General features: G+C 40.9%; 2 protein-coding genes and 1 pseudogene across 2 annotated transcripts; all 3 read right to left on the reverse strand.

Moving 5' to 3' along the window:
• Positions 1-37,225: 37,225 nt before the first annotated feature.
• Positions 37,226-60,764, reverse strand: IL22RA2 (interleukin 22 receptor subunit alpha 2). Its single transcript, XM_043593106.1, has 5 exons — positions 60,462-60,764; positions 54,676-54,811; positions 51,652-51,830; positions 39,158-39,327; positions 37,226-38,131 (listed from the first exon to the last, which is right to left on the reverse strand). Exons 1-5 carry the CDS (start codon positions 60,520-60,522, stop codon positions 37,982-37,984), a joined length of 696 nt encoding a protein of 231 aa, XP_043449041.1. The 5' UTR covers positions 60,523-60,764; the 3' UTR covers positions 37,226-37,981.
• Positions 40,571-40,724, reverse strand: LOC122490723 (annotated as a pseudogene).
• An 8,421-nt stretch (positions 60,765-69,185) lies between the features above and the next one.
• IFNGR1 (interferon gamma receptor 1) lies at positions 69,186-90,975 on the reverse strand. The gene is made up of 7 exons (XM_043592440.1): positions 90,745-90,975; positions 80,303-80,417; positions 79,442-79,605; positions 77,472-77,641; positions 75,135-75,321; positions 72,283-72,410; positions 69,186-70,323 (listed from the first exon to the last, which is right to left on the reverse strand). The coding sequence occupies exons 1-7, from the start codon at positions 90,827-90,829 to the stop codon at positions 69,763-69,765; spliced, it is 1,410 nt and encodes a 469-aa protein (XP_043448375.1). The 5' UTR covers positions 90,830-90,975; the 3' UTR covers positions 69,186-69,762.
• Between the last annotated feature and the right edge of the window lie 53,204 nt (positions 90,976-144,179).

Here is a 144,179-nt window from a genome sequence, read left to right on the forward strand (position 1 = left end):
TGGCAACTGCAACTTGTTCCTAGGTATTTTAGGATCAATTATGTAAAGTAGAATCATTGTTATTTTGTTTCTTTCAACCCAACACAGCTGACTTTTAAAAATTCTAGATTCACTCATTTGATTTAAGTAGCCCTAGTTTGAAGTATTTCCATCCTTCTTTACTGCAAATGGATTTCCTGGTTAGGGTATGGCTTCACTGGAGATGAATAAAAGGCAAACATAACTGAATGCTGCATGATTTCATAACTCTGTAAAAACATATCGACCAGTTTGAATTGGTCTATGAAGATCTCTTTCTGTTTATTTCAGTCCCAGCCTTCCTAATTACTCTAGCTCCTATGTTCAGTCAGACTTTATGGTGTCTCTTTTTGGATTCTAATTCCAAATTCCATTTCCTAATTTATTGATAGAGGCAAAAACTACAGTTGTACTTCTTTTTTTCTCTCTGGCATCTGAAAAAAAATGTTTGCCGTATTTTCTGAAACTAGATTCTTGAATCTTTCTTTATCATCCTTTAACTCATTAGCCATGTAGTAAGAAACTTAACAGATAAAGTAGAAACATATTTCAGCTGATTGGAACCATCCCTATTAGGAGTTAAAAAGAGGACCCCGGCTTACATTCCAGTGTGAAGGTAGGAGTTTCTTAGGTACTAGAATTGAGGAATGGATTTAGACATCAAAATTTTCATTTCCACCATAGCGTTCAAACAGAAATCTTGTTTTAAAAATTAAAATGCTCTAAAATCTCTGCTCAGAAAGTGTACCAGATGAATAAATTGTTATAATACATTTGCACATAATGAAACATTGTCTAACACTAAGTAATGTTGGGAGAGAAGTGGAGTTTAAACTCACCTCGGTCCTAGGATGTTCTCATATCAGTCCTGGGATATGTCCCATATCATGGGACATTCCTTATTGTCAGTTTGGATTTCAAAGTCAGCTCAAAAGGAGGATTTCTTTATTCCCTTTCTTTCTTTTATTTTTTTAAAGTAATTATCTATCATCATGATATAATTATGATTGCAGTATATTGATTTTTAAGATGTAAAGAAAGCCATTTATTTAACATTTATTCAACAACTGTGGGTGGTTGGGTATCTGATGTACACAGTGTTCTCTCTCTTTTTCTCCTATCATCTGAGCCAGGGAAACATCTCAACACAAAGGGAAGGCATCCTCTTGGTGTTGGGATGCACAGCAGGCTATGGAGCACGTGGCTAGGACAGTGGCTTGGGAGAGCTATGGTTCACAGAAGGTGAGGGCTCAGCTAGTTTCATATGATCATTGATTAATTCAGTTATTCATTCAGTGTAGACTGAGCATCTACGGTATGCCAGGAAATATATTTGCAAAGTCAGATCCCTGAACAATTCAAAGTCAAGCTGATGCTGAAATTGCTACCCAGCGATAGGAAGCCTGAACATTGCCTCGGGAGTGACTTAGCACAAACAGGTAGAGGATTTTTATAATAACGTTCCAAACCAGCTTTAGTTCTCCCCTGATGCTGAGGCTTCCAGGTATTTAAAGAGCTGGTACTTTAACGGTCTAGGTAGAGGTTTTAATTCAACTGGGACGCTGGTTGCAGTTAGTTCATGGGCAATTGAGGATAATGCTAACAATTTCCTACAATTATTGAAACATTATACTTTAGGAAGAGCTCTCATAGCAATTAATTGATTTAGCCCTTATAATTCTGTAACGTAGAAGGCTCTGACCTGCCGATATCACATATGGAGTAACGATCAGGATCACCTGACTACATGTCCATTCTCATCTCTTTCCCCAACTTGCCTTCCCAAGGCTTCGAGAAGGGGTCAGCCAACTACAGCCTATGGACCAGATCTAGTTTGCGGGCCAAATCCAGCTGTTTTTGAACAGTCCGAGCACCATGAATAATATTTATATTTTTAAAAGATTGTAAAAATAAAGAATAATATGCAGCAGAGTCAGTATATGGCCTGCAAAACCTAAACTATTTACCATCTGGCTCTCTTAGTCCATTCAGGCTGCCACAATAGCATACCACGGACTGGGTGGCCTCTAAACAAGAGAGATTTATTTCTCACAGCCCTGCAGGCTGCAAGTCCAAGATCCGGGTGCCAGCACAATCAGGTGAGGGCTCTCTTCTCAGTCACAGATGTCTCCTGTGTCCTCACAGGATGGAAGTGGCAAGCTAGCTCTCAGAGCCTTTTTAGAAGAGCCCCAATCTGATTCGTGAGGATTCCATGACTCCTCCCAAAGGCCCCTCCTCCTAATAACATGACCTTGGGCATTATATTTTCAACACATGAATTTTGGGGAGGACACAGACCATTCAGACCATATAGCACTGCCCCTTTATTTTAGAAGTTTGACAGCTTTTGGATTAGCGGCTTATGCATGGGTCTTCATGCTCTTTAGAGACGATTAGTATCATTCACTCTGAAGAAAAAATTGGAAAAATTAATAGTAATCCAAAAACCTGTCAAAATTCTTGTGACATAATCTTAAAACCAAGCCAGAATGGGCCTGCTGAAGAGTATGAAGAATGGCAGCTTAAAAATGGGTTACACCTGGGGCGCCCAGGTGGCTCAGTCGGTTGAGCATCCGACTTCGGCTCAGATCATGATCTCACGGTTCCTGGGTTCGAGCCTCGCCTCGGGCTCTGTGCTGACAGCTCAGAGCCCGGAGCCTGTTTCAGATTCTGTGTCTCCCCCTCTCTCTGCCCTTCCCCCACTCATGCTCTGTCTCTCTCTGTCTCAAAAACAAATGAACATTTAAAAATAAATAAATAAATAAAAATAGGTTATACCTGGCCCTGGACCAGTAATGTGTCAGAACTCGCTTGCAAGAGCTGACTGTGCATGTCTGTTCCTAGCTCCAAATCTAGTGATGTCAACTTGGTAGCTTGACAAGGCCACGAGGGAAGTAATTCCACCACAGAAATTGGCAAGCTCTACCACTTGGGACCTTTTCTCCCCAGAAAGCTGGTTCTGATACATTTCCCAGTACGCCTCTAAATACACGTTATTTTATGTCTGAAGTCATTTATAGCCCAAGCTGATGTACTCATTCTGGTAATAAAATGACTTGAGTGTTTTAATTTCATAGAAGCTAAATTTTGACGTGATACTGATAAATTTTCTCAGAACCCAACTCATCCATGTAAGGGGAATAATACAATTCACTACACTGTTGCCTTGTGAGAGTTGACTGTGTTAATATTTGCAAATATTCAGGAAGTTTTCAAAGGTGAAACATTTAACGCAATGTTTACACATTCTAATTATGCTATCAGTGTCAGTCTTCATATCCAAATTCCAGCTCTGTGGAACAGAGCACATTCGGACAAATCGTATCTAGGTCCCATCTGGAGACAACTTTGGCTTGGAGTCAGAAGAATGCACTGTTCATGCTGTTCCCCCCTTTACCGCTTTGCATCTCAGGCAAGTCAACCTCAGTATGGCTGACTCTACCCATTTGTAGAAAGAGCTTAATGTCACCCATCTTGCCAGTTGGCGGGAGGATGAGACAAGATAATAGATGGGGAGGCACTTTGCTAACGGTAACACGTCACGCAAACATAAGGTATGATTATCTTACAACAATAAGATATTGAAATGCGTGTGGTAAGACTCAGCCTGACATTCTGTTGAAAAGAAGAAATAAATGAGTCACATCTTCCTTTGCCTCTCACCCTCTTCTGTCAAAAGTGGTGAATCACTGGCCAAAAATGTAAATGAGACTGTCATAAAGACTGATATGGAAGTTTTTATTCCACTTCAAGAAGCTCTGATGGCACTCTGTGTTATAGTAAAACTAACCTATTGACTAGAAACCAAGGTATTGAACTCTACTGCTGTAGAAAATAAACATGTATCCCTTCAGCATAGTTCATTTATTTTTCTATTATGTAAAATATTATTTTTATTAAAACATTATCTTTATACTTTAAAAATATTAGTTGTGTCATGCATTTGCACATATAAAAACATTTGCACAATACAAAAACAGTTTTATATAGACATAATTTTATTACTATTGCAAAAGTTGGTGAAGAAATTTGTTGTGAGAAGCTGTTGTTTGAAAAAAAAATTTTAGTGTTTGTTTATTTTTGAGAGAAGGAGAGAGAGAGCGTGAGTGGAGGAAGGGCAGAGAGAGAAGACAGAGGATCTGAAGTGGGCTCTGTGCTGACAGCAGAGAGACTGATCCGGGGCTCAAAACCATGAACTGTGAGATCATGACCTGGGCCGAAGTCAGATGCTTAACCAACTGAAGCACCCAGGCATCCCTGTAAGAAGCTATCTTAAAAATAATTTAATTAAAATGATAAAAAATGAATAAAGTAACTACGAATTAAGCTTACAGTATACAATTGAGTTGGGAGAGAGCAATCATTATTCTTGTTAATATTTGCTACAAGCTCTGGAGTCTTGCTACTCAGACTTTAATGTATTTGTGAATCAACTTGAGACCCGGTTAAAATGCAGATCCCGTTGCAAAAAGCGGGGAGGTGGGACCCTATACACTGAATTTCTCACAATCACCCAGGAAATACCCAGTGCTTTTCTGCAGACCACCCTCTGAGTAGAGGTAGAGGCTGTGCGATATTTAGTGGAGGAAAAAGATTTTTTGAGTCTCTGCTGATTGACTGCAGATTCTTTTCTGGCCGCCAGTGGTTGAGGTTCTCAAGAGAGAACGCCTTTCTTTTTGCATGAGTTCTAAATTAGTTGAAAAGGGAAACAAAGGGTAAATATTGCAGCAAGGGTAACACCTTTGCTACTGGTGGGAGTCTAAAGTAAAGAACGTAGCTTTGTGCGAGAGCCACGTGAGAGCTCTCAAAGTCACTGAGAAGTGCAAGCTTCAGCTTTAGTTTTACAGTCAATGTGCAAAAACACTAGTTAAAGAAGGAGTATGGTTGGTGGAAAGTTGAGTTTCTTCTGAGTTTCAGTCTACAGGTCAGTCAACAATTGTTACAGAAGATCCAGATAATTTGGAAGAAGGCTGGTGTCTGGATATCCCAATATAAATAATATTTCCTAGGCACAGAAAGCAGGTTTTCAACCATACTGTAGTTGTTAGCCAGTTTCTGAGGATTTCTGTGGGTATTCACCATCCTGGACTGCCTCGAGAGGTTAGCTGGGTCCTGGGTAGCTTCTCCTTCCTATTTGAGAGGCTGCACCCAAGCTCAGTTTCCCACGGGACCACTGACTTCCTCTCTCATCTCCAACCCCCACCAGACCTCAAAGAGACTACATGAAAATACCTCTGAAATCCATTGGCAAGAGAGCAACAGAAACATCGTGTATGTGTGTGTGTACAGAGATGCTTCTTTATTAAAACACAGACTCCAATGTGTAAGTCACGTGACGATACCCCATGGCCACCAGCCATTGTGTCAGAAGGTAAGTATTTTCCCTTCAGATGATATTGAGGATCAGTTGTTCAGTTTTTAAAGTTAAATGTCATCTGTCTTTTGAATTTTCATTGTGGTTGTAAGCCGGCAACTAAAAATAAACGAGCAAAACAAAATAAACCCCAAATCACTGCTATTTGTCTCTCCAGACTGCTCTTATCCCTGACATGAAAACTCACCCCGGACAATTTTCTTGATAGGAGAACTTTCATTTTTTTCCTTCCTGCTCCCCTTCCTCTCTCTTCCTTTCTCCTTCTCTTTCTCTTTCTTTCTTGTGGCAAATGTATAATGTTCTATTTATGTGGTTTTAATGTACCTGTGAGGGTGAATTTTTTTCTCTCTCTTTCTTACTGTCTGTCCACCCTCCTGCCCCGACCACCTCTTACGTTGGGAATGAGGAGGTCAGAAAGAATGACCTCCTCTTAAATGTCTGATGAAAATAGACTAGCCATCCCATAATATGGAAAGACATTTGTATCATTTATATTCTAGGTTGATGATAAAACCATCTTATAAAATTGGTTAATTATGCTGGGGTTCAACTGTTTATCATGTTGGAAAAGTGGAGTTTGGGGATGATCTAAGGTAAAGGAAATGTTGGTAAGGGGAGACTCCATTTATTGCTTCTACCAGCAGTAAAATCCGAAGCCTTGCAAAATCTCAATAGTGCCCAATTGCACAAAGCCAAGTTAATTTTCCTTGCATCACTGATATTTAAAAGCCACTTAGTGAGCGATGTTGGGACACCTATGTTTTGAAGCATGTGAGGAAACAGCTGTGATCACATTTATAGTAATCTATTGAGTAAGACGTTTCAAATTCAAGATGTGTCCTTTCAAATGTGTAATGTTTACAGGTATCTTTGTATCCAGAGTACCTAAAAAATGAGGTAAAATCATGGAAACTCATTTTTCTCACTTTCTTTGCTTTTTAAAAACCCTCTTTCCAACTAATGCTTTTTGCATGATGGTTCTTTCCCTCCAATTTCCCAAATATCTTCAAAATCATGTTGGGGCGCCTGGGTGGCTCAGTCGGTTGAGTGTCCGACTTCAGCTCAGGTCATGATCTCTCACTCCGTGAGTTCGAGCCCCGCGTCGGGCTCTGTGCTGACAGCTCAGAGCCCGGAGCCTGCTTCGGATTCGGTGTCACTCTCTCTCTCTGCCCCTCCCCCACTCATGCTCTGTCTCTCTCTCTCTGTCAAAAATAAATAAACATAAAAAAATTAAAAAAAAATCATGTTAAAGTCTTCAATGACTCCTTTCTGTGCCAGAGACCCCATTTCTTACCAACTTCAACGTGCAAACCAACATGCCGACGTCGGTCTAGAAAATGGTAAAGGGGATGTTACCTTTCAAAAATAAACAGAAGAAAAACGTAGGTGCCCAAATCCAATAAAGAGCATACATGTCACATCATGGTGTTGTAGAAAGACACCAGTTGTGTTTTCAGCATCGCTGGTATTTATAAGTCACTTGATGAGCCATTTTGAGACATCTCTGTTTGCAGCATGCAAAGTTAACAGCTGGGTCCCATTTATAACATTCCACTCAATAACATGCTTCAGAGTCCGTGTTTATAATTTCAGATTGCAATTTATAGGCATACTTGTCTCTAATCATAAGCCTTTTTTTAAGTTGGATAAAATCACTGAGGAGAAGCCTTATCATGCTACTGCGTATCTTTTTAAACTCTTTTTGCAAGTATTATCATTAGCATGATAGGCTTTTCTTATATTGCTTTAGTTTTTAATCATCTTAAGATCTTAAGCTGTTTCCCTTCCTACCAGAATCATAGCAGCTTTCTTTCCATACCAACCCTGAAGTACAAAAATATAATCCTCGAAATAATTGAAAACCACTCTTTAACTTGCAATGTTGAATCTTATGATGCGTCTTGTTGAATTCTCCAGTCTTTGGAGCATAATATTTTGAAAAACAAAACAAAACAAGACAAAACAAGACCAAACAAAACAAAACACATGGTCTGTGGAGGCTGACTGATCTGCATTCAAATAGCTATTCAGTTAGAGCCCTTGTGCTTGACCTTACTGGAAATGGGTAAAATAATGTCAGTTTTACAGAATTGTTTCCACGATTAAATGAGAATAACAAGAAGAGCTAAGATACATGAAGGCGTTCCTATGCGCTAGGAATTGTTGGGGAGGAAAACAACTTTTCCTCTACCCTTAGGTTCAGTGTCTGGGAGCCTGTGAATGTAACTGACCAAAGGCAGATTAAAAGGTTTACATGCACAGGAGTCCACAGGAAAGAAGTGAAACGCAAAAAGGTGGTGAGCCTTGGGAGCTTATACACCATTTTCACCAAGCAAAGAGGGTTTGGGTTTCAAGAATGTATAAGTTGTGGGGAAGTAACAAAGAAATAACACGGCAGAACTCATGAGAGAGAAGGGTTTTTGGTAAGGTTCGTTTATGCAGACTCATTCTGGTGCTCTCTGTCTCTTGCAAGACAGGTGGCTTTCCTCATCCTGGAGCAGGACAGTGGGGAAACCTTATTCTCCCTTTACGAAGGGAAATGCCTACCCTGCATGTAGGCAGAAAAGGGGAGGGCAGAGAACTCTTCTTGTGTCTGCTGATTCTTAATTGCTTTTAGTTCAGAATAATCTCTATGACGAAGTGGCATATTTGGGGGTGGCATATCTTGAACCCTTCTGTATTGTGCTGACAGCTTCACGTTGACTTGATCCTTCACCCAGATCAAGTACACATAGATAAGCTGCCACATTAAATATGAGGCCAGAGAAATGTGAATTTATTCCCGCTTTCTATGCCATTACACTTTTTGTAAGAGATTTTTTACATAACAAACATAATAGCCTATGGGACACATCCTAACATATTTTACCATTTCCCTATAGTTGAAGAGCATTTAGATTGTTTCTACTCTTTGTTTTGCTATTAAAACTTACACTGCAGGGCCCCTGAATGGCTCAGTCGGTAAAGCTTCTGACTTCAGCTCAGGTCATGATCTCACAGTCTGTGAGTTCGAGCCCCGCTTCGGGCTCTATGCTGACAGCTCAGAGCCTGGAGCCTGCTTCTGATTCTGTCTCCCTCTCTCTGCTCCTCCCCTGTTCAGTCTCTCTCTCTCTCAAAAATGAATAAACTTTAAAAAAAATTAAAAAAAAACTTACATTGCAGTGAATATCACTGTACCTGAATTCATATTTGCATTTAAAAATTTTCACCCTGAGTATAGAGGGCCAGAAATGCAATTACTGAGTCAAGGGACATGAACGCTTTAAAGCAAAATTGTTTTCCAAATTGGTTACCCTAACTTATCAACCTCATCTCATCCTTGCTATTATAATTTAATTATTTTCTGGTTGATGGTTGTAGAATGGTACTTTTTTTTACTTTAACATTTTAACATGTCTAATGAGCCAAATAATAAAAAATATTTACTGGCAATTTGTATTTCCTCCATTAAGAACAATTTATTTATGTGTTTTTCTTATTTATCAATGTTTTGATGTTTTTCTTGTTGATCCCCAAGAGCTCTTCATATATTAAGATTAACTCTTTGTTCATTATTTGTTCCAAAAAAAAAAAAAAAAAAGAAATCCCCACACCTTGCTGTTTGGCTGTCAATTCAGTTTATATTAAATTTTAAGATTTAGAATAATTTGTGGTTTTATGGGATAAAATCTAGCAATTTTTTTCTATTATAACTTCTTTCATTGTTTTTATAATCTAAATCCTTTCACCTTCCAGAGATCAGAAAAAAAATGTTGAAGTCTTTTCTTCCACGTTTATTTTTGGTTCGACTTTTTTTCAGTTTAGTTCTCTATTCAGTTTAGACTTTCTTTTGATGTGTGATGTGAGAAAAATATCAAAGTATTCTTTTCAGTGTTCCACAAAGATAAGCCCACATAACTTGGGTCCCGTTAAAATTAAGTGAACAAAGACATCTAAAACAAAACTCACAAAGCCAAAAAAAAAAAAAAAAAATCAATTAATGGATTTCTTTTCTTGGAAAACTGTCTTTGCAAAAGAAAGAAACTTAGAAAAACTTTATGTAAGCTCAGGCTTAGCCCAAGATTAAAAAAAAAATATTTATTTATTTTTGAGAGAGAGAGAGAGAGAGCAGGGGAGGGGCAGAGAGAGAGAGAGAGAGAAAGGGAAAGAAAGAATCCCAAGCAGGCTCTATGCTCTCTATGCTGTCAGTGCAGAGCCTAACATGGGACACTGTCTCCTGAATAGTGATCATGACCTGAACTGAGGTCAAGAGTTGGATGGTTAACCAATTGAGCTATTCAGATGCCTCTAGCCCAAGATTTTTAAAACACAGAAAATCCCTTTTCATCTTAATTATTTGAGGCATATAAAACATTACTTTTTCCTTATTCTAGAGTATTCATATTTGTTTCTCTTGCTACATAAAAACACTGAGTCTTTATATCTATATCTGTAGCTCTATCTATCTACGTACATGTATATATTCTTCATGTGGCCACTACTCACCTTCTAAACCTTGTGAAAATGAAATGATCCTCCAGGTGAATGAGAACTTATAGTCATGATACACAGGACTTGCTGGATTAATTCTCTGGCATGCTGCAAGTGAAGACCTCAGGAGGGTATCCTGATTGAGATTGAGGCATATACATAAATAAATCCCCAGCCAATGCTTGATTTGAATAGATATATGGGAGCTGGGGACAGAATTGACCAGATGCTGGACCATATGAGAAACACAGAGGGTCATGGTGTGGTATAAAAACCAGGCATTTATATGGTACAGCTGGCCGTGCATAATCTTCTACTAATTTATAAGCAGGAGCATCTGTTCTCTAGCCGCTACTCTTTCCAATTTTCTAACGGCCTTCTCCTTGAGTCTCTTGTTTAATCGAGCAGCTCCCCCATGCTGCGGGAAAGAAAGGGGGGGTGGGGATCACCGGCAGGGGAAAATGACATGGCCCTGAATCTGCCGTTCAGAGAAGAAAGGGAGAAATACCTCCGGGAAGATTCTTGGTCTCATTTTGAATAAGACTTCCTAAGTATCCAATGGCATTTTGAAAATGGTCTTGAATGGAGTATCTTGGGCTGCCATCATTGGGCCCAATCTCTTATAAGAAGAGATTTCTCTCTGTCCCTTAATCAATACAAGGAGATTTTAGGCCACATTACAGCCTCACATTGCTTCCAGTCAGAGTTAGTATCACTTTCTGTTTAATTTGGATCCACCAGCTCTCCTGGAGGCTATGCAGGCAAAAGAGGGAGGCAAGAGCTATGATGTCCTTGTCACCATACAACTTACCTCAAAAAACCAAAACAAACCAAAACAAACCAAAACAAAAACTTTTGTAGAGGGTCTATCTCCCTATTCACTGTTCTTCCTTTCTGTTACCATTTTTCTTTCTGCTTCTTGGCGGGGCAGGGGGGTGGGGGATTATGGTCGTGGCATGCCCTTCATAATCTACTAGAGCAGATGATGAATGGCAGTAGTAGTAGACTGCCTCTCTGTTGAACCTCACTGATGTCTTAGGTGATGGGAGCTTAGAAATTTTTTTTTATTTCTTCCAAATGGACTTCTACCACTGATATTAAAAGAGTCAAAGAAATGAACGTCTTAATGATGGAATTTTGTTTTCTGGGACACAGAGATAACATAGTTTAAAGAGAAGGAGCACTGTACCTTCAAATAATACCATTTTGGAAGAAACTCCATTGGTCTAGGGGCTTAGAAGGGTCTTGGGTCCTTATTTGGCCCCTAATAGTATTGTGATGTTTGTCCTGTCACCTAACCTCTCTGACCTTGTATTTCCAGAACTTAACAAGGGGGATAATAAGAACTCCAATTCATTTTACACAAATACCTTTTAAGATATAAAAGGTATCTAAAAGGTACCTTTTAAGATTTAGGACATTAGACAAATATAAGTGACCATGATTAGATCCATAGACATGTGAAATGTTACAGCTACATGAATTTGTCTAATTTATATAAGTAATATAACTTATCATCCAAACCAGGCTACTTTGAGAGAGAGTGGGGGTGAGAACCGCACAGGAAGCCGTGATAATAGCAAACTGTCCTGGGAAAACCTAGACATATGGTCTCTGGCCATAAGAGACTCTAGCAGCCATATGCTGTAATTACTCATAAGACCAGCTTTGTCCCTGGACACTGTACACACAAGAGAGGAGAGAAAAATAAATAAATAAGAGGCCTTTCTGCCGATATGTTATTATGTGTTGGGGGAAACTGAGCACGTTCAAAACACTCAATGATGTTATACGTGATGACCCTCCAATGTTGCCTTTAGAAAAAATGTTTCTTTATTTATTTTGAGAGAGAAAGTGCACACATGCAAGCCAGGGTGGGGCAGAGAGAGAGGGATAGAGAATCTTCAGCGCAGAACCCATGGCACGATCCCACAAATCTTGAGATCATGACCTGAGCCAAAACCAAGAGTCAGACGCTTAACTGACTAAGCCACCCAGGAGTCCCTCCCATGTTGCCTTTTGACCCAGTAACACTTTGGCCATTTGTACAGTGGCCTCCAGCCTCCCCCCGTCCAATCGTATTCATAGAATAATAAAAAAAAACATGCCAAGTGATTGAGATGATTTCTGCAGTGCTTTGCAAACAGTGGGCAAGGGTCAAGGCAAAACTGTGACCCTATGGATTCCTTCTGACCGGTTCCTTCAGCTTTACCCATTTCCCCTGGGGCATGCATGTTGTCCTTGAATGCCTGTGACCCACCCCACCATATCCTGCTCCAACCTAAGATATTCACTGATGGTGTTCTGCATTTGATATAATAAAGTTTTCCCAAATCATAAGAATCATAAGATCATAAGAATCACCTCTGGTGCTCTCCTGGTGATGCTGTCACTAGGGTTTGACGTAGAGTCTGCTTATCTACATATTTAACCAAGCTCCCAGGTGATTTTTATGATCACATGAGTCTGAGATATATGATTTAATAAATATGAAAGTAGAAATTTGCCTTCCAGATCATTTAAACCAGTGGTTATTAAAATGTGGCTTTCCAGTTAGTATCTAAAATCTATAAAGAACTTACCAAACTCAACGCCTGAAAAACAAACAATCCAGTGAAGAAATGGGCAGAAGACATGAATAGACACTTTTCCAAAGAAGACATCCAGATGACCAACAGACACATGAAAAGATGCTCAACGTCACTCCTCATCAGGGAAATATAAATCAATACCACCTCACACCAGCCAGAGTGGGTAAAATAAACAATTCAGGAAACAACAGATGCTGGCAAGGATGTGGAGAAATGGAACCCTCTTGCACTGTTGGTGGGAATGCAAACAGGTGCAGCTGCTCTGGAAAACAGTGTGGAAGTTCCTCAAAAAATTAAAAACAGAACTACCCTATGACCCAGCAATAGCAGTACTAGGAATTTACCCAAGGGATACAGGAGTGCTGATGCATAGGGGCACTTGTACCCCAATGTTTATAGCAGCACTTTCAACAATAGCCAAATTATGGAAAGAGCCTAACTGTCCATCAACTGATGAATGGATAAAGAAGATGTGGTTTATATATACATTGGAATACTACTTGGCAATGAGAAAGAATGAAATCCTGCCATTTGCAGCAACGTGGATGGAACTGGAGAGTATTATGCTAAGTGAAATAAGTCAGTCAGAGAAAGACAGATATCATGTTTTCACTCATATGTGGATCTTGAGAAACTTAGCAGAAGACCATGGGGGAGGGGAAGTGAAAAAAAAAGTTACAAACAAAGAGGGAGGGAGGCAAACCATAAGAGACTCTTAAATACAGAGAACAAGCAGAGGGTGGATGGGGGTGTGGGGGAGAGGGGAAAATGGGTGATGGGCATTCAGGAGGGCACTTGTTGGGATGAGCACTGGGTGTTGTATGTAAACGATGAACCACAGGAATCTGCCCCAGAAACCAAGAGCACACTTTACACACTGTATGTTAGCCCATTTGACAATAAATTATAGTACAAATAAAATAAATAAAATTAAAATAAAATAAAATAAAATAAAATAAAATAAAATATGGCTTGCCAACCAGCAGTATCGACATCACCCGGGGACTTGTTAGAAATGCAAATTGTTGGTGCTATATTGAGTAGGAACCCTGGAGGGTGGGTGGGGGGAAGTGACCTGTGTTGTAACAGACCCTCCAGATGATTCTCATGTAGACTAAAGTTCCAGACCACTGATTTGGGCCAACCCCCCCCCCCTTTTTTTTTTGTCCTCCATTTTACAGATGAGGAATGTTGACACTCTTCTCTCTCACCTTGGGATCTCTGGTGTCGAGAGAAGGACAAGTGCTAGAACCCCTGGATGATTGTGAACAGGGCAGAAGACAGAGGGTAGGGGGCTACTGAGCATGGACACCGGTGAGGATGGTCCACCACTCTGTCTCCCTACTCCCAGAGCGAGGGCTCTTGTGAGTGTAGATAAGGACTCATGTTTGCCAAAGGACGGCTAGAAGACACAAGGCTTCTGAAGAACCACACCCCTGTGGTAAACCAGAGCCTGGGTGTTAATAGTGACTCTCCACTTAAGAAATCCCCTGAGAACCCAGACACCAAGAAGCCCCAGTTCCTTCCAGAGAAAGACATGTTTCACTCTTGGCGAAGTTTCAGCTCTGCTTTTGGTGGTTAGTCTCTGCTGATTCTCAGGGTGGTTGACGAAAGACTCTTCTCACTAGCGCTGCAAAAGAACATCTCAAATTGTAGCCAGATAGTGATGCAGCTTGAGTACACATCTTTCCCTGTCACACTGAAAGAATGAGTGCTCAGCAGATAATTCAGACATCCCTCATAAGCCCAAGACCAGTGTTCCCAGGCTTCAGTCATTGACTACAATTTTCACGATGTTTTCCATGTTCAAGTACTAGATGTGCTATTATTTATTTAATATTTTTCACTTATTCTATTTAAAAAACTGTTTTAAAATAGTTTTAAATTTACAAAAAGTGTATGAAGCTAGGACAGAGATTTCCCATATACCCCTCACCTGGTTTCCCCTATTATTAACTTCTTACATTGGTAGGGTCTACTTGTCACAGTTAATGAATCAATATCGATGTGTTATTGTTAACTAAAGTCCATATCTTATTCAGATTTCCTTAGGGTTTACATAGTGTCCTTTTTTTTTTTTTTCCTGTTTCTTGATCCCATCTAGGATATTGCTAAATTAAATTTATTCCTCATATTACATTTGGCTCCTAACCCAGACCTACTGATTGGTGATATAATGCAAAATGATGCTACTCTGGTTATTACTGTTGCCGTGAGTATTAAAGACCTTTGTCTTTGACCCGGGAGTCTCCTGGCAACTGCCAGCATCAAAGAAACTTTGACAGGCCGACTTGTTAGCTTACAAGTAGGGTACAATACCAGATCTCTGAAAGTTCCTAACAGTGTGTTATACAACTGAAGTATTCAAAAAGGATATGAAATATATGAAATTCATAAACATGTAAAATAATTCAATTAAGTTGGGAAAGGCCTCAGGAAAGGTGATTGTTAAAAGTTGCCAGATTTATCAACAGAATAAGATTTATGAGTTGAACTTAAAAACTCAAGGAAAAAGGGCCACTGGGTGGCTCAGTCGGTTGAGTGTCCGACTTTGGTTTAGGTCATGATCTCACAGTTCGTGAGTTTGAGCCCCACGTCGGGCTCTGGGCTGACAGCTCGGAGCCTGGAGCCTGCTTTGGATTCTGTGTCTCCCTCTCTCTCTGCCCCTAACCCACTCACACTCTGTCTCTCTCAAAAATAAGTAAACATTTAAAAAATTTTTTTAAAACTCAAGGAATAACAAGGGACTTGAATTTGTAGTTTTCATAAATTAAAATGTTAATTAAAAAAAAAAAGCACAACATTCCCTGAGTAAGTTTTCTGGCACAAAAGCCACTGTAAAGGATGCCATAAAATTCAAATAGATAATATTAGACTGTCTGATCTTGGGTTACTGTCATATGAGAAGCCATCCTCAAAGTGAACTTACCCAGAGTATTTATGGCCAAGAATGAAAAGCCATACTGCTTTAAGGGCATTTAGCATATGACAAAGAGCTTTAATCCAAAGAATGAATCTCTAATGGTGGAATTTGGGCACCAGTGTGGGACTAATACTCTTTAAGTCATGTTATGAGGCAAGGACCTATTTTTCAGATTCAAAGGATAGAGCACAGTCCTATCTTGATCTCTGCTGAATCCTCCTCGATTAGAATGGGTGCATAATTGGTGCTCATTCAACATGTGTTAAAGCATTGGAATTGAGGGCGCCTGGGTGGCTCAGTTGGTTAAGCATCCGACTTCAGCTCAGGTCACGATCTCGCGGTCTGTGAGTTCGAGCCCCGTGTCAGGCTCTGGGCTGATGGCTCAGAGCCTGGAGCCTGCTTCTGATTCTGTGTCTCCCTCTCTCTCTGCCCCTCCCCCGTTCATGCTCTGTCTCTCTCTCTCTGTCTCAAAAATAAATAACATTAAAAAAATTTTTTAAAGCATTGGAATTGAACTAATTAATGATTTTAAACAAGAGAAAGCTATGATCAGATTTCAGTTTCAGAAAGGTTATTCTGGCTATCACATGAAAATTAGACAGGAGAGGGCAAGTCTAAATAGAAAACCAAAAAGGAAGTCTGCGGTAAGTGAACTTGGTAGTAGACGCCCCGCAGAGGCTTCTAGGGTTTTGGAGCAAAATTTTACCCTCCTCAGCAAATAACTAGTCTGGTTCTGGAAAACAGCTATTGGTTGGTCCCCAGGCACACAAAGAGGCCAAAAGCCTGACCAAGTGCTGTGTGACCACATGACCCAAGCTTCCCATCATTAATGGGTATTCTTTTGGACTATCAAGCTGGGAGGCAGGAGGGGCATAATCAAGACTGGACCCAAGGGCACCTGGATGGCTCAGTTGGTTAAGTGTCCAACTCTTGATTTCAGCTTAGGTCATGATCTCCCGGTTCGTGAGATTGAACCTGCATCAGTCTCTGTGCTGACAGTGCGGAGCCTGCTTGGGATTCTCTCTCTTTCTCCCTGTCTCTCTGCCCCTCCCCTGTTCTCTCTCTCTCTCTCTCTAAGTAGATAAGCTTAAAAAAAAAAGACTGGACTCAAACATGTTCTTAGAGCACAAATAAACTTCAGCACCTTGAGAACCGACAGATAAGATGATCCATTCTGTAAATATGTAACTTACTCAACCTCTTTCCCACATACGCCAGCTTTCTCAATGCTCTCATGAACAAATGTCCATGCAGTAGAGACAGAGGTTATTATATATGGCTCAAAAGCATGAGCTTCCTGCCATTGAGGCTGGCCTGACTACTGCCATTCTGAGTGCCCATACTGGCAACAAGCAACCTATGAACTCTTTGTATGTTGCCATATTTTGGAGGAGGCAGTGATTTGTTCCCAATGGTGTAGGTGCAATAGATTTAGGTTTGCTTTTCTAGCCCACCATGTTTCTGTTTGGCACAGCATGTGTGGACTTACTGAGTGTCTTATTCCCCATGTTGTGTTTTGCCACACAGCACTGCTTCTAACAAAAGTAGTCTCTTTGTAGGAAAAGAAGTCAAGCAAATATATGCAACTGTCCACCTGGCATCTCTTTGGGGATGTTTCAAAGGCACTTCATGCTCGACGTATCCAAAACTAAACTCATGATCTCCCACAGCCCAATGCTCGTCCACCAGTTTCTGAGTGAATGACACTACCATCTACCTCAGTGTCATGCTTGGTACCCCCTCCTCTTTCATCCTTCATATCTAACCTAATATCCAATGATTGCCTTCTAGACATTTCTTAACTTCATCTACTCTTCTCCATTTTTACCATCCATGCTGGATGGAACTTTCAAGAAGACTTTGAATTATGTTATTAAATAAAGACTTCTATATCTTTTGCCTTGCTTCTGCTTCTTTGTTCCAATGGCAGAGTGGATAGGAGCCCTGGAGGTGCAGAAACTATCTTGTAACCACAAGGTGACAAGAATGTAGACAAAAGCCTGCATGTAGAAAGATGGAAAAGTGGAAAAACAAACTGAGTCCTCAAGGACTCATTGCACTGCCATGATGTGTCTGAACCACCTGTCCTTGTGTAAAGTTCTTTCTGGTTTGTGAAGCAACGGTTATAAGGGTTTAAATTTTACTTTTTGAGGAATGAGAATTTTGTTTCAAAACAGGAAAAAAATTATCATGTTGTGATGTGTGGCTCTTTGACTCAAGCTAAAATGGTTTCAAAACCAACACACTCAAATCCAGTATTACCCACTCTCCTAATCTAATCAACATCAAGAGGTAGAAAATAAAATTTTAGCTTTATACCAAAAATTTTAAGATTGTTCGGGAGTGTCAGTCCTGTTTCAGCTTGAGTCTCAGCCAACCTCCCTTTTCTCATCTAACACACACAGATGTGCACCTACACACCTCTGAATGTTTTGGATATAGGGTTCTACCAATCCCCTAATGTAAGGTCGTATTCACCCTTTCCTGAGTTCCAATTTGTCACTGTAAAGGGACATCTTAGTGGTCTATGAGATATAACAATACGATAAATTTGAAAGATTAATGTGAAGCCATACCTTAAATACATCTTTACTTCTTGTTCAGACAACACACTAGTGGTGATGGTACTCTCACTTTTCATAATTCTCGTATGCACCACCTGCCCTCAGATTTTGGTCTCTAAGTCTAGCCTCCAATTCAGACATAGGACTCTTTAAAGAGTCCTATAATGATGACCACAAAAAAAGTCAAGATGGGTTTGGAACATCCTATTTTTTGTCATAAAACAGGGTCTAGAGCTAGAAGGATGTCGTGGAAGGCAGCCTAAGGGGGTTCCCAACAGCTAAGTCATGCTCATTTGAAAACAGATTCAAAACAAAGCTTAAGAGAGAAAACTCAGGGGGCCCCTGGGGGGGCTCAGTCAGTTAAGCATCTGACTCTTGATTTCAGCTCAGGTCATGATCTGGCAGTTCATGGGTTTAAGCCATTTTTCTACATTTATTATTTTTAAATTTTTTATGTTGATTTTTATCTATTTTATCTACATGAGCAGGAAAGCTACTAATTATAGCTACTTACTTGCATAAAACTAATGATAAATATTTGCACTTTAAAAAACTAGTAGCAGTTGATGTCTACATATGACAAGGGACAGCTAGTGTCACAAAACTTAAAGGCTACTACATTTGAAGAAAGACATGTCTGAAAAATTGAGAGTTTTTGGAAGTGGCTGGGATATGAGTGAAAATGGTTTTACAAAGTATACTCAGTTTATGACCAAAGCTCAGGTTTAAATGGTCTTAGACTGGGGCTCCTGGGTGGCTCAGTGGTTAAGCATCTGACTTTGGCTCAGGTCATGATCTCCGGGTTCATAAATTGGAGTCCCTCCTCAGGCTCTGTGCTGACAGCTCAGAGCCTGGAGCCTGCTTCGGATTGTCTCCCTCTCTCTCTGCCCCTCCTCCACTTGCACTCTGTCTCTTTCAAAAAATAAATAATAAAACATTTAAAAAATTTTAAATGGTTTTGGATTGTGTAACCCAAGAGCTTATGGGTTCTTGGCAGAGAACCTACACTATCCGGTGATCTGTGATGGCCTTTGTTTTCTTTAGGTCCAGTAAGGTCACTAAAATCCTAATAATAAGTAATAAATTATATTTATATAAACCTAATAAGAGTAATAAAACAGTAGCTGGCAGGATTATTGAAACCCCAAGAAAATATAAAAAATGAAAACCCAGGAATGTGAGGGATAAGAATAAAAAGTACTGTTTAATCTATGCTATTTATTACCATTTGGTATAATAGTTTTAATTGGCTTTATAAACTTTGCCGCAGTCTGTGTTTTGTGTATTTCTTAAGGAATTTAGAGCATTTCTGAGTCTTTACATTTTAAAAGATCTTTGATTAAGTGTTTTTATTAAGTGTTTAAATGTTTGGATAAACCTAATTGGTTATACTCATTTTTTTAATTACTTGTGTAAATAATATGATTAGTTAGGGAAATGCTGCACTTTTTTAAGAATGTCAATTGATTAATAGGTTGAACTTACTTATTAAAAAAATTTTTTTTTGTTAATGTTTATTTATTTTTGAGAGAGAGACAGAGAGAGAAAGCATGAGCAGGGGAGGGGTAGAGAAAGGAGACACAGAATCCCAAGCATGCTCCAGGCTCTGAGCCGTCAGCACAGAGCCGGACATGGGGCTGGAACCCACCAACCTTGAGATCATGACCTGAGCTGAAGTTGGACGCTTCACTGATGGAGCCACTCAGGCGCCCCATGGTTAAACTTATAAGTGGAGAACAAATGGGGCGCCTGGGTGGCTCAGTCGGTTAAGCATTCGACTTCAGCTCAGGTCATTATCTCACAGTTCCTGGGTTCGAGCCCAGCGTCAGGCTCCATACTGTCAGTTCAGAACCTGGAGCCTGCCTCGGATTCTGTGTCGCCTTCTCTCTCTGCCCCTCCCCCGCTCGTGCTGTGTCTCTCTCTTTATCTCTCTCAAAAAATGAATAAACGTTAAAAAAATAATAAATGGAGCACAAACGATGTACTAATATTATTAAGAACATATTTCCTTCATATGCGAAAACCCCTCAAACCCCCTCGAACCCCTCGATCTGCCCACTCCTCTCTGCTCTGGGTTCCATGGCCTCAACAGCACTAGGTCCCTTCTGTTAAGGTGACCTAACTAACCAAAGGTTCTTTGATTCAATACAAATATACTGAAAAATATTCTGTGCCCCACATCCAGACTAGGCTGACACAGCCCCACTCACAGCCCTAAACATCTGTTCTCTTGCCCTATACCGATACGTGTAGACCATAGGATGACTCTTACACTTCCTGCCCTGTATGTGTGTGGAGTGGTAAATTCTGTTCTGAGTACACCTGAGCAGACAGCTTCAGATTGCCCTAGGAGGACCTGGAATGTAGAACTGCTTAGTAAGAGAAAAGACAGATTGAATCGTCAAATCTTCCTTTCATTACGCTAATTAAACCAAGACGTGTTTGCATCCAAAGCATCGTTTTCCGAAAGCATCCATTTTCTTGCTTTGTTCCTGCTCCAAAGTATCTTTCCGGAAGTGTTTACAAATCTGGGTAGGCTACACAGCAGTGGCCAGTAGTAGTAGCTAAGACACATTTTGCAGGACTGAATGCTACTTTTTTCCCCTTAATGTTGTGCCTCGTAGGTCTAGGTGTAATATGAAAGGTAATACCATTGCTTCTCTAGATAACCAGAGGGAGATGAGAACACTAGAATTGTGAGTTGTGTTATTGTTATAAAATATATGATATTATTTCATTGAAATTTCAAGAGTTTTCAATTTAATTTAAATGATTTTGATATTTAAATTTCATTAATTATAGATATAATTTTATCAATTATAAAGTGGCCACTAATTATCCTTTTACTTTGCCTTGTTTAAAAGAAGAGATCCTGAATATTTTAATGGAAAATAGCTTTATGGAAATAATACAATAATCATTTTTATATTTTATCTTAACATTTATTTTAATATATATGCATAAAAATATATCCAAGTTCACAATTAACCAACTGAGCCACCTGGGCACCCCTTACTATCTTACACCTCATTTTCGAAAGTACAGGCTTGGACTGCCAAAAAATTTTTAATCTTGAAATTTTAGTCATTGATTTAAGAGATTATCCAAAGTAAACCTGTGATAATGGCATTAGCATTGTTAATAAAAATGGCATACACCTAGAATTTTGGCCCCAAATCCAGAAGCATTCTTTGTGCCATGCATGGTACAGTTAGAATCTGTTACCAAGAGACAAGGCCAATGGTAATGACATTCTTTGGAACAGTTCCGAGATTGCATAAAATATGTTCATCTGCCTAAAGAGGAAACAGTTTGATGGAGCACATACAAAATTTGACCTTATAAACACTCTCAAAGAATGAGCATTCTGAGTAAGTGCTGTTAACTGAGTTGGTTTTTAATTCAGATGAGATGCAAGATACCATGAAAGAGTAGTGTGAAAACAGCTGTTCTCCAAAAAAGAAGATCATGTCCTTCAGTGGGCTATCAAAATAATTTTGAATTTTTGTTCTCTGCAGTTATTTGCTGTGAACCCTTACTGGCCATTAATAAAATAAGCAAAACCTCCTAAAAATAAAATAAAGGCAACAGAATCAGTCTGAGTTTGGCTGTTTCACTTTTCCAAAGCAGTCTGTGGGCCTTGGTCGAGGAAAATTTCTCCAACAAAACGGTAAAAATTCTATCAGAACTACAGGGCGTGTAGGTAGGTTGCTCACTTGACATTACGGCCAGCAGAATACAAAATAAGTGAAAATCTTGACTAAAACAACATAATTAATAATTGTAGAATGAAGTGAATAGAAATGAAGGCATGAATAATAAATATTATGAAGTAAGTAATGATAAAAATAGATAATAATGTATGGATCACATACCTCTTTAGTTTGTTACACGTCTGAAAGGCACTGGCCCATGAGCAGAACGCGAAACATATGTAACAATGACTAAATTCAGTCATCGTTGATATTTGGCCAACTCTGAGTCACATAAAAACCATAGTTTTCCACAGTTTTCATTTTGCGCTTATGAAGGCACATTTATCAAGATAGATTGATAGCATATATTTTATTTACCAGCTTATTTGCTTTTGAAACACTCAGGTTTATGAAATGTGAGCCTCATTGATTTCTGCTTTTCCCTTAGTTCCTATAAATGTTGGGAACAGTTCTGTTCTTCACAAAGAATTGGGCCTCCGGTACACAGGGCCTCCCCGAGACAGACCCCCACTTCTCCCCCAACACACACCTAACAGGAAGTGAAAGGGCCTTCTGTCTTCATCTCAGAATTGCTGCTAATGCACAGAGCTGAGACCCACATGAGGTGAGTTCCTCCCAAAGTTAGAGAGTAGAGCCAACTTCTGTCAGATATTTTTCTCCCCAAGTGCAAAGTGGAGGCCAAGCTGGTCCTCCAGTCCTCATTCCTGTTCCCTCTGCCAGTTTATATAAGCAATAATAAAAGTACACTGAAAAGAGAGGAATTCATAGGAGACATGGTGCTTTCCCCACCCTAACATCTGAGGGGAAGTCCAAGAGGGCAAATCCTGCTTCAAGGGGAGACTAGCGTCTCACCCCTGTCTGGTACTTGCTGACCTGTCACCACTTAGAAGCTCCCCCAAATGCTCCAGAGAGAAGGCTGGTGGGAGAGCTCTCGTGGGGAGTGAGGTGGCTGAGAGTTCTTGACTCACAAAAGAAATACACGCGTTCCTAAAATTTCTGAATATACATACTGGTGCCTGCCTTCCTCCTGAAAAATTCTGAAAGGGGGAAGCTGGCTAGTGTAGACTCGGATGGCTGCACGAGGTGGGAGGGAAGCAATAGTTTCTCCTATTCAGTACCGCAAGGTGGTGATTTTCCCAAAGACAAGTAGGTAATTGGGTTTGAGCTGTCTTGGGACCCAACACCAGAGGGCTGCCGCAGCAGAGGAGTTACTCAAGGAGTAACTTGCTCTGTATAGGGTGGCCTGCTGAGAGCAGAAAACGGAGGAGGTCACCAAAGATCAGCAGTTGTAGTGGGCGGATTTCAAAATGGCCCCCAACAATCCCTGCATCCTGGTATTTACAGCCTTGGGTAGTCCTCTCTCATATCGTACCTGACCTGACCATGATGGCAGAAGTGAGGGTGCGTCCCTTTTGAGGCTGAGGTATAAACGACACTGCTGCTTCCATCTCTTTTTCTCTTTCTCTCTCTCCCTCTCTCCCTCTCTCTTTTTCTCACAGATCACTCTCTTTAGGGGAAGCCAGTGTCATGTCATGAGCAACCCTATGGAGAAATACATATGGTGGTGAACTGAGTGAGGAGGTCTTCTGTCAACAGCCACCTGAGTGAGCTTGGGTTTCTCTTTGTATTCTTTAGCCCCAGCTTGGCCTTGATATGACTGTATCCCCAACTGACAGCTAATCTTCAATCCAGGGTTGGGGGAAGGCGGGGTTAAGTGGCAGGAAAAGAGAAGCTTTGAAGTGGATGTGGTGTTAAGGTTTTGGCTTAGCCTAGCCTGGAGGTTTTAATACCTGGAGAGTTAGTTTGCCTGAGATGACAAAAGTTGGGGAAGGGACAGGCAATGTAGCATGAATAGAAGCTATGATGAGAGACAATTAAAGCCATTTCCTGTTTATATCCTCCATCAGATAAGCTCATTCAGTATAGGAACAGGCTAGGTAGTAGATATTTGTGTGTGTGTGTGTGTGTGTGTTTCCTGTGATATAGAAAAGAGGTAGGCAAACTTTTCTGTAAAGTTCTAAACAGTAAGTATTTTTGGCTTTGCGGGCCACATATGGTCTCTGTTGCATATTCTGAAAAAAACAAAAACTCTTCGGAAATGTAAATACCACTCAGCTAATGGGCTGTACAAAAATACAAAATTCAGGCCAAGGGCTGGATTTGGTCCTTGGACAGTACTTTACCAACCTTTGATCCGCGTGATATACATGAACAAAGAGACACTAAGAAGAAAAAGTTATCAGTGATAAAATAAAAGTTGTTTAAACCGAAGGATGGCATGGCCAGACAAACTAAATCTATATTGAACAGAATGAGTAACGTGAATCTTAAAAATCTTGAAGATTTAAAAAATGTTAAAAAATACCCATTTTATAAGATCAAAACATCCTAAATGCTCATATTGTTTTTAATGGTGTCTTAATATAAGGTCATCTATGGCTCTGCACAGAAGTCCAAGGCCCTTTTGAAGCTTGACATTGAATAGCTAATTCCCACACAATGAACTTAGGCTATTTGGAACAGAGAGGAACCATGACAAGGCCATTAACTTCCACATTTGATGTGTTCAGAGCCCAAAAATCTTATGGAGAGTATAATTTCTTTTTCTGAATAATGACAATAAAACAACTCCTTTCTTGGAAAAATACACTAATTCCGTAGTCCAAAGTGCCGTTTCTCACACAACCCTTATTAAATACTATTTAGCCCCTTAAAATTTTGGCACTCAGCGTGCCATCTAAAAACAAATATTGAGGCACCTGTGTGGCTCAGTTAGGTAAGTGTCTGACTCTTGATTTCGGCTCAGGTCACGATCTCACGGTTTGTGGGTTTGAGCCCCGCATCGGGCTCTCCACAGATGGTGTGGAGCCTTCTTGGGATTCTCTCTCTCCTTCTCTCTCTGCCCATTTCCCACTTGCACTGTCTCCGTCTCTCTCAAAATAAAATAAATACACTTTAAAGTAAAATAAGATAGAATAAAATAAAATAAAATAAAGACAAATATCAGTTCTAAACACCTAGCCCAAGGAGCAGATGCAATGGATATACATTTTTGGTATGTTTTAATTCTATTTTTATAAGTTAGGAAGCAGTTTGGAATTCTAATTCACGACAGCTGAATTATAAGAAGGTTCAGTCCATAGACACAGCATGTAATGTTTTCTTTCCTCGTTGAGAGGAAATATTTACGTTTAGGGAGGAAACGTTTATTTGCGTTAGCATCTGCCTAAAATTCAGTGTAGTACTGAAACCTATTGCCTCTAATAAATGGGAAAAGAATGAGAAAATAAATGCCGCTTTTAGTGACTTGTGGAAAACGGAGCACCATCACACAAAGTGTTTAATGAAAACAAAAGCAACAGCAACAAAAAGTGTTTTCTGTGTTTAGAAGCAGAACCTTATTGCACTGTTGGGAGGGGAGTGAGGGTAGGGTGAAAATTGAAATACCTTCCAAGGAGGCGCTAATAAAGTCATGGATAGCAGAATCAAATAGAATCCTAAGGGAAAGTTAGGACAGATTAGATTATCTTTCAATGTTCAGAATGACAACAGGGCGAAAGCTTCACGCGTTTGAGGGGTTACTTCATTGTTTAAAAACGGTTTTAGAGTGGCCTTTGGGACATGCATTAGAAACAAAGTACTGGGTTGGCTGAATCATGGGTCGATCCAAAGTGGCACTTCTGATGTATATGTCCATACACTTAACATAATTCCAACCCATAATCTAATTCCTATGCAAATACATGCATATCTATGCATATACATACATGTAACTTTGCGCATCAGAATCGCTTCCTAAAGAGAAGAATCGTGTTTTCTTCTTTGACATTCAAGAAATCTTCATTTTTTGCTTCTCTCCCAAATTTAACTGTTTAAAATAAAGTTTTACCGCTTTGAAAGAATTCTACAGTGCTCGAATAGCCAGACATAGACTCCTACTGTACTCATTTGGAAATCCCAGTATGTTTCTCTTAAGACTTTGGTTTGTGGATAGTTGGATGTGGAGGGAAAAGGAAGTGAAATGCAGAAGAGGTTAAAATTAGTTTGCTCAGAAACTATACTTTTCTGTATTCTACTAACTAACTTATGTTTCTCAAATTTTGGTGAACTTAAAATTCCATGAGAAGCTTTTCCAAAATACATGGGTATAGCCCCCAAACACTGGAGATTCTTTCACTGAGTCTAGGGCAGGCGCTGGCCAACTTTTTCTGTAAAGGGTTGGAAAGTAATTATTTTAGGCTCTAGGCCACATAATATTTGTTGTAAAGGAAACCTGAATATGTCACTCCAAAATATGCCTCGTTGACACAAAAAATTGTGAGCTGAAGGCAATTAAGAAGCAGCAAACACAGGAAAACTCTCTCCCTTGTCTGCCTAAAGACAAGACACAAATTCTCTTTTTACTGGAGACGGACTTATCAGCCCAGAACGGCACCACGGGAGTCTGCAAACAAACCTTCCATTAGTTTCCTCCCATATATTTCCCTTACCACAGTCCGTCGCCCTTGGAAGCCTACAGCTGCTTTCCTGTGTCCTGTCACGTCCCTGCAAAGGTATTGTTCTTCGTCGAAGATGCTAGATAAGCTGGAAAGCTGTTGAGTTACTCTTTGCTTATGTTCCTCCCTCGTGATGGGCGCTGCACGCGTTAATGAACAATTTGTTTTTCTCTCGTTAATCTGCTTTTTTGTGGAGTCCCAGCTAAAAACTTCAGACAGGCAGAGGTGAATATCTTCTCACCAACAGTCGCAACCACTTAGCGGGAAGGACCACGCCAGCCCAAGACCAGCCAGAGACAGTCTGTTAGAAAGGGGCCATGCCTGCGTTCCAATAAAATTTCATTTACACGGTGGATTTGGTCCACATGCTTATTATCTGCCCATCCCTGACGTGGAGTATGGCCCAAGTATACTGTATTTAGAAAACCACTATGGTTTGACAAGGTGCTAAAAAAGTTGGTAAAAAGAAGAAGAAGAAGAAGAAGAAGAAGAAGAAGAAGAAAACCCAACAGAAAACTGACAACAACGTAGAATAGGTAGTTACAAAAAAGAAAAAATAAAATTATTTTATAAAGAAAGGAAAAAAATCCAATGTAATTAAAGAAATGAAAAGCGAAACAGAACACCACCTTTTGTCCAATAAATTAGCAAAGACGACAAGATCTGATAAAGTGTACTTCCGTCAGGCTGTGGGAGAGCAGGTACACTCGATGTCCTCAGTAGGAGGATGAATTAGTACATCTTCAGAGGCAGTTGAGGCACAGCTATCAAAATTATGTATAAAGAGGGTTTGCAGTCGCAATAAATTAAGAGCCATTTTAAAAATTCACCAACTGGCGGGGGGTCGGTGCGCCTGGGTGTCTCAGTCAGTTGAGCGTCCAACTTCGGCTCAGGTCATGATCTCACGGCTCATGGGTTCAAGCCCCGCACGGGCTCTGTGCTGACAGCTCAGGGCCTGGATCCCGCTTCAGATTCTGTGTCTCCCTCTCTCTCTGCTCCTCCCTTGCTCACACTCTCTCAAAAATAAATAAAGATTTAAAAAAATTTAAAAATCCACCAAGTGGGGCACTTGGGTGGCTTAGTCGGTTGAGCGTCCGAATTTGGTTCAGGTCATGATCTCATGGTTCATGAGTTCGAGCCCCACCTCTGGCTTACTGTGCTATCAACACAAGAGCCCGCTTCAGATCCTCTGTCCTTCTCTCTCTGCCTCTCCCGTGCTTGCACTGTCACAAAAAACAAACATTAAAAAAAATAATAAAGGTAAAAAATCCACCAAGAAGGACATGGTTGAAAAATTCCAGAATGTGTGTTCCGCCCGATAACTATATAAATATTATGAACAATAAGGTAGAGCATACTATGCTGACTATGGCAGACGGCTGATTATCTCCCCAAATCATTCTCTCCCTTTTTGTTGAACGGGGCTGCCCTGTTGGAGACGTTTGTCCGACTCCCGGCAGCTAGGTGTAGCCAAGTGCCTAAGTCCTCGCCGATGGGAAACGACTACAATGGATGTGTGTAACTGCCAGTTCATCTTCTTAAAGATGTTTCCTCTGAATCATTCATCCTTTTTCTATTTCTGTGGCAGCTTAGAAAGCTATGTGTTGGAGATTACCACTCCCCTGCATTCCAATGGGTCCCTGAATGGTTTCCTGGGGCAAAACCCACTTTTCAGCCCTGCACTGTAATGTGAGAAAAAGATACCTACCATACTTGAACCAGGATGTTTTGGATTCTCTTTACAGCAGCTTAGCACGTTGCCCTAAACAGAAATGGGAAACGGTGCTGTCATAATTAAAACATAAAATGTGGCATTTGTATAATGACAGAGCGGCAAATGGTGGAGGTACAGGTATCTCGGGCTCAAAGGCTTGTTCCGGTTGACACACACATTTGGAAAAATGATCATCGGCAGTAATGGGGAAAGCAGACCACCTCCTCTGCTTCTGCAGAAGAAGCGCTTGGAAAGAGTCAGACCTGTGTTGACCTGTGTTCACTACTCTTTGTCGTTTGTTATAAGACTTCTTAGAAAGTGGTGAACCTAGGTAAGAATTGGCAAGTTTGTGAACACAGATGGAAGAAAATAGCCTCCAGAAAAAGGGAGGCTCATAAGGTTTGAAAAGCCAACTCATTCTACATCCCACACTGGAGGAGATAAACCAATGATCAGAGACTTTCTCAAAGGCCTGTCAAGACTCCTCAAACAAAGAGAAGTCTTTGACAAACAGCACATTCAGCGCGCTGCCTTCCTACCCAAGCTGATTTTTTTTTTTCAGGTGACTTCAAGGTACCTGCCCTTCAAAGGAGGAACAGTGTGTCCGCCTCCAAGGCAGGAACTATGTCAGTCTAAAACCCTGTGTCCAGACAAGAACTTTGTTCTGAAGTCTGAAATCAAGGCCCTGGGAGGGCATACTCTCTCTGAAGGCACTTGGGGAGGATCGTTCCTTGTCCATTCCAGCTTCTGGTGATTTCTGGCAACCCTAGGCAATCCCTGTTTCATGCCTTCGTAACTCCAGACTCTGCTTCCATCTTTACACAGCTGCCTTTCCACTGTGTCCTCATTTTTTAAGGACATCAGTCCTAAAGTTACTTCTGGATGAGTTAGAATGTCTCACAATTATGTCACCTTTTGCGAAGCTAATTTTTAAATGCTGTCTGATCACTCTTACCAATAGGTGGCTGGACTACCTACTATGGTCATTCTCTGGTCACTGATCACACGCATCTGTGTTACTGAGCTAAATGACCATCCTTCTGTGTTAATTCTATTGGATTTGTCTTCCAAAGGTCAGATCTTGGATGCATACAAAGAATGTTTCAAGATGTTTTACAAATAACCTATGACAAACTGTCGTTCCCTGGAGGTCCTCCAGGCAAAAGATGTATGTATGTATGTATGTATGTTTGTACGTATGTATGAATTTAACTTTATAAAAAGAAGAGGCTAAAAATAATTAGGTTTGGTATGGTCCATATTTTTTTAGTTAGTTCAACACTATTGTAAGCGCTGCATGGGAAAAGCTGTCAAAGGAGAGGCTCAGCCTTTTGTAGATTAATTCTGTCTTGGTACAATATTACTGATAAATGTGTTTCCCAGCATGGATAACTTTACAGAATAGATTAGAAGGTTCTGGAAATTTGTGAATGCCCTGACTGTCCATAGGCCATTTTTACCTTCAGGGGAAATACTGATCAAAGGTAGTTATATATTAGTATATATAGTATACTATATATATATATATATATATATATATATATATTAGTATATATATATAAGGTAGTTATATGTTATACCCTGATAGAAAATTTTAGTTTCCTCCATTCTGTATTGGCAGCAATTATAACAAATTAACTGCAGCCAGTCTGTCTTCTCATAGCCAAATGGTTTTGATCTTCGTCCCATACTTGCCTGAAGGCTCTACCATAAGCTATAATTCTAGAAATGGACCTTTAATAATAATAATAATAATAAAGACAGTTTCAGAGACTTAGTGGCAAGGACTCTACCAGATACTTCTGCATCTATTGTTACTTCAAAGACTAGACTCAGAATAGCGTAGCTTCTGAGTGGATAGTGCTTAGATGGCCGTTTGATTACACCATGGGTCTGAGTTGGGATTTCTAGAACTCTCTTCAGTCCAGAAACAGATGCACTCAGGAACACAGACTACTCACCCCCAATATCTGATGATGCAAGAATTCACCAAATAAAACACAATGAACTTGTGAAAAATATATAAGTCATTTTTTTGGATTAATGTTAGTATCAGTTGCAGTGTTATATTTTGATAGATCTATGATAGAAATTGCTACTTAATCTATCTTGAACCTTTATATGTCTAATACTACCTAAGTGGAACATTCTTGAAAAGTTCTCATTCTCATTGAGTTCTTGGAATTCAGACATAATTAATGCTAGAGAAACTTTCCCCCTTTAGTGCGTAGAGTCAACAATAGCCTTTTTTAACCAGAAATAATTTGATGAATTGATCACACAACCTAACTGATTTTATTGAGAGTTTCAATAAAGTTTTAAAAATAGATATGACAAACTCACCACTTTGGGACAAAAGTTGTACTTCACTCATAGAACCAATGACTACAAATCTCCCTGGTAAAACGGTCTGGTACCTGCTTTGATTTACAGAGATACAGTCTTATGTAGTAAGGAAGGTCAGTTCCTGACAGGGTTGGTGTTTGTTTCTTTGTTTGTTTTTAAGTAGGGTCTACACCCAATGTCCAATGTGTAACTTGAACTCATGATCCTGAGATCAAGAGTCACATGTTCTACAGACTGAGCAGCCAGGAGCCCCAGGCCTCATGTTTTAGAAGACTTTGGGGACCTTGAAGAGAGAGGAGATCATCCATATTTATCCATGCATTTATAAATATGCATTTACCTGCATATTTAAGTGCAGGTAAAAGTTGGTGGAGATGAATTTCTGGGTTTAGTTTTTTGATCCTGGAATAGAAGAACAATTAAAAAACATTTTTGGAGGGGCACCTGGGTAACTCAGTTGGTTAAGTGTCTGAATCTTGGTTTCAGCTCAGGTCATGATCTCACAACTCGAGTTTAAGCCCTGCCATCAGGACTATGCTGGCAGTGTGGAGCCTGCTTGGGATTTTCTCTCTCCCTCTCTCTCTCTCTGCTCCTCCTCAACTCACGCTCTCTCTCTGTCACCCTCTCTCTCAAAAATAAATAAATTAAAATTTATAAATAAATAAATAAATAAATAAATAACTTTCTAGAAAGGTGGAGACTATTGAAAATACAATTTCTACAAAATTTTGAGAAAAGTTAATCTTCTGGTCTTAGTAAATGCTTAAATGGGTCCAGCTGGAGATTTGCTGATCATACCACAAGTAGGCTTCTATATATTAAATAATGGTTCTTGTTGCATCTATGTAAGTGCATCAGGCTGAAATATATGATTATTGATGATAACAACGAAGGAACCACTAATAAAAGATATCTATAACTTATAAAGGGAAAGGGATGACAGCAATCCTTTCGTTGTAAAACAGGCTTATCTTCGACCCACTAATTACTATTTAGTAGGCATTTTACAACTTCAGATGGATGTTAACTTTTAGAAAATCAAATGGCATGTAAATTATTGTCTCTATAGCAATGCAAATGCTTTTTCTTCCTATAGAGACGTATATGATTTTCAGAAGATAACCCTAAAGGTTATAGTTTCACTGACAAACTAGGTTTGTCTCTAAATTAACATTCTTTCTTCAATGACTGTAAATACTTCTCTCTCTCCTGTAGTCCATTGAATAAGCCTTACCATTCTTCCGGTACTCTCATTCATGAGTTAAATCTTTATTATACACTCACTTAAAGACACACACACACATACACACCACAGAAATGTGACTAAATACCCACCAATATAGCTAAAATTTAAAATATTAACAATACCAAATATTTACAAGGATATAGAACAACTCGAATTCTCTTGTATTGCTGGTGTGAATATAAATTAAAATTACTTTGAAAAAATGGGTTTGTTAGTACTAAAGCTAAACATACTTAAACCTAATGACCTACTCCTGGGTAGATATCCAATAGAAATCCATGAGTATGTATACCAAAAATATACGTAAGAAAATTTGTAAAAACTTGATTTGTGACTGCCCTAAACTGGAAGCAACCCAATGTCCATGAATGGAATAAATTGTGTTTTAAATATACAATGGAGCCTACGCATTGATTTCAAAAGATGCACAGTTGATATAAGCTACAACATAGATGGACTTAACAGACTAACATTAAATGAAAGCAGACAGATGCAGAATACTACACACTGTATGATTCTATTTACATGAAGTTCAAAAACAGGAAAAGCTTGTCTCTGAGATAGAAATCAGGATGTGGTTACCCCTTGGGAATAGTAAATAGGAGGGCTATGCAAAGAAGCCTTCAGCATGTTGGAAATATTCTATATCTTGACCTGAAATACATACAGAATACATATGTAAAAAAGCATCGACCTATATTCTTAATTCTTGCATCCGTTTTGGGATATAAGTTATAGCTTAATTTTGACAGAAAGAAATAAATGCATTTTGGATAACTCACAGGCTCTCTGGGGGGTGGGAGTGGGGCAGGGGAGAGAATCTGATTTGGAACCTGCAGGGCGGGAACAATGTGCCAGTGTGTTGTAGACTGGCCCATTAAAGACTCCTGTGCTGTGGCGGGTGTAGCCAGTGCAACTTATACCTTAAAGTTCAAACACTAGCCATCGGAGGCTGCCACCGAAATCAAAGCCGCAGCTGTCTCTGTGCCATTCTCTCACCACTCTGGCTAGAATGGATTCTGCACAAGACTGCTCATGTGCAACCTGTCTTGGGACAGCCCGGGGCAGGACTATCAGATTGGCCGAGCCTCTGTACTTGCCCCTTAGTTGAAGGGAAGTATGGAGAGAAAGTACCTGTTACTATTTCATAAACTGGAGGGATTCCTCAAACATAAGATGGTGGTTCCAATATGAAGCATCCTGAAAGAATAATAAATGTCGGCACAGGGAGGGTAATTCAATTAGTCAACAAGTACTTAAAGTGTGTTTATGTTGTACTAGCCATTATGCTAGTGAAGGAAATCCTTAGGCTGCTTTCCTATGAGATTATTTCTCCTCACTTATTTGCAGGAAGGGAAAGGAATTTGCGTCCATTTAGTGTTAAAGTGATGAGAGATAAGGTTCAGATCTTGGCAGTAGGCCTTTTCCTTCCAGAACAGTGTGAGTTCACTTTTCTTTTTATAAGTTTATGAAAAGCAAGAGTAATGATCTCGACTACCTTTTGCTTGAAAGAATGGAACACTACTTTTAATAGTGAACTTGAACCAATGAAACACTATATACGTTAATGGCAATGGGTCCCAACCTGTAGACATCTTGGCAAACTGCCAGTATCTTGCCTCCACAGCTCCATTCTTGCCACTGTGGCAAAAACTATTGATGGCCTAGGATCTGTGCCCTGGAGTGAAGTACAACATCCAAATATAAGAACAGAAATACACTTACAGGCTAGTGTTCTGTTAAGAGGTTGACAAACAATGTTTCTGGAAACATTCCTCTTTGCTAAAGTTATTTTGAGAAAACAAGAAATAACAGATTAACTTAAAAACATTTCTTTTGATGTTTATTTATTTTTGAAGAAGAGAGAGACAGAGCGCGAGGGGGGAGGGGCAGAGACAGAGGGAGACACAGAATCCGAAGCAGGCACCAGGCTCTGAGCTGTCAGCACAGAGCCTGACGTGGGGCTCGAACCCGTAAACCATGAGATCATGACCTGAGCCGGAGTCTGAGGCTTAAACGACTGAGCCACCCAGGCATCCCCCAGATTAACTTTAAGCAATGAAAAATATTGTTCTCTATGCAAATATGGAAGATAGAGGTGAAGTCAGGTATTGGCTGGAATTTAGACAAAGTTTACAAAGTCCTGTTCTCAAATCAGTAGAGATGACACCCTAGGAGCCTATAATGGCAACTGATGTGTGTGTGTGTGTGTGTGTGTGTGTGTGTGTGTGTGAGGAAGAGAGAGAACAAGAGAGCTGTAAGCATTTGAAACAAGTACTGAAGATATAGTCGGTGTGGTACATGGAATAGAGTCATTAGTACTGTACTGAGCATATATTAGGACATCAACGAATATTTGTGACCTAAACATGGAGCATTCTAAAAAGACTTTTTGGCCTGGAAGATTATATTAATAGAGCAAGTGGGAGATACTGGCCCTTTGGTTACAGTATTCATATAGCTATGTGATTTCTAAAGAATATCACATGGGATCTTGATTTGCTGTTATAAAAATGGATAGAAATGAAATTGCACATGTATTTAGTGCCAAGGTAGCTGAAAAATGAACCAAGTGATATCACTAAGTTGAGAATTTGCTGAACACAAGACAGTGGCTGACTCTGTCTCTAAAAAAGCCTTGAGCAGGACAACACATGCACTTGTAGGGTTTTCCTGAGTTCAGATTGCATTAATTTTATCATCTGTAGAAAGGTATGCTCTCTAGCAATGTTCCTCTCGGTATTTAAAAGTGATAGGGGACATGGACAAAGTTTACTTTTGTTAATATAGCACACAAGTCATGCCACACACATTTGTTACTTTATTCTATTAGTGAAGGATCTCTGGGTTGAAAGTGACAGAAGTTTAGTGAAAGTTAAAGTAAGGGGGAAAGGCAAGTTATTTGCTTGCTCCAAGCCAGAGTTCAGCAGGTTGACTAATACTCAGTGCTGCCACATTTACTTGCATACCATCAGAAATCTCTTTCTCCACCTCTGCTCTGCTTTCTTTACGTTCACTTTATTCACAAATGGGCTTTCTCTATCTGGCGGGAAAGTTGGTCTGTGTGGCAGCTCCATATTTAGCTGATCCTTACTGTTCACCATCCCAGAGGAGACAGCAGGCTTCTCTATCCCACTCTCAATATTTGAAAAGAACTCTGATTGACCCACCGAAGATAAATCCCACCAGGGGAAGATACCGTGCACGTGTGCGGGAGACCCCTTTGATAAGGTGACAAACAGGGGCAACGGAAGAAGAACAGAGCTATGGGGGCTGTCTTGCGGCAGTCTTGGGGTCAGTGGATGAAATGAGGGGTGACTACAAAGACGGACCAGCTACGCAGTGTCCACCTTAGCTGCTGTATGCCTCTTCTCACCATCACCCACCTTCCTAGACCTCTCACGGGATCATCAGCCTTGGGTACTGTATGACTTCAAGGGCAGGGAAAATTCTTGATATTAGTCTGCAGAGCAACTTGGAAATGGAATTTACCAACAAGTGAAGTTTGCCAATCACTGTATAGACCTAAGAGATCTTTCCAGTGATTACATACCTTCCAACTGTGCCTGTCTCTGAAAGTAGAGACAGTATGTTCCAGCTGCACAGTATGTCTGGAATTAGTTTTACTCAAGGCAAAGTATACTGCTCCTGATTAATTTTTTGTAGATAAAAAGCCCCAATCCAAGTATCTGGCAGAACTGGCTCATGGTTGCTTTCTGTCACCAATGGGGGGGGGGGGTCAGAAAGGAGGAAGGCTTAGACAGGGGAATTGGGGCATTCCATGGGAATGCCCGATGGACCAGTCCCTGCCCACATCAGGCCCAGGAGGTAAGAGAGGCTAGCTATCACTGAAGTGGCGAAAGGGACTGAGGTCTTAGCTTTAAAATATTTGACGCTTTGGGGGCATTGAGGTCAAGCTCCCTCCCCCTGGATCACCCTCATTCTGTAGAGATCAATTTTGGTTGTTCAGTCTGGGCAACACCAAGCACTGAGTTTTGTAGTCAGTTCTGTTACTGTTTAGAGACAGAGGCCCACTTTCCTTTCAGGGGCATGTGGTCCCAACCAGAACGATAAAATAGACAAAAGAAAATCCACTGAAACAACGAAAAAATATTCTCTTCTCTTCTCCAAGTTCACTTATGTCCCTGGGTAAATGGCAGATAAGTAAAGGGAATCACAGAGTCTGGTGTAAGAATTTCCATGGTTCCAATTCTAAAAGACTTGTCTAGACTTCATTCTAAATCAGCTCTTTAAGTCATAAGGTTGTTTTGTTGCTGTCATTGTTGTTGATTTTGGTTCTGGTTTTTTGATTTATTTGTTTTTTGCCTTGAAAACATTGGGTCTTCTGTTCAGAAAATAAATTTCTGAATTTTTTCTTGAAAATCAAGATACCATACCAATTATTGAGACTAGCCTTAGAAGCAACTTGGAGATGGAATTTTCCAACTAGTGAAAGTTTGCTAATACCCATATAGACTTAGATCTTTCCAGTGGATACATACCTTCCAACCATGCATGACAAATAGGTGCTATATTGGTGCTGCTCTACTTGTCTCTGAGAGCAGATGGCTACCCACCAGCTGCCCAGCTGTCCCATTAGATCTTCTGCCCCCCACTGCTCTTGTCCTAAAGACCAATACTTGCCCTTCTATATACCGACTGACATTACAGAAAAAAAAAGTCCTGAAGTTCAACAGAGCAAAACTGACATTTAAAAAAAGGTATTTTAACTAGGAAACTAAAGGGATATCTGTATGTACCAAATCCCAGAGGAAGTTCTAGAGGGTCTGATAAAAAGCGCTTAAGCTATGGAGTAGATAGATGTGGTCTCTTGACCTTATCAAATCACAACCTCTCAGAGGTTCGCCTATAAGGTGAGTGACCATCTATTTCATGATAACCATGACTGCCTTGTGGCCAAGTGTGAGGGCTAAAGATACAGTGTGGACTGCAAATGTGGACTTGTACAGACTGAAGCCTGGACCTGCTGAGGGATGTGCCTGGAGAAATGACCATCCCTTCATCCAGTTTTATGGTTAGTTCTTGGTATTGGGCTGAGATTGTCTCTAGATCTGTGCGCAAATTCATTTTTTTCTGACCATATGGGAGAGCAATGAAACTAATTCTCTAGCTGCTATTCTGTCTCTTATTCTCTCCCTCCATGCAATTCTGGTAATTTTTAATCCACCTATTATTGTGTGCAATTGTGTATAACCCGAAGCAATTACTGTATTGTTATCACGTTTAGGAGCAGTTTTCATGAGGAACTGTACAAATATTCTATGATATGTATCTCTTCACAAGAAAGACAACCTTAAACACACATACAAGACTGAGCCCAAAGTGGAGAAGGCAGCTTTTTGTTGCCTAACCTGAGCATTAGGCCAGACCTTTGCTCAGGGGGCGGTGGAGCTTCTGGAAGGTCACTGTTGGGTTTTCTTTGGCCCTATAATCTCCACTCACACCAGTCCCTCTTCCAAATAAACCTACCACCCACTGTATGCTTTCAGCTTCAAGCCAACTTCTCTACCTGGTCCCCAACCACCCTCCATACCCCCCCACTCAAACTGTCATTCATAACATCCTTGTGCAGAGAGAAGGCGATGGTGCCACCAGCAAGGACCCTTTGCCAGGAGGGTTGAGTGGTAACTGTGGTATAAATTGGAGTCAAAATTTCTTTTCACTTTGTTGCTGAAAGGTATTTACTTGATTTTGAGAATAAGGATGAATAATTTTAGGGTAATATTAAGAAACAAAACAAAACAAACACAGAAAAGAAACCTTTAATGTGAGTATGTATTAAATGAGGGAAATTGTATTGCATAGGATTCCTTTGGTATTTAGATGTTATTGTCAATATTAATCTAGATTCTAATCCAGAGATCATGAGAAGTCTTTTTTTCAAATGCTATTTGTATTTACATAGAATAGAAGTTGAAAGAAAATATTGGTTCATTAAGTGGAAATATTTTGTAACAGAAAATGAATGTATGAAAAAGTACATTCATATAAAATAGGAAATGCATGGAAAATACGCATTCATGTAAAAGTTCCATTTATGTAAAAATTGGCATATCTATGTCAAGTGAACTGTCTCAATAGCGAGTGAAAAAGGATTGCTTCAAGATTGCTTTTGTCTGTAGCACTCTCTTAAAAAAATTAATCCAACTCTCTTTTGTTAAATGTCTACTATTACCTTGTCTCTTAAATGTTTATTCAGCTGTCTTAGAACAATGCAGGCTGTGGTTGGGATGTTACATTCAGAGACAAAGTTCCGCTCAGAAAGGACTTTATTCTTTGCCTCCTCTTTAAATTCTAATGTTTTGAGCCATGTTGCTTAAATTAGTTTACCAGTAAAATGTAAAGGAAGAAAGAATGGGTAAACAAAGAGTTCCCCGTGTAATTAATGGTGAACATCGCCTCAAGAAAATATAAGCACAACTTTCAGTGAGATCCTTCAAACATGAGCCATCCCGCTCTCACAGAGTTTTGATTTCCATATTGTGGAGCACTCCAGAACCCTTCAAGGAAGTTCCACACATTTCTCTTCACTTCTCCGACTTCTTTTGTCTAGCATGGGCTGGTACATTTCAGCCACTACACAGTAAGCAGTGTGAGGTGCCAGAACTCCAATTTCAACAACTCTGTGAGCTCCTTCATATACCTTTTGTTCCTGTACATAAGGGGAAAAGTAAGATGACAAATGGCTTTCAGTTAGTCACTGATTTGCTCTATTATTAAGAAGTTGTCCACAGTCTCGGTAGTGGTTGGATTATAGGGTTTCTTCCCAGACACATCCTCTTTCTCCAGAGTCCTAGTTCAGAGCCTGATAAAGGACAGGTCATGGCTGTGTACATGCGACATAAGGGCTGTTGACTGGTTGACTCAATGGCCAGAATCCCTTTTCCAAGAATTTATGCTGTGCAGTGAGGAAAATGGAGGAGACTTGGAGACCACCGTAGACATGCAACATGTGGCCAGAGACATGGATTGGGATCCTTTAAGACTCTCTTCTCTATCCGTCCTTCCCTGTCCCTTCAAAGCCCGGCAGCACTTTATTTCCTGTTTCTTCCTGTCCCTAAGATCACTTGTTTATTGGGAGTTTTATTAAGCTCCTCCCTTCCCCCTCCCCTTTTCTATTTGAACCAGTTTGAGTTTCTGTTCCTTACAACCATAGGAACCTTGTCTTAGATGGACACCAAAAAGGAACATTCAATTAACTATCAAACAAGATAAAGGCACATATGGTAGATTAAAATACTACAACAAAATTGGCCTAAATATATAATGCTGTGATCCAAAAGCCATTTAAAAAGAGTGTGTAAAATCCATAAAAATTAGTATTTGTGGTCATCAAATGGAATTAAATATTGTTAACACCAATCTTTAGATATGCACCAATCTTTAGATAGTCACTTTAATTTCTTCAGATTAACTAGGCAGGATGAAGTGGAGACCAGCTGAGCAAAGGCACACACACACACACACACACACACACACACACACACACACACACCTGATGGTGATGCCAGTCACAAATTGCTTATCAATGAGGATGGAAGTGAGAAGGAATTGAAAAAAAAAGGTAATGAAAAGTAAAAGGAATTGAGTGGCAAAAGAATGGACATACTTTAGAGCTAAAATGTTACTTAAATGAACAAAAGAAAAATACCAAACTTACCTATTCACCGGAACTTACCTTTCCTATTGAATTGTTAATTATAAAGACTCGATATACTAGCTCATAGTAATTTTCTATTGATACATTTTTTCCTTTTTGGTCTCTATACGGTAAACCTGGAGCATGAAGAATCACCAACAAAGATCCATTAACTTGAGTTATATTCATGACTGGAGGATCAATTTTCGCTGGAGAAAGAATGGGAAAATTTGACGAATCATTAAAATAATGTAATATTTCACATGGACACATTATACATAATAACAAGTCACTACTAAGTTCAGAGATCTGGCAAAAATCATTATGAAGAGATGCTCTGACACCTAAAATATGCATGTCTGAGAATTCTCTTTAAAGATAATTTTTTATTTGCAGAGACTGGTACCTCCTGATTCAGCTTTAAGAGGACATTTATCAATCATTTCCCCAACTCTTAGTGATTGTTTTGTAAAATTAGGTGTAAAAAGTTATTTGGGTGGAGATTTCAAATATTTTGTAGGTTCTTAAAGATGTGAAATTTCAAAGCAGCGTTAAAACCATTTGAAGACTTGTTGTTATAAAATTAATTCAACAGGGTTATGTTATGTACTATTGGAAGAGCATGGGAAGGATCCAGAGAGAGAATTTTCGGTCCTTGCATTTTGATATGATTAACCAGATCATTATGAACTAGGAAAGAAAATTGGATAAATTAACACTTTAATTTTCTTCAGATTAACTAACGGCAATTCTAGGAAGAATTAATTCTATGATGGATTTGTTGTTGTCTTCCTTTTTGGTATTCGTTACATATTTTCAGTTTGTAAATTCATATCTTTTATAATTCTTGAAAATCAACCATTCTTGATAGATAAGAATGATGATAGCTAGACAGCTAGACAGCTAGACAGACAAGTGCATAAAGAGCTATATATGCTTTTCTTCTGGAATTTCAGTTCAACACCTGTTAGAATTTCTTACTTGATTCTCTATATATCTTAACTTTGGTTTTTCCATCTGTTTTCCTCAGCAGAGTATTCTGAATGGCTTTTTCAGACCTGTCTTCCAATCCACCAATTTACTCTTCAGCCATGTCTGAACTGGTCTTTAAGTCTCCAAATCAATTTTTTTCATTTCAATGATTTTTTTTTTCATTTTGATGAGCTCTGGGTCTTTTTCAATCTATCTGGTCCTAAACAATAATATTTTGCCTTTGATTATGCTTTTATTTTCTCTGTTATATCTTTAAACTTATTTATTTTGCTATATGCTTCCACTATTATAAGTACTTGAAGTGCTAGTAAGGTAGATGACTGTTTCTCCCAAACTTGCTTATATTGATCGACTCCCTTGTGTTTTTGTTGCTGAGCACATGTTTAAAGTTGATACTTTCTTTTTTTGCTGCTTTGGTTTGGATTTTTTGATCTAATTGAACTTAATTTTTTTTAAATCGGGGGACAGTGCGAAATTCCCCACGAACAGAAATTGTGCAGCTGAGTTCCCCTGCTTGAGGAAATTGCAGGTGTCAGAAAGACCTGAGTGCTTTGGATGACCTCTGCCTTGAGAGAACCATGTGATCATGGTATCTCCTCTGCCATGTAAGTATGAATTTTTAAATTAAAAAAAATTAATGTCTATTTATTTATTTTGAGAGAGAGAGAGAGAGAGTGAGCACAGCAGGGGAGGGGCAGAGAGAGAGACACACACACACAGAATCCAAAGCAGGCTCCAGGCTCTGAGCTGTCAGCACAGAGCCCGATGTGGGGCTCGAACCCACAAACCATGAGATCATGACCTGAGCCAAAGTCGGACACTCAACCAACTAAGCCACCCAGACATCCCTGAATTTTTAAATTTTAAATAAACTTTCATTAGCCTATAAGATAGATACTGACAAATAAGTAAATCATATGGCTCAACAAATCTTTACAAATAAACACTCCTGAATAGCCATCATCCAGATTAAGAAACATTACTAGCACCCTAGAAACCTCCTTCATGTTTTCTCCAATTACTTAACCCCAGAAGATAACTACAATTGTACTGATTTCTATGACCGCATATATCAGTTTTTGAAATCATGCAATATACACTTTTTTGTGACTGGTTTCTTTCTCTCTCTATATATATATCTAGATCTAGGTCTATAGAGACATATAGATATAGATAGATATAGGTATATAGATATATAGATATATAGATATATAGATATATAGATATATAGATATAGGTATATAGATATATAGTTATATAGATATATAGATATAGTAATAGGTATGTATATAGATATAGGGAGATACAGACACAGATACTTAAATTATGGGCTGAATTGTGGCTCCTGCAAATTCATAGGATGAAGTCCTAAGCCCCCTGTACCTCGGAATATGACCCTGTTTGGAGACAGGGACTTGGAAGCGGTTAATTAAAGTAAAATGAAGCGAAGCCATATTGACTTCATGGGTGGTATTGGTGGGCTTTACTCCAATATGACTGGTGTCCTTACAGGAAGACACGGACATGCGTGAGCACAGAGGGATGACCATGTGAGGACACAGAGAGAAAGCCAAGCCAAGGAAGAGAGGCCTTAGAAGAAACCAAACCTGCTGATACTTTGGTCTTGGACTTCTGGCTGAAGAACTGTGGGAAAACAAATTTTTGTTGTGTCAGCCAGGGAATCTATGGTATTCCGTGACAGCCCTACCAAACTAACGTATATATTATGTAGTATATATATACTAATCAATATTGTTGCATGTATCAAGAGTTCATTCTTTTGATTGCTATGTAGTATTTTTTTAAAAATGTTGATTCATTTCTGAGTGAGAGAGCATGAGCAGGGGAGGGGCAGAGAGAGAGGAAGACAGAGGATCCGAAGCAGGCTCTGTGCTGACAGCAGCAAGCCTGGTGTGGGGCTCAAACTCACGAACTGCGAGATCATGATCTGAGCTGAAGTCAGATAGTCAACTGAGCCACCCAGGGGCCCCTATGTAGTATTTAATTATATGTATATCACAATTTATCTATTGACAGGCTTAGGTAGTTTGATGTAGGTTTAGCTTTTATAGATATTTCCATGCTTCAGGAGACCCACCAATTTATATTCCCTTTAGTGGCATATGAAAGTTCCCATTGTTCACATTCTAACATTTGGCATTATTATTTTTTAAAAAATTAATTTGGGCTATTCTGGGAAGTGTGTTTCATTGTGTTTTTAAGTTGCATTTCCCTGACGACTAATGGAGTTTCACGTGTTTATTGGCCATTTGCATGTCCTCCTCTGCGAACAGCTGTTCCAGTCTTTTGCCCATTTTTTTTAATTGGTTTCCTCGTCTTCTTCTAATTAATTCGTAAGAGTTCTTTGTACATTCTGAGCACAGTTCTTTGTCAAATATAGCACTGTGAATATCTTCTCTCTGAGATTTGTGTTTTCATTATTTTAATGGTACGTTTTGATAAACAGAAGTTCTTACTTTTCGTGTAGTTCAATTTATCAGTTATTTCCTTCATCAGTAGCACTTTTTGGGGATCTGGCTATGCCAAAGCCATGAAAATATTCTCCCATATTATCTTACAGAATAGGAGGCAGCAAATATTCTCTGTAAAGGGCCAGATAATAAATACCTCAGGCTTTTGGGCCGTATGTGTCTGTTGTAACCTGTCAACTTCGCCATGGCTTGCAGTGCAAAAACAGTCACAGGCAAAATGGAAATGAATGGGTGTGACTGTGTTACAATAAAACTTTATTTACAAAATTAGAAGCAGGCAATTTGGCTCACAAGCTGTAGTTGCTAAGTTTTATTTTTTTCGTCCAGCCAGACTCGGTTTTGTAAACGGGTGACGTAGGGGAATAAGACTTATTATTTTTCCAACTGATCTAATCTCGTTTAGACCATAGTGATGCCACTGAACTAAACTATGAACATAAATCAAATGATCGTATATGTGGGTTGTGTTGCTTCTCAACACTGTATTTGGTTTTGTGTCTGCAGGGTATCCCTGTGGCACCATCAACCTGGTACAATCTCAAGATGGTGTTTTCTGAAACTCAAAAGTTCGATATATTTGAATCTCAAGCCTTTATGAATTTAGGAAACACCTGACTGCTGACAGAGTGGAGACAAAAACACACAGCCTCCTTTGTTTCCTCTCTTTCTCAGAAGGGCTCTCCCTAGTCTGTTCTTTTATTTATAGGAGCTCTTCGAGGGTCTAAGATTTTATGAGGGTACTAGTTGTAACTCCCCACCTTGTGTAGACCTACAGCCTTGTCTCCTGCCCCAGGGGTGGGGGCTGTTACCACTTAGGGTCTAGTTCCCAAGTCTGGGAAAATGCCCTCAAGGACAGCAAGGCTTCCCTTTGTTTCCCCTCTGGTTTCCCCTCTGGTTCCAGTTACTTTGCTTTGGAGGCCCAGGAGATTTCCTTTATTTTCTTTTATGTTCTTCTGTAGAGTTAAAAAAAAAAAGGTTATGTTTTATCCAGACTTTCTAAGCATTTTAGAAGAGGACAGCTTCTACCATCACAAACCCCCACCCCATCCCATTTACTCTGAAACCAAAAGTTGTTAATTCACTTTTCAATTGTCGGAAATTTTGCCTAATTGTTTTGAAGGTGAAGGATTTCCCCCTTTTTTACACTTTAATTTTGTCAAGTGGTTGATATTTAATCCTGCTTGTGATTTCCTTGCTCCAAATTTGAGTGATCAAGTTACCGTAGACCCCTTGTCTGTCTCTTGCAAGGTGAGAAGAGTTGCTGCTTTTTGTAGGCTAATTTAATGTATGTTTAATGTTCTCCTGGATAAAAAAACATATTTCTAACATTCTTGTCACATATCTAACACCAAGAAAACAAAAACCAAAAAAAAAAAAAATCCAGTCCTCTTTTTAAAATGTGATTCAGAGTTTAGACTTACTTCAATTGGTAGACATTAGTTAAAGATGAATACTGGCAAGGTTAAATACTACTGTGTATTTTCTTTCTCACTAATGTATTTATACATAAACTGATAATCCTTGCCCCTTCTGGCCCAAGCTGTTATTATTGAAAAATTTTCTTTTAATCATATGCATGCAGAACCTGTCCTTTGAATGTATGCGTTCATTATCTTAGATTTTTATTGTTTAATGTGATATTTAACCTTAAATACAGGTGAAGTATATATTTCCAGTGTTGGCCTAGAATTCCAGTGGGCCCGGCTGCAGATATCACAGGAGCTCCTACTGTGTGGTCCATGATGCTGAGCTTTGTAACTGAGTGACCATTCTTGACCCATGCACTGAATTGTGATTTTGTTACAATGGACAATTTAAGATTACTTCATCTCCCAAGACCAATTCAATTGACTGCTCTCTCCTTGAAGCATTAGCCTCCCGGAGCATTCACAAATATAATGGACTCACTGGTTTCCTCCTACTTTGTACTCAGGCATCCTTTAGATACCTGGACTTATTCAACTCTCCTCAATACTTTCTGCCTAGACAATCCTATCAACGCCCATTGTACTACATGCAAATGACTCACAAGTTTGTGTCTAATAGAGTCCTGGATCTGTATAGCTATTTCCCTTAGATATCTGAAAAGCATGTTAAACTCAACATATTCGAAACTGACTTATGGTCTCCATTACTCTGCATCCCATCAAACTGGTCTTTTCCCATCGAGTGGCATCCAAAAATATCTCAGTGATTCATCCGGTTATGCAAGCCAGAAGCTTGGAAGTCATCTTTGACATTTACCTTCTTCCTTACTTCTTTATGCAACCCATCTCCAGGCCCTGCCAATTTTTCCTACCAAATGTCCCTTCAATGATAAATTTTCTATAGTCCTTTCCATTATTCTAATTTAAGCCAAATCCTGTCTCTTACAGGCCAGTACAGGAACTCACTAACTCACTTCCCTGTATCCAGTCTCTTTGTTTTCTGATCTGTACTTCCCAAATACAGCCAAATTGATCTTTCCAATACACAAATCTGATCACATCATCCCCTGATTAAAATCACTTTATATCTTTCTGGAGGATGCTATAACTTCTTAATAGAAAATTCTCATTCCTGGTCTATCTCTCCAGTCCCATCTTATTTCACAGCCCCTCTGCCTGCCCCTCATCAACATGCAGCTGTCTTTCAGTCTCTTGTACCTGTCAGGCTTCCTCCTGCTAGAGGGCCTTTGCCAATGCTATTCCCTTTGCCTGGACTTGTCCATCTTTTCTTATCTAGTTAACTTCTATTCATCTTTAGATACCAGATCAAGTGTCATTTCCCCAGACATGCTTTTCCTGACATCCCTGATCATGTCCCTCCTTGACTAGGCTCTCATAGCACCGTGGGTCTGTTTTGTGCCACCTGTCATTGGTATCATTTTATGTTTATTTGTATTATTATTTTATTAAAGTCTGTCTTCCCCGTTGAACAGGAATCTCTATGAAGAAAGAAACTTATTTGTGTCTTCTGTGCTTGCTATTTTCTCCCCAGGACCTAGTACAATGCCCAGAACGTAGGAAGTGCTTTATAAATACTTGCTGAATGCATAAAGTCATTCAGCCATTACTGAATGATTTTTAAGTCATTCCATTAGAAACTCAGATCTATTCCAAAACTCCACAACTATTTTCAATTCAAGAAAATATGGCTTTAGATAAGACTAAAATCATATTGAGCCTCAAATGCTGCTTTAAGTTTTTTTTTTAATGTTGCGTTGTCCCTAGATAGATACCAGGAGTCAGAACCCCTTAACCTAAAGCAACACCCTGTTGTTCAGAAATGGATCTCACATTAAGTCAGTGCATCCAGTTGATTCATTAGGCCTGTATCATAGACTCTAGGAACATGCTGTTCTATTATCCCTAACAACATGCTTTTCAAAACATTTTTTTCAGAAAGCCTCAGGACCTGTGGCAGGAGAGGCAAACAAAGCTGGAGGTAAGGAAACAGGCAAGTGAGCAGGGCTCTTGCTGTCTCTTCAACAAGAGTAGCTCCAGTTTTGACTATGTGATGCACTGCTTTCTTACTCTTCTTCTTAAGTGGTCTTGGAAGAAGGTTTTTGTTGTTTTTTAGAGGTTTGTTCCTTCCTGGGGCAGTCATACAGAAAGAACACAAAACCTTCTTAATGCAACACTATCTCAATTTAGGTAGAATTGAGTCAAAACTTCAGCTCATCTCAGCCAACATCTTTGTCTAATCTTACCAACTAGCCTAACGGATCACACTCAAGAAAGCTTTGTTTGAGAAATAAATTTGAAGTTGACCCCATCTGTAGGTTTGAATATAGTAATTAAACTACTCTGCAAATTCCCCTCAGTGGTGTGTATCAGCCTAGTTGTGCAGTCTCCTTTCCTCCACCAGAGAATTGCTGAAGTGAATTGGGCTTCACTCTCAAGTTATTCCAAGAAATACTGTACTGGAGGCCATGGGTAGTTTACTCAATTGCCATTCTATTCTCTTACTGGTTGAAGATTTGCAAAACTAAAGATGTCTTTTTCTAAATTCAATTCCATCTAGCATTCTGGACATGATCTAATTAGTTTGGATTTAATTGGACATTACACTAGTTAAGGTCATTAGGGTGAGATTTGGAAGCAATGATGCTACCAGTTTTATGATAAATCTTTCATCCTTTCCCAGAGGGTAATTGTGAATTGAAGAAAGGTAAGTATAGACTCTGGCCAGTAATGGGACCCTGGTTCTCAGTTGATACAATTTCTGGGGACTCAGAATACCTCTTATAGTGCATTCTTATAGTGGTCAGGCAATGAAAGTAAATTTAATAAGATATACACCACAACTGACAGAATTCATTTCCATTCTGGTTCCCTGATCTGTGGCATGGGAGTTATGATGGGATGAAAGGCCAAGTGGAAGCCAATGGAATTTCTCTTTTGAACAAAATTTGTCCATCAAAAACACCTTGAAAAATGCCGGGGTAGTGAAATGTGTCACTTCTCCCACTTAAGTCATTTATTTGAATTGTACCCTCCTCTCCCCCAAACCATGGATCTTAAATAATTAAAGGGATAATTGTACATGTACTCAGGTGACGACCATGGTGTAATTGCTATTCAGTTACAGTGTCTCTGTTCTGGAGCCAATCAAGAGAGCTATTGTTTGGGGAATTTTTTCCTCCTTTTGTCCAATAATTAGAAAGCATCAGGACAATTTCTTTTCACTTGGCTTTCATTGTCATCTGGATCTTTATCACATACAGTCTACAGAGTCTTTGATATTTTTACCACGGGATATCATGACACTGATTGGACTTGGTATGCCTAGAGTTCTAGGCACTATAGATGCTTGAGTAAGAAACATGTTATAGAAACATGTTGGAGTAAGAAACACGTTGGAGCTATATTTCCTCTGGGGTTTGTTGAGACATTTCCTCTCAAGTGAAAGACAAGCTATTTCACTTTGCATCCCCTACTGCTAAGAAAGGTTCACTGGGTTTGTTGGGCCTCTATGCATTTTGTAGGAAACACATACCGTATTTAGATGTGCTATCCATTTGCAAAGTAACCCATAAGATTTTCAGCTTTGAGAAGGACCCAGACTAAATGACAGACTTCTCACCCAGTTCATGTTGCAAACAAGCTACTCTACCACTTGTCTTTTATGATCCAGAAAATCCAACAATCTTCAAAGTATCTGTGACAGATCAGGATGCTATTTAGAGACTGTGGCAATTCTAGGTCCCTGGATGTTTTGGAACAAAGTCATACCCACTTTAGGAAACAACTATGTTTCTTTTGAAAAAAGCTCCAGATTTCCTTGTTCCTGAACCCTGATAGAAAATGAATGCTTGAATCAAGGGATATCAAGGAGCCATGTGGTCTGAGTTTTCTATCACAAACTGGATGTCTTCTGATACAGAAACTCATACAATGCACAAAAACATGCCAACAGTAAGTGGAAACAGATTATAGGAGTCTAGCCTCTAGCAGGTCTTAACATCAAATTAATTCACAAAAGTAGGTGGTTTATCCTCTCAGCACAACTACACATACTGTCTTATCACTTCTTTCTCCTTTATAGTTATGGCATCTTGAGGACTCCCCTATGACTAGTTAAGAAGAAAAAAAAGAAGCCTGTTTCCCAGAAGGTTCTGCATGACATGATGGCACTGGCCAGAAGTGGACTACTACAACATTATGTACACTCAGTTGGTGGCAGGAGGTCTGGGTAAGAGGTATGTGGAGGGACCCTGAAGCAAATATTTCTGTGTCCATGTGAATGCAAAGCAAAATACACCTACCAAAAGGAAGCTTTCAAAAATCTAGGTGGATATGAAATGGCAAGGGACCCAGAATAGCCAAAATAATCTTGAAAAAAAGAAGAACAAAGTAGGAGGGCTCACACTTTTCAATTGCAAAGTTTGTTCCCAAACAACAGTAATTAAGGCAGTGTGGTATTGGCACAAGGATAGATGTATAGATCATTGGAATCAAAGTGAGAACTTAAAAATAAACCCACAGGTCTATGATTAACTTTTTTTCACCAAAAGCACCAAGATCATTTGGAGGGAAAAGAATAGTCTTTTCAACAATGACACTAGAACAACTGGATAGCCATTTATAAAAGAAGGAAGGTGGACCTTTACCTCACACCATATATAAAAATGAACTCGATGGAAAAAGATCAAAATGTAAGAGCTAAATCTATAAAACTCCTTTAAAAACTTCAGATATACCTCCACAGCCTTAGATTTGGCAAGAGATTCGTAGATATTGCACCAAAAGCACAAGCAACAGGGAAAAAATAGATTGACCTCATAAAAATTAAAAAAAATTTGTGTTTCAAATCACTCCACCAAGAAAGTGGAAAGACAAACCATAGAATGGGAGAAAATATTTGAAAATCATATATCTGACTAAGGACTGGTATCCATAATATATTAAGAGCTCTTACAACTCAATAATAAAAAGACAATCTAATTTAATAATGAGCAAAGGAGCTAAATAGCTAATTCTCCAAGAGACGTTTGCAAACAGCCAATATGCACATGAAGAGATAACACCATTAATCATCAGGGCAATGCAAATCAAAACCACAGGATACCACTTCATACCCACTAAGACAGCTATAATCAAAAGGTTAGGTAAGTGTTGCTAAGGACGTGAAGAAATCATAACCCTCATACACCGCTGATGGGAATGTAAAATGGTGCAGCTGCTTTGGAAAACAGTCTGGCAGTTCCTCAAAGGATTAAACCTAAAGTCACTGTGAGATCTAGGGATTCTACTCCTAGGTATATACCTACAAGAAATAAAATCATTTGTTTACACACAAACTTGATACGAGTGTTCATAGAAACACTATCATAGCCAAAATGGAAGTGTCTATCAGTTGATAGACATAGTCAGATGTCTATCAGCTGAGCAAACTGTGGCATATTCATATACTAGAACATTATTCAGCCACAAAAAGAAGTGAAGTGCTGATACACGCTACAACATGAATGAACCTTAAAAACATTATGCTAGGTGAAAGTGGCCTGCCATGAAAGACCACATATTATATGATTCCACTCACGTGAATTGTCCAGAACTGAGAGCTCTATAGATATAGAAAGTAGATTAGTCATTGCCTTGGGCTAAGGGACTGGAGAAATGAGAGAATAGGATGGTGATAGCCGAAGAGTGGGGCGTTTCTTTCTGGGGTGATGAAAATGTTCTAAAATGGACTATAGGTGATGGTTGTAATGTCTGTGAATATACTAAAAACCGCTGAATTGTACACATGATATAGGGAACGTAAGGGGTGCCAATTATATCTCAACAAAGTTGCTTTAAAAACTCCAGGTGGAGGCAGTGAAAACTTATTTCCCCAGTGTCTCATACTTGCTCCATAGGCTCGTGAGCAAAGTGGTTGTGTGAAAGGAACGGAGACTTTATATAGATTCAACAACATGGACTTCCCTTTTCAAAGCTGGATTGACACCACTGAATAGAAGAGGACCAGTGCTGAACCCCTAGTATAGTTCACTTTATATAGTAGATATATATATATTTTATCCCTTCCAACAGGGAGGGGAAAAGAGACAGGGGAATAGACACTTTTCTGATTATAGATTTGTCTTCTCTGCATCAACGCTTTAATCAGCAGCCCCCCTGACCACCCACCATGAATGTAATGGATGCCTTATTCATGAGCATAGTACCTGACGAGACGTTGTTTATGACAGAAGAACTAAGTCAATGTGGAAGAGGTGAAGTCACTCTCATACCCACAGGAGTATTTGACCTTCTGATATACCCCATCACTTAGAAACCCCTGGTTTTATGGGAAGGTAAAGTGGCTAATTGAAAACTCAGTTTGAGAGCACCTTGTGAAGTTGAACATGAACTGGTATATGCTCTAATCTTGTGACCAATATATAGTGATATTTCTTCCGTAGACAGCACTCACCAGTCTAGGATATAAGAAGTAGAAATGGGAGGGGCAATTCTTGCTGTTAAACATGATGAGCAACTCATGAAATGGCTTGTTTCCAATACACTTGATTAGAACAACAATGGTTTCAAAAAATTGGAAATTGAGACCGCCTCCTGACTGTTTGGAGCTCTTTATGCCATTTAAGCAACACAGAGAAAATGAGATCCTGTGTTGTCTAGGGCAATTGGTTCTGACTCTCCAGGGGAAGCAGAGTTGCTATATACACAACAGGGTCAGGTAGAAGTCTGCTTAGTGTCCCCTGGGAAGCCTCTTAGAACTCCTACTTTCAGTGATAAAAATTAATGTAAAATTATGTTCAACTAACATGGTAAAGATTAAAAAGACTTAAACTCCTCAAGAGTGAAGAGCTGAGGTGCTACCTGGAAAGAAAGCAAATGTTGAGTTAATAACGAGAGAAGTTATAAATATTAACTACAGCTACATGACTCGTCGCAGCTTTAAGGACTGTTGTAGATATCCACATTTTCTTTCTTGTTTTGTTATGCATGTTTTTGTGCATGTAAATTAAGCGCTTTCCTTTTGCTCTTTCCCTTTTGTTCACTATTTTATATAAGGTCGGTTGGTCATGGTTTCTTATAACTTATATTTTAGGTTATATTATTCTAGGACTATGACTGAGAAAAAGAGTATATGTCATTGAGGAATGGATACAAGAACAAGCTTTTGGTCTTCCCTTTGGGGAGATGACTGAAAGTCTTAATTTCCTCAACAGAGAATCCTTCTGAAGAGTATTTTCAAGAACTTATTCCCCACGCTCAGAAAAGGACTAGACTTCTTTCTTAGTGCCTAAAACTACTTTTTTGTCCTGGCAGGTAACAATTGGGTAGCAGGCTAGACTGTGAGCTCTGCAGTCAGATGCCATAGAATGTGAATCCTGACTTGGGTTGTACAGGCCATGAGACCTGGCCACCTACTGGAGCCTCTGTGCCTTGGTTTTGTGGGCTATAAAATAAAGATAGTAAAAGCCATCTTTGGGGGTTGTTCTGAGAATTAGATCAAATGAGATGATGGTGTAGACCTCAGCAAAGCACAGGGCCTGCTCTATGGGGCTCCTTGGGGTCAGGAAGAGCAAATGTAAAGGAACTCCATGGAACTCACTTTCCCACCAGGGAGTGAAGCGCTGCGTCATGGTCCAGCCTGAGCGGATCCCAGCTGAGATGGTCCTCACCCTTCCATAGTAAGGTTCCTGTATATCTGACGTTTCATTGGTAAGGTCACAAAAGGATTCGAGAATACCCCAACAGTCCTCTTTATTTTTCCATTGTCTCTGTCCATACCTATAGAAGGAAAAGACAAAAATCTGAGGGGTTTTTTTTTCTTCCCATTGAAGGAGTCATCCATTTTTTTCAGTCTATGAATATTTTAAATGGGTTGAGATTTGTCCTCCAACATCAGCACCCCTGTGAAAGCTTATGGCTACTCTCATCAAGTATCTTTTACAAATATTTTATTCTTATTAGTCCAAGTGTTATCTTGCTGAAAGAAAAACTCCACACAGACACCTTCTGTATCCATAGCAAAGGGGTTTCAGGGTTTTTAATACTTAGTGAGGTTATTCTTCTAGTATATGAACCAACTTCCACTTTTGAGTACTAGCTTCCCACATCCTTAATGCTTCTGAGGTTTCAACCCTGTGGTTTTCTTCACTTCTCATCAGCCTGCCGTTGAGTAATGTGGCCGATTCTGAGAAGTCGCTACCACTTTTTATCTCAGGTGTTGCTTACCCAACACATCTGGTCACTATTTTTGTTGAAAATGGGGCAGGGGTTAATAGTGAGGAAATCCTGTAATTAGGAACTAGGTGTGAAGGAGGGGAGCCCATGATAGAAAGGTCTGAGTCAAAGAAGCAGGTTGACTCAGCCCAGAACTATGGGACGATGTAACAGCAACAGGGAAGATTAAAGCTTCCCTTCCTTTTCTGTCACAAATCAGAAAAGACACAGGAAGACGATGGTGGAAACAGTGGAAATTAGAAGCTGGGGTGAAAGTCTTCCCAAAACATTTGTGGAAAGACTTGAAATCTAGCTTTCTGGCCATATAATGAGGAATACTTCTGACCTCTGTACTCTGTAAACTATATAATGGCAACAGTGGCATTTTATCAAAGGACACCATTGGAACAAAACCAGGGACATAAATTGAATACAGTTTGATGTCTTTTAATTGTTATTTATTGTTGAGACATTGTCTTTGCTAGCTACATTTAGTTGTTGTGGTTGGCTTCTCTTCTAACGTGGCAGCTCATTTCTTGTCCTATCCCAAATGGGACGTATATTAAGAGTAGACCCACATGGATGGAATAGTACCATGTGCTTTCACCAAGTGAAAGATCTCAAAAATATAAATCTGCATTGTGCTCTTGAAAATACGATATAGAGAGGAATGGATCCAGGCATTCTGAGTCTCATACAAGTTTGGGAGTATTCTTTAAGAAAAAAAAAAAACGTTACAAATATAAAATTCTCCCATGGGATCTTAAAGTTTAATCTTCATTAGTTTCATGGTAAAACAACTTCTAATCCAATTTTAACACTGGACCATAAACAGGCCCTATTTATACCGCCTAAGGGGGAAGTATAAAAAAAATCCCTATATTCTATATGCGGGAGTATCTCCAACTACGCACAAATCTGTTTTTAGAATGGAACAGTTTTTATTGGAAAGATGCATAAATTTTACAGCTGCTACACAAAATATGTTGAGAAAAGCAGCAGTATTTAGAGACTGAGAAACTTCTGGAAATAGTTCTTATGAGGTTAGCAAGAGGTTAATTAATGGGAAGATCTGACCTCAAGCCTACCCCCATGCTCGAGAGACAGGGAATAAAAATTATGGAATAAAAAGTGTGATGTTGGTCCACAGCTACATCTGATGTTCTGGATTTCTAAGAAAAAACTCATGGGAGCGAAAGTGCAATATCTCCTGTCTCAGTACCTCTCATCCAGCATCTTAAACTGTGAAAGAGAAGGAGGAGGCTCGGAAAACCCCAAGAAGTGTATGAGTGGGAAAACCCACCATTTGCAAATCAGGAGCTTGTGTGTCCAAGGCCTGGATCCAGGGAAGGAATTGATTGTATCTGATGTTTTTTTTGTTTTATTTTTTTTTAAACTTTATTTATTTTTGAGAGAGAGAGAGAGAGAGAGAGAGAGAGAGAGAGAGACAGCGTGTGAGCAGGGGAGGAGCAGAGAGAGAGGGAGACACAGAATCCGAAGCAGGCTCCAGGCTCCGAGCTCTCAGCACAGAGCCCGACACAGGGCTGGAACTCGCGATCTGTGAGATCATGACCTGAGCCGAAGCCAACCGACCTGAGCCACCCAGGCGCCCCTATTGTATCTGAGTTTTGATAACGATCCACCAGAAACATCCTGAAGAGCCCAGAGAGGAGCATGCAGCAGCACGCTCTGGTTTGTGTTCGTGCTTACAGGAGCCATTCGTTTCTGAAAAGAATTTTCTAAATTTTCAAAAATGGCAGGGGCGCCTGGGTGGCGCAGTCGGTTAAGCGTCCGACTTCAGCCAGGTCACGATCTCGCGGTCCGTGAGTTCGAGCCCCGCGTCGGGCTCTGGGCTGATGGCTCAGAGCCTGGAGCCTGTTTCCGATTCTGTGTCTCCCTCTCTCTCTGCCCCTCCCCCGTTCATGCTCTGTCTCTCTGTCCCAAAAATAAATAAATGTTGAAAAAAAAAATTTAAAAAAAAAATGGCTTTTCAATTACAAAATATATTCTGTACACTCATGTCCATGTGTCCCACAGCTTGTTCGCCAATTATCAATAGCATCAAGTTAGTTGAGTGCCTACTATGGGCTAAACAATGTGCTTCCAACATTCACTAGATAAATATGTACCGAGAGGCCACTATGTGCGGGGCTCTGTCCTGAAGCCAAAGGCTCGGCCTGTAAGATCTCGGTGCTGGGTCTCCGAGGGATGAAGCGTCTTCCCAACAGACTCACATCATCATGCATTTTGTGTCCCCAGGCAGCCTTCAAGGAGACACGGCCCTCCTGTCCCCACCTCTGCTTCTCAACCTCTCTGAAACTGAGAAAAAGATCCTAACGCTCCACTGCATTCTCGAACATGAAATTCTAGTGACCATCTCCATCAGCTGGAGGAAACGCTAATTACTTACATTTTATACTGTACGAAATAGATACTGCTGTTGCTGGTACAAGCCCTCCCAGGCTGCCAGTGCAAAATGTTGTGGAAATTTCGAGACTGAAAATGTACTCGCTGAGGCATCAGGGATTCATGGGCTGACTGGGTTTCTGGAATAAAAAGAGAAGGAAAAACATTGAACACGGATGCAGGCGCGATTGTTATTAGCACTACTTTTCAGTGTAATACCGGCATCAGGATCTCCTAAAATAGTTGCTGTAAGTGCAGATGGTGGAAGTGAAACCTAGAAGCCGACATTTTGGACCTTGAATGCGACGATTTTTATGCACACTAAAGTTTCAGAAAAGCTGTGTTCCTGACTACACAAACTTAAGGGATATCCTCCCACCCCATTCCCAAGCTCCAGAGGAAGTAAATGGCAGCGAAGAAAATATTGTCCCCAGGTCCTTCCATGATGGCAAAGGAATATAATGACCAAGATGAAAAGCGCCACACCAAGGCCACTCACCCACCTTCCTTATTATTTTATTCTACTTTATTTTATTTTATTTTATTTTATTTTATTTATTTTTTAAACATCATTTATTGTCAAATTGGCTAACATACAATGTGTAAAGTGTGCTCTTGGTTTTTGGGGTAGATTCCCATGGTTCATCACTTACATACAACACCTAGTGCTCATCCCAACAAGTGCCCTCCTCAATGCCCATCACCCATTTTCCCCTCTCCCCCACACTCCCATCCACCCTCAGTTTGTTCTCTGTATTTAAGAGTCTCTTATGGTTTGCCTCCCTCTCTCTCCATTTGTAACTATTTTTTCCCCTTCCCTTCTCCCATGGGAACCAAACCTTCCCCCTTCTGTTAAGTTTCTCAAGATCCACATATGAGTGAAAACATATGGTACCTGTCTTTCTCTGACTGACTTATTTCACTTAGCAGAATACTCTTCAGTTCCATCCATGCTGCTGCAAATGGCATGATTTCATTCTTTCTCATTGCCAAGTAGTATTCCATTGTATATATAAACCACATCTTCTTTATCCATTCATCAGTTGATGGACATTTGGGCTCTTTCCATAATTTGGCTATTGTTGAGAGTGCTGCTAGAAACATTGGGATACATGTGCCCCTATGAATCAGCACTCCTGCATCCTTGGGATAAATTCCCAGTAGTGCTATTGCTGGGTTGTAAGATAGCTCTATTTTCAATTTTTTGAGGAACCTCCACACTGTTTTCCAGAGCAGGTGCACCAGTTTGCGTTCCCACCAGCAGTGCAAGAGGTTCCCATTTCTCCACATCCTCTCCAGCATCTGTTGTTCCCAGAGTTGTTAATTTTAGCCACTCTGACCCGTGTGAGATAGTATCTCAGTGTGGTTTGATTTGTATTTCCCTGATGAGGAGTGATGTTGAGCATCTTTTCATGTGTCTGTTGGTCATCTGGATATCTTCTTTGGAAAAGTGTCTATTCATGTCTTCTGCCCATTTCTTCACTGGATTATTTGTTTTTCAGGTGTTGAGTTTGGTAAGTTCTTTATAGATTTTGGATACTAACCCTTTATCCGATACGTCATTTGCAAATACCTTTTCTCATTCTGTCGGTTGCCTTTTAGTTTTGCTAATTATTTCCTTCACTGTGCAGAAACTTTTTATCTTGATGAGATCCCAATAGTTCATTTTTGCCTTTAATTCCCTTGACTTCCGAGATATGTCGAGCAAAAAATTACTGTGGCTGAGGTCAAAGAGGTTGTTGCCTGCTTTCTCCTCTAGGGTTTTGATAGTTTCCTGTTTCACATTTAGGTCTTTCATCCATTTTGAGTTTATTTTTGTGTATGGTGTAAGAAAGTGGCCCAGTTTCATTCTTCTGCATGTTGCTGTCCAGTTCTCCCAGCACCATTTGCTAAAAAGACTGTGTTCCCCCCCCCCCAGATACTCTTTCCTGCTTTGTCAAGGATTAATTGTCCATACATTTGTGGGTACAATTCTGGGTTCTCTCCTCTATTCCATTGGTCTACGTGTCTGTTTTTGTGCCAATATCATACTGTCTTGATGATTACAGCTTTGTAGTAGAGCTTAAAGTCTGGGATTCTGATGCCTCCTGTTTTGGTTTTCTTTTTCAATTTTACTTTGGCTATTTGGGGTCTTTTGTGGTTCCATACAAATTTTAGGATTGTTTGTTCTAGCTTTGAGAAGAATGCTGGTGCAATTTTGATTGGGATTGCATTGAATATGTAGATTGCTTTGGGTAGTATTGACATTTTAACAATATTTATTCTCCCAATCCATGAGCATGGAATGTGTTTCCATTTCTTTGTGTCTTCTTCAATTTCCTTCACAAATTTTCTATAGTTTTCAGCATACAGATCTTTTACATCTTTGGTTAGGCTTATTCCTAGGTATTTTATGATTCTTGGTGCAATTGTAAATGGGATCAATTTCTTGATTTCTCTTTCTGTTGCTTCATTATTGGTGTATAGAAATGCAACTGATTTCTGTACATGGATTTTGTACCCTGTGACTTTGCTGAATTCATGTATCAGTTCCAACAGCCTTTTGGTGGAGTCTTTCGGGATTTCCATGTAGAGTATCATGTTGTCTGCGAAAAGTGAAAGTTTGACTTCTTCTTTGTCAATTTTGATGCCTTTTATTTCCTTTTGTTGTCTGATTGCTGATGCTAGAACTTCCAACACTATGTTAAACAACAGTGGTGAGACTGGACATCCCTGTCGTGTTCCTGATCTTAAGGGGAAAGCTCTCAGTTTTTCCCCATCGAGGATGATATTAGCTGTGGGCTTTTCATCTATGGCTTTTATGATGTTTAAGTATGTTCCTTCTATCCTGACTTTCTTGAGGGTTTTTTTTAAGGAATCACCCACCTTCCTAGGAGCCATTATGTTACGGCTACACTGAGACAAAATCTGGCCTGGGACCATTTTTGACTCTAGGAACTCAGCCCAGAACTCGGTTTCTCCTTTCTCAGATTCTTTCTCAGTCTCTGGGTCTTGCCTCATTGGCCTCTAACCTCTACCAGGTGACCTGGCTTTATTTCAGGTAGATGAGCCTTTGCCGCCCCAGTCCTAAATGGCTGCACTTATCAGTTTGCATCTTGGCTCCAAGAACCCAACCATAATTCCTGAGATGAACCTGTCCGTGCTATCAGGGGAGACTGCCCAAGACCCTGTTGTGTTCTGAAAAGAGTCTCGGCAATAATTGTGGCAGGAGAGGGAATAATTGTGTAGTGGCGTGGCTTGTGCTTTCCTCCACAACTGATTGAATGAGTGACCCAATCTCACCTGCATTCAGTCCTATGGAAGCAAGGGATCTTGACAAAATTTTGTTCTAGAGTCTGCAGGAAACTAGAATATGTCACTAAAATATGCCTCTTTGACATAAAAAATATTTTGAGCTGAAGGCAGTTAAGAAGGAGCAAACACAGGAAAACTCTCTCCCTTGTCTGCCTAAAGGCAAGATACAAATTCTCTTTTTACTGGAGACGGTCTTATCAGCCCAGAACGGCACCACGGGAGTCTGCAAACAAACCTTCTTCCATTAATTTCCTCCCATATATTTCCCTTACCACAGTCTGCCGCCCTTGGAAGCCTACAACTGCTTTCCTGTGTCTTGTCATATGCCTACAAAGGTATTGTTCTTTGTCGAAGATGCTAGATAAGCTGAAATGCTATTGAGTTACTCTTTGCTTATGTTCCTCCCTCGTGATGGGCGCTGCGCACGTTAATAAACAATTTGTTTTTCTCTTGTTAATCTGTCTTTTCATTAAGGAGTCCCAGTTCAAAGCCTAAGATGGGCAGACTTGAAGTTTTGCCTCCCAACAAGTGCAAATTTTCTGATCAGGGATAGGAAGTCCAGCAGAAGGAGAGGACTTCGGGAAATATATCCTGCTCTTTTCCCTGGGTCCATCTTCCACCCCTCACCCCTCCAGGGCGGCCTCCTGACTCCTGCTTCCCCCTGCTTTGTGTGGTCCCGCCCGAGGATCCCTGCACTGGCCCTTGCTCTCCCCGCATGCGTCATTTCTTTACCTCCTTCAAGTGTTTGCTCAAAAATCACTGAGATGTCAGAACATACTTCTGAGCCCTGAGCCCGTGATCTCAGCTCTGAACATTTAAGATTTGTTACAGTCTAATAAAGGAGGCTGTTTCCTTACGTATTTGTTTTTACCAACCAAATACTGTTATTTGGTTTGCTTGCTTTTATTTTTCTTTTTTGGAACTCCTCCAGTGCATCAAATGCTGGTGTGTTCATGGTAAGAGTCTACGGCCAGCGTTGATTTTTCTCACGGGCATCACTACCGGATCAATCCTGTATAGCACATAAGCATTCCAGAAGTCTCAGGACACGATGCACACAATTTCCTAGAGGCTGCGCCTAGGGCTGATCTGCCACCCCGAGGAGTGTCGGCTCAATGCCCTTTATGTCCTCCGTCTCTGGATTTCTTTTCTCACTTTTACACCACCACCTCCGCCACCACCAACAATAATAGCAAATCTCAGTGCCGGGCACCGAGCGCTTGTACCTGCATTAACTCACGTAACCTGCCCAGCTCTCCTCTGAGAGAGGTACTCTTGCGGTCTCCCTCTTCCAGACAAAATCGGTGAGGCTGATTTTGTACCCAAGCATCTGGCTGCAGGGCCTGCCTGTCACCCACCACAGAAACCAAAAAGCAGAGCCTCCCTCAGCAGAGAGAAGTTAATGGTGGGGGAAGAAAAAAACACTGCACTGAGAGCCTGAGGGTATTCTTTCTCCTTCTCTTTCCCTCCTCCTCCTTCTGGCTGGCATTCACTGATCACCGGACATGTATGAACATCAAACGTTTATCAGGCACCGTGCTGGAAGCTTTATGTCTCATTTCGTATTCACAACCACCTAATAAGGTAGGCATTTTTAATACATGTTACAGACGGGGAAGCTGAGCCTTAAAGACTTTGTGGATCTTGCCCAAAGCTACAGGCCTGGTAACATGTAGAGCCAGAATCATTTTGGTAGTGCTTGAATTCCTGCCATATTTGGCTAAACAAGCCCTTGCTATTGCCGCAGACCAAAGGTGCACTGTACTCAAATCCACACCTTTCTGAAAGAAGAGGGATTGAATTGTTTTTATGTTACCAGCCACTGAGTATAGTCTTAGAACAGTTACTTGAACCATTTACACTGAGAGGTACCTGTTAACTGGGGGGGGGGGGTTAATGGCCTTGATCAGAGGCGTCTTGGGGTAAGATGTTCTCTGCTCTTGAAAAGTCCTCTGTGAAAACCAACAGCAAATTCTTACAGGTAGCTTATGGTCTCTATTCTGTGCCAGGCACTGTTCTAAGCACTCAGTATATATTAACTGATTTATTCCTCCCAGTGACTTACAACCCCCTTTCTACAGATGAGGAAGTTGAGGCACAAGGGGGCCAAGTCAATTGCCCCAGGTTTTCTAGATGGTAAACGACAGAGCTGGGATCCAGACTCGGGCAGTCTGGCTTAGGGGGCTGCTCATAATCACCATGCCATAGTGTCCCTTGAAGGCAAAGGAAGCACTAAGGAGACAGAGAGGTGGGTGTCCCTATGTCCTGGGTGAAGTTTCTTGAATGCCTCCTCTTTGGTAGCTACTTATTAAGGCCACATGGCGTTAGTCAGGCTGCAGACAGAAGTTGACCCCCTGTCTGTTCTGATCATTTCATGACAGAGGAAAGCTGACATTTTTACAAAGCCCAGAGAAGCACCAGTGCCGTTTCTAACAGTCCCTTGAGCAGACTCGGAAGACAAAGCCGTGAACAATTAAAAAGAAATGGAGCACTTACCCACTACACCAGTCAGGAGGAAACTGATGAGGAAGCCTAGAAAGCAATGTTTAGGCGTCATGGTTGCAATGTGACCGGTCAGACAACCAGTGTTGCCCTCAATGAGAGCACAGCTCTGGACAGAAGAGGAAACTGTAGAATCCTCATGCCGGACATCCCCTCGTGGGTTTAAGCGGTTCCTTGAAGGAACTACAATTTCATTTTTTTAATACATTATATTACTTATTATTTTGGGGTTCTTATAAAAGAATAAAAAACCACCAAAAGATAGGCGCGCTAAGTCACTTCAGTGTGGCAGCTTGTTTTCGTTGGGACTGGGACTTAGTTAGCTTTGAAAAGCCAGAACACTGAGGATTGGCGGAATGGAGGGCAGGGTGGGGCAGAAATTGTGCAAGGCACTCAAAGGTGAGGGAATAAAAGTCGTGAGCCTTCAGGGAATCTAGCCTCGGGAGGCAGAGCCAAGTCACCAGGACTTGGCTGACAGAGTGATTCCCGAGAATTGAACGTGGCAGGTGTAGCTATCTGGGCTCCTGGCAGTGGTTCGAGCTGGTAGGGTCTCTGGGAGATTCTTCCTTTTCCTCCCTTCTTGGAAGCTCTCTGACTAGCCTCCCTGGTACCTCACACCCTCCATACCCTCTGGCTCTCCACAGGGCTCCCTGCCCTACTGGTCAGTCTTCCCAGTCCACGATGGCCTTGGGCCCCACCAACTCATGCCCTTTCTTTTCCATGCCCACCCTCCATTTCCAGCAAGCTAATAAAGATTTTGAGCTGTCAGACTAAATGTACCCTTAAAAGGTTGAGTGTGGAGAACAATCGTTCTGAGCTGCATTCTGTCTTTTTCCATATCTTCTTTGAAACCTGATCGAACTAGGTCATCTGTTCTTTGCCTATGATTCATTACACTCAGTTTTCTCACCTATCTTTTTAACCGCATGTGTTTAGAGGCCCCGGACTTATACTGAAAGCACACGAAGAAAATCATCTTTTTTTTTTTTTTTTTTTAATTAGGATTTTTAGGTCAAAAGAGGAAATATCTTCTTAGTCTCTTTTAAGTTCTTGGAAGAACAGCCTCTTGAGTGACTACTAGGGAGGGTTGCTAAGCAGTTCTCATTCACTCAATAAATTGAACAAAGATTTGCTGCCTTATCACGTGCCAGGAATTATTCTCAGCAGCAAGGGTGTAGCAGCAATTCAGATAGACATTACCCCTGCCTTCCAAATCCTACTCAAAGGGGAGTAGACGTGGCTGCCAGCAGTGTGGAGGGGTTTGTGAAGATATGCCGGATTTCCCAGCACCTCCGTGCTGTGTCCCACTTCTGAAGCAGACCCCTTATCTCCTCCATGTGGAACTTCCATTGCTCGTAAGCAAACCGAGGCTTTCAAAGAAGAAACATGCAACCAACCTCAGGCCCCCTTTGCACCGTCTTGCTGCTCCTTGTCACAACTCCAGGGCTCTCAGCAGTACCTACTTACTCACCCACGTTACCCAGCAAGCTCTAGACTTCGCATTAACCTTGGTTTTTAAGTAGGGGGGGGGCGGGGCGAAAACCTGTGTTTGTACTCCTGATGTTCAATACCTTCAACACCAATTAGCTCTTGTTTGGAAACAACCCAATCGTTCCAAATTCTAGCTAAGAAAACAAGAAACTGTTTTAACTCAAGGTTTAATGAGTGCAGCAGAGAATGAAATTGGGGTTTGTACTGGTTTACTGACTTTGTAGAACAAATAAGGGGCAATTAGAGGGGAAGGGGGGAAGCACAGAATATACTAAGAACAGAATTCTCTCAAAGATGTGTGAACGTTTGTGCTATGTTAAATTACAGAAACTAAACCAGTCCTGTCACCATTCAATGAGCTCCCTAGTTGTGTGATATCATAATCTGCATAGATGAGAAGATAAAATTAAATTGTAAATCCCACCTCTTTGGAAGCAGAAGAATTTATACAGAATTCTTTCTTTTAAAAAAAAAATTGTTTTTTAACATTTATCTATTTTTGAGAGACAGAGAGGGACAGAGCGCAAGCCGGGAAGGGGGGGAAAGAGAGAGGGAGACACGGAACCCGAAGCGGTCTCCAGGCTCCGAGCTGCCAGCACAAGAGCCCGATGTGGGGCTTTAACTTTTGAACCCTGAGATCATGACCTGAGGCAAAGTCAGCTGCTTTACCAAGTGAACCACCCAGGCGCCCCAGTGCAGAATTATTTCAAACGAAAAGACATTTGCTTTGGGAAGTAAGAACATTACAGGTAATAGGAGATCTCTGCTCTACTTTGCTTCAAGCCTGAAATACTGACTTCCAACGCATCCCCCACCTTCCCCCCTCCAGCCTATCGGAAGAATCTACCTTGACAGCGACAGTGGGTGCCTCCATCATGCTGGGTCTGGAGAGAATTTGCCTAAGCCCCTGCCTTGGACAGACCTGATTCTTTTCTTTTCTCCTTGTGGCTTTCAGCAGACCAACAATTCACCTAACTGGGAAATCATTATGAATTATTTTTAATGTGATATGGGATTTTGGTTATTAGAAATACATATTGAAGTATGACAGATAACATGATGCAATGCCTGGAATTCACTTCAAAATAATCAAGGGGTCAGGAAGAGGGTCACCAATCAACCCCCAGCCGAAAATTATTGACACTAGATATTGGGTACACGGAGATTCATTATACTTTCTACTTTTATATATATTTGAAGTTTTTCATAGCAAAAGGAAAAAGATTTTAAAAGTTAAATCTATAAGAGGCCATCTTTATAAAACTTCGTTTGATAATCTGAATGCCATTTTAGTGTTGACAACAAGAATGAATAACTACGGGGGGCGCCTGGGTGGCGCAGTCGGTTGAGCGTCCGACTTCAGCCAGGTCACGATCTTGTGGTCCGTGAGTTCGAGCCCCGCGTCAGGCTCTGGGCTGATGACTCAGAGCCTGGAGCCTGCTTCTGACTCTGTGTCTCCCTCTCTCTCTGCCCCTCCCCCGTTCATGCTCTGTCTCTCTCAGTCCCAAAAATAAATAAATGTTGAAAAAAAAAAAAAAGAATGAATAACTACGGGCACTGTGTTACATTCTTTCCATGCGTTATTCTAGTTAATCCTTATGACAAGCCCAGAAGGTCAGTATTATTATCCTGATATTACAGATGAAGAAAATGAGACATAAGTGCAAAGAACCTGACTAGCTCTATAGCATATAGTGACAGAGCAAGGGGTGAAATCAGGTCTGGCTGACCTAAGGGACCTATTATAAAATCACTATGGGTTGTTCTTCACTTATAATATTTATTCCATAAAGGGATAGAATGCTGTCAGTGAAAATCTGGACATGCAGCCCTTTGTTTATTTACTCAAATGAATGTTTACTGAGCCTATGCTGTATCCCAGGCACTGTGTGAGGTATGCAGTAATGACAAATGGGCTGAGCCAGTGCTGATGGGCCAGCATCATTTTCTTCAGCCAGGTCTTGGTAGTGAAGGGCCACATGTTCCTTATTCTCCTTCAGAAAAGTGTTTAGGGGCCCCTGGGTGGGTCAGTTGTTTAAGCGTCTGACTTTGGCTCAGGTCATGATCTTGCAGTTCGTGAGTGTGAGCCCTGTGAGTTCGAGCCCTGCGTCGGGCTCTGTGCTGATGGCTCAGAGCCTGGAGCCTGCTTTGTAGTCTGTGTCTCCCTCTCTCTCTGCCCCTCCCCCACTTGTGCTCTGTCTCTCTCTCACTCAGAAATAAACATTAAAAAATTAAAAGAAAAAAAAAAAGAAAAGTGTTTAAAAACTGGTGTCCTGGACTGCCTCAGTGGGGTATATCCAAGGGGTCAGATGGACTGGGTTTCTGCCCCAGGTTCTTTCCCTCTTTCTATGATTTGGTAAGCAGAAAGGTCTCTTTTTAAAGTTAATAAAGAATAGTAACTTGAAATCCACTCTTCTCCTCAGACCCACAGAGAACCATATATTTGTAGTACCAATAACTGGGAGCTATTTGTTCTTTCTCATGCTGGGCCCTCAATAACTCTGCTGAATAATGCCCATGACCTTTAAGCAGTTCTGAATTCTGGAAATAATTGGCATGAATTTCAAAATAGCTTATGGACTTAAATTCAGGGGAAAAAAAAGGAACTCTATTGTTGAAATACATGCAATAAACACAATGACCAATCTGATCAAGTTCAACCTTGATTAATTTTTTGGACCATGAACACTAATACATTATTTAAAATTTCCATTCATAAGACTTGGGGCTTCCTTATCGTAACTTTTCCTACTCTTCACTCCTGTTGCTCTGAATAAAAGACGCTATTGATTTTACTTTGTTCTTGACCAAGGTCTTTTACTGACCCTGAAAATCCTACTGGATATAACGTGCCATTATACCCATACACTAGCATGTGCTTGGACTTTGTTTCAACTCTGGAAAGATTTTCATGGTGGAACCAGATTCCAGCCAGTTGGCACCCCTCTGCTGCAGCCACTTGGGTCCCTGCCACCACCGTCTCTTGCCTGGGTTGTGGTCACAGCCTCCTGTCCATTCTCCCCACCTCTGCCCCTGTCCTCTGCAACAGGAGTGTTTCTCTAAAACACGAGACTTTGTTCAAAACCTTCTAATGTCTTCTCATCTCTGTCAGAATACAAGTCAAAAATCTTATAGTCACCTACCAGACTCTAGGTAATCTGGCCCTGTTATCTCTAAATACATCTCCTTTATCTCACCTCCTAACCCACAGTGCTCCAGCCCTGTGACCTTTTTGCTGACCTTTGTTTTTATATCAATACAAGTATTTACACTAGGAATTTACTCTGAAATGTATGCCGCAGGCTCCCTCTTTTGCTCTGAAGTGGGATATACTCTTTGTGTTCTTTTTCTTAACAATTCTGCAATATAGATTGTTTGAATTTTAATGATTTCCAGAGAAAAAGAAGATGCCGACTTATGCAATCACGTGCAATTTGGAAATCCCCCCCTTTTTTTAAAAGTTTATTTATTTATTTTGAGGGAGGGTGAGAGAGAGAGAGAGAGAGCGCCCAAGCTGGGGGAGGGGCAGAAACAGAGCAGGACAGAGATCCAAAGCAGGCTCTGTGCTGACAGCAGACAGCCTGATGCAGTGCTCGAACTCATGGACCATGAGATCATGACCTGAGCTGAGACTGGATGCTTAACCAACTGAGCCACCCAGGGACCCCCAGAAATCCCCTCTTATTGCTTTGCTTTCTGGAAGTTGAACGGCAGAAAGCTGGATTAGTATTCATTATTATTCATGAACAAAGATAAAATATGGCCACACAACTGCTTAGGTGTAATATCCATTCAACAAGATGTACACTGAGCATCTAAACAAAATTTAAAAACCCTAATGAACCTCAGACTAACTAAAATACCTTTTGAATTTCAAAGTAATGACTTTGTCTTATTTTACTGTAGTGTTGTGAGGAACCACCATAAGCAACTTATTAGAGTGTATTTCCAGCTTCACCTAAGGCTATTTCTGGAGATGGCCTCTGGGTTATCAAAGTTAAAGCATCACTTATATTCAAAGACAGCTGGAAGGCGTAATGTGTCTTTTTTTTTTTTTTTTTTTTTTTTTTTTTTTTACCAGAAGCTAGAGACATCAGACCACAGTGGGAAAGGCTGCACTTTGAAGTTGAGTAAAGCTTGAGTTCGAATCCCTCAAAATAGATCTATCTCAGCTTCATCCACTTGTGATGAGTTTCCCATCCTGGTATGCAAAGGCCCAGAGGATGTCATTTCTTATCCCTCCCCAAATGCCCAGACAAATCCCGAGCACAGACTCAATTCACTTAATTTCTGGGGTCTCTGAATTCTTTTCCTGAACCCATTTAAACATCCTACATTCAAAAGGTACAAACCTTGAGTTTTAAGGTAAATAAGTCCTGGGGACTTAATGGACAGCATAGTGACCAGAGTTAATGATGCTGTATTGTATATGTGAAAGTTGCTAAGAGAGTAGATCTTAAAAGTTTTCACAAGAAAAAAATTGTAACTATGTGTGGTGATGGATGTTCCTTAGACTTACTGTGGTGATTATTACACAGTATGTACGAACAGCAAATCATTCTGTTGTATACCTGAAACTGATAGGTCAATTACATCTCAGTTTTTAAAAAACCCGTATTCCCCAAAGTAGGGCTCCACCTTAATATTGCGGAGGATGCCCTAGCTTCTCCCCACCTCGTTTCCTTCCCTCAGCTACATACGACTCCAGCAGAGGTTCCTGCAGGGTCCAGGCTCCCGGGCCCCAGCCCCAGAGGGGCACTTTGCCCAGGCTCTGTGGCACCCCTGCACCCCACTGCCCTAGCTCCAAAGGGTCCCAGTCCTGCCATCCCCCCATGTTTTAGGTACATTCTGATTTCCTACTATATTGTATTCCCAAGATATACCTCTTTGGTTTCTAGTTCATCCAAAACCAACTTTGCTGTGCCCCGGTTTCCTCACTTGGAAAAAATTGTGTAATACCTGCCCCACCAGCTAGTGGGGAGGGCTGATAAGAGAAATTGGCCAAACAGCTGCCTGTAGCAGAGGCAGGGTAAACATTAGTCCTCCTTGCAGGCTTGGTGAGTGGGGGACGGCTGCCACAATGTTCCCTGAACATTCAAGCAGGAGTCAAGCAGGAATCCTGCTGTGGAGAGCAGGGAGAGGGAGTCAGACTGGCTGCATGTGAGCCCTACCGAGAACAGTGGAGTTGACGGGAACAGCTCTATAGGTGGCATAACACAGGCAGAATCATTACGCTTAAATGTCACTTCCTCAAGAGGCTGGATCTCAGCTAGGTGCCCTTGTCATGCTGTGGTTGCACCGTGTGCTTTTCCTTCATTTTATTTGTCCGTTTGTTTGCGAGGAAGAATTTGAAGATTTAATTATGGTTTCCTTCCCGCACTTTGGCATCTGATCTTTATTGGGTGCTTGCGTACAGCCCTTGCGAGTACCGCGCGAACAGCTCTCTGAGCTGATTTCGTGACTATGTTGTGCACCTGCACCTAGTAAAGCAGGGCAAAGAGAAGCCAAGGGACTTGCTCTAAATCACTTGGTGAGTGGCAAAGTCGGGGTTCTAACTCAAGGGTCTGACTTGGGAGCCTTTGCTCTTCATTAACCACTACCCCAACACGTATTTGAGCCTGGGGGCTACCGGTGCGTGCTTGGCTCTCGGTGGGTGAAAACACATCGACCGAAAGAAGACATTTCTTAGACCACATCCTCATTTGAAATCGATCCTTCTCCGAGATTTGAATTTAGAGCACCCTTCTCCAGCCATCGTTTCTAACTCAGGGTGGGCATCAGGGCCTCCTATTGCTCAGGTCCCACACTTCACCCCTGCCCATTGCGTGTAACATGCCGTTCTTGGCCTCTCGCCAGCAGGTAGGGTTCCCTCTCCTTCCTGGAGCTTCTGGTCTGGTAATCCCGTGCTCATTCCCCTTATTTTGAAAAGATGGCTTTGCATGGGGTAGCTACGTGACAAGATACAGGTTCTTCTTCCTCTCTGAGCCTGTTTCTTCACTCATGAAACATGGGTAATATGGGATTTTAGTAATGACATAGCACATGTGAAACACTCAGCATCGTGCCTGACACGCAGTAAGGACTCAGTAAATGTCAGTTGTTTGCTCCTCGGCTCCAAACGTCATGTGACAAGAGGCAGAGGCTGGTATGATATAGCTAAGATTTAAGGCAAGCTGAGGTTTGCCAGTAATCATGAGAGCTAGGAAGAGGCAAAGGATCTTCCCCTAGAGCTTTCTGAAATAATCTCACCCTGCCTCTGAATAGTGAGAGTATAGACTTCATTTATACTTCTTTGAGAGAGCACGAGCAGGGGGAAGGGCAGAGAGGGAGATAATCCCACGCAAATTCCATGCTCAACAGAGCCCGACGTGGGGCTCGATCTCACAACCCTGGGATGATGGCCTGAGCTGAAATCAAGAGTCAGATGCTTAACTGATTAAGCCACCCAGGCACCCCTTCATCTGTACTTTTAAGTGAAGAGAAATATTTCTACATGGTTTGTTAATTTACTCAGAGAGGTGTATTTAAAAATTTGGGGGGGGGGGGTCAATTAATCCATTTGAATCTTAAAATTACTACCCTCTTAGTAATTCCCAGGAACTCCTTGTGTAATATAGAAATCAACTCTTGGTTTGCCTCTTGCTGGGACGCTCTCTTCATACTACATGCTTCTCAGGGCTCCCACCCACCCCAATGGCTTTGACCACCATCGTTATGCCAGAGACCCCTCAATCTTAATACTCTACAAAAAAATCTGCCTTTTTGTTTCTTCCCCAAAGAGCTTGGGACAGCGTTCTGTACATTGGATGCTAAATATTGAAATACAGACGTAGGGGGCATCTGGGTGGTTCACTTGGTTAAGCATCCGACTTCGGCTCCAGGTCATGATCTCGCAGTTGGTGAGTTCAGGCCCCATGTCGGGCTCTGTGCTGACAGCTCAGGGTCTGGAGCCCTGCTTCAGATTCTGTGTCTCCCTCTCTCTACCCCTCCCCCACTTGCACTTTGTCTCTCAAAAATAAACACTAAAAAAAAAAAAATTAAAAAAAAAAAAAGAAATCCAGACATAAAAGGACCATTCTTAAAGATTAGATTATTTTAGGACTGCTTTGAAGATTAGATATGAATTATTACGAAATAATTCTATAGTCTTACTATGTGGAAACAAGCAAATGGATAAAAAAAATCTCAGGTTAACTGCCTGAGTGCTTGAATAAATGAGTACAAAAATGAATTTTAAACATACTTTATTTACAAATATCTAAATACAACGTTCCATACAAAATATATACATGTGTGTATTTACATATTCTTTATGAAGTCTATTGACTTGAATTAGATTTTGAATTCACGTTTGGAAAACTTTCACGATTTCTTCTCAAAGTGAGCATTTAAAAATACTATGGACATAGACTTGCAAAAACAAATAACATGCTAAGGCACAGAAAAGGAAAACAAAACAAAACAAAGCTAGTTTACAACTGGAAGTGATTAGAAAGGACCTGAGGCATCTCACGCACTGTCGTAGGAAGCAGGATTCTTAGCGTGTTCACCGATAATGCAAGCTGGATGGAAAAGTTCCTAATGTGACAACGGTTTGTTTCTTTACAGCTTCTGCAGTTTTCGGGCCAAATCTGACAGTGCCACAGAGGCTCTATGCCCTTTATGTAAACCAAGATACTACTGTATTTGGTTAATGTCGACAAAGAAACGGCTTCTAAAATCATGATCTCTTCATGAAATCGAGGCAGAAAAGCCGTCTAGGGAAAAAGGTAGATCCTTCCGAGATGGCGCATCTTCTCTGATCTCAGGAAAACTCTTTGGAATCTGCTGTAAGTCTGTAACCGATCAAGGATTCCTTACCGCCTTCATCCACCAGCAGATCCACTAATACGTGCGGCTTGTCATAACCAAAGGAGGTGGTCGTGTTTCTCAGCATTACGGACTCCTGTTCCTCGGTCTTTATTTCAGGTTTACTACTTGGGGGAAATTCTGAGTCCGAGAAGCTCTGCGATTCCACAGTGCCACTCTCGGAACCATTTCTGGAGTGATAGGAGTTTAAAGCGACCACACAGGTTTCAGACTGGTTACTATTTGAACGGACAGAATTCTCTCTCATTACCGGGGTCTGAGGGCTATCAGGAGCCATGTCAGAAATAGTCCCTTCAGGGGTCACCACTTGTAGTTCTTCGTGGTGTCCCATTTTTTCCAGACTGTCTTCAGCGGGCAGATCGGAAATTGTCGCTGGAGACAACTGCTCTTCCCAGACCATCTTCTCATTTTCTGAGACAATCGGTTGGTAGGTGATGGGTGATACACATTTTGATTCAGATTTTGTCTCCGAAGAGGCATTTTTCACCACAGAGAGCTAAGGGAAGAAAAATAAATGATGAAACATAATGAATTATTAAACTTAAGTGCACATCCTTAAAAAGAAATGCTCTAAGAATAATGGTCAATGAAATATACCACCAAATGGTATATTTATGGTAATAATATAATGGCATCTGGTGGTTGCCTTTTCTTGCTTTTTAATAAAATATACTATATTAAGATTAAAAAGAAGTTTTTAGAATTTTTAAAAAGTCATCCGCCATCCAACTAGTCCATGTTGCTTTTTCTATGTGACTTCACACGTACACACATTACATCTATAGCCAGAGAATACCTACCTATAGAATATTCTCACCATTCGCCTTCATAATTACAATTTTTATTATAATCTTCACTGCCTCCTGATTTCTCTATCCTGATTGATTAACGTAATTTCTCTAATCGTAGATATTGAAGTGTTTCCTATTTTTATGATTTATGGAACGTGCTGAAGTGAATATTTTTACACATCTTTTTATTTATGAAGCGGCTTTATAAGAATAAATTCTTGGGGGCGCCTGGGTGGCTCAGTCAGTTCAGGGTCCCGACTCTTGATTTTGGCTCAAGTCATGATCTCGTGGTTCATGGGAATGAGCCCCACGTTGGGCTCTGCACTGACAGCAAGGAGCCTGCTTGGGATTCTCTCCCTCTGTCCCTCTCTCTCTGCCCCTCCCCTGCTTGTGTGGGTACTCTCTCTCTCAAAATAATAAATAAACATTAAAAAAATAATAACAATTTCTTAAAGGTAGAATTACTAAGTCAAAGGCTGTGGCACGTTTATGACACTCCTACACCCTCTACCCATTATATGTTTACCTTCCCACCAGCGCTGGATTACTTTTCCCACTTTCCACCAGTTTACTACTGGTAGAACTACTGAATATTCGGGTTTATTTTTCCTTCTCTAGTGGGTGTAAAGTTGTGGACTGCAACGCTGCGTTCTACTTAACTACTTACTTACTTAGTATGGACAAATACTAGAATTCACACGTGAATTCTCTCCTGTTGAGAGAAAGGTGTTTTCAATACAAACTGAAAAGTCTCCTTTGCGTATCATGGATATCGTTCCTGTTATATTTCACCCAAGTAGCTACGATCCTGTTACCTGTAAATGTGCTTTTCATTGCATAAAGGCTTTTATTTATTTTTGGAATGTTCATTTATTTTTGAGAGAAATAAATCATGTTTATTTTTGAATGTTTGTTTATTTATTTCCCACGAGGAGGGGAGGGGCAGAGAGAGAGAGGCAGACAGAGAATCCCAAGCAGGCTCCACACTGTCCGCACGGAGCCCGACACAGGGCTCAGACCCACGAACCGTGAAATCATGACCTGAACCAAAGTCGGGACGTTCAACCAACTGCACCCAGGGCACCCAGGCGTCCACACAAAGGCTTTTAAATGCTAGACATTAAAATGTGAAACTTCCAGTCTCATGTGTGACCGCCTTTTCTTCTACAGTCCAACCGTAACAATAGTGTTTCTGTATTTTGAGATTTTCAAATGTCATGCTTTCTTGATGCTGGGCTTTGGCACATACTGTCCCTCAGTACCTGCATAAACTCCTGTCTTTCCATCAAGATTGCTCAAGCCTCACCGCCTCTAGAAAGGCCACAACTAACCAGCACCCTCCAAAGGTGGATGAAGTCCTTGCTGGCCTGTATGGAAAGCTCTGTGTTTGAACACTGTTCACTCACTGATACTTATCGTTTTCTCCCACTATTCTTGAAGCTCCTTAACAGACTTATCCAATCGTGTTCTTGTTTTGTGCATATACGAAAGCACACGACGTGTAGTAAAAATTACGGGGTTTTGGATGGGTGGTAGATTGAGTGATTGACGATAGGTGATACGCTGCTGAACATCATTCTACTTAAAAAATTAAACAACTCTCAAAAAGGTCCAAGTTGACGTGTTGGTGTATACAACTAAAGAAAAATATTTAAATATTTTACCAGGGACTTTGGTAACATGATGGTTCTTTTCTTAAAGGGATTAATCTTCTTAGTGTAACAACATACAAATACCACGACGAGAACCACAAAAAGGAAGAGAACGGCAACAACTGGAACCCAGACAGAATCTAAAAAAAAAGGGAAAAACCACAAATTAGAATTAAGATGGAATGCTGCTGTCTCTGTGAAATAGTTACAAAGCCTTAGTGCTCTGCCCGTCAGGTGATGGTCCGGACTGCAAAGAGCGCTTGCCGCAGAAGTCAGATGAGGTGATCAAAGACTCAGGAGCCTGTCCTAGAGACCAAGGTGATTCTTTCCAGCTCTGCGATTCTCCACTTTCTGCAACCATACCTTCATGATGCAAAGTGGCTAGAACAGATTTTTCGTAACAGTTTTCTTGCTTTTTTATTTTTTAATCTCTTTTCACGTGTACTTTTTTTGGAGAGAGACGGACAGACAGACAGACACAGAGAGTGAGTGGGGGGGGGGGGGGGCAGAGAGACAGGGAGACACAGAATTTGAAACGGACTCCAGGCTCTTGAAACAGACTCCAGGCTCTGAGCTGTCAGCACAGAGCCCAACGTGGGGCTTGAACCCACAAACTGAGAGATCATGACCTGAGCCGAAGTCGGACGCTTAACCGACTGAGCCACCCAGGCGCCCCTCATAACAGTTTTCTTCATGCCCTGAATATAGGGTGTTTCCAGAGTTACAGTTTTCTCTCCATTAACAAGGCAAAAGAAAGTTTAAAAATCGATCCCTCAAAAAACTCTGGCAATATCTATACCTTTTAAAATAACTAAATCCCACTCCTCAGAATTTTGTTACATTTTATATTCACTTCTAGATGGCAAGTACTTGTAAAGACACACAGACCCACACATAACACACACAGACAGGAGCTGTTGCGCAGGAACTAGGTGCCCTTCAACACAGACCAGAGACAATAACATACAATGGGAAAGATTTGTTTCAGAGCACATTTATAATCACTGCTGTGTATTCTGCTCTAATGCTGCTTTTTATTTTCAAAGCACAATCTTCCGCGTTCTAGCCGCACAGTCCTCTCTTGCAAATGAACAGTCCTCTACAGATCACGGTGGTGTTTGACCTCTCTACCGGCATCTTATTACCTTTGATTTCGATTTCAAAGTTACCTTTTTGGAACAGCGACTCTGGAAATTGCTATTAAGGGAATGCTTGTATCACACATTTTATAGGATGTGGAAAAAAAACGAAGTTATTACAGCAGTAAAGATCAGATAATGACATAACTAACATCAGCGCTGTGTTTAGAAGCACAGTCCAGGCAGGCAGGGAAACTGAGCCACAGTGGTGCCACCATGTGGCCACCATGCCAGCCCAGTTTATAAACCACATTTTTAAAAACTAAATCTAAGGCATCTGCATTATTTTGAATTTTGTGTGTTAGTAAGAACTTTATTTTTCAAAACAACACAATCCAAGAGAGTGTAAAATGCACTGCATTGCTTTAAGTCACCTATTTGAAACCCTTGTCCTAATGATCTAAAAGTTATCAATATTAGGGGCGCCTGGGTGGCTCAGTCGGTTGAGTGTCCGACTTCGGCTCAGGTCACGATCTCGTGGTCCGTGAGTTCGAGCCCCACGTCAGGCTCTGGGCTGATGGCTCAGAGCCTGGAGCCTGCTTCCGATTCTGTGTCTCCCTCTCTCTCTGCCCCTCCCCCGTTCATGCTCTGTCTCTCTCTGTCTCAAAAATAAATAAATGTTAAAAAAAAAATTAAAAAAAATAAATAAAAGTTATCAATATTAAATTTTGGGCCTTTGGTCTAGTTCTTCAGCCTAGATTCCCATTCTTCAAAAAGGTACTTGTAACAGAAAATTTTTGTTCCCAGGAGATATGTTCTAAAAACAGGCTGACAATTGGAAAAATACATATATACACAAAGACAGTTATCAAAGCATGATCTATCATAGAAAAAATCTGTTAAGTAATCTAAAAGTCCAAAATTGGGGAACATTAAATAGAATACACGTTCTATATGATGAAACAGTCTAAAGATATCAGAAAATAGAATAAAGTATGTGAAATAAAATGGAAAAATACTTATAATAAATACTTAAAGCAGTACACAAAATTATATACACTGTACAATATGATCACAGCTATGCAGAAAAAGAGAACAGGATGAGAAAAAAAACCCACCAAACTGTAACTGAATATTTGGATGACAGAACTATCGATAATTTTGTTTTCTTCTCGCTTTTTAGATTTTATAAATTACCCGTAATGAACATTTAAATTTCATAACTGCAAAGAACGGCCCTAATTTCAGCTAAGGTAGGTGCCCCTTGAGAATGTTAGTCCTAAAGTTCTATTATATGTACCCCCTCACACAAAGAAAGTATGATGAAATAAACTTATTTTTAAATAAACTTATCAATATTTATTTTTGGATATTAATTTCTAGTATTTATCCAGTTCACATCACATAAGCCAATGAATATTTTTGCTATTCAGTTTTTAAACTTGCCACCCCCACAAAGAACACTGTAATGGGTACATAGCACCTTGCCATGTGGAAATAGTTAAGCTGACTTCTGTCGCTACGTGTAATCCTGAAGTGCAGGCAGTTTTAGGTGTTGTATTTCTTTCTTTCCTAGGTCAAAAGGTCATCATGTGGCTTTCTTTAATCGGCCATTTTATATCTTTTAATGCCTGAGAAATGAGCTTATTTGTACTTTTGAACTTCTCTGAGGAATGGAACCATTGCAGATTTTTAAACGAACAGAGATTTATTGAAACTGCCTCTTTTCAACACCTAGCTCGCCCATCACTCCCTGTATTTAGGACAAAACCAGCAGAAACTTGCCTTCCATGTGTTTGCCATCCAAAGTGGTAACACAAAGTTCTTTGGACTGTTCAGTTGTAACAAGCCAGGTTTCTGAGAATCCTTTTGTCCAAGCACAGTACTCAGAATCCAACGAGGACACTGGGACAGTTAGATAGCACTGAGTCTCATTGCAATTATCTTCCTCTACGTCCGTTTTATATGAGGTCTGCATGGGAACAAACGACAGTGAAAATGTGTGGCTTCTTTTATTCTGCAAAAACAAACAAAATCACCTACATTTACCTGATCAAACCCCTGAAGAGAATATATGGGATGGAAGTTGAACCATGTCTGAAAATAGCGTTGTGGATATCAAATAGTAAGTCAATTTTGTTGTTTCAACACAGCATTATGAAATATCTCCGGTAAAATGTTCTTTTTAGGGATCATACATTTTAAAACTCAAACAGCGAGAATGTTCACTGGTCGTCGTTAAACCAGCAAACGTTCATTAGTCCCATTCCAGTAGTGCTAGAAACAGGTGGGGAGAGCTATAAACCCATCTGTAGGAAGAATAAGAAAGGTTTTTCGCAAAGACTGTAGCAGCTCTTGGCCGTGGTACACAGAAGGGACCGAGGCAGTCTCTGGCAGTTTACCATTCATTCCGCCAAAGTGTGCGCATCACCTGTGCCAGGTAGGGCCTGAAGACACGAAGGCAGGACAGCAGTAGCTGACCTCAAACAACTCCCGCCAGAGCCGAAAGAAATGTGAGTGATGAGTAGTGCAGGGGGGACCGTTAATGGAACTGGGAATGTCCAAACCACAGAGGAGCAAACAATCTTCTGTGTCAGCAAAGACTTCAAAGGGGAGATGAAATGCCAGCTGAACACTGGAAAATGAGGAGAAATTTGCCAAAGGTGAGTGGGCGGAGAAGGGCATTCCGTAAAGAGCACGGCACCCGCAGGGAACTAAGAACACAACAGCAGTTCGCCAAAGCACAAATACAATTCGGGTGAGAAGGGACGGGGAGACAGAAAGCTGGAAAGGACGCAAGAGGCCAAATCACGAGGGTCTCGCAGGCCACGCCACGAGAGGGAATTCAGGCCTTAACTGTGTAGCTGGTGGGGATTTGCTAAAGGGTTTCAGGCGGTGAAGTACTATGTATGGTTAGATGTGCACGTCAAGAGGACAACTCTGCTAAGCATCTAGAGTCAAGTTTTAAAAATCTAAGTCTGATGTCACTCCTCCCACTTAAATCTTCCCAGAGGCACAACACCTCAGTCAGAATAAAAGTCAAATCCTTCCAGTGCCCCACCGGATGTGGCCCCCCCCCAGTGACCTCTGACCTCATCCGCTCCCGGGCTCTGCTGAGTCCCGCTGCTCTTCACGTGCCCAGTGTGCTTATGCCAGATTCTCTGCCTGAAACATTCTCCCCAGACGTGCCCCCTGGAGCTCACCTCCTAACCTTCCCCTGCACTGGCCGCAGTAACACCTTCCCTGCTCCAACCACCCTACCGAAGACCACTAGCGCCCCCAATGCTGCTGCCCATCTCCCCCCTCCCTGCTTTGTTTCTCTGCTTCGCGCATCACCAGAGGTTTGTCTAGAACACGCAGAGCATGTGCTTGACAAACACTATTAAATAAAGCAGCGGCAGTGCCGTGGAGAATGGATGGACTAGCACAATTCCAGTCCGGGCATGGGCTGCACACCGGTGCCAGAATGCAAGTACATCCCCACCGCAGTACTGCTACTTTTTCTTTCCAAAACAATGATTTCTGATCACAGCTTCATGTTACGTTACATCACTACCAAAGCAGAAGGAAAGATTAAAATGATCCTCACTTTGCCAGGGAAGAAATAAACAGGTTTAAGATCCTCAAACAGGACCATGCTGTTAAATGAGGCAAAGACACCAGTGCTAGTGATGAACTCCAAGCCAGTTCCCTCCACCAGCACTCGTTTAGGTCGTGTTTCTTTTCTTTTTTCTTTTCTTTTCTTTTTTTTTTTTAACATTTATTTTTTTATTTTTGAGAGAGAGAGAGACAGAGCACAAGAGGGGGATGGGCAGAGGGAGAAGGAAACACAGAATCCAAAGCAGGTTCCAGGCTCCGAGCTGTCAGCAGAGCCTGATGCGGGGCTTGAACTCACAAACTGTGAGATCATGACCTGAGCCGAAGTCAGATGCTCAACCGACTGAGCCACGCAGGCGCCCCTAGGTCGTGTTTCTTAACAAAACCTATGGTAAGGTCTATGATCCGGAAGTCTTGTCTGAATGTTCATAAGCATTCTACTATTGTTACACTACATGCGGAAACAACTTCGCGTGAGCAACAGAAAACCTGCCATTTTGGAAAAGATGAAATGGAAACACATACCTCATTTCCATTTATTCTCAGATGCACCTCGTACTTGAATGAGTAACAATTTTCTTCACCATATATGGCTACTGGCTCCATTCCACTTATAATAGCTAAAGGGTGAAATATGTCAATAATGATGTGTTTTTCCATGTTTCTGATGCCCAGTTCAGGTGGTCCAATTTTCCCTGTGGTTGGGGGAGGGGGGACAGGGACAAAAAAAAATGCAGAATTAGTATTCCCCTGGAACTTTATACTACATTGCATAAAACTGCCAAAATCAATCAACCTACTCTTTCTGTTGTTGTTCTAAAGCAGGATCATGTTTAAACCATTCCACAAAGATCTAGATGACATTCTATATGTTCTTAATAAAGGGGCGCCTGGGTGGCTCAGTCGGTTAAGCATCTGATCTTGGCTCAGGTCATGGTATCTCACAGTCTGTGGGTTCAAGCCCCACGTCAGGCTCTGTGCTGACAGCTCAGAGCCTGGAGTCTGCTTCGAATTCTGTGTCTCCCTCTCTCTCTGCCCCTCCCCTGCTTGTTCTCTCTTTCTAAAATAAATAAGCACTTTTAAAAAATAATTAAAAAAAAATGAATGTTCTTAATAAATGTTTAATTAATCTCAAGCAGGAAGTATTCTTATCTAACCTAAACTTCTCTTTAGCAGTTTAAATTCTAGTCCTAAAGGAAAACAAACAGTTGGGTCATGAGCTCTGGTCCTGAGTTCTGGTAAAAAAAAAAAAAAAACCAAAAAAAAACACCTTACCATAATAGAAGCTCTGTTATTTTTCCTTTTCCTTTGGTTCTGGTAGATTAAAAAGGAAACCTGTTCTCTAAAAAATGTTTCAGAAAAGGCATTTTAGTTACCTTTGAACACTCACTGAAACTCTTTGTACCTCCAACACCTATAGATGTCTGGCATGAGGCTCTTATAAAAGTTTGCTAAATAGATTCAATTTTTAGAGTGAAAATCAAAAGCAGATATTTATTCACTTCACAAATATTTATTATGTGTCCCTGATGCTTGAGACTTTGCTGGTGAGGCATTTACCTATTCTTCACATATTTATTGCACACTTACCATGTACCAGGCAGGTTTATTTTTATCTTCAGGGCCTGGCATATTTTCTAGCACATAGTGTGCCCTTGATAAATCTGTGTGGGAAAAATCTGATACACAGATGGGCACAGTTCACAGATGACAAAGGCACGGACTCGAGGGAATAAAATTATTTCAAGGGCAAGTGGAGGAAGGGCCAATGGAAGAGACTGGGTAGGCACAGCTGAAGCGTAGGAGCAGAATCAAGGCCATAGTGGAAGGAAAGACACGTGGCAACTGAAGAAGGGAGAGAAGTTGAATGGCAAGGCACAAGGGCATAGAAGACTAGGGAGGAGTCACATGATTAATCACTTCTTTACCCACAAGTGAGGGTAGGAGAGCTACAGGTAGGATTTCAATCAGAAAAGAGGAATTGGTGCTGAAGATTCTGGAGCTTAAAGTCATAACTCAGATCAGGTATGCCATGGGGATGCGATGCTGGCAGGAGAAAGGGCTGACAATCACTGGGGTTGAGGAGACTGCAGAAATCTAAAATTTCTTAATGTATTAAGTTGGTATATAAAATTCCCAAGGGCCTTGGGGACTGGGCACACGGAGGAAGAACGAGAGCAGGTGCCCCTGGCCTCGGTAAGTGTAACCGAGCAAGGAGCGCTGGAGGAGGGGAGAGGGAGAGGCCGGTGCAGAGCCCAGCAGGGCAGCACCAATCCGTGTTTACAGGGAGTAGAAATGCAATGGTTTAGACGGGGCAAAGTGATGGGCACCTCTCAGCCCTATTTTGCGGAGCTCAGGGAAAGAGGAAGATACAAACTCCCTAAATTCTTCCAAAGGTTTCCTGGGCATTGCGATAATTTTTAGCAAGTGCTAATAAAAGCAAATACATACAGAAGACGTGTGTCAGTATTTTCAAATTTCAAAATTCTACTCACCTTGTTTACACAAAATAAATTCTTTGGACTCTGCATAGGCTGATTCTTTTTGTCCAAGTCTAGCTTTAATTCTGGCCCAGAGAGAAAGTGATGGATCGGTAATTGCGGAAAAGATATTACAAGAATGATGAGAGGTATTGCAGGCATCAACCCAGATTGCCTCCCTAAAATGAAGACGAGTAAAGAAACAAGGATAACTTTTGTTAATCTGTACACTTCAATCATCTCTGTCTGTGCTTTGCTTTTCACTCACAGCATGGAGCTGGTAGCTGGTCGAAAGAGCTAAGAACAGGATGGAGAAGCCGGACAAAGGAGGAAGCCCTTACTCTGGTTAGAAGTCCTATAAATTCCTTTACAATAAAGAGGCTCAATTCAAAATACAACACCTGAACAAAGTACATTCCATATGTAATTGTAAAAAATCTGGTCTTTAAACAACTCTAGATTCTATTAACATCGATAATCATTACTTGATTGCAGAACCTAACACATTACAAAGACTCTTAACAGGAACTCCTAAAATTGTTCTGAAATTCTCATCTTTCTGCTAAACAACACATTCACTATGGCAAGTAAGATGACCTCACTTTTCATACGAATTCTAAGCTTTATTTGTCATGCCTTAAAAAATTCTGAAAGTTGCTGAGACTCCTCTACTTGAATTTGACAGGAAGAAGAACTAAAAGGCAGGAAGTCTTGTGAAAATAACTAATTTGCGTCCTTAGAGCTTCTGGAAGTCTACAAGCAGTTTAGGAAGTTCTGCCACATGGGAAAGGAAGATGATGGGGCAAAACACAGTCATGGAAAGTACAAAGACCTAGGCAAAGCAGAATAAAAAGGATGAAAAGAGTTAACACTTACCCGTAGTTCTTTACCTGCACGATAAAAACAGGGGTCTGTGACATGGTCGGGTAGTCCCAAGATAGGACAGTATTAAAGTTATAGGCCTTAATTTCAATATTCGTTGGTTTTGGCACTGTAAGAGATTCAAAAAGTAAAATGGGCAATTGTAAGAAACTAACATTAACATTAGAAAACCTCACAAAGAGCCATGGTAGCCGAATACGTATTTTGAAGAAAGGTAGAATTTGCCAGAACAGACTATACAATTATTTAATTGAGATGTATAAAAATTAATTTTATTGGAGAATGTGTAGAGTTCTGATTCACTTTAAATTACTGAAACAACACTGGGCTACACGGGAAATACAAGTATCGTAAAGGCCATAAATTCCTCTCATGTTTTGAGAGTTTTTATGAACAGATGCACTACCTGTTGTAATAATAATCCCGAATTCGTTTAATCACTAGCATTTCCTGTATTTGATACCACAGATTGCCTTCAATGTCTAGAGAGCTGGCTACCCCAAGCGATGGCCAATTTCAGTCTAAAATACCATCCGGGCTCTCAACTCTCTACTCAGTATGGTGACACACGTTCAGCACCTCGTCTCTAGCCCAGGAATAGCAGCCTAATAACGGCCTAAAGGAGCCATCCACCACTTGAGGTTCACTAACATTTTGCTCTCTGGGGTGTGCAGGGCTTTTCACAAAACACGCCCAATATTTCTTCTCCCTTTTGCTCTTTTAAACCATTTTAGAAAGGGTTTGCTAACATGGGAGTCCCATGAGAGAACAGGCAGAAGTCACTTTAACATTTTGTTACTATTTATGAAGAGCAGCCACGTATTCCCCTGCTCAGTGTAGACGGCTGTTGTCTATCACCCCTTGGAAAACAAACATACACATACATCTCCTCCCTTCCTCCTTTTCTTTCTCCTTCCTTCTCTCCCACCCTTCCCTTCTTTATGAGCGAACATGAAGATACAGAGTTGGTGATACGACCTCAATTTTAAGATTATTCAATCCTACCTATCTGAAAACCATTAAACATAATATAATTACAATTAAAATAAATGAATAGCAATGCGGTCAGTGCAGTGGCTTACAAACATAAGTCATCATCAGCCTCAAAAATTCTAAGAGAGGGGAGCCTGGGTGGCCCAGTCAGTTAAGCGTCCAACTCCTGATAACAGCTCAGGTCTTGATCTCAGGGTCATGAGTTCAAGCCCTACACTGGGCTCTGCATTGAGCATGGAGCCTACTTTAAAAAAAAAAAAAATCTGAGAGCTAAAGTGTTTTTTTTTTTTTTTAAAGGTACTCCAGCTGATAATGATGATTACTTAGGGTCGTATAAAGTGGATGGGGCTCCAATAAGAAAAATACTCCCTGGGCTGGACATTAGGAAGTGTGGGTTCTTTCTTCGCTATACTGCTAGTCATTTCAGATTTCCTGATCTGTCACGTGAGGTGTTAATTTCACATATATAAGGTATTTCCTTACTATTAAATGAAACACCTCCTAGATTTTTTCCCAAAGCAAAAATTCCAATATTCAAATCCAAGCTGGTGCATTGCTTTAATTTCCAATTATTTCACACTTGTATTATCTTTTTAAAAAATCTTTATTTATTTTTGAGAGAGAGACAGAGTGTGAGCAGGGGATGAGCATAGAGAGAGAAGGAGACACAGAATCCAAAGCAGGCTCCAGGCCCTGAGCTGGCAGCACAGAGCCCGATGCGGGGCTTGAACCCACGAACCGCAAGATCATGACCTGAGCCAAAGTCAGATGCCCAACCGACCAAGCCACCCAGGCGCCCCTCACACTTGTATTACCTTTTTAAAGCAGAACACGGATCAAGAATTATTTAGGTAAAAAATACAGACTTATGGGCAATTAAATTCTAGGGTCTTTCCTCCCCCCCCCCCCCTTTTTCTGGCTATTTTCTTCCTTGATATCAGTGGTTTTCAACGAGATGATTTTTTTTTGTCCCCGAAGGGACATTTGGCACTGTCTGGAGACATTTTTGGTTCTCACTACTGGGTGTAGTGGTAGGGTACTCGTAATTTTTTTTAGTATTTAGGAGGAAAAACTAACTTAAAAACAGAATTTTTTTGATACTCCAATATATTTTTCACGGCTTCTCCCGCAATGAATAGCTTTGATTACTGCCCAAATGTCTAACTTCCATATTACTTATTAAGCAGTGTGACAATCTGTGCCAAAAGGTCGAGATTACGAAGCTGGGAGGATGTCTCACAGATTCAGATACTACATGCTTATCCTGCGTATGTGCTTTCTGCAGCGTGTGATCAGACACCTGCAAGTTTTCCATTTGCTCTTCCTGAAATACAGCTGACAGCTGTTGGTACCTATCATCTTTGGTTCTCTAAGCAATTTCCTTGCAGGTGAGCCAGAAAGCACTGGCCTTGCCAGATTTAGCCCTGGTTCTTCTCTTTTGCTTTTTGGTAGAGCAACCATGACCCTACTTAGCAGGGGGTACCGAAGCTTTCTTTTTCTAGGTTTTTTAGAAATGTTTTTATATGCTTGCACCTTAATTCATGAAACGACCTAGTCTCACACAGTTTATAATCTGTGGTTGAGAAGGAAATACAAGGCACTCCCCGCCCCAGGTTCAATTCAACATTAATATCAAATAATATCCACACATATACACCTAATTTTCAACCTAAGATAGGTACGGGATGCTAAGAAAACCCCTAATGAATCTGAAATTCTCTCAGAAGCCATTTCTTAATTTCCGCCTCCTTTGCCTCTCCAGAGGCTGAGAATTTTCAAACCACCAGGTTCTGGTTCTTATTAACAGTCATTCTCCTGACTACTCTCTCTAGTCCTGCATTTTATTCTAAGAAGCAAGAAGAAACCACGTGGCACCTTCAGCACTGCTTGGAGACCTCCCCGGCAGGTCGTGCCAGGCACCAGGCACATTTCCTATTTCATAGACTCCCTGTTCCTGAAAGCCCACAGCGTGGCTAAGCTTTCTGCCTCTGGTAACTAGGACCTGACTTCCTCCAGTTTCCAGTAAAAGTGAGTTCTTCACTGCCTTTTGAATCTCTTTAAAAAAAAAAAAAATATGCCCAATAGGAATGACTTTTAAATTGTATAGACTCCAACTGAGATTCCTGTATTTGAGAAACAGGCATATAGAAGCCAACCTATATAAGAGTATTAAGTAAAGTGCATTTATATTTAAGAAGTTACTGAATCATAATTATAAAACCACACAGAACAGTGGACGTGTATATCAGATTAGTTTTTAATGTGAATCAAATGAGGTTTCCCATAATTGAAGCAGAAGCTTGCCCTGGTTAGACTAGAACAAGGGCTTAAGTCACAGCTTTCAAAGCAATCAAGACAGGCAGGTAGTGGAAGGAGGAGGGTCCAATGGATTGTAACAGACAGGCATTACCATTATAGTAAAGGAGAAACTCGGAAGTAACCTGTGGTTTTAATGCTACCAGAAGAGAAACCGTGTGGTTATTACACATCTGCCTTTGTCATTATTTGCCAAACTCGTACGGTAAACAGCCATGAGTAGTTTTCTCGTTGTTTCAGAATTTTGTGACCTAAAGTTTAAACTGTGATACATTCAAGTTAAAATAATGAAGGCTTACAGCAAATTTCTATTCATAAGAAATTTACCTTCTATCAATAAAAATGTGTGGAGAAACAGCAAGAGGATTATCTATAGAGTTTAGGGAAAGATGCTACTAGAGTATCTAATGAAGTTAAATAATGTTACGGATTTCTCCATCTCTGGAAAGTGCCCAACTAGCTTTCTGGGACTCCGGTTGTTTTTGGAAATGGATTCAGTTATTTGATACATTGTGTCTACAAACAACCCAGAATAAACTTCAGCTGTTTTAAAATCTGCTTCCCAGGATGCCTCTTAGGGGATTTAACAAAACTAAACAGAGGAAAGAAGAATCAGTTCTTTATCACACTGGAGGGGAAAAAGGGAGAGTTCTGGTTATAATCAACTGTTTCCTCTTGATAAACTGGGAGAGACAGGATATGGAAAAAGAGCAAGAGGAGGACAGAAAAACTGACGGAGATCAGCACGTGAGGGAGCAGCGCCACAAAACAGGGCAATGGGGATGTCACCGAAGACCAAAAGCCAGAACGGCTCTGTTCTAATTGCTGGGGACAGCAGCAGAGGGAAAGCAGGGAACTACAGACATCTCCAGGTCTCTTCTGCGTGGATGCTAACTGGAGCACAGGCTGCACCTGCCCTCCCCCCCGCCCCATTCCATAACCACCAACAGCATCTGCACCGTGACTGAAAAAGCGACAGCCACAGGAGCTCTTCACCAATGTGAACACAGCAGCAAAGACTATAAAAGACGGGCACATCTAAGGCAGAACAGAGCTCTGCAGTCTGAAGACATCCGTTTGACAATCTGCCTGCCAACCTCTCTACGGGAAGGACACGCTGAGAAGCATAAAGAAAGATACAGGGGTCAGGAATTAAATTGTTTTGGGGGATTCTATGCCATCTGACACTATAGGTCAAACACAAATGCTCCAGATGAAAGCATCCAGACCGTTCTGTGAATGAACAACTGTCAGAGAAAAGTTCTAACACTTTCCCCAAATGAAAGATGCAGGGCCACCTGCATGTTTTTACATGCAGGGGTCTTACATGCATGTAAGATGTTTTTACAAAGGGTTCTTCCTTCATTGCAAACTGAAAAATGACATGAGAAATTCAGGGGAAAAAAGTGAAAAATACCAAATCAAGACTTATGCATTTCTTTTCCAGAATACATTATGATTACCTCCTGAAAGCTTGTATAGAGCTGACAAAATAGCTATTTTCTTTTTCTTTTTAAATTTTTTCCTTTTTTTGAGAGAGAGAGTACACCCAAGCAGGGGAAAGGGGCAGAGGGAGAGATAGAATCTTAAGCAGGCTCCATGCCGAGCATGGAGCCTGACGCGGGGCTCAAGCCCATGACCCCAGGATCAGAACCTGAGTAGAAATCAAGAATCGGACGCTCAACCAATGAAGCCGCCCAGGCACCCCAAAATGGCTATTTTCTTAATGCCTTCCAAATTTTTCTCTTAGCAAATAACAGCATCCTCTAGATTTTTTTTTTAAATTTTCTTTTAATGCTTATTTATTTCCGGGAGAGAGAGAGAGAGAGGGAGCGAGCATGAGTGGGGGAGGGGCAGCGAGAGAGCGAGACACAGAATCCAAAGCAGGCTTCAGGCTGTGAGCTGTCAGCACAGAGCCCGATGCGGGGCTCGAACCCATGAGCTGTGAGATCAGGACCTGAGCCGAAGTCGGACACCTAACTGACTGAGCCACCCAGCTGCCCAAGCAGCATCCTCTAGATTTAAAAATAAAGACATTTTAAGAATTCTTGCACATGTTTCTTGCACATGTTTCAAGTGTTCATAAAAGTTTTGTACATGAAAATACATTTTTTTAATTCAAACATTTCAGTCTTTTCGGGCTTTGAATCATCCATCACTTTGTGAAACAAATACAAAAACAGTCTGTTTTCTGCTTCTGTTGCTTTCTTATACCTTCAGAAAAAAAGTGTCAGAGCTAAGGGTTCAAATAATAAAATAATTATTGTCCGTAATAAAATTATTACTCTCTACAAAATAGTTCCTCAGCTGGATCAATACGATCAATACTCTTAATATCTCTGCAGTCTGCTCGTCTTCCTGTGTGTCTTCTGGATCTGGTTTTATCATTCACTCTTTCTTAAGCTGTGGAACCCTGAATACGACAGACATGAATGAAATACTATTCTTCCTCTTCTTCTTAAACAGATGGACATATCAACTAGTGGCTTGTGCTGAATTTATAATTGCCCCAAATCCCCCCAGATCTTTTACTCAAACCACCACCCAGTTAGTGCTTATCCAATAAACATCTGCTCAGCCACTTTCTGACCTGAAATGCAGGATTTTACACAGGCTCCTATTTATTCGGTTCCATCTAGAACAAGTGAGCGGCTGAGCCTATTTTAAATTTCTCATAGTTGAAATGGATGAGTTTGATTTCTTTATTTTTCAAATTTAATTATATATATATATATATATATATATATATATTTTTTTTTTTTTTTTTTTTTTTTTTTTTAAGGTAGGCTTCACATCCATGCAGAGCCCAACACAGGGCTTGAACCCATGACCCTGAGACCAAAACCTGAGCTGAGATCAAGAGTCGGATGTGCTCCACTTTATTATGCATTGTCTTAGTTAACCCACACAAACCATTGTACAAGGGAGTTGAGATTATTACACATATTTTTACCAATGAAAGAACGAAGGCTTAGAGAAGCTACTTAAAGGCAAGACAGTCTGTAAAGTTTTGCTGGTTTTAGTTAAGAAAAAGCTACTGAAGCATCATGTTTGTCATAGTTGAATAAAATAAGAAAATGACCTCCATATATAAACTGGAATTGGAGATGATTATTTGCTGATGACTTCACAAGCATCTAATTCAAGTAGTTTTACCTGATTTATCATACTACCACAATTATATGACGGCCACTGTGAAATCTGAACCATGTAATGAAAGGAAATAATTTCTTTGGAACGGACACGACTGAATGGGTATCTACCATTCTGATTACTATGTGTTGGGATAACCCAAAATAAAGGGACTCCCGTAGTAAGAAAACTGTAAGCAAACAGATTCCTTCCTGTCAGGAATTCATTTAATTCTGGTTCAATTCTCCTTCTGTTTCTCTGTCCACTTAAAATGGAACCATTAAAACATTGGTCTAGTTCCTATAACAACGGTGTGCTGCTACATTGTATCAGATACCTTGAGGTTTTCCTAGATATAGAACCAAACTGTGGACCTTTCCAAGTCCATACGGATCATGTTTCAGAATAAGCTGAAAAAGAAAACTATTAGCCTGTTCAAGAAATATAATTAAAATGCACTGTCGTAAGTATTCTGAATTTCTGAAATAAGTAAAAATAGGATCCAAAGAAAATCAGGAAAAATTCAAGCACAAGCAGAACATTATCCTCAAGTCAGAAAAGAGGCTTTCTCTACTTTATCAGTGGAGAAGGTAAGTTAAGAGCCCCATATCTGTGCGGAAGTACAGTGTGCTCTTTAGGTAATAACCAGAGTGGAAGAGAAAACTCTAAGAAGGGAGACACTGATTCACTTCAAAATATATATATTACTTTTATAGGTAAAATCATATGAAAAGCAAAACACCACTGATTATTAGACAGCACACATGGGTTCATTCTCCCTATCCATTCCCTAAGAAATATTAACAAAAGCCCATAACTGTAACACAGTACATTCCCAACCACTTAGATTTTGCAGAGACTGGCTGTATTCTCTTGCCTGCCTTCCTGTTCCTGCCAGATTCCCTCATCTGAGATGAACTACTAAATATACCAGTGAAACTCAACCCTATAAGATACACACTGAGTGTGTATTAAGTGTCAGGCACTGGTGAGCCAAGAAAGCTAGCCAAGAGCCAGAAGTAGGTTGTCCTAATGGGTTTTCCTCCTAATCTATTTACATTTTTATTATTTATTTTTTTTTGAAGAGTTTACATTCTAAACTAACTTTAAAAGCCTAGGGAACACAGCACAAACTAGGGAAATACACCGTAAAAATCTAGGCAAATGTATTGAAAATGCACTGAAAAAAAGGAGGGTTGGGGGGGGTCACTCGCTCTTGTGTTTACAAAATGCTGGGGTACAGAAGGCCATAGGAATAGATGTTCCTATGGGAGCAGACAGGCGATACTCCCAGGGCTGGCTTCAAGGATATGCAAATTGTGTCATCACAAGGGGGCCCACATTATTCTAGGTGTTGGAATACAAAAAATGGGAGTTACTCGGTTTCTGCTTTTGAGGATCATGATTATACAGCCAACAGCAAGTGCTAGGCGCTGTTGTTAACTTCTCATCCCATCCCGTTTTCACGACAACCATATGATGTAGGTGCTATTGGCATCTCCATTTATGGATGAGAAATCAAGGCACAAAGAGGCCTGCCCCACTTGTAGAGAGGTCACTGGTACTCAGCAGGGAGCTTGGCAGCTGGGCTCCAGAGTCCAAGTTCTTAATTAACCACTCTGCAAACTGCCATTACCTAGGGCAGCTTCCTTGTCTACAAGGACAGTTGCCATATATTGTGGTAAGAGCCTGGACTTTCACACAAGCTACTGGAAAGCAAGATTCCCTGGCTCAGGAGGGGCCATACTCAGACAGGTGTGGCACATAGTTTAATGCTCCACCTACATCAGGAACCCTAGGTACCCTCTTCCTCTCTTCCCACACCCAAACACCGACTCCTGCTGACTCTGACTTTTAAATGTTTTTCAAGCTGTCATCTCTTCTCCATTTAAACTGCCATTTTCATCAATTCCTCCCGACTTAAGCAGCGGCATAACTGGCCTCCCTCTTTTGGGTCTACCCCCAAACTACTGTGTAAGATGAACGGTCTTTCTAAATGGCTTCACTGATCCTGCATAAAATCATTTGTCTTCTTAAAATCCAGTGACTGCCCACCAACTTGAGCAAGGTATAGTGAGTGAGCATATTATTTTGTTGGCTCAGCATCAGTACTCCCTTCAGGAACATTATTTCTCTTCTGGGAACTCCCCTACCACCAGCCTCTGTAACATGGTCCTTCCCATGCCAGCTGGTGGCTGACCCAACCAAGCTGGGCAAATCAGAGCCTTCCCCCGGGATTCTGTCAGAACGGTGGAGGCTGCAAGATGTCAAAACCCAAAAGCTGTCAACATCCATGGTTCCTGCCAAGTAGGAAAAGGTATCCACATCCAGAGTCAATAATAAGCAAAAGAGTGTCTTGGCACTTTTGACTGACTGGTTCAGCTCTCTGAGGCCCAGATGGCACCTACGCCTTTCTAACTGTTGCTTGGATTCTCTAAGCCAATAAATTCTTCTTTTTGCCTAGGTTATTAGCCAATGCTATGTTGCTGTCTCTTACACGTGACAATGCACTTCATTAACTGGTGCCTACCTCTCTCCCTATCTTAACTTCCCTTGTATCCTCACACACCTATTCTACAGTGATAACCCTTAGTATTCCACTAATTCAACATGCTGTTTCACACTTCTCCCTCTGCACACACAAGTCTCTCTCTACCTCCAGCTCCAGCTTCAACTCTGGGGTGATGTTTCTCTGGGAAGTCCTCCCTGAATCCCCTCGTCAGAGTCTGGTACCTCTATCTTGCTTTCCAGTGGCTTGTGTGGAAGTCCAGGCTCTTATCACAATATATGTCCTTGTAGACAAGGAAGCTGCCCTAGGTAATGGCAGTTTGCAGAGTGGTTAAGAACTTGGACTCTGGAGCCCAGCTGCCAAGCTCCCTGCTGAGTACCAGTGACCTCTCTACAAGTGGGGCAGGCCTCTTTGTGCCTTGATTTCTCATCCATAAATGGAGATGCCAATAGCACCTACATCATATGGTTGTTGTGAAAACGGGATGGGATGAGAAGTTATCAGTGTGTACCCAGCACTTACTGTTAGCTATCTAATCATGATCCTCGAAAATAGAAACCAAGTAACTCCCATTTTTGTATTGACAACGTCTGGAACAATACCTGTCCCAAGGAATGACTAATTGCTTGTTTGTGTGACTCTTATAGAGCAGTCCAAAGGACAGCCGGATACGAATACAGCACACCTAACAGGAGCTCACAGAGGAAGTCATAATACAGAGGTTCCGACCCAGAGTTGGCCAACGGTGCAGGAGGGTGGGTCTCCTTGACCCCTTCCAGGCAGCTGCTAACTGTGGGCACTGAACAGACACACAAGACTGATGGGGTTTCTGATATTTTAGATTTAACCCTGTTGCAGGAAAGATTCGCTGATTTCACTGGAGTTCCTAATCACCATTACGCCGGGCTTTGGAAAGCGTATTCCCAGCACTTATTTCCGGAGAAATCTCAGCGAGCAGGAGGAAAAAAAAATGCTCGGAGGAACTAAGCTCAGTGAAGAGACGCACAGCCTGACAAATCCGCTCCTGAATTCACGCACTACACGACTTCCAGGCTTAGATGTAAGATGGCCAGTCACTGCCACTTAATGATTCTCAGTTGGAGAAAGAACAATTCTCTCTTAAGGATTTTGGGTCCACCCTAAGGATATTTAAGTCATGAGTGCTGGCCACCGTCTACAAAATGCTGATCGGGAAACTCACTTATTTGAAAATGACTTAAAAGAACTGGAGGACCGAGAGGCGAGTTTTGTCATTTCGGCAACAACGGAAGAGGAGAGAAAAAGGGAACTTAAGTCCGCGGACGGCGCAGACCTGCGTGGCCTTCCCGGCGGTCGCGAAGACGTTCCGGGGCGACCGGGAACCCGGTGCGAGGTCTGAGGCTAAGTAGGACGCGGCCGCGCGGGGCGTGCTTCCAGATTCCTTAGTCCGGTCCCCTCCGCCCCCCCCCCCCCCCCACCGGCCGCCGCCCTGCCGAGAGCTACATACCCGAAGACAGCTCCAGATCCGCGGCGTTAATCTCAGCCCTACTCCCGACCTGGAAGACGAGGACGAGCAGAAGGAGGAGAGCCATGCTGCCCGGGGGTGCCTCGAGGTGCGGCCCTGAGAATAGGGCGTCCAGCCTGCAAGCCGACCCCCGCGTCACTTCCGGACCAGAGGACCAACACTCCAAGGGGAGGCCGGACCCGCAAGCAGTGGAGGAGCCAGAGTGGAGAGGCGGGGCCAGAGCACGAAGGCGGGGCCCCGGGGGGCGGGGAGGCCAGGAGTGGGCCAGGCAGCGGGATAGGGCGGGAAGGCGGGACTGGGGCGGGGAAACTGGGCCATGGGAAGGGAGGCGGAGCCAGGGAGGGGATGCCAGGCGTGGACTGGGCAGCGGGATAGAGCGGGGAAGCCGGGCGTGGGCGGGGCAGTGGGGGCTGGGGCGGGGAGTAGGAGGCAGGGTGGGGAAGCGGGAGGCGGGGGAAAGGGAGGGCGGGGGGCGGGGCCAGGATGCGGCCTGGGGGGCTGGGGACCAGGACCTGAGCGGGAAGGCAGGACCCCTAGTGCCGAACCGGGCGTTGTCTAGTAGGCAAGCCTAGGACCGGAAGGCAGGAAGAGGCCCGTTCCAAGGACGCTCGGCCTTAAGGGCATGGAAGTCTGTGGTCCTGACAATGGCCCACAGGTTTGTGAGGAACTTGAGTCCAAAGGTTACGTTCTTTCGATTCGGCACCACCTTCCGCGATTATTCTTCCTGTTTTTGCAGTGTTCTGGGGTTGCAGAGCTTTCCCCGAGGCCACAACCCAGCCACAATCCTAACCTTACCCTGTTAGACTTCACCATCAAGGCGTCTGGAAGCCTGGGAGTTTAGAACGCGAAGAGCCTTAAATGCCTTCTCTAATCCCTGCATTTCTATTCGAGGAAGCTAAAGCTTCAGTGGTGAAATGGTTTGTGTAGACAGCCCATATCGAATTGGCTTGGCCCAGAACTACTTTATCTTTGGAGGAAAAACAACTTGTGTTATCTTTTCAGCAATTAAATATCACATAGCGATTTCTTAAGCAACCTCTCATCGTGTGATCCGCCCTCTTTCCTCCCTAACCACATCACCTATTACTGGGCATTTCTCCTATATTGATGTTTATTTTCTCCTCTTAGAATGTAAGCTCCGTCTGCCTGAAGTCTGGCACTTGGTTGGTATTTGTTGAGTGAAAGAATGCCTGATTATGCTAGCATTAAGCAATATTTTAGAGAGAAAAAAAAAAGATGCTCTACAAACTAGAGAGGAATTATTAACAGGATCATTTTATTTACATTAATAAATGCCTTAGCTCTGAGAGTTCTGAAACTTCAATGAACATATGAACCACTTGTGGATCTTGTTAAAATGCAGGTTGATTTAACTGGTCTGATTCAGCTGGGTCTGGAGATTTCTGCGTTTGTAACAGAATACACAGAGAATGCCCGGGGCCTCTGACTCTGAGACCATACTTTGAATAGGAATGCTTCAGCTCCATCTAGACCAAGTTTGGGGGAATATTTTGCTTGGTATTTATGATGCCCACTGTCTTAGTCTGTTTGGGCTGCTTTAACAAAAAACCACAGACTGAGTAGCTTATAAGCAACAGAATTTTACTTCTCACATTATGGAGGCTTGAAGTCAAAGATCAAAGTGCCAGCATTATCAGGCACTCTTCTGGGTTAGAGACTTCTAGTTGTGCCCTCCCATGTTGGGAGAGGGAGAGAACTCTCTGGAGCCTCATTTAAAAGGGTGCTAATCCCATTCATGATGTTTCCATCGTGATTTAGGCACCTCCCAAAGGCCACATCTCCTAATACTAATACATCTCCTAATACATCTCTAACTCCCCTTTGGGAGTTAGAATTTCCACATCTGAATTTTGGCGGTGGGGGGGGGGGGGCGCAGACATTCAAACATTAGCACTCACTATATGAAAGGCACCTAGTCATTGCAAGCATGCAAGGATGAATAAGAACTGATCTTTGCTGGGGCGCCTGGGTGGCGCAGTCGGTTAAGCGTCCGACTTCAGCCAGGTCACGATCTCCCGATCCGGGAGTTTGAGCCCCGCGTCGGGCTCTGGGCTGATGGCTCAGAGCCTGGAGCCTGTTTCCGATTCTGTGTCTCCCTCTCTCTCTGCCCCTCCCCCGTTCATGCTCTGTCTCTCTCTGGAGTCCCAAAAATAAATAAACGTTGAAAAAAAAATTAAAAAAAAAAAAAGAACTGATCTTTGCTGTGTAGGGGTTTATGGAGTAGGACAAAACATAATCCAGTTCAGTAACTATTTTTTAGTAGCCATCACTGGTTGGGCTATCCATGAAATGGACCCAGCAGGGGAGATTAGCATGCAAAACAGGCTGTTGTGTGCTCTTGGGATCAACCTCTGTGAAAGGGAGGGGGAGGAAACAGGATTGAGCAGAGGGAGAGATTGATCTGTGATGTCATCCTAACAAAGGCTTCAGGGGACCTCTGGGAGCTGGGATGGCCTTTGAGAGGGAGGGATCATGAGTTGATATGAGTGGCTAGGCCTTCACCTCCCAACATTGATTGGTCGTTGGATACACACCACCCCTGGAAGGAGACGTGATTTGAGCTTGTCCATTTCTTTAACTGAGGCATTATCCAAAGAGGGCTGACAGTTAAAGGGTTTTGCCAGCACTGCTCCCAGCAGCAAGGAGGGATGGGGCTAAGTCTTCTGTTCCTAAAGGGGGATATGATCAGAACTTCAAAGTCAGCATCCACCATAGTACCTATCCTTCTGAGGCACCTTGCTAGTCGCTTGGAGACTAAAGACGTTTATTAATTCACTAAATATTATTGAGTGCCATTATGTCTATGCAACCCTGTTATGCACCAGGATACAGACCTGAATAAGACCGATATGCCCCCCGCCCATGGTGCTTACAGTCTATGAGCGATTAAACAAGCATTGATCAAACTATCACGTAACTAAGTACTAAAATTGTGGTCATCCTTATCAAGGAGACCAGTGGATTTACAGGTGAGTAAACAGAAACTTAGTTTAGACTAAGTTTGAAGGAAATTCTCTCTTAAGGAAGTTATAATCATGACCTGCAAGATAAGAGGGAATTCATTTGGACCAAACTGGGGCATGGGGACTCACAGGCTAGTATGAGAGGTAAGAGGATGATCAGTAAAATATATTTTAAAACCCAGTATATAAATCTTACATAGCCACACAGAAAGCAAATGAGCAGTGCCAGTTTCCTTGGTAAAAATCTTGTGCCTATCCAAGTATATCCTTGAACATCCAAGTATATGTTGGTCCCCACTATGTCCTCTGGTGAGTTTTTAAAGCCAAAAAACAAAACAAAACAAAACAAACTCAATGTAGGGTAAGGGGTGAATAAGTCCAAAGCCAAGTGTGAACTGAAGTGGCACTCAGAAGCTAAGGCTGCATTTTATAGGTCAAAACAGGAAATTAATAGCCCAAATAAAATAATTTAAGATGCTAGAACTATGATGTAATGAGAACAGAGGGTGAGTGTGCAGCACAAGCTATGCACTTTGGGCTCCTGGCAGGCATTGTGTATTTCCTTCCTTTTTCCTCTAGAGCAGAAAGGTCTGCCAGTTTCCCTTGAAAGGCCACACACTTTCCAATTATTCTATGAACTATTCTATTTCCAATTCTAATTATTCTAGGAACTATGGCTAACACTTCCCCACCCTCTCACACTTGACCATCGCCTCTATCCTGCCCCTTACCTACGTTTTCACCACAGAACTTATTACCATCCGTATGTGTCTAAATATACATATCTCCAGATACATAAGCATGAAATGGTGGTAATCATTACCAAAGAGAGCAACGAGGTTATTAGAGCACAGATTCTCTCTCTCTTCCACTAGAAAGTAAGCTCCTTATTTTCTTCACTGCTATGCCTTGAGAAGCGCCTATCACTACACAAATATTTATCGAATAAATATATGAATGACAAAGCAAGCTTGTGAATAGATGCGGGATTAGAACAGCTACAGTTAAATTTATGGTTGATTAAGCTATAATTGGGTCACTGATGAGAATTTAGACCATTTGTTCTTGCCTAGAACACAGCCCCCTTCCAAGGAAGGCTGTCATGCTACATCTAATCCTATCATATCAACCCCTGACTCAAAGGCAATTGTCTATAGACTGCAAAGTCTTTTAGTAGATAGCTTGTCCTGAAGCATTGCCTAAGAGACGCCATATGTAAGATGGTGACTGTGGCAGAAATTGTTCACTAGCTGAGTGCTAATAACGTTTCTCAGTATCCTTCTACCTTTCTGTCTTCTCACAGAGGCTATAAAACTCAATACTCACCTTCCCAACCTTCATGGCAGCTACGTGTAGTCACGTGACACAGTTCTGGTCAATAAGATGTAAGCAGAAGCCTGTGTGTGTGCATGTGAGCATGTGGTGGATGCGAAAGGAGAACTTGCTAGCCTTGACCCTTCTCCAGTCTTCCTGCCTGAACTGTAGACTCATGATACAGTAGTCCTCCTGCAACCACGAAGCAACATGATTGAGGATAAAAAAGCCAACAGCTAAAAATGGAAGAATAAAAAGAAAACCTGAGGAGTCAATGTTAGCATCAAGCGGCTGGACCAATGTCTGCAACCACCAACCTCTGGACTCTTGTTTTAGGAAAAAAATAACAAAACCCTATTGATTTAAGGTACTGCCAGTTTGGTTTTCTGTTAGTTGACCTGAAATTTTTTTCGCACTCCTTGTTAGGACACCCTAAATAAATTCTCATTCAGAGAGCTGGAATGTAAACCACAAGAATGGATGGGGTTAAGTGGGAAAGAAAAAAAAAAAGAGAGAGCGAGAGAGAAGCAACTGGGACACCTGGGTGGCTCAGCGGGTTAAGCGTCTGACTCTTGGTCTCGGCTCAGGTCATGATCTCATGGTTGGTGAGGTCAAGCCCTGAGTCAGGCTCTTCGCCAACAGCGTGGAGACTGCTTAGGATTCTCTCTCTCTCCCAGTCTCCCTGTCCCTCCCTGTTCCCCGCATGCTCCCTCTCTCTCTCTCTTTCTCTCTCTCTCTCTCAAAATAAATTAATTTTTTTTTAAAAAAAGGAAAGAAAGAAAGAAAAGGAAAAAAAAGAAAAAGAAAGCAGCCAACTCAAGGACAGAAAGTAGAACTTTAAACAATTTTTAAAAAATGCTTATTTTTGAGAGACAGACAGAGTGCAAGCAGGGAGGGACAGAGAGAGAGGGAGACACGGAATCCGAAGCAGGCTCCAGGCTCTGAGCTGTCAGCACAGAACCCGACGCGGGGCTCGAACTCATGAACTGTGAGATCATGACCTGAGCTGAAGTCAGCCACTTGACTGAGCCACCCAGGCGCCACAGGAAGTAGAACTTCAGCATACGAAGCAAAGGTGATCTGTCATTGAGGGGGAACAGGAGGCCCCGGTGTTGGGGCTGCAACAGTCTCCAGAAGCTTGCTGGCCCTGCTGTGTACCCTGACCAGTGCTCCTTCCCTGTGACCCCTGAGGACCGGCACACTGGTGACTGTTTCCTCTTCTGACTTTCCGGCACATCTTCATCCAAATCCCTGGTCACTAAAGGTAACCTGAGTGTCTCTGTCCGTGGCAACTAAAAAAAGCCCACTTAACCTAATTTCTAGCCATTGTGGTCAGTCTCTTAAAGAACAGCTACCATATTCTTCCAGAAACCATTTCTCAATGTCAGACAAAACACTGAGCTGTTGGATGACTACTGCTGAAAAAAACCCAAGAGACGTAAAGAAGCTGCAGTTTGTCCCCAGGGCCTCTGACTTCCTCTTTCAGTGCTTCTGCCTCTCTGAGTGCTTCCTCTCACCACACGAATGTCCAGTGCCCTCTTGCTGCTTTTTACTCTTTTATTTTTTTTTAGTTTTTGAGACACAGAGGGCTCAAGTGAACGAGGGGCAGAGACAGAGAGAGAGAAAGAGAGAGAAGTGGGGCTCATCCGAAGCGGGGCGCGTGTTTCACCCAAAGCAGGGCTCAAGGTCACCTGATGTGGGACTTGAACTCCCGAACTATGAGATCATGACCTGAGCCAAAGTCAGATGCTTAACGACTCCCCATCTTGCTGCTTTTTAGATACCAAGAGTTCTCCTACGTTGAGAGTACCTAGAATTGCCCTGGCTCACAAGGCTTCAGCGTAAGGCTTCTCTGTACCTTGATCTTTAACCAACATTTAGGTAAACTGTTTTATAATCTGCAGGCACATGCTCTTAGCTGGCTTTGAGTAAAGATGGATAAACAGCTTATAGACATCAGCATTTGGTAACTATTCTAGCGTTGGCACCCTTAGGTATTTTAGCATTATAACATTCCCTAACTAGCAAAACAATGGATTTGCAAGACTGTTGTCTTTTTCTTGAGTCAACACATCATCAGATGTTTTTTAAGAGAGATTGTTCAGTGCAACGTGCCCAGTGTGAAGTGTCTTGACGCCGGGCTACCTGGCTTCAATGCATCCGTCACCGTTAATTAGCCATGTGACCATGGGCAAGTTACTTCACCTCTCTGTGCCTCAGTTTTGTTACCTGTAAAGTGGAGATAGAATAGAGTGTACCACACAGGATTATTGTGAAGGTTAAACGAGATCATTATGAACAGTGCTTAGCCCCATGCCTGACAGGTAAGTAGATAAACATTAGCTGTGTATTATTATATGCCAGATACCCTCTGCCATAGGGATGTAAAGAAGAATAAGGTATAATTACTTCTCAGAAGGGACTTACTCTATGAGGCAGAGGATTGTAACAAAAATCGTGTTACAGATTTGTCTTGTCATAGAAGTTCCTGTTAGCTGTGTGGGAACAGAGCAGGGATGTTCTGTTCAAAGAGCAATCCGGAAATTCCTTCCGAGTGGAGGGGACCTTTGAACTAAACCTTGAATCCAGTTTCTAGTCTCACCTGGGGGTCCTAGCCACCACCGACTAGTGGTGAAGAAAATAATATAGAAAACTTTATCAACGTGTGGGGGCCAAAATGGGCCGCTTTGGCATGAAAATTATTTTTGAATTAAAAAGCAATGAAATGCCTCGGGCGCCCGGGTGGCTCAGTTGGTTACATGTCTTGATATGAGCTCAGGTCACGATCTCACTGTTCGTGAGATGGACCCCCACGTCGGACTCTGTGCTGACAGCGTGGAGCCTGAGCCTGCAGGAGATTCTCTCCTCGCTCTGACCCAACCCCACCCCGCCCTCTCTCAAAATAAATATTAACCAAAAAAATATGAAAAGCCAGCAGATTCGGGAACCGCTCTTTGCTTCCCCACAAGTGCCTATGAGAAGTGAGATGGATCTGCTCCAGGAAGACAGTTCTCCCCGTAGATAATGATGTCATGACATGAGCTAGATTGGCAGACAGGAAGGAACCTCGCAAGGCCTGTTTGATCAAACTCCTCTGTGGCCCAGTTGCTTCTGAGAAGCTGAGCAAACATCTGTTTCCCAACATTTGCTCTTTTCCATCTTCCCGTGAATTGAATTCTTTCCCTTTGAAGACCCCTACCCACTTCTCCTTAGTTCAGAATGACATCCATAACTCATCCTGCCTGTCTTTGGAATGTCTATGTCTGTGTGGATTCCTCATATGCCTTACATTAAAATTGATTTTCTCCTGTTAATCTTCTCATGTCAGCTTGATTCTTAGTCTGGCTGGAAGGACCTTGAAGGGGGCAAGAAATTCTTTCTTCCCAACAGGTATGTATTTTTCCTATCAACTAAAATAAAATGACCGTACCTTTCATTGATTGCAGTGAACATTTCAACGTACATTTCGATGATTGCAAATAATAAATCTGTTAGCATCATCAGCTTGCATTTCCCCTGTTTTTGCCTTTATAGCCCCTGTACCTACAGACCCCCAAATTCTGCACCTCCCCTATACCCCATTCCTTACTCATTCACGTCAGGTGTAAGTACATCAGCAGGCTGGTAGAAGATCATAACAAGAATTTGCTTTTTTCTAAATTGAGATAGAGTTGCTATATGCTGTCTATCAATTATATCAGTTACAGGTTAATCAACTTTATGTTACAGGTAGACAGCATAATGATTCCATATTTGTATGTATCGTGAAATCATCACCACAATACATCTAGCTAGTATCTGTCAGCATGCCGAGTTACAGGTTTTCTTCCTTGTAAGAACTTTGAAGATTTGCCCTCTCAGCAACTTTTGAATACAGTATTATTAACTATAGTCACTGTGCTGTATATTACATCCCCATGACATTTATTTTATAGCTGGAAGTTTGTACTTTGACTCCCTCCACTCATTTCACTCCTTCTGCCCCCCCACCCCACCCCCTGCAACTACCCATCTGTTGTCTGCATCTACAAAGAAGCTTGTTTATTAAAATTAAAATATAATGAAGCCAACACTAACCCTTAGGCTAAAAGTGGGAGGAACAATTTCATCATGACCTAAGTGGAGACAATAGAATCGTTTTAAAAAATTGCATCAATCTAAGAGGAACAGTAATGACGGAAACAGAAAAAAACTGCAGAGTCCTGAGAGGCAAAATGGTTCAGTGTGTCCCCAGCAGAGCCCCAGAGAGAATGTCCATTCCTGGTTATGCTCACAGTCAGCCCCTTTGCCAGAGAATACAGGGGTGGGAAAGCAGACTGCCTGGGTTCAAATCCCAGTTCCGTGTAGTAGCCCTGTGATCCTGGGGAAGTTATTATACCCCTGTGTGCCTCACTTTCCTCCTCAGGGAAATGTGTGGATAATAGTGACACTCACCTCAACAGGGCAGATGTGAGAGTTGAGCGAATACATGAGAGGGTAGCACAGGGCCTGGTCCTAAGAGGGCACATGAGAAATTACGGTCCACCTTTCTTTTCCCGGCATCAACTAGTCACCGTTTCCTCCTCTTTTCTCTGGTCCGCAGTCCCAGGGCACCCAGGCGTTGGCATGTGATGCGGGCAGAACTAGGCCTTCCTGTGGCCATTTTGGGGGTACTTGGCACTGAGCAGGCAGAGAAAGGAGGTAAGGACTGGCCCAAAACGGAATTCCCAGAAGGAGGCCTGGGAGAGTAAGAGACCTGACGACCTCGCCACGCCTCTGGGAAGCAAAAAGGCAAATTAGGAAAATCCGCTTCAGGAAGAGGACAGTTCGTGTCCAGCACAGTTTTTGCACACGTTCTAGGCACAGCGCCTCAGGAAAACTGGAAATCAGAGGAGACATTCAGGAGGTGAATGGGCCCCATGTCCGACTGAGCGAGGATGAAGACAAAACCCTTGTTGGCAGGGCTCAACCTCACGGGAAACAGATTTCGAATTTCTCTCTTATTAGTGCCTCAAAATTTTCGGCAACTCCCTAGTTTCATTACAAAATGGCGACCGTAATGATGACTGTATTAAATTTATTTTTACATTTCTTTTAGGGAAAGGGATGAAAATTCAGAAATAATAATCTGTTGATGGTAAAAATTGTTCTCATCTTCTCTGTGGAAGAATTGCGGGGGTTTTAAATCAGAGCCCAGAAGTTTAAACAGCTACTAACAATGAATTTCCTTTTTAGAAAGTGTTACATTGTAATCATTACGTCATTATCACTTCAAAAGGTTTGTTCTTTCAACTTTGTGGTTTAAAATGTGTGTGTTAATTTGTCAGCAGTGAAAAGGAGCTGGGGAGTTCTCTGAACTGTAATTGTGGTTTTTAGCGAGAATACTCGGGAGAATCCTCGCATTGCTGAAGTCCGAATGAACGTCAGCAGACTCTTCTCGTTTCAATGTACGAGCCTGAAACACAAAAGAGACTGGGCATATGATCCATTTTTAAGTGATGAAGATTTGGATTTAAAAAATCTGTAAACCCAGTCCCTTTTTCAGGTTAGGGAACAAGAAGGAGAAAAAGGTCAGAAGACGTTTTAAGAGTCTAGACTTGCCAATAGCTACCTGTGGCTACCGAGCACTTTTTTTTTTAATTTTTTTTTTCAACGTTTATTTATTTTGGGGACAGAGAGAGACAGAGCATGAACGGGGGAGGGGCAGAGAGAGAAGGAGACACAGAATGGGAAACAGGCTCCAGGCTCTGAGCCATCAGCCCAGAGCCCGACGCGGGGCTCGAACTCACGGACCGCGAGATCGTGACCTGGCTGAAGTCGGAGGCTTAACCGACTGCGCCACCCAGGCGCCCCTACCGAGCACTTTTTAATGTGCTCGGATTTGGGCACGAATTCTGGATACGGACGACTCAGTACAAAAGGAAAAAGTAAAACATATCATTAATATTTTAAACGTACGGATTACACGCTGAATGATCATGCCTGGAATATAGCGAGTTAATAAAGGGTTCTCAAAATTAACTATACCTGTTTCTTGGGGCACTTGGGTGGCTCGGTCGGTTAAATGTCCAACTCTTATTTAGGTTCAGGTCATGATCTCACTAGTGAGTTCCTGAATTCGAGCCCTTTGTTGGACTCCACACTGACAATGCAGAGCCTGCTTGGGATTTTCTCTTTCTCCCTCTCTCTCTGCCCCTCCCCCATTTTCTCTCTCTCTCTCAAAATAAATAAATGAACTTAAAAAAATTTACACCCGTTTACTTACACCTTTTCATACTTATTTAGTGTGGCTATTGGAAAATTTAAAAATCACACACACACACACACACACACACACACACACACACACGGCTCACACTAAAATCTACCTGACTAGCAGCGCCTGGGTGATTCAGTTGGTTAAGCGTCTGACTCTTGGTTTGGGCTCAGATCACGATCTAAGGGTCGGTCCCTGAGATTGAGCCCTGCATCCAGCTCTGTGCTGACATTGCAGATCCTGCTTGGGATTCTCTCTCTCTCTCCCATTCCCTCTGCCCCTCCTCTCTCTCTCTCTCTCTCTCTCTCTCTCTCAAAATAAATAAAAATAAAACTTAAAAAAAAGAAAAAGAAAAAAATCTACCAGACTAAACACGAAAGTCCTTTATTTCTGTCATTTTCTTTGCATATGTGTGGACACCACGCTGGTCTCAGGCTCTTCTGCTTGGATCCTGCAACAAACAGCCTGCTATCTGCAACTCCTTCCTCACTTCCCCACTTTCTGCTTGCTGCCGAGATCTTCCTCAGTCAGCATTTCCCTGCTAGAGACTGACAATGACTCCATCCTGCTAAGTGTAAGGTTTCAGGTCTTCTGCCTGGTCGTCCTTTGCATTACCAATAAGCTTTGAAATTAACTCTTGTTTTAGTCCAAACAATAGAATTTGTTGGAAAGGATACCAGGGCCTTTCAGGAGGTCCAAAGGCTGGGCCTTGGGAAAGGAGGCAGGGATAAGGAGAGCACCGTGGGCTAATTCAGGAGAGTTATTTCATTGCTGTCCTATTCCCACGCTCGTGGTTAAAAAGGCTACCGGTTGGAGGGGCGCCTGGGTGGCGCAGTCGGTTAAGCGTCCGACTTCAACCAGGTCACGATCTCGCGGTCCGGGAGTTCGAGCGCCGCGTCAGGCTCTGGGCTGATGGCTCAGAGCCTGGAGCCTGTTTCCGATTCTGTGTCTCCCTCTCTCTCTGCCCCTCCCCCGTTCATGGTCTGTCTCTCTCTGTCCCAAAAATAAATAAGCGTTGAAAAAAAAAAATTAAAAAAAAAAAAAAGGCTACCGGTTGGCCTCTGATTTTTACCTATGAGGCTGTTTCAGCTACTGGTAGAATGACACTTGTCACATTCTGATTCTAAACTGGAGATGTCCAGCTTGGGGGCCCTGGTCTAATACTGTATCTAATATTCCTTTTAATTTTTCACATTGCAGTTGGCCTGAGCATACGGGCTGTCTCAATACTCACTGACTGATATCACGGTAGTAACAGGAAATTGTTGTTTGCTTTACCTTTTAGGAAGCACTTGTAAATAGCCGTTATATTCCTGAATTCTCACAACTGCAAGCTATTTATTATCATTCTGTAGACATACCAACAGAAGTGCAGATCAGCGAACTGACTTTCCCGAGGTCCCAAGCCAGGTGATTTGGTTGGCTCATCCTGAAGGCTGGGCTCTTGGCCACATGTCTGGGACCCTTTCCACTCTTGCATGCTTCTTGCTACTCTCTTTCCTCAGGAAAACCCCCTTGGCTCTGACCTTGCAGAAAGCGTGTCAGAAGTTGTCAGACATCATCTGCTTTTTATCAAAGGTACTTTGGATGTGGGAGGAGGAAAGTGGTGAGCTGTACTAAATAGATGAGTCATTGTCTCAAGATTGAGGAAGCCAAGATTTGTATCTTGGGGACTTTTCAGGAGGATGGTGAGTTTCTTGATGTTAAAAACAAACAAGTGAAGGAAAAGAGGAAAACAGACTTCAGGTTTTTATTTTCCCTTTTTCCTTTTGATGCACATTCTTCTTATTACATTTCTCACCTGCACATTTCTTACTGACCTTAACAATTTCTTGTTAAAAATGCCTGGTGTTGTTGTAATTTACTTACTTTCTATAGCATTGTAGAAATTGACATTAATTGACAACCTCTGGAGAGGTGTAAGTACATATGCTTTACAAGGCAGTCTTTCTTTCTTTCTCTTTCTTTCTTTCTTTCTTTCTTTCTTTTAATTTGAGAGAGAGAGAGAGACAGAGAGAGAGAGAGAGAGAGGAAGCATGCACCTGCTGGGGAGAGAGGCAGTGGGAGAGAGAGAGAGAGAGAGAGAGAGAGAGAGAGAGAGAGAGAGAGAATGTTAAGCAGCCTCCATGTTCAGCCCAGAACCCTATGTGGGGACTGATTTCACAACCCTGGGATTATGACCTGAGCCGCAATCAAGAGTCAGACGCTCAACCGACTGAGCCACTCAGGTGCCCCACAAGGCAGTTTTTTCAACTCTTTTCCTACTAACATTCAGGTCTGCGCTTAATTGAATAAGCCTCACTGAGGTTTATCACATTTTTCTTCCTTTTCTGCTTGGCTCTTCTTATTCTTCTCAAATACTCCACCCAATTTGCAAGAAAGCATTCTGATAGGTGTCCTTATTTCCTGGCTGGGAAGGAAAGAACAATGAATCTTCTCAGCAGGAGACACTTGTGGATGAGTCACAGTCATAGCGTAACTTTTTTCTGTGCATGTATTCTCCTTAAACATTCTCTTGCCAGCCTTTAAAAGTTTTGGGGGGGTATTTAGTATTATCTGTGAGAATCTGGAGAACTAGTTAGTATTAAGGTCTTGTTGGATAGAAGCTAGATAGGAGCAGTAGATAGAGGCAGCGTCCCAAGTCCTTGAAGGGTACGACAGAGATAAGCTGGAAGCAAGGAGAGTGATAAATAGATTACACATTACAAGCCAGAGGACACAACATCCTGACCCTGTGGCTTCTAAGACCTTCAGCCTGACAGACCTAGAGTCACTCTCTAGAGACCTAGAGAGTGCATATACACTCTCCTCCTCCACCTCTGCCCCAGGGTTACACCTAGACTCATTATATACATTGGCATTGTAGGCACAGTCACCCCTCCCCCCACATTGAAGAAGGCTGCCGTGATGGTTCTGGTACAAACGTTCTAGAGTCAAAAACTCCCCCTCCCAACCTGTGGCAGGAGTCTCCCAAATGGTTGGAAGCAGCCTCTGTTAGAGACCACCCCACTGTCCCATCTCCTTCCAGCCCAGAGGGACCCAATAATATCCAATCCCAAAACACCTGTTCCACCTGGAACCTACCTATTCTCCCACCATGAGAGTGCACTTTCGTTTTAATAAACTGCTTTGTGCTACTTTCCTTCTGGCTGGCTTTATTCAAGTGCAGATCCCCACGGAAGTCTCGTGGGAAATACAAGGGCCAAGACCTGCTTTCACACAGTGCAGACCTCACCCCTGACATTCTGAACCGTTATTATTTTACTTGGTTGCTTGCTGTAGTGGGATGAATTAAGTCCTGTATTGGGAAACCAGAGTAATTGGACGATGAATGTTATGTTCGAGTATAGTTTTATGAAGGTTTCTAGGCTCTTTAAAATACCCAATTTTGCCTCCTTCTGGAAGAGAACTATAATATTTTTACTTCAAAAAACTTTTAGGGGCATCTGGGTGGTTCAGTGGGTTGAGCATCTGACTCTGGATTTCAGCCCAGGTCATGACCCCATGGTTCATGAGATTGAGCCCCGAATCGGGCTCTGTGCTGACAGCAATGGAGCATGCTTGGGATTCTCTCTCGTCCTCTCTCTCTGCCCTCCCCTGCTCGCTCTCTATCTCTCTCTCAAAATAAATAAAAATAAACTTAAAAATATTTTAATGAATTGTACACAGAGAAAAGCATACATAAGAAAATATTATTCATTTTCAAAACCTGAGTATACTAAGTAACCAGCACCCAGAAGAAACAGAACATTACAGCACCCTAGAATTCTTCCTATTGCTCCCTGCCTGAAAGAGAAAGGAAAAAAAAAAGGTTTAGAAATGAGCTTAGAAACGGTAGCTTCCAAGATATGCAAGGCTGGATCATTATAGAGTAAGTCTTTGGTTAAAAATGGTGTTCACTTCCCCTGATTCACTTATCTTTCAGATGTTTTAGGTATCTGGGAATTTCTAAATGCTCAATCTTGGAATCACTTGTTATTATCAGCCTTAATCTTAAAATGTCAGCTACAGATTGTCACTGTAAAGTTTAGCCACCTCTGTTACTTGGCAGTTACTGATTGTCTCCTATGCCAAACCCCTTCATGCAGTCTCTGGGTCTCAATTTTCCCTCTCTTTAGCCAAGACGAACCACTGTCCCGACTTTGGATGCCAGAGATGAGTTGCCTGTGTTTGTACTTCACATAAATGGAATTGGATTGTATGTACTCTTTTGTGTCTAGGTTCTTTCACTAACCATCAATCATTTTATAAGCCCGCTTCGGATCCTCTGTCCCTCTCTGTCTCCCTGCCCCTCACCGTGCATGCTCACTCTCTCTCTCTTTCTCAAAAATGAATAAGCATTTAAGAAAAAAAAGTTTTTTGATGTTTATTTTTTCAGTACATTCTCATGTAGAAAGCCTAAAATGTACAAAGATGCATAAAGAACCAAAAAAATAATATGCATAATCTCACCATCTATAGAGAACTACTATTAATTAAGACTTTCGGGTATTTTTTCCAATCCTCTTTGTATGAAATTTTTTTTTAAAGATTATTTATTTGAGACAGAGAAAGTGTGCAAGTGGGGGAGGGGCAGAGAGAAAAGGGACAGAGGGTCTGAAGTGGGTTCTGCACTGACAGCAGAGAGCCCGATGTGAGGCTCGAATCCCTAAACTTCGAGATCATGACCTGAAGTCAGATGCCTAACCTGAGCCACCCAGACACCTGTATGAAATGTTTTATAAATTTACATAGCGAGGATGAGCTGAGTAGTCAACTTTGAATTTTTCCTTCTTTTGGCTTAATATTATATTTTACCATTTTCTTTTTCATTAAATATTCTCCATAAATATCTTTTTTTTGGAGCAGCAGGCAAAAGTCTATTGGCGTATAAGATTAGAAAGGAAGAATAGTAGGAAAGCTCTCTTTGCAGAGAGGGGACATTCGGAAGTGAATGCCCCATGAATATCATATTTAAAAGCTGGGTATTCTCATTTCATAAATGAACCATCATGTACTTACTCATTCTTCTGAGGGAATCTTTAAATTTTTAATTGCCAAACAGTTTTTTAATACATAAATCTTTTCCTGCACTTCTGATTACAGAGAGGTATCTAGATGTAAAGTTACCTGCCAAACCATCTGAATGCCTTAGGTGTGCTCGATAATTATTTCCCAAAATATTTCAGGAGTATTATACCAGTTTATACTGCTAGTAGCAATGTATGAAAGCGTCTCTGCTGTGTATCCTTATTAGCACTGCTTCTTGTACCACCAAGAAAGGTTTCTGGGGGCACCTGGAGGGCTCGCTCAGCTAAGCGTCCAACTCTGGGTTTTGGCTCAGGTCATGATCTCACGGTTTGTGAGTTTGAGTCCTGCATTGGGTTCTGTGCTGATAGCGCAGAGTCTGCTTGGTATTCTCTCTCCCCCTCTCTCTGTCCCTCCCCTACTCACGCTCTCTCTCTCTCTCTCTCTCTCTTGCACTCTCTTTCTCTCAGAGTAAATATATAAACTTTAAATTAATAAACTTTAAATATATAAACTTTAAAAAAAATAAAAAAGAGGGGCACCTGGGTATGTCAGTCGATTAAGCAACCAACTCTTGATTTTGGCTCTGGTCATGATCTCAGTTTGTGAGTTCTAGCCCCATGTCAGGCCGTGTGCTGACAGTGTGGCACTTGCTTGGAATTCTCTCTCTCTCTGCTTCTCTCTGTCCCTCCCCTACTCACGCTCTCTCTCTCTCTCTCAAAATAAATAAAGTTAAAAAGTTTAAGAAAAAACATTTTAAAAAAGAAAAAAAAAGGAAGGTTTCTGGTTTAATGGGAAAAAAAATTGAATCCGTTCAACCTTCAAGTGAGGTTGAATATTGTCTCACATGTGTTCTTGCCATCTGTATTTTTTCTGTTGCAAATCAATTCATTTCCTTTGTCCCGTTGCATGATTTGTTAACCGTGATTTATCTGTTTGTATTATTTCTGAGTACTTCATCTCAGAAAGGAGGGCGTTTCTGTCTCCACTTAGAGACTGGGGGGAAGGGTTTGGCCTAGGAGACAATGAGTAACTCCCCAGGGACAGAGGTGGCTAAGCTTCAAAGTGACAATCTGTGGTTGACATTGAAAGACTAAGACTGGTAATAACAAGTGATTCTAAGATTGGGCATTGAAAAATTCCAAGATATCCAAGAGAAGTGATACCCTTCCTTCCCTCCTCCCTCTCTCCCTCCCTCCCTCCTTCTTTCCCTCTCTCCCTCTCTCTTCCTTCCTTTTTCCCTTCCTTCCTATATATACTTATTATGTGCCAATTACTGTTCTGGCTGCTAGGGATAAAGCAACGAAAACAAAGTACATGCCCCCATGGAACGTTCTTTCTAAAATGAGGTTGATTGAAGTATCGTTTACATGCCGTAAAATCTGCCATTTTCAGGTGTACAGGTGTATGATTTTGACGAACCTATAGAATTACGTAACTGCCACGACAATCCAGTTATAGTATATTTTCCATCACCAAAATCAAAAGCCCCTTTATACACATACCTTCTATCCACCCCTAGCCCTTCATAAGCACTGATCTGGTTTTTGTCTCTATAATTTAGCCTCTTCCTGAATGCCATATAAATGCAATCATTTACTATGTAGCATTTTGTGTCTGGCTTTTTTTTCACCGTTTGATGGTCATTTATGTTGTTTCCAGTTTGGGTTTATTATGGCTAAAGCTGCTGTAAACATTCACTGACAGGTTATTTTGTGTGCACGCAGGTTTTAGTTTCTTTTGGGTAAGTACCTAAGAATGGGAGCATGAGGACACACAGTATTTGTTTAACCTTATAAGAAACTGCCAAATTAGTTTTCAAGTTGGCCAAACCCTTTTGCATTCCCACTAGCGGTAAATGAGAGTTCCAGCTGCTCCTTCCTTATTCACACCAGTGCCTTTGCCAGTGTAAGTTTCTTTGTTTGTTTAATTTTACTGTAACCATTCTAATAGGTGTGTCAGCTTATATTTTATTGGAAAGCACCAATCTTTTGCCCAGTTCATCAGTGTGGTGTTTCTCAATCTCCCATATTTCTTCTTAGATTGGAAGAGATGGAATCAGTCCATCGGGTTATGACAAATAGAGGACCCCAATCATTCTGATTGATGGTTCTCATTGTGGATTCTCTTCTGTGAAATTTAGGCAGAACTTTGCTGTTCACAAGCACTTAGGGTCGGGTATGCTATGTTTTATGAGGGCATACTCATGCACTGAGCTGGGGAAGTAGGTGAGAAAAGCCTCTTAGTATGTTTCTGCTGATAACCAAAGGGCCTAGGGAATCCCTGAGAAAAGCTTTGTTCTAGGGTGACTAATCGGGATGCATTGCCGGTGAGGAGACTAGAAACCAGGAGACAGTTTAGGAGGTGCGTGGGAATCCAGTCCTGAGCTAACAGAGATCAGAACTAGGTTGTAGTATTGGTAAAGGCTGAATATGACTAAAGCCAAACGAAACCAAACAACAACAACAAAAAACGCACAAAAAAAATGATTAGGGATGGATATGATAAAAGGAGAATCTAAATTAGTAGCTGAATATTGGTGTGAGGGCAAATAAATGAGTTGGAGCGCTTGGAGTTTTACATTTAAGTGATAAGGGGAAGGATCCCAATAGCAAAGTGGAATAGCATTTCACAAAGTCTCCGTCTTGCTAAATCCAATGGTCAGGCAGTTCTCCAGATGCAATTTACTGACTTCTCAGCAAAATAGACATGCGCCAATGGACACATCAGATGCTTTTTTTGTTCTTTTCTTAACCTTAGGCTACTACTCCTTAAATCTTCTTTAACATTGCCTGCTCCTTTGCTTCTCCTTTGTTGGTTCCTCCTCATCCCCTCCACCTCTCAAGTTTTGTGTCCTTAGCCTGAACCTTTTCCTTGGCCTTGACCTGCATATTTACCTACTGCATACCTCTGCTCTGGTGTTTAATAGGTACCTCAAACTCGGCATATCCACTGCCAGTCTCCTGGTCTCCATAATCCCACACCCATGTCTCCTACACTTGTCCTCTTTTATTCCAAATGCTCAGGCCCCAAATCATGAGATCAGTCTTGACTTCTCTTCCTCTCAGATCTACGTCATACTCATTAGCATATGTTTTTGGCTTTCCTATGCTCAGAACCTGACCATTTCTATCTGCTTCTATTGCTACCATCATGGGCTGAGTCACCAACTCTAGAAGCTTTATTTTTCTTACCTGTAGAAAGGGGATAATAATTATTAATGATGATGATGATGATAATAATAATAATAATAATATCTTTTTCATAGAATTGTATGAAGAATAAATGAGATAGCCCATGTAGTATAGTATAGCATCTTGTACCTAGTAAATTAAAGTTATTTATTATTTCTATCACTGATAGAAAGAGGTATTCCTTATCAAAAAAAGCTATGTAAAGTTACATTTCAAAAAGATTTTCCCTATTCCATAGTCCCAAAGTTGGATCTATTATTTTTTAGTTGCTCCTTTTAAGGATGTGACTGTTTATTCTGTAATTGTGGTTTCTTAAAAGGAAGTTGCACAACGTACTTTATTTGTGCTGACCATTTAAGAAATTTCTAAGTTGTCATGAGGAGTCAAACATTATATCTGAATAACCTAAAGCATGGCTTAAAAACAGGAATTTCTGGGCGTTAAGAGTTAGCATGTTTCTGAATTGTTGTTGAGCTGTTCTTTTTGTTTAGAATAGAAGAAGAAATTCTTTGGGTTGGCACCCCATTCCTCTGTTTTCAGACACTAGAACACGCAATATTTCTTGTCTCCCTTGCCTCTAAATTGAGGCCTCTAATCCTTGCACTGCATGATCCTTTATTAAAAATTAGAGAATGACTTTGTTATCTTTTATTTGATAGAAAGACCTATATAGGGAGAACTTTTTTTATTTATTTATTTATTTTTATTTTTTATTTTTTTTTTTTTCAACGTTTATTTATTTTTGGGACAGAGAGAGACAGAGCATGAACGGGGGAGGGGCAGAGAGAGAGGGAGACACAGAATCGGAAACTGGCTCCAGGCTCTGAGCCATCAGCCCAGAGCCTGACGCGGGGCTCGAACTCACGGACCGCGAGATCGTGACCTGGCTGAAGTCGGACGCTTAACCGACTGCGCCACCCAGGCGCCCCGGGAGAACTTTTTTTTAAATTAGCTACTGTTATCAAGAAAGAGAGGCGATAAATGCTCTTATTCAAACTTCCTTAACCATTTCATTTCAGAAGATATGAGGTGCAGAGTTTGGAAAGATGTCCAACATAAGTTTTCTGTTGGCTACTAAAAAAGTCTTTATTGACTTATTCTAGGATATGGGGTATGTTTCTCGTCATGATTTAAAAAAAAAAAAAAGATGGGACACCTGGTGGCTCTGTCGGTTGAGCATCCAACTTCGGCTCAGGTCATGATCTCACCATTCTGAGTTCGAGCCCTGCACCAGGCTCTGTGCTGACAGCTCAGGGCCCGGAGCCTGCTTCAGATTCTGTGTCTCCCTCTCTGTCTCTGCCCCTCCCCCGCTCATGCTCTGTCTCTCACAAAAATAAATAAACATTAGGAAAAAAAATTTTTTTTTTAAAAACGTTCACTACCCCAACCTTTTTCTTGGTAATCCTTGTGAAAATTGACTGCCTTTAGAAGAGGCTGATCAGAATGTGGGACACAAACTAGACACTAACAGTGATGCTAAGTGGCAATGAAAGAGCTCCACATGTCCCTGGAGATGAGAGAGTGGGACTGTCGTAAAGTCTTAAAGTCTTAAAAAGCCTGGCACGGTCAAATATTTGAGGGAACACATCACAGAACTATGTTGATTTCTTGGAAGTTCTTTTGAGATGTGGACTTTCTTGAGTGGCTGTGATAATTGCTATCACTATGTGTTGGCTAAAATTTACCAGCTCGGTGTTGGGAATGTATATTGAGAGGAAGCTATGCCAGAACCCACTGTGCTTTGGTTTAAGGTCCAAACAGTCACCATATTTGAGCTATGATTCAGATAAGAGCTCTGCCTTTTTCTTGTTATACGTGCCTAAGGAAATCATAAAGCTTTAAGCATGAGCACAGCTATTTAATTTCTGTGATCGAAAAACATAATTAGAAGAAAAATCAAAGAAATATGAATAATTAAATAAAATTGACATTTTCTTCCCTGTTTCATAAATACTGGTTTTTCATTCATTCTTCATGGAAAAAAAACTTTTGAAATTTCTTTCTAAATCCAAAGACTTTATGCCCCAACTCTCACATGTTATGCAATTTCGGGCTTTGAGAATTCTACCCAATCCTTGAGGCAAAATCCCTAACATTTTTCTTACAACGTTCTGACTGCTGAAGATTAAAATTCTTGCCTATTTTTTCAGCCCTCCCTCAAAGCTGACTTCTAAGGTAATTCTCAGAGGTTCTCATTCCCTCTTATGGAAACTTCTGTTTCTCTTTGTTCCATAGGGAAGTAAAAGAGAGATTGTATCTGCCTATGAAAAGCTTTAAAGTTGCCTGGATAAAATCTTATTGATAATGTCTAACTAATCAGGAAATACTTTCTCTTTTCTCTTAACTTCAGCCTCTGCTTTATTATTTTCCTAATGTACATTGAATAGTCTCTCCAGCCACATCTCTCAGAGGTTAAATTTGAAAACATAGTTAAATTTAAGCACTACTTTTTATAAACAGCAATATTTGAAAACATATGTAAGGGATATCACCATATTGGTCCATTTAATCACATAAAGGCAGATGCAGTATTCCACATTTTGCTTGAGTATTTATTATCTTTCTCCCTTCCAGTTTTGTCTGTTTTTGTTAACTTCCATATTCTCACCACCTAGAGTAGTACCTGATACCTAAAACACAATACAAAATAATTGAGTGAGTGAATTAATATCTTTTCCTTCCTTTGTACCTTCTAAAGATATTAATGGTCATACCATATTGTATTACGTTTAAAAGATGGGTTTTAATGAGAGGTAAGATGTTCCAAATAAGAGACCTATATACTTTAACTATTGCTAACAAAAAGATACAATTATGTGATAGATGCATCTTATGTTCTGAGAATTCCACACAGGAAAACTTAAGAAGGTATATTTATTTTATATGTCATACAAATATAACGTTTAGTCACAAAAAATAAATTTGTACAAGAGTTAGAAATTCTGGGCTCTAGGACCAGCTCTCTCCTTAATTATGTCTTGTACCGTGAGCAAATTTACTTTTACTTTTCTGGACTTAGACCCATTAACAGTGCCCGCCAGACTATTAAATATCTCCATTATCTTCACTTTGTCATGTTCTTATTGAACCCTGGTGAATGCATCTTTGTGTCTCCCCATGTACCACATTATATTGAAGAGATCTGCTTATGCATGTTCTTCCCACAAGATTTAAGAAACTTGGACTCCACCCTATAAAAATAATAGCTACTACTTTTTAGTACTTTTAAGTGTCCTATCCTACTAATTGAATATTTTTTTAATATTTATTTATTTTTGAGAGAGAGCGTGAGTGGGGCAGAGGCAGAGAGAGGGGGGACAGAGGATTTGAAGAAGGTTCCTCGCCGACAGCAGTGAGCCCGATGTGGAGCTCAAATCCATGAACCGTGTGATCATGACCTGAGCTGAAGTTGGATGCTCAACCCATTGAGCCACCCAGGTGCCCCTGCCTAATTGAATATTTTTAAGAGAGCCATTAAATAGGTATATCTAACTCCATTTTATAGAAGAAAAATGTTTAAAACTTTGAGAACTTAATCAACATGCCCCAGATCTGTAAACATCTGGGATTCCAACCTCTACTTTGACACCAAAGTCTCTGTTCTTCCTCACCTTACACTAGACCCTACTGCCTCTGTAAAAGACGCTGAATACCTACCAAGTGCCAAATACTAATATATTGACTGTAATCCTGAAAACAACCTTGCACAATAGATAATGATTATCCTCAGCCGACATCATATAGAGCAGATAACTGTTGCTTAGAGTTGAGAAGTAGTCTCCTCCTCAGCCATGCAACTAGTAAATTCTGAGTAGTCTAATACTTCTTTCTGCAACTTATCATATTTGATATTTATATTTTTCTTCATCCTCTACCCACTCATGTTCCGTTTGCTTTTAGCCAGCACTTTAGCTGGTTGGAATTCTTTGTATGGTTGAATGAGTTTATTTGGTTGAGGGTTTTTTTTTTTTTTTTTTTTTTTTACCATTGTTCTTAAAGGGTCTGAGCCCTTAGTGGTCCTACCTCTATTGAGCTATTCTGGTCTTCCACAAAATTTGTCACTGAATAGGAAAATCCTGACAGTTGTTCCGTGCCCCCAAATAATTTGCTGGGGCTGAGTTGAATTGATGTGCTCCAGGAAGGAGACCACATTTGTAAAAATACCTTAACTTAGAGTCATCCCGTATGTGATCACATTTATGGTAATTAACAGTCATTCTCTAGGACCCATGTTTCTCTGTTACAAGCCAGGCAAGTGAATCAAGTGGGAATATCACACGAGGCACATTCCAACCCCAACATTTTCCAAGTGTTTCATGGTGGGTGATCTCTGTAATTTCCTTAGGGGCATGTTATTGTTTTCAGTTGCTATTTTGGAAGGAAGAGGCAGAGGGGTTCCCACTTAGTTTAGTCTTTTCTACCATAATATACCTTATTCCATGGTCAGAGGATTTTATTCCAACTCTTTCAACTATGTACTCATGAACTGGAGAAGCAGTCACAGTTTCACAGACAGATTCAGGCCAAGACTTCATTTTCATCTCCCTCTTTGACCTCTTCCATAGATGGTCCAGAGAAGGATTCTGGTTCCACAGTGATTGGGATCTGCTCAGATCCAGTCTAATAATGGGCTCCATTTTCGCACTGAAGGAACTCTGTCCCTATAACTGGCTCAGATCTGGGACCCGGATGTGAGACCATGATTCTTAATTGTAGCAGCTCAAGTTAGGTTCACTAGTCCCAAAGTTTGTTTTCGTTTTTTTTTTAAACACATAAATATAAATGTAGAGTTACATATATCCTGCAGATGATATGTTGCTAATTACGTATAGGTCAGTTTTTGAAATTTATTTAAATAGTATTGTGCTAGTGATCTTTATTCCTTACATTTAAAACTCAATATCCCATTTCCCTTCTCACTGTAGCATGACATTCATAACAGAAGCATCCCAGATTTTACTCATCTGTTCCCTCAGTATTGGGCATCCGTGATGCTTTTAATTTTCTGCTCTGCAGAGCTGCTCCTGTGTGCAGGCCCCATGTCTGTGGACCTGTGTGGGGGCTTCTCTAGGGCTACAGCCAGGAGTAGGATTGCCTGTTCAGGGGCCTGCTGAGTACTGCTGTGTGCTCTCCTGGATGGCTATAACACTGCATTTCCACCTGTGAGGCATAATCATTCCCGTTTTCCTCTGTTTTTACTAAAACTTAACATTTTCTGATTACCTGAAAGCTTGATCTTCTTTAGTTTACATGTCTGCAAGGAATAGTAGGGTTGGGCATCTATATACTTGTTAGCCTCGTATGTCCCCTTCTGTAAATTGCATCATATCCTTTGTTACAATTTTGTTTCTTGTCTTTTGCTGATCTGCACATATTTCTTCTCTGTCCTAGACGTAACTCCCTTTTAGACGTTAGACATCACATATGTTTTCTCCTTTTCTCTCACCAATGACTTTATCTTGCCTGTGGTACTCTTTGTTGGAAAAAAAAAATCCTAAATTTTGACATAAGTTTATCAATTTTTTATTTTACCTTATGACTTATAGTATGTGGGTCTCATTTGAAATGTTTCTTCTGAATTTATTGTTATTTTAGGGCGCCTGGGTGGCTCAGTTGGTTAAACATCTGGCTCTTGACTTTGGCTCAGGTCTTGATCTCATGGTACATGGGTTTGAGTCTCACATTGGGCTCTAGTGCTGGCAGTGCAGATCCTGCTTGGGATTCTCTCTCTATCCCTCTCTCTCTGCCCTTCCCCTGCCTGTGTGTTCTCTCTGTCTCTCTCAAAATAAATAAATAAAATTTTAAAAATAAAATATTTCTTCTGACTTTGAGTCTGCAAAAATATTCTCATATATATATATGTATATGTATATGTATGTGTATATGTATATGTATATATATTTATATATATATATATATAAAGTTTTATTTATTTTGAGAGAGGGAGAAAGAGAGTGAACAAGGTAGGGACAGAGAGGAAAGAAGAGAGAGAATCCCAAGCAGGCTCCGCACCATCAGCAGGGAACCCAACACGGAGCTCGCTCGATCCCACAAAACGTGAGATCACGATCTGAGCCGAAATTAAAAGTCGGACACTCAACTGACTGAGCCACCTTGGAGTCCCTTTCCTATCTTTTTTCTGTTCCCTTTATAGTTTCCCTTCATATTCAATTCTTTAAAACATCTAGAGCTGGGGCGCCTGGGTGGCGCAGTCGGTTAGGCGTCAGACTTCAGCCAGGTCACGATCTCGCGGTCCAGGAGTTCCAGCCCCGCGTCAGGCTCTGGGCTGATGGCTCAGAGCCTGGAGCCTGTTTCCGATTCTGTGTCTCCCTCTCTCTCTGCCCCTCCCCCGTTCATGCTCTGTCTCTCTCTGTCCCCAAAATAAATAAACGTTGAAAAAAAAAATTAAAAAAAAAAATAAAACATCTAGAGCTAACCTTAGGTATGATGTACAATAGGAATCTATTTTTCTTCTTATAAAAAGCCAATTTTACCAAAATGATCTACTAAACAATCCGTGATTTCCCTTATGATTATATTTAAATATATACAAAGGTCTGTTCCTGAACTCTGTTCTGTTGCTGTACTATTTTTAAAATGTCATTACCATGGCTTTGTAATATGCTCATTATCTCTCAGGGAGAAGCCCCTTACTTTGCTCTACTTTTACAAAACTATTTCAAGATATGCACCATCTTTTATTCTTTTATATATGTCTTGAAACCATTTTTTTGTGTTCTTCATCTTTTGTGTTCTTCAAAAATATCCAGCTGGACCTTTGCTTGGAGTTACATTAGATCAATTTGAGGAGAAATGACATCTCGATAATGTTAAATTGTCTTGTCTGTGATCTCCTTTATAGAATTCTATTTTTGTTCCAAATAAAACTTCCTTTGCTGTTTTTATTGCTCTGTTATTTTCAATTATATTTCTCTTGGGTAATTGCTCATGTTAAGGGATGCAAATTGACCTCATTGCTGGCAAGCTTACTAAACCTTGTTCTTCCCTAGAATCCATTTGCTGATGATCTTTAAAAATTTTTTTTTTTTGAGAGAGAAAGAGTGTGCACGTGTGAGCACAAGGTGGGCAGGGGCAAAGGTAGAGGGAGAGAGAGAATCTTAAGCAGGCTCCTTGCCCAGCTCGATCTCACAAACCATGATCGTGACCTGAGCCAAAATTGAGAGTCAGACAGTTAACCAACTGAGCCACCCAGGCGCCCCCATTTATTGACTCTGTAGGTTTTTGAATATTTTTATGATATCACTTGCAAGTAATGACAGTTTCACCATCCTCCTTCTAGTCCTTAAACTTGTGTTCCTTATCTTGGGATGTTTGCCGAGGCCTTTGATACTAGGTCCAATAGAAGCTGTGATAGAGGATGTTGCTTCTGACCTCAACATGAAAGCACCCAAAGTTTCTCCACTAAGTAGGATATATGCTAAAGGTTTTTGCTAGATAATCTTTTTTTTTTTCACTTAAGGAAATTCTCTATCTTCTCAGTTTTCTGAGATTTCTTAAAAAATAGTAAGTAGGTACGGAATGTTTAAAATTCATCTGTTTCACCTCTGCCGCGTAACCTTCCCTCACACTCATCCAGCGTATCTTATCCATCCATTCCACCAGTAACGGATACCTGTGCTCACTCTAGCTCCATGACTCCAGAAACGGTTCTCCGTGGTTCAGCCTTGTGCAGCCTTAGCTATTCCCTCTGAGGGAAGATAGAGATAAGATATGGCAAGAGCAAACTGGAAGATGTAGATTATTTACATAATCTACATGTTCTAATTTGTGGATGATGGGTTCATGGGTATCATTATATTTAAAAAAATGTATATATGAAGACATATACATGTTTTTAAAAATTGAAAGGGGTCATGTATAAAGTGATGACAATCTATCGTGATTAATCCACTTAAACATAGCTGAGGTCTTAAAAGAAGACAACAAAGACTGCCCCTTCCCTGGACAAATAAATCTCTAACAATCCTTGACTAAAATGTTAGGTAAAACCAATGTGGTGAGACATAGTAGGATGTAAGGAGTAGAACCCGAAGAAGGTTAAGAATGCCTTGTTCAAGGGAAACAATAGATCTTGACAAAATAGTTGAATGCGGAAAAATAAACAGAAACACAAATATGCACCTTAGAATCTAAGGGGTGCTCCCTGGATAGACAAAAAATGTACACATTTCAGAACAAGGAAGTTTGAATTACCAAGGAAAGAGCATAAAAGGGGAAAAAAAGGAAATAAAAAGTATGGCCAATAGAAGTGTGAAATACAACACAGAATTGTACAATAATACAATAATACAATAATTACAATACACTTAAAAGAGTCAAACTGATGGGTCAAAACTGACACATTTTCAGGTAAGAAGGATACAGAAAGGTTGAAAGGAGTAAACGGAAAGAGATACACCAGGAAAACATGAACTTAAAGGAAGCTGAGGTAACCATCTTGGGTTAAGGCGGAATTTAAGACAACAAACAGCCTGAGGGCCAGAGACATTAATATGGGAAAAAGAAACCTTAGATCAAGAAGATGTGACAGTCATACATGCACCAATCAATTTAATGTCAAGATATATAAGGGAACAACAGATCAATTTGGGGGAAGAGCTTAGAGCTTACCGTCTTATTATTTGCCCAGGAAGCTAACATATTGCCCTTAGCTGGTTGGCGTACCTGGGGGAAAGGACAAAGGCTCAGCCCTTAGCTTTTCCCCCTCTAAGTGCATTTTTTTATTTTTATTTTTTTTAAATGTTTATTTTTGAGAGAGTGCAAGTGGTGGGGGGGGGGGGCAGAGAGAGAGGGAGACACAGAATCTGAAGCAGGCTCCAGGTTCTGAGCTGTTTGCACAGAGCCAGACATGGGGCTTGAGCCAATGGTCTGCCAGATCGTGACCTGAGTTGAAGTTGAACCTCAAATTGACCGAGCCCCCCAGGAACCCCTCCCCTTCCAAGCACATTTAAAGAGTGAGCGCCCACACACTCACTTTCCTCAGCCTGGGGAGTTCTTGTGTGAGGTCTCATTTATTGTGTCCCCAACTCCCATTACCCCATATTTCGGGGGACTTCCCTGAGCCTCGGACCAGCACTGCCCTTTTCCCAGAGCTGCCTCCTCTGGGCTGTCATCTCCTTTCCTCCAAGAACGTTGGGGCAGGGCTGAAAGATAAATGATCTGGAGGCAGCTGGTCTGCCTGTGCCTGCTGCCATTTATCTCACACCGGCTGCCCTGATGTGACACCACAGCTCCTGACAATTGCTGTGGACCCTGACTAGTAATGATCCAGCCAAGGGTCGAGGGGCAGGGAACAGGGGCCACAGGGAAGGTCTCAGCAGCCTGTCCCCTGCTCTGTGGCCCTTGGTCTCTTCTGCTCCAAAGCTAGGATCCTTCCTCTTCTGTATTGCCTGAGATTTTCCCAAGTCTTTTCTGTTCTCATCTCATCTCCCTTTTCACTAGGGCCCTTCTGGGCTCGGTCTGGAGTAGAGTGATGGCATTCAACATTAATTCATCTTCTGAGGAACTAGAATTCCTGAGACATTAATTCCTTACAGATAGTACGTAACTGCTTAAGATATGTTTGCAGCAATATTGACCTGCACTATTTCACCTAACTCCCAAGTTCATTATGAGGACCAAGTATGTTTCAAAAATATTTAAAAAATCGGGGCACCTGGGTGGCTCAGTGGGTTAAGTGTCCAACTTTGGCTCAGGTCATGATCTCACAGTTCATGGGTTCCAGCCTCCATCGAGTTCTGTGCTGACCGCTTACTCAGAGCCTAGAGCCTGCTTCAAATTCTGTGTCTCCTCTCTCTGCCCCTCCTCCGCTCATGCTCTGTCTTATTCTGTCTCTCAAAAATAAATGTATGTAAATATATATATGTTTACATACATACATATAATGTATGTATTATATATTATATATACACATTATACATTATATATATTGTATATAATACACTGTACTTAAATTAGTATGATTTAGCACATAATAACTACTTTGTAAATAACCCCTAAATATTAATTTAGATGAGTAATATGAGTAAGTTGCATGCCACTGTTACAGAACTATTTCCTAACACCATAGCTGTTGTGCTTTGTTTAGAGAAAAGAAACCTCGTATCAAATTCAGGTGAATTTTGACCAAATCCTTTAGCACACTTGGTTGTAGTTTGGGATTTGTTATTTTAAAAACATTTTAACTTCTGGGGCGCCTGGGTGGCTCAGTCGGTTGATCATCTGACTTCAGCTCAGGTCATGATCTCACAGTTTGTGGGTTTGAGCCCTGCGTCGGGCTCTGTGCTGACAGCTGGGAGCCTGGAGCCAGCTTCGAATTCTCTATCTCCCTCTCTCTCTGCCCCTCCCCCCGCTTGTGCTCTGTCTCTCTCTGTGTCTCAAAAATAAATAAAAATGTTTTTAAAAAAAGACATTTTAACTTCTCAGTTTGGACCAAAATACACGGATTGTTTTTGAGTGAGCTTTGTAATATTGAATGCAGAAGTTTTGATCATGAGGCAAAAACTCGCTCACCCTGTTTTAAAGAAAATTCACATGACCTTCTTGGTTATATTCTAGGAAGAAAAAGGAGAAGTGCTCTCTGGGGGTGAATTTTCTTTACCCTTGTTTTCCACCTCCTTGAGAGAGTGGACCAAGTCTTCATTTATTTGGCACACAAACCATACTCCATAACTTCCAAATAGGGAGTAAGATTTGCCCTGTACACATCTGCTACCTTAAATCTGTGGATCTATTCTCAGTTAACAACAGAGAATGTCTGTATCCTATGATTTCACCAGAAAGCTCAGTTTTGAGTTGAGCTAGTTAACTCATGCAAAAAAAATGTCATTCAGGTACCTGATACCTGAAAACATACCAGTTTAAGGAAAATATTGACCATTTATCCCTTGTAAGGTTTCAGTTCTAGCCTTTTATCCAGTTAGATCACTATAAATTAAATATCCGGCCTGAATTAATGTAATTCTGTGTAAAGTTGCCTTTACTAATATAACTTAATATTGCTGTCTTTGGCATTCTTGACTGTTGATATGAGAAATGGTCCTGGGGAGTTCAGATTTCTGCACCCTTTTAGAAGTCTCTGTTGCAAGAGATTAATAATCTAGCAAGAGCTATCATTCAAAGAGCACACTGCATGTTCTAGGTGCGTGCTTTACTGGATTTTATTCTCACTATAAACTTGCTGAGTGGATATTATAATTCTCCCTGTGTAGTTGAGGAAACAAGGCCAATTTAAGCAATTTGCCCACAGCTATTAAGTGCTTGACACAAGATTCAAACCCAGGCCTGTTTGATCTTGAAGTCTATGTCCTTAATCTTTGTTTTGCAATGTTATTACGCTTCTTAGTCTCCCTAAGGCAAAGGTTCCAGGAATCAGCTATTCTTGTAAATTGGCTAGAGGTGATCTGCAGAAGGGACGAACAACACTCTAGAGCCAGGAGTTTACATGAGGTGACAAGGTACAACTGGGATGCTCTGTGACACATGTAAGCTTGCCTGGTAATTCCAAGAATCCTTTTGCCAGGAAGCCAGAAAAAGACTGGCTGGGGATTCAACTATTCCTGACTGGGAAGTTCAAGGGAAACTTGATTTTGTGTCCCATGTTTGGGACATTTAGGTGATGTGCATGTGCAACAGTTAACCTTTGATTTCAGAGCTCTCAATGAACCACAGGTCAAGAACTCCCAGTGTAACCCTTGTTATTTCCCAGTTTTTATGACTTTAAGGAAATCTTGAATCAAATGAAACACTCAAAGGGGTGCCTGGGTGGCACAGTCGGTTAAGCATCCCACTTCGTCTCAGGTCATGATCTCACGGTTCATGGGTTCGAGGCCTGCGTGGGGCTCTGTGGTGACAGCTCAGAGCCTGGAGCCTGCTTCAGATTCTGTGTCTCCCTCTCTCTCTGCCCCTCCCTTGCTTGTCTCTGACTCTCTCTAAAAACTAAATAAGCATTAAAAAAAAAAAAAAGAAACAAAGAAAGAAAGAAAGAAAGAGAGAGAGAAAGAAAGAAACACTAAATTCTGACATGCCCTCAAATAATCTTATGTGCTTCCCACTCTTTAAGTTGGTAGGTAAGTTTCAGACTGTCTCCTGTAGTACTTGGAGTTCTCCACACCCTCGCAAAGGGTGCCTGATGCTAGGAGAGAAAATGAAAGGAATGAAACTGTGGCTGCACATCCTCACAACTCAACTGGTGCAGCTCTGGAGACACAGACACAAGGTACATGAGCTCAACTCCACTGTCCAGTGATTTGATTTTTCTAACAAAGGTTTTATCAGTATCCTCATCGGTGAAAAAGGTACTAATAATCCTACCCTGTGGGTTGCCAGTGATGACTGAATGACTTAATATGTGCACAGCACTTATAACACTCCCTGACAAGGAATAAGCATTCAGTAATGGTTGGCTATTACTATTGCTTAATCATGCTTTTGTGCATAATTTTGTAATAATCAGAGAGCTAAAACTAAAAAAAAAAAACAAAAAAAACCACCATCTCTGTGATGGCTGAAATTTTCATGTTTAAACTTTTTCTGTGTATTTAATTTTTATTTATATTATATGTCATTTTCACAGTAAATGGCATCTAATTTTTTCCCTATCTGCTGCTTTTGAGCCAATACATTGCCCTCCCTGAAAATGACAAGAGTTATCCCTGACTCTTCCCAGTAAGAAACTTGGAAATTGCCTTTATTTCTTGGGTAGATGATCTGATAACTGAGATAGTGACAACTTAAAATATTTTACTGTCTTCTCTGCAAATGAGGAAAAATAGCAGTCAAGGAGCTAGCTAACAGCAAAGGGAAAATAATGCCTATTACTAGTCATTTCAACGTTTCTTGCTTTCCTTGCTCTTCATTTCTACTTTTAAGACATCTTTAAAATAATCCTTGGTTGGGAAAAAAAACCAACAACATTATTTTTGTTGTATTTTCCCCCTATTTTTAAGTTCTAAAATATATCATGTACACAAATTGGTATAAATATTGATTTAAAAGGAGGATGAAATAAGCTTTATTGAATGGGTATCTTCAATTTGCCCTTCACCTTGACCTTGCTTCACTCTGTCCCACATGCTCTGTGCTTTAGCTGACTTGCATGACCTCCACCTATAGTCTCTATTGCCTTCCAAGTTCCAGTTGGTTTTGGCCAATGTACATTGCATTAACTTATTTTTCTACACACTGCTTCTACCTTCTAAGTAGTCCCTTTAGTAACTTCCCCTCAAATTAACTTGAGTGTGTCGTCTGTTTCCTTTAAGGCCAACCAGCTCTTGTGTTCACCATTTCCTTGCCTTTTAAAGATGCAGTTTTGCCACGTATATAGGCTAAAATATATTGTTTAGGGGTGCCTGGATGGCTCAGTGGTTAAGCTTCCAACTCTTGGTTTTGGCTCAGGTCATGATCTCATGCTTTGTGGGTTTGTGGGTCTGAGTCCCACATCCACTGACGATGCAAAGCCTGCTTGGGATTCTCTCTCCCTCTTTCTCTGCCCCTCCTCCACTTGTGCTGTCTCCATCTCTCTCAAAATAAATAAATAAACTTAAAAAAAATATATATATATATATTGTTTAGTTTTGCCTTTTTAACTTATGTAAATGTATTGATTTAAGGTCTCCCTCTACCATGTTCCATTTTTGCTCTTTGCTAATTTGGAAATCATAAATTTGTTAAAGAACAAAATTCAACAGAATAAATTTAAAGGTCTAATTGGCTTTATTCAAAAATTTATGGATCAGGCAGCGTACTTGTCTAGGAACTAGAAAGGAATTCCAAGGAGCGGTGCAAATTGGAAGGACTTTATAGGCTAAAGTGGGGTGAAACAAGAAAGTTATTAGCAAAAGAGAAAAGCAAAGATTATTTCAGGCAAGGTCACTTTCCTGGGGGAAAAGCAGGGGATCTTATCATGCAGGTTATCTTACTAGTGCTCATAGGAAATTCGAGGTTCATTGGTTTAATATTCCACATTTGAAAGAGGCTGAAAGTACAATTAGGTTAGGCATTACGTCTTGGTGGGACTTAACATAAGTGACTCCAGTTAGGGCCATTTTCTTTTTTATACATCCTATTTTTATGTGTTTAGTAGCTATTCTATAAATTTTAACATTCATATTTAATTTCACAAAGTTAGTTAACTTAGTTAACTAGTCAATTAGTTGACTAGTCAACTTAGACCTTTACCTTCCTTTTAAACACCAGTATCTTAGAATGCTTGGCCCCTGATTACTGTTTTCCCAATTTCAATGCTATTTTTATCCAGTATTTTGGTTCTGTCTTATTTTTATACTTGCAGAAAGTATACATTGTTGATTTTATTATTTTATGTAATAAATAAGTCTCTAGATTTAGCCATATGTTATTTTCCTCACTCACCATTCCATCTTGCATCTGAGATCTTTCCTCTGGAATTGTTAGAGTAAGCAGCTAGTTAGTTTCTAACAGAATACCTGGAGGCCAAGGACAAGGAAGTCATGGCCAGCTATTGAGAAAGTCAGAAACCCATCCTGGCAGCATTCCACATGAAGCCAAGTTGAATCAGACAAGCCCAAGATGGTAGGTGTCATGACAGGAAATCCCTGATCAAATGAAAAAGAAAAGGCACAAAACCCTGCTTCCAAGAAATCCCTACCCCAAGTGCTGAACATTCCACCCCCTAGTTACCTACTGTCAATAAAAGATAGCAACCCATGCCCCAGAATGCACAGCTTTCTCTCTTGAACTCACCAGCTCTTACATCTCAAGAGTATACTTTCACTTTCACTTTAATCTCTCACTTGTTTTTCTTTTTTTAAAGTTTATTTATTATTTATTTTGAGAGAGTGAGAGAATGAGCAGGGGAGGGGCAGAGAGACAGGGAGACAGAATCCCAAGCAGGTTCCTCACTATCAGTGCAGAGCCCCATGCAGGCCTTGAACTCATGAACCATGAGATCATGACCTGAGCTGAAGTTGGACACTTAACTGACTGAGCCACCCAGGCACCCCTGAAATCTCTCACTTGTATACTGTGTCATGTTTTTCTCAAGTAAAGACCAATAACCTTTGGCAACGTGTTTGGAACCAGCTAGGTTGAGGCCTCAGGTCCTAAGGTCTTTCCATTTCACCTAGAAACAGGATCATTTTCCTTCTGAAAGAACATACTTCAGAAATTCTTTTTTTTTTTTTTAATATTTATTTATTTTTGAGAGAGAGAGGGTATGAGCAGCGAGGGGCAGAGAGAGAGGGAGACTCCAAGTAGGCTCCACACTGCCAGCCCTGAGCCCATTGTGGGGCTTAAACTCATGAACCGTGAGATCATGACCTGAGCTGAAATCAAGTCAGACACTCAACTGACTGAACCATCCAGGTGCCCCCATACTTCAGAAATTCTTTAGTGAAGTTCTATTATTAGCAAAGTCCATCTTTGCTTGTCTGTGTAATTTTTTAACCCTTGTTCTTGAAAGATAGTTTAACTGGGTATAAATTTTTTTAGTTTATTAAGATATAGGTAAATACCTTTTTGTTCACTACTTTTGGATATTTTTGGTGTTCTTTTGTTTCAGTATTTTTTTTAGTTTTTTTTTAAGTTTTTATTTATTTGGGAGAGAGAGATGGAGAGAGAGAGAAAGAGAGTGGAGAAGTTGCAGAGAGAGAGGGAGAGAGAGAGAATCTAAAGCAGGCTCTGCACGGTCAGTGTAGAGCTGGACACTGGGCCAGAACCCATGAACTGTGAGATCATGAACTGAGCTGAAGTTGGAAGCTTAACTGACTAAACCACCCAGGCACCCCTCAATACATTTTCTACAGTTATAGATTTCTTTTTATTTATCCTGCTGAAAGTTCCTTAAACTCACTCAATCCAAGAATTGTTCTTCTCTATCGGTTCCAAGGATTTCTTAGCCAATATCTCTTCTTTTTTTCTCTCAACTATTGACTCATTCTGCAAAACTGATTCAATATACTTTATATTTTCTCATCTATGACCTGAAACTTTCAACCTCTCTCTCGTAATTTCCATTCCATCGTTTTCTGGCTGTGTTCAGGTAGCCTTTTTTAGTTGTGTCTAATCGACTGTTCAGTCCAACCATTGAGTTTCTAACTTCAAATATTACCTTTAAAATTTTACATTTTCTATTTGGTTATTTTCAAATTTGCTTGGTCATTTTTCATAACTTTGTATTTCTTCATCTTATTTTTAATTCCTTCTATTATTTCCTTATAACATAGTGAACATACTTATTTGCTCTCCTGTATTCAATAATGCCATTATTAACAGACATTTTGTGTCCTATTCCTGCTGACTCTTGCATACAGTAGCTTGGTTTCTTGATGGCCTGGGGTCATTGATGTGGGAAACAAAGGCAAACAAAAAAATTAAATTTCCTTACTGCCTACAGCGCATTGACAAGTTTTTGAAACAGGCAGAGTGACATTACTGTAGGAACTCGGCTGCCTCAATGTTGACATTTTGCTAAGGGCAAAAGTCAATCTTAGCCCTACATTCCAGGATCCTGTAAGTCTACTTTAATGTGCAAAAATTCCTTTTGAAACTTCCTTTATCTCTATTCCCCAAATAGGTTAGCAGTCATCCTCCAAGCATATGGCCCACTGATATACATCTGAAGCTGTCTCATGACTAAGGTTTTAATAGACAATAATAAATGACGTTTTCCTAATAGCAGCTAGCTCCTTCAAAGTCCTGGAAAGCTTGTTTCCAAAATTCCTTAGAGACTTACACTATCCCGTCCCCCTTCCCGACCTTAAGGTATATAATCAGTTAACCAACCACAACCCCAGTGCAACTCTTTCTTCTCACTGGTCCTGTCTTTGTGCTTAAATAAAGCACAAAGTGCTCCAATGAGAAGGGCTACTTCGCCGTGACCGAGAAGTGCTCTGATTTCTGCCAAGATGACCTGGCGGATGATGATATCATGCTGCTAGACAATGACCAAGAAGTCTACATGTGGGTGGGGACCCAGACGAGCCAGGTGGAGATCAAGCTGAGTCTGAAGGCCTGCCAGGTGTACATCCAGCACATGCGATCCAAGGAGCACGAGAAGACCCGCCGCCTGCGCCTGGTCCGTAAGGGCAACGAGCAGCACGCCTTCCCTCGCTGCTTCCACGCCTGGAGCACCTTCCGCGAGGCCCTGGCCTAGGGCGGCCATCACCCGCCTGCAGTGCCCCCGCTGCGACCCCACGCCAGGGCGGGGAAGGGCCTCTGTCCATCCACTGCCTGCCAGCAGAGGCGGCCCCTGCTCCAGCCACCACCCCCAGCGCCACAGTCCCCAAGGTTGCTCAAGAACCCTTTCTTGGCTGTTGGCTCTGAACCCCAACATTTCTGCATCAGTCAGGACTGTTGAATCATGCCCACTGGAAAGTTTTTTGTGGAAATTCCTTGATGTCTTGATTTAAAGTGCAGTCTCTGAGAGCATATTCATCCTTAGCTCTGCCAAGAACCTTAGTATTCTACCAACCTAGAGATTTTTAACTAAATTTTCAGCTTGGGTTACTGGAAATACTTGAATTTTAATTCTCAAACTCATGTAAGTATCAGTTAGGGTAGGAATTTTCCAAAGAGACTTTTCCCTCTTTATTTTCCCTTCCCTTCTCTTCCTCTTTCCTTTCTCATTTCTTCTTTTCTCCTTACATCCTCTTTCTTTTCCTATATCTTTAAGCTTTCTATCCCTCCCTCCCTTCCTTCCTTCCATCTTTCCTTCCTTCCTTCCTTCCTTCTTCCTTCCTCCTTCCTTCCTTCTCCTTCCTGCTCCACAGCTACAAGTGGCAATTAGCCCTAGCACCTAGCTCAGCAGAATGGTTTTTCCCCCCAGTTAGCCTCCCTTTATGCTTTATGCTGGGAGCTTCAATCTGATTAATTTGAACCCCAGACTATACGCCCTGGGCCACCAGGATTAGCAATATATTCTCAGCATAAATACCACCTTAACTCCATTGTTTGGGGGCTCTAAGGACTGTGTTACTGTCCCACAAGTCCAACTGATGTGGGAAACAAAGGTGGAAGGAAATGGCAGATAAAATTAAATTTCCTTATAACCTTCAGCCCATTGATAAATACTGGAGGCAGGTAGAGTGTAACATTTCTCCAGGAACCCCTACTATTTTGATGTTAATGTTTTGCTAGAGGGAACAACAACCTTAGTTTGACAATAGCAAGGCCTCCAGGACCCTGTGAGTCTTCTTCAGCATGTGAAAACACCTTTGGAAATTTCCTCTAACCTTTACTCGCCACCCTCCCCCACCCCAAATCCCAAGTATATAATCAGTCTCTCCTCAAGGTCCGAGGTAGCTCTTTCTGCCCAAGGCTCCTGTCCCTGTGTTTTAATAAAATCACCTTTTTGCACCAAAGATGTCTCAAGAATTCTTTCTTGGCCATCAGCTGTGGACCTCCACCACTCCAAAACCCCATCACAACCATTCATTAAAAAAAAAAAATGTTTTTAGGGGTGACTGGGTGGCTCAGTTGTTTCAGCATCTGACTCTTGGTTTTGGCTCAGGTTGTGATCTCATGGTTCATGTGTTCAAGCCCTGAGTCAGGCTCTGAGCTGGCGGTATGAAGCCTGCTTGGGAATCTCTCTTTCCTTCTCTCTGCCCCTCCCCACTCGCCCTGTCTCTGTCTCTCTCAAATAAATAAAATAAAACTTAGAAAAATATATAGTTAAAATAAATAAATAAATGTTTTAAGTGTAATTTTAATATAACTGTTTTGCACTGGGAATTTTTTTTCTTCTATATAGTGAAGGGGAGCAGAATATGCTACCCCCAAATATGCCTCTTTGGCAGAAGGATTATCCTAGTATCTTAAGATAATTTCTAAGAAAAAGCAGGGACAGGAAAAAAAAAAAAAGAAACAGGAAAAACTCTAAAAACACAAGTTGCCTTTTTGTTAGAGAAATTTGCATTTATAAGGGAAATCTCCATTTGTAAGTGTGTCTTCCTCTATGCACTAGGAAGAGGAGAGATGATTACAGCTCTACAAAATCGCCAATGAGAAAACAGGGACTTAAATCTGCATGAAAACCTGTGTCTTTGTTTATTGAACTTTTCTTGATAACCTCCCATTACCTGTTCCCAGCTCACCTCCCTCCAATCTTCTTTTGTCTCTATCTGGAGATGGTATTTAAAGTGATGATGGCTTGTGACATTGGGGGGAGTTACTTAGTTTTCTTCCTGTATACATGTTATTAAACTTCTGTTTGTTTTTCTCCTATTAATCTGTCTTTTATTACTGGAGTGTTTTAGTCAAGAACCTAGGAAGGTAGAGGGAAAATTATTTTTCCTCTTCTATAAAAGGTAATATGCTATTTGGCCAAAAATGGAGGTGGAATAAATATTATGATATTTCAAAAACTTTAGTAAAAGCAATGAAGTAAAGAAATGAAAATTTTTGGTTTAAATATTTTGATTTAAAAATTTAAAATAACTTTAACCATTGTTTTGTAATGAACAAAGACTATGTCTTCAAAAACCCAATTTACCTTAGAAGACATAACCTTGTAATGTCAATTATTTAGAAAAGAGGGAGGGTTTATACTTGCATGGAATTTCAGGGCCAGGTCCTGTGTTGATAAAACATTGGGGAAAATTATTTCTCTTATGCAATTTTTCTAAAACTGCACTGAATTAATAGCAAAACTCTCCGAAGTGAGCATTCTCACAGCCTGTCATGTTGATGGGTTTACTTCCCACATTTTTGTTTCCTTAATCTTAATGACAATGCCTCTTAGGATGGAAGCTGGAACAAACAAAAATATTAAATTGCAGATGTAAATTCCCTATTGGTAGTAATTCTTTTCTCTTTTTGCCCCTTATTTGATGAAAAAAAGGCCTCCCAAGTCTTCAAGTTCAATGCTCTTTTCGGCTAAAGGCCAAATGCTTACTTAATACAATTTCCTACCTAACTGGGTGTGTCTAAGTTAATGACACTAATGAATAATACCACCCTATATCTTTGGATGAAACATTATTACTGTCTTTGGAAAAACTCTGAAACAAAGTTTCATTTTTCTTGAGACTCTTGTGTATTATTTTATAATTTCCTTTAAAAAGAGGACATAGGACCTATCACAGTATTAAAATAGTGGATCTTAGTTGTACTAGCAACTTTTGTGAGTCAGTTGCTATATATATGTGTGTGTGTGTGTGTGTGTGTGTGTGTATTTTATAACTCTGCAGGGTAGATATTATTATATTCATAAAATGTGGATTAGAAAGGTTAAGTCATTTGCCCAATGTAACACAGCTATTCAGTAGTACACTTGGGGTGTGAACAATGTCATAATGTGTTCTATTTCTTATTATAATGTGCCAGTGCCCCTTTGAGCCTTAAATACCTAAACCCACATAAATGTATAAGACTTAGAGCAGGAAGCAGCAGTCTATTGTCTAATCTTAGCATACACACCGTGCAGTCTTAAGAAATCAAGACCCAATGGGGCGCCTGGGTGGCTCAGTTAGTTAAGCGTCCGACTTCAGCTCAGGTCATGATCTCACAGTTGGTGAGTTCGAGCCTAGCATCGGGCTCTGTGCTGACAGCTCAGAGCCTGGACCCTGCTTTGGATTCTGTCTGTCTGTCTGTCTGTCTCTCTCTCTCTCCCCCTCCCCCACTCTGATTCTCTCTGTCTCAAAAATAAATAAGCATTAAAAAAAAAAAAAAGAAAAGAAATCAAGACCCAGAGAAGTGAAGTGAGTAACCAAGATCACACGGCAGTTAGAACCTAGATCTTTTGATTTGTTGAAAAAAAAAAAAAAAACCTTACAAAATTCAACTGAGTAAAATTTAAAAATCTAATTGGCTTCACTGAATGACTCATGAATTAGGCAGCAACCTATCTAGCAAGTAAAAAGGAGCTCTAGGGTGCCACCAAAGAGAAAGGTTTTCAAAGGCAGGACAAAGAACTCCTAAACAAAAAAGCAAAAAGGATTATTTTCTGTCAAGTTCCTTTAGGGGACAACAGAGTCTTATTAGGTGGATTACCTCACTGGTGCTGACCAGGAAATTCTAGACTGACCAGTTAAGATTTCATTCCATTCTTGAAATAGCAATTTAAGTTAGGTATTTAGCCCTGGTTTGGTGATGTGGGTTTGGCACAGATGGCTCCATTTTGGAACGGTTTCTTTTTAGCAGATTCTTGGGGCATTGATTGTTTCTTGATTTATATCTGCAATATAAATTCATGAATTGTGGATGAGAAACTTTGGAATAAATGTTTTAAAGAATCCAAACTTTCTATGCTATTTTAACGTAGGGATATTTGCCGTCTAATAGGTGATACCAAGGTTGCGAAAGAGTGGGGAAGTGGTGGTGGAAAGTGCAGAGGAACAAGGCCTGACCTTCTTCCCTATGAGCCAACCTGCTCTAGGAGAGGAAGTCAGTCATGTTTCCTTCCTGTTCCATCTGGCTCAGGGCTTTGCATGCTGTTCCTTTTGTCTGGTATGCTTCCTCACGGCCCTCACTTCGTTAACCCCCGTTCTTCCTTCAGACCTCAGCTTAAAGAATAACTCGCTCGGGGACATCTTCCCAAATCTCTCTGGCTGGGAAATGCCCCTTTTAGGCACTGATAGCACCACACCTTGACTTTTCATTACAAATCACACTCTAATTGTATTTGCATCTGTGATGTTTTGATTAATGTTTGTGCAGCCAGTGACCTGGAAGTTCCATGAAGGTGCGGTTCATGCATATTTGGCCTGCAGTTGTATTCCTGCTGTCTATGCAATGCCCCACATAGAGGAGGCACTTTAACAGCTATTTGTTGAGTGAATGAATAAATGAACTCAACAAATACTTATTGAGCAACTACTAGGTGCTTTGTGAAAGGCACTATGGAAAGCTAAAAAAATCTATGAAAAAGATCCTCTGCCTTAAATAGTTTATTGTATAGTGAGAAAAAAAAAAGAAATGTGATACCCAGCTGGAAGTTACACATACAGTTTTGGGAGTTCAGACCCTGTTTAGGGGAGAAATCACTTCCAGATGGCAGGAGTAGAAAAAATTTAGGGATGAAGCTTTTGAGTTAAGGATGAAAGATGTATTTCAAAAACTACCTTTGAAAACTCAACGGTCAGTTATCTAAGACAGCATTTGCATTAGATGCAAGGTCAGTTTTATTCTTTAAATTGAGATATAATTGACATAGAACATTATATTAGTTTCAAGTGTACAATATGGTGATTTGATATTTGTATATATTGCAAAATGATCGCCACAATAAGTCTAGGTAACATTCATCATCACACATAGTTAACTTTTCTTCCTGTGATGAGAACTTTTAAGATCTACTCTCTTGGGGCACCTGCATGGTCAGTCAGTTAAGTGCCCAACTTCGGCTCAGGTCATGATCTCACAGTTTGTGGGTTCGAGCCCCACGTCGGGCTCCGTGCTGACAGCTCAGAGCCCGGAGCCTGCTTCAGATTCGGTGTCTCCTTCTCTCTCTGTCCCTCTCCAGCTCACACTCTGTCTCTCTCTCTCAAAAATAAATAAACATTAAAAAAAATCCAGCAAAATGTGTAAAAAAAAATCTACTCTTTTAACAACATTCAAATATACAATAAGATATTAACTATAGTAACCATTTTGTATATTATATCCCCAGGACTTGTTTTTCTTTTGTTTTTATCTTGTCATTTTTCCATATTTAAGTCTTTTCATTGTGATTTAACTGCACAGTGAATGAGCAATCTCTAGGAAAGAACAAATTCAAGTGAGCAGGTGGAATTCTTACTCTAGATAGTCTAATATAATTTTAATTTTGGATTTTTTAATTGAATAATTTTAGGAGGGTATCCGACTTGGAGGGATGTCTCTGTTCTTCTCTTGCATCTCTAACTGTTCATTCCTAGAATCTTTTGTAAGCTCGTCTTCTTCCTCTTCATTATTTTATTCTTTAAAAAATTTTTTTAGATGTTTATTTATTTTTGAGACAGAGAAAGACAGACCGTGAATGGGGGAGGGTCAGAGAGAGGAAGACGCAGAATCTGAAGCAGGCTTCAGGCTCTGAGCTGTCAGCACAGAGCCTGACGCGGGGCTCAAACTCACAGAATGTGAGATCATGACCTGAGCCGAAGTCAGATGCTTAACTGACAGAGCCACCCAGGTGCCCCATTATTTTATTCTTTACTTACTGTTATGGCCCATTACAATTTTCATTTTTCATGCTCTTTGGAGGTCTTATTTACTTCCAATGTTTAATCACTTGATTTGAAATCTGCATTTTGGATGAATTTTTTTTTTTTTTTTTTTTTTTTTTAGAGAGAGAGCATGAGTGTGGGAGAGGGGCACAGGGTGAGAGAGAATCTTAAGCAGACTCCACGCTCGGTGCAGAGCCCAACGTGGGGCTCAATTCCATGACCCTGGGATCCTGACCTGAGCCCAAATCAAGAGTCAGACCCTTAACCAACTGAGCCACCCAGGCACCCCTTGGATGAATTTTAAAAACAAAGAATATATATCTTTAAAATAGGATAATAATGATGATGACGACGATGATGATGACAATTATAATAGACAATGTTGTCTAACATTGAAGTGAATACACTTCTAGACTTGAATTCCAGCTCTATCATTTGCAAGCATTGTGACTTGGGTAGGTTAGTGATTTAAACTCTCTAAACATTAGATTTCTTAGCTGTGAAATGTGATAGCAGCATGCACATTGCATGACTGTTATGAAGATGACACTCAACAATGGACATAAAGGCTTCCTCATAGTTTCTGGTACTTAGGAAGTAATAACTGGTAGAAGTTATTATACAGCATAGAGCGTGAATGACGCCTTTTTGTTGGTACCTCCCCAGTCAACAGCTCTAGTTCAGGGCTCTCTGCTGAACTTCCAGCACAGATATCTGACTGCCTGTGCTATGCTCTGCTAGGATGCACAGACATCAATCTATCTGTGGCCCAACCTGTCTACAATCAAGCTTTTCCTATCTCACTGGCATCCCCCATGCTCCTGTCCTTCAGACGGAAAACCTTTCCATTATTCTCCCTAAGCAAACTGATAACCAAGTTCTGGAGCTTTTACCCATCTAGCCATGCCTCGCTAACGTCTTGGGCATATGACTTCTTCCCTCCATCTCTTATAAATTCTGACATCATTCACATAGTTTCCTCATAATACCACCCAGCATTCTGTTGGGTGCATGGCCGTCAGCTTGTCTTTTCTAGGGTACAGATCTAATTGCGTTGCTTCCTTGCTTAAAACGATCTGGGTGGGGGGGCTGGGGGAAGACAGGACCCCTCCCAGCCTTGCCCCTCACCTTCCTTCTAAAAACATTCTTCTCACCTCCTTCTCTCCCTGCATTCACACTGTGATCCTGCAGACTAGAATGGCTGCAGTTTCCCGAGTCAGCCACGCCTGCCATCATGGCTCAGGCTAATATCTGGCCCCAATGCCACCCTCCTCCCTTATGCTCCCAGAGCCACCCCACCCTGCCTTCTTTGCCTGGCAGATACTTCCTTATCCTTCAAGATATGGTTTAATCACCACCTCCTTTTGTAAACCTCTCCCCGGGGGTACGTATGACATGGTGATCAGCATGCCCTCAACACTTCAAGACTTCGGCCAATACTTTACGGCCTTGTCCTCACTGCTAGCCTGTGACCAGGTTTTTCATTCCTGTGTCTAAGGGAATGCTTCCTGGAATAAGCATATTTGTTGGATAAGTGCTTTTTCAAAAACAAAATAAAAACACTGAAAACTATTCAATTCATACCGAAACTAATTGCGAAATAGATAGTAAATATTTATAGTTTCTCTGAATAAAAGGTTCTCCATTGCTTGTGAAGATATAGTTATAACGCAACTTCTTCTGTTTACACGGTATAAAATAAAATTTCCACTGTGCTTGTGCAGTGTCTTTTATATGTCATTGTGTAAATATTTGTTGTATTGATGTAATGGCCTAGACACTTGTGGGCTTTTAAAAAGTATATTTGGTGAAGTATCGGTGAAAAGGATTAAGAGATACAAACTTCCAGTTATAAAATAGGTAAGCCACAGGGATTAAAGAAATCTTTTGTCATTTTCTACACTCTCAAAGAGGATAAAATCTGGACCAGATGGTATCACCACTGGGCCTGGCTACAGAATCTATCTTCCTGCCTGTGCTAAATTACCAACTCCGAGTTCCCATTAAAACCTTCCCACACCTGACCATACTCCTCAGATAAAAGCCAGAACCCGGGACACCTCCTCTCTGCTGCCTTGGGGTCAGTGATGATGTCCTTACTCTGGTGCGGTGGGCCCTTCTCTTTCCATTGGGTTCCAGGGCCCTGGGGCTGGGAAGTCACCCCAGGTAAACATATTTTCTTTCTGTACTAACCCCCTTCCCTGTCTAACTCCACTGTATTCATTTTCTTTTGGTGTTCTAACAAATTACTACAAACACAGTGGCTTAAAACAGCACAGATTTTGTAGTTCTGGAGGTCAGAAGTCTAAAGTGGGTTTCAATGGGTTAAAAGCAAGGGGTAGAGGCAGGCTCTGCTCCTTTTGGAAGGCTCCAGGGGAGAATTAGTTCCCTTGCCTTTCCAGCGGCTGACAGCCACACACAGTCCTTGGTGCATGGCCTTCTTCTGCCTTTTCAAAGGCACCAACTACAGGGTTGGTGGATAAATTCATGATTTCTGATTGAATTACTCTGATCTCCCTCCCTCTTCTTTTTTTTTTTTTTTTTTTTTTATAAAATTTTTTTTCTCAACGTTTATTTATTTTTGGGACAGAGAGAGACAGAGCATGAACAGGGGAGGGGCAGAGAGAGAGGGAGACACAGAATCGGAAACAGGCTCCAGGCTCCGAGCCATCAGCCCAGAGCCCGACGCGGGGCTCGAACTCACGGACCGCGAGATGGTGACCTGGCTGAAGTCGGACGCTTAACCGACTGCGCCACCCAGGCGCCCCTCTCCCTCCCTCTTCTACTTTTAAGGATTACATCACGATTACATTGACCCACCTGAATAATCCATTTTAACCTCCCTATCTGGAGGTCCTTAACTTTATCAGCATCTGCAAAGCCCCTCTTGCCATGTAACATATTCACAGATTCTGACATCAGGATGTGGACAACTTTTCTCGGGGAGGGGCACTATGCTGGCCTACCACAACTACCATTTTTCACCCAGATGTATACAGCGATCTGATTATTCTCCATCCTTTGTCAACTCATTCATTATATTGATTGCTTTGGTTGCAAAGAGGAGTTAAAATATTGCTGCCTACAGCCTAATATAAAATATATACAGCCAAGCAAATAATTACAAAACCACGTGAAAGTGTTATGTTAAAAGAATTTCCGAGTCCAAAGAGATCAATGAGGAAACAGTGTCAAACTGTCCCTGAATGAGACAGGAAATTGTACAGGTAGGGGAAGGTTCCTTAGGGGAGGCTTCCCCAGACAGAATCTTAAAGAAAATGCGTGGAATTGACCAAATAGACAAGAAAGAAGAGAAAATGTTAGGTAGAGAGGGAAGCATGTACAGAAGTTCTAGACTGTGAGAAAACGTACAGAGTTTGGGGAACTGAAATTTGTTTGGTATCCAAAGAGTAGCAGTGTCCAATCCAACTTTCTGTGATGGTGGGGATGTTCCGTATCTGCAATGTCCATCATGGCTGTCACTGGCCACGTGTGGTTCTTGAGTACTCGAGATGCAGCTAATTGACAACGGGACTAAATTTTTAATGTGATTTAATTTTACTTAACCTGAATTCAAAGAGTTCCATGTGACCAGTGATTACCAACATCATCAGCACAGCTACAGAGCATGGGGTTATTTCTGAGGGAATCATGGGAGGAGATGGGGCTAGGAGTGAGGGTAAGATTCCTAGAGGCGTTTTTTTTTTGCCATGGAAGAAAGTATAGATTTATCCTTTAGAGGTGAATTTTTCAAATTGTGCTCTGTGGAAGCCAGTGGTTCCATGAAGATAACTCAGAGCTACTGCCAGTGCTGGTTGTAGAGGTGGGGTTGATCCAGGGAGGCAGAGTGGGTACATGGAAGCCTGCTCCCATCAACCCATCGCAGGAGTCTCCTTCAGCTGAGCGGCTTTGGTTTTTAACAGTTAAATATATTGGGATCTTGGATGCAGTTTGGGGGGATGAATGCTTTAGGGGATGGTGAGAAATGGGGTGACAGATTTACATTTCTTCACAGGCTCAGCTGGATTGTGGACAGCACTCTGTTGTAAGAGGGAAGAGGCAGAAGCGACTTTGAAGACCTGTTGTGGACATTTCAGAGGGACTGCCATTATTCAAATCAGCAATACACAGAGGCATGTTTTCCAAGTGGCCTGTGGACCTTCCACACGGAAATTCAACTGAGACCGAGCGTGGGGTTAGGAGTCTGCATTTTCAACAATTCATCAGCTGATTTTTTTACGCACCTTGGGGGTGGAAACGCACATATCTAGAGATGCTTTGCTCGGACTTCCTGCCCTCAGAACTCAGATAGGGTAGAGATTCCTGATAGAAACTCAGATCCGGGTACAGATTTTGAGACTCAAGTACGAGAATAATTTCAGGTACCTGGCAACCCTCACCCTGTTAGGCAATCCTGTATTCACTGGTGAAGCATCAGCAGGGCCCGTTCTGGACCCAGGGGAGCAGAACAGGTTGGCGCCCATAGTACAATGTGGAGAAGGGACAGTGCTCTTGAGGGTGTGAGTGGAACTGTTTTTCAAGTAAGCACATGGGAAATACATGAGGAAGATGAACTTTACAGGGAACCAGAAATCCTGCATGAGCTGGAGGGGACGATCGCCAAGGAAGTATGTATCATTACTGTTGATGTGAACTCATCTGCATGTCTAACTGGGGAGGCCTGAATGAAATCAGGTTACAAGCATAGATGAGGAAGCTGAAGGTCACAGACTATAGGTCTGTTTTTTCTTTTTTGTTGTTGTTTTTTGGTTTTTGGGTTTTTTTCGTTTTTTTGTTTTGTTTTTGTTTTTTTGGTTTTTTTGGTTTTTTTTTTTTTGGTATTGTCCAAGGTAACAGAGCTGCTTGGTAGAATTCTAAGCCAGGTCGGTTTAACTTCAAATCCTGAAGTTTTGCTATTGTACTTCCATGTGATGAAGAGATTCAGAGTTCTTCTGATAGCTTTGAAAAAATTGGAAAGTAGGACATTCCCTAATTTTGAGCTCATTGTTTTGTTTGTTCTTGGCAAAGCTTCCACTGATGCAAGTCAGAAGCTTCTACAGCCAAGTTCCAAGCAGTGTTTTCAAATGAGATGAGTAAGAGGCTTATTCATTACTGATGTAGAATTGAGTACAGATACACCTTGCTTACATTACTTTCATTCGTTTTTCTCACAATACACTTGGGAATCATTTGTTAATGCGATTCTTATGTAAAAGAGAGACAAAAAAGAATACAGGCCCATGTCAAATTGTTTTATTTCCCAAACTCTTCAGAAACTTAGATGTTCAAATACAGAGCCACTATTATAGGTTTGCAATGTAGCCTGGGCAATCTTAAGATACAGGAGAACCTTGTGTTTCAAATGCTGAGAAGCACAGACTTTTCAGTTCTATGAAAATAATTGACCACTTCCCTGAAAAAGTTTTAAGATTTCTCTAGAGACAAGGTGAATCATAACAAGTTGCCTGAACGCACTTTAGTTTTGAATAAGCATATAACTCAAGACAGAGTGGTGGTTTTACTAATGTGAAAAAAGAAGAAGTTGTCGAAAATTAGATTTGTCAAAAAATCATCAGGAAAAAAAAAGACCTAATGAGTACAAGCTGTCTCTTGGTGGTTATGGAAATGCTCTGAAATCAGACCTTCTGGAATTTGATGGTTACATAACACTGAATCTACGAAAACCATGCAGTTTTACATTTTAATGGGGTGAATTTTATGTCATGTGCGTTGTATTTCAGTAAAGCTATTGTTAAATAAAATAATAATAAGAGGACATAAGATTCAGTCACAGCACACACATGGACACACACACACACACACACACACACCTCCTGGACCTAAAAGTTTTTTTTTTTAATTATATATATATATATATTTTTTTTTTTTTTTTTTTGAGAGAGAGGGAGGGAGAGCACACACGAGCGGAGGAGGGGCAGACAGAAAGGGAGAGAGAGAATCTTAAGCAGGGTCTTCATGGGGCTCCATCTCATGACCTTGAGATCATGACCTTAGCCGAAATCAAGAGACCAATGCAATTCGTTTAATTTCTGAATCCCTTTAATTGAAATTCCTGTAACTTGTTACTTCTCCAGAACCCTAAGCCAGATGATAATGAACTTGGGCTGAGCTAGGAATTCTCTGGACACACTCCAGATGCAATTCCTAAGCTGGGCAGGGAGCCCTAGAAACTCTGTATTGTCTTTTGATCGACGAATTGGCCCAAGGAATTATTACTACTTCAGAAATACAGGCTTTCTGCTAGACCGAATCTTTCAAAACATAATTTTAATAGGGGAAATTAATCACAGGTGCTGGAAGCATTGTAAAAGTTACCAAGGCCTGCAGGAGATAATACCATAGCACACATATATTTGGCAGGCAGTATCTGAGCACCTGTTATTTGCCAGAAGGTATTAGGCACTGGAAAAAAAAGGCTGGGGCAGGCTGGGGTCCTGCCCTAAAGAAGCTTACAGGCTAGGGAAAGAAACAAACCCATTTAAGATTATATTTTGGTGCTGTAGCGACAGAATGCAAACAAACTAAGACAGGGAGGAGGGCAGGAAAGGCTCTTTGGAGGAGCTTCTAAGGAGTCAGGATTGGGGGGTGTTAAAAAGAAACAGGCCCAAAATGGAGTCACTTTCGCTAAACCCACTTTACCAAACTGAGGCTTAATACCTAACCTAAGTGCAATTTCAACCTTCCTCAGAAATACAGTCTTTTAACTGGTTAGTCTGGAATTTTCTGGTCAGTACCAGTGAGGTAATCCACCACATACACCCTTTTGCCTGAAATAATCCTTTTTGGGGGTTTGTTTATGACTTTTTTGTTGTGCCTTTAAAAGGGTTCTCCTCCTTCCTCCTCTTCCTTCCTCTTCCTCTTTCCTCCTCCTCCTCCCCCTCCTCCCCCACCACCTCCTCCTCCTTCTTATAGCCTTTTGGAGCCCCTTCCTACTTGCTAGATGGGACGCTGCTTGGTAGATGGATTGTTCCATAAAGCCAACCAGATCTTCACAATTTACTTGGTTGGAATTTTGTTATGCAGGAGAAGAGAGTGTAGTTGACACACATGGGCATCTGGGATGAGCATTCGGGGAGAAAAAAGGTCCTGTGGGCAGGGAGAGCCAATGTCTGAGAAACTGCACAAAAGATTGTTCTCTTCTCTAATGCTGTGTTTAAGTTTCTTTGAGGAAGGAACTACTTTAAGAGACAAAGTATCTGAGCTGAAGGAAGTTGTCTGACTCAGTGTGATTTCCTCCTCAAGAAGTAGCATCTCCGAGGACTGCTACAATATGTATAGAGGGGGACCCGCAGTGGTCTCCATTTTCACTTCTTCTCTCGTCCCTTTTCACATTCGAATAAATTAAAAAACTAAAGTTCTTCACCATAGGAGCAGCGATGTATTTTTTTTAACTCCACACAATTTTTTTTATTTCCTCTAAAAAAACTCTTTTATTTCAAACATACACAGAGAGCAGTGCAATGGAACAACATGTTTCTGCCAAAATGGAATATGTATAGTCTATATATTCTGTATTAGTATTTGTTTGCTGCTTCTTCAATTGAATTAAACAAATACTGCTATATTTATTTTCATGTCTCTTCACAGTTCCTGAAATATTTCTGACAAGTTTACTTTCTCTTTGCCTCAGCTTTCATCGCTGAAAAATTACACGGTTAGACTAGAGACGATCTTTACGTTGTTTTTCAGCTTTAACATTGTCCTAACGAAAAACTGAGAGCCATCTTCTACCTTGTAATAACGGCTCTAATCCACCAGGTGTCGATGCAACACAGCAACGTACTTTGGGTCACTTCAGCCTGAGATCCTGGACCTCAAATCAGGAGAATAATAGTAAGAGTAATTGTTATTTATGTTATTTATTTTTGTTAAAAGTTCGATGCAAAATATTCTTGTTTTAAAAAGCACGATAAATACACCTGTTCTCCTTCAAAGACTCTAATTGTAATAGAGTTAATATTTTTCAGCTGTGTCATCTTCCCATTGTTCAAGTTAAAAAGTTTAGTTCCACTTCTGAAATCAACAGTTGCAGACTATGTCCTATTCCATAAGCAAGAGGCAATGATTTACTGAAAGTCACAAAATAACATTTAAAACTGGGTCTGTCTAGGAGGCAATAATGTTCAATATAACCTGAGACAATGGTCTTACCAAATAGTATAATGTTTAGAGTTAAATTATATATTAAGTGTGAAATTACTTATTCAGTTAGTAATTTAGTAATCTGATCCATGGCAGATTGTTAAATCCCTTATGATAAATTAATATGTATTCAGCGGATGAAAATAAACATCTTATTTCCCACCCCTCGAACAAAGGGAGGATAATAAAAAAGGTTTTTTTAATGTAGAATGATGCGATGTTTAATTCAGAATGTTGGAAAGTGTGGTTTATCTTTTTCTTTTTCTTTTTTTTTTTTCATTACAACTTTAAGGGCAGCAGGGTGAGAAAGTCACTGGTGTTATAGTTGTTTCGTTTTTAAAAATTCTGCCTTTCGCTCTTGTGCCATTATAAGTAATACGCTCAACATGTTTGAATTCCAGGCAAATGCGTGCACACGCTCTTATACGCCCAAGACATGTAGTTTTTCCTAAGCAGAAACTGTGAAAACTACAAAAACCACAGCTTTAGAAAGAATAATACTAGTCATTCCTCATTTCCCTAAACCAGCAATGATCAGGGTTGCAACAGAAGGTCAGGCAAATAAATGGAGGCAACTGTGGATAAATAAGAGGTTTATTTTGCATTAATTATCTGAACTAGTTGAGTTTATGTTACAATCTCAACTGTAAATTGCTGATAAGAAAGTCTTTAATTTAGAATGACTTATTTCCAGTTTATGTCCAGAATAGCGATCTATATTCACTGAGAGTGATTTCTATCTGCTTCGACAATGCTAAATCTGTGTTTTACATTCTTTTCTTGGTAAAATCATTATTAAAATGGTCACCAGTTTAACAAAATGTCATATTCTACTGTACAACTCCTGAGATATTGATGATCTCCAGCCCTAATGCAGGAAGGGGAGATACACATGGTTTAGTGATTTCCTTCCCTAGGAAATTCCTCCTTCCTGGAATGGTTTACAAAGGCTTCTCCATAGTTATGAATGGTTGTCTTTTCGGGAGAAAGTAATCCCAGAGGCCAGCCTGGAGAGAGTGGTGGGAAAGCCAAGTCCTATGATGGCAGGGCAGAGTCGCCTTCCAGGTCCACTGTTGGCATCTCCTCGCAGAAGCTATTCTTGAAGGGAGAAAGAGGGCCTAAAAAGAAGTTAGTTTAAAATGAAAATTACAGTGAAGCCCAGGGCAAAGTCTGTGTGAAAATGACAATAGTGTTTGTATTTATTTATATGGTAGTTGCTTGCAAAGAGTTTGAACTACCAAAAGATGAAGAAAAAGAAACAGAGAGTACAAATGGTGGCTTCCAGAGGCTGTGGGATGGGATAACTGGGGAGATGGTGGTCAAAGGCTACAAACTTGCTGTTAGAAGATGAATAAATCTGCAGATCTAATGCAGAGCATTGTGATTATAGCCAACAATACTGTGTTATGTATGTACTTCAAAGTTGCTAAGAGGTTGCATCTCAGATGTTCTCTCCCAAAAAGGAAATTGGTAACTGTGACATCTTTGAGGTGTTAGCTAAGCTAGGGTGATAATCACATTGCAATAAATAAGTGTGTCAAACCAACACATCGTATACCTTACACTTACAGTGTTATATATCTATTACATCCCATTTTTCAAAGATGAACTAAACAATGAACAGTGGTAAGTCAGTAGAGAATTAAACCAGTGTTAAGTTTTATGAAAACTCATGTGATACAAGGGGGAAAAGCAATGGCCATCCTCAGCGACCACATTACCTTGCAACAGAAAAGTAATGTAAACATTTGAGTGAATGCTATTTAATGTAACTTTTTATTGTGATATTGTGCTGTATATGAATATGTATCTATAATAAAACATATCTCTGTCTACATCTGTTTATCTTCTAGTCTAGCTATATCACCTTAATTGTTACCTGAATAATGTCAATGTATAAGGTTGTCTGTCATATCTTTAAAAATTTTTAAGAACATGGGGCTCCTGGGTGGCTCAGTCGGTTAAGCGTCCGACTTCAGCTCAGGTCATGATCTCACAGTCTGTGAGTTCGAGACCCGTGTCGGGCTCTGTGCTGACAGCTCAGAGCCTGGAGCCTGCTTTCAGATTCTGTGTCTCCCTCTCTCTCTGCCCCTCCCCTGCTCATGCTCTGTCTCTCTCTGTCTCAAAAATAAATAAAAACATTAAAAAAACTTTTTAAAGAACTTTTATAACTGTAAAAGGAGTATAGTTCACTGTAAGATGTTTGGAAAATATAAAGAAGAAAATAAAAATTATACTTAAGCTTACCAATGTTTTGGTTTATTCCCATTTGTAATGTTTATTTTTCTTAGTAATTATACAAATATAAATTTGAGTCCTAAATTTTCATTTAACATTGTGTCATGAAAAGTTTTCAAGTTAATAAATATGCCTTGAATGCATCACTATAATGGATGTATAATATTCTATGAAATTCACGAATTATAAATCTAATTTATTTTACTATTTACCTTCAGTTGGACATTTTGACTATTGCTAATTTTCACTATTATTAATAACACTGCAATAAACATCTTTGCAAATACATCTGTGAACCTATCTCTGTTTATTTCCCTAGAAGGAGAATTATTAATTTAAGGACTATAAATGTTTTTGAGATAATTGTCAGTTTGCTTTCTTAAAATTGATATTAATTTATACCTTCACAAATAATGCATGAATACTTTAGTGAGGATAAAGAATTAACATATAAAGTACATTTTGCCAATTGTACAGATTATACATAGTGTCTTGTGACTCTATTGCATGTTTGTCTAGCAATGAGTTTGGTAATTTTAAAATATATTTGTTGTAATTAGTGTCTTCTCAATCAAGAATTATCTTTTCATTTTCTTTTTTATTAGAGTAACAGTGATTTTTAGAGCCTTTTATTATGTATTAAGGATAGCTACCTCTTGTCAAAATTATTTTTACCAAACTATTTACTTTTATAATTTGTTTCTGGTTTTGGGCTTGTTTTTTTTATAGTATACAGAAGTTTTAATTTTATTACATCATTTTTCCTTTGTGATCTCTTTCATTGCTTTTATCTCAGAAAAATCCCTTTTTACCCTCATACCAGTTAAAAATACACACCTGTTGCCACATAGTATTTTAGAGTTTCATTGTTTACACTAAGATCTTTAATAAATCTGCTGGTATGGTGTAAGCTAAATGCTTATTCTTTAATATGTAATTTTCCAAAAGTCTCTTCTAAATAAATAATCTATCTCTTTTGCATTAGTTTATGATGCCTCTTCACATTACACGTATTTATTATATATTAGGATTTTTCCAAACCGTTTTGCTCTATTAATCTGTCTTAATTCTTACATAATACTACACCACTTACATGGAAATATTATAAAACTCCTAAACATATTGCTCTATTTTTGTTTTG

This window comes from Prionailurus bengalensis, chromosome B2 (genome assembly GCF_016509475.1).
Source record: "Prionailurus bengalensis isolate Pbe53 chromosome B2, Fcat_Pben_1.1_paternal_pri, whole genome shotgun sequence".
Classification (NCBI taxonomy): Eukaryota; Metazoa; Chordata; class Mammalia; order Carnivora; family Felidae; genus Prionailurus; species Prionailurus bengalensis.

Bases quoted from the DNA above. Each gene is read 5' to 3' on its own strand.
- IL22RA2 (XM_043593106.1), bottom strand. From the start codon at position 60,522: ATGACGCCTAAACATTGCTTTCTAGGCTTCCTCATCAGTTTCCTCCTG. The intron at 39,328-51,651 runs GTGAGTTCCATG...TTCTTTCTCCAG, and splicing joins CTTCACTCCCTGGTGGGAAA to CGAAAATTGATCCTCCAGTC. The intron at 38,132-39,157 runs GTAAGTTCCGGT...CCTTATGTACAG, and splicing joins TTAACAATTCAATAGGAAAG to GAACAAAAGGTATATGAAGG.
- IFNGR1 (XM_043592440.1), bottom strand. From the start codon at position 90,829: ATGGCTCTCCTCCTTCTGCTCGTCCTCGTCTTCCAGGTCGGGAGTAGG. The intron at 77,642-79,441 runs GTGAGTAGAATT...CCCCAACCACAG, and splicing joins ATTTATTTTGTGTAAACAAG to GGAAAATTGGACCACCTGAA. The intron at 72,411-75,134 runs GCAAGTTTCTGC...CTTTTTTTTTAG, and splicing joins GGATGGCAAACACATGGAAG to ATTCTGTCTGGGTTCCAGTT.